The sequence below is a fragment of the Pelodiscus sinensis genome, chromosome 3 (genome assembly GCF_049634645.1).
Source record: "Pelodiscus sinensis isolate JC-2024 chromosome 3, ASM4963464v1, whole genome shotgun sequence".
NCBI lineage: Eukaryota > Metazoa > Chordata > Testudines > Trionychidae > Pelodiscus > Pelodiscus sinensis.
The window spans coordinates 135918589-136062767 of NC_134713.1; the positions used below are offsets into that span (position 1 = coordinate 135918589).

At 40.5% G+C, this 144179-nt stretch overlaps 1 long non-coding RNA gene across 1 annotated transcript; it reads left to right on the plus strand.

Moving 5' to 3' along the window:
• The first annotated feature begins 46287 nt into the window (after positions 1–46287).
• On the plus strand, positions 46288–113052 carry LOC142827656 (uncharacterized). Its single transcript, XR_012902364.1, has 3 exons — positions 46288–46410; positions 111594–111684; positions 112952–113052. It is a non-coding gene; the product is annotated as an uncharacterized LOC142827656 (long non-coding RNA).
• The last annotated feature ends 31127 nt before the right edge of the window (positions 113053–144179 follow it).

Genomic DNA, 144179 nt, shown 5'->3' on the forward strand with positions numbered 1-144179 from the left:
TTAGTTTGGTTTGTCTTTGTAGATAATTATCAGCGTGCATCAAAATAAGCCAACCATGCCAGGTTCTGGTATAAAATATGATGTTAAAAGGCAAGCCAGCATCATAGTGCTTTTGCATAATGTGCACACATTCTGGTGTGAAAGAGTTTGCAGACTTCTTCATTTATACCGGTAATAAGAACATGGATATTGACTGAAAGGCAGAACTAAAATATCTAATCCAATTGTCCAACTATCTGTGGATACAGAAAAACTGCAAGTATATATCAGATGGGACATTGAGTGGCACAAGGAATTAGCAATGTAAAAAGTACATTACTTGTACATTACTGACCATGAATCTTACTTCAGTTTGTAGTGGACAGGTTTACAAATGATACAACACCCAAAACATAACAAAACCACAAAAACATGCATCCACTCAATGACAACACATAATTAGGAATTTAGGGTTTGTTAAATTGAATCAAATAACTAGGCAATAAATCTACTATGGAGCTACTAGTAATAACCTTGATGCCTCAGAGGAAGATGAAAATATCCACTTAGATCTCTCAGTGCTGAAGGATTTAATGTTATAACAAATCAATTGCTATTCATGCAGTTTTGTAATTTGGGGTCATAATCCCTTTCTGATTGATCCCACTTACTCCAAAACTGGATGACTGAGCAACTTTGCAAAGCAGTGTTTACCCATGTTCCTGGAATGTGTAATCCTTTGATGGGTAAACATGCTATTATTTATGTTACAGTAACATCTAGAGCGCTCAGATGAGAGCTATAGTCCTACTGTGCCAAGAATTGTCCATATAGCCAATAAAAGAGAGCCGCAATACGAAGAGCATACAATCTAAACAGAAATAGTGGAAGAAAAGTATGCTCATTATCCTCTACAAATAAAGAATTTCTTTACCCTAGTTAAGAGTCTTTGCCAAGGTCACAGAGGAAGTCTGTGCCCAGATTTCGCAATTCCCAGTTAGGTACCTTGACTACAAAGCCTCCTTCCTTATTGGAAGAGCCTTGTCTCACAACCGTCATCATAGTAAAAGGCTGGCAAATGGATTTTGTGAGAGATGGTAATTTTCATGTCCATTTGCAAGGCCAGATTTGTATTATTGTCATCATCAATACAATTATCCTTTTTAAAAAATCCATCCATACCATTTAACTTGATAGTGAATTCCACAGGCTGCTATTTTGCATTAGCAATATTTATTTGAACTTACCTGGCTTTAATTTTGAGTGACCCCTTTTCCTTGTGAAATATGGGCTGTGTTAAGCAGGCCTGTTAAGGGTTTTGGTTTTTATTTTCCTACATCCTTTGTGATATTATCTAGTTCAATTCCATTTTGTCTATTTTTCTTCCTTTATAAATTAAACAATCCTTTTCCCCAATAAAGCATCATAAGTAAACCATGACATAGCTGAAAATTTATTTGTTGATCCTCTTTGACTCTTTTCAATAACAGCTACTACTATCTTTCTCTGGAGAAGTGCTAAAAACGTAACTGGGTACTTCAATGGAGGACATACCATTGGTCAGTATTATAGCACTGTGACATCTATATTTTCTCTGTAGGGCACTCAAACAATCTATGCACTCAAATAATGTATTTTATTTCATTAGCTCCTAGTATTTCAACCTGGTGGTGATATGAATGGACAAAAGTAGAGAATACTATAAAAAAGAGAGTCTCTCTGTGCTTGTGCATGGAAAGCCAGAGTGTTTATGCAGCTGTGGGCTAATCTATCTCTTTTAAGGGGGTGTAGAAAAAGTTCTTGGGACAAAATCCAGGTGAAACCTTACTGTAGCAGCTCATTTCAACAATGGGCACAGTTTCCTTGGCAGGATGGGAACGGGCACAGCAGGCTGTAGCTTTGGTCTTCTGCGTCATAAACTGCACTGGAATAGTCTGGTTGAGAAAGCAGTAATCAGTGAGACCAGGAGCTTTTGGAATGTGGCCTGTTTATCATGAATAGGAGATCAGAGCTAGTGAAGTAAATGGAGGACAGTATTGCTAATCTGTTATGTGTTGATAATTACACTTTTTTTTTACTGCAAAAACTATTTGGTTTATTTAAAATATACAGTCATATTAAATGATTTTCCATTACACCCCATGAGCCAGTAATTGTACACTCCCACTTACCCTTTGCTTTAACACTGACCTGGAATCATATGGGTTCCTATCACATTCTATTTTCTGACCAGGCTTTGATTCTATACTTTGGTTCTCAGGCCTTCTCTAAGAACTATTTTTTTTTAAATATCACTGAATATTTCCTGTTTCACAACTGACTTTGCACATTTTGACTGGAGTGTCTTTCTTATTTCCATTTGCATTTCTCAGTCAGCTGTTTTGTATCAAGTTTTCTTTTCCTGTTTATTCCCCTAAGGCTCCTTAAATGAAGCAGACTGCGCATCAGTGCCTGCAATAGAGCTAATACTAACACTGAGGCACTGGTGTTTTGCCAAGGAATGACACTAGGATCAGGCCTGAGGTCTTTCTAGTTCATTATCCTCTCCCCAACATTGAACAATATCAGATACTTCAAAGGAGGATACAGGACATTGTGCACTAGGCAGATATAGGATAGTCTGCCCCCCAAGGAAAGTTTATTCCTAACCTCCCATAAATATATAAGAACAGCCATATTGGGACAGACCAAAGGTCCATCTAGCCCAGTATCCTGTCTTCCGACAATGGTCAATGCCAAATGTCCCAGAGGGAGTGAACAGAACAGGGAATCATCGAGTGATTCCTTTCCTGTCATCCATTTCCAGCCTCTGACAAACTGAGCCTAGGGACACCGTTGGTACTCATCCTGGCTAATAGCCATTGATGGACCTAACCACCAAGAATTTATCTAGTTCTTTCTTGAATTCTGTCAATGTCATGATCTTCACACCATCCTCTGGCAAGGAGTTCCACATGCTGACTGTGTTCGGTGTGAAGAAAAATGTTTTTTTGTTTGTTTTAAACCTGCTACCTATTTATTTCATTTGGCGACCCCTAGTTCTTATGTTATGGGAACAAGTAAACAACTTTTCCTTATTCACTTTTTCCACACCAGTCATGACTTTATAGACCTCTATTATATCCCCCCCTTAGTCTCCTCTTTTCTAAGCTTAAAAGTCCCAGTCTTTTTAATCTCTATTCATAGGGGACCCGTTCCAAACCTCTAGTCATTTTTGTTGCCCTTTCTGACCTTTTCCAATGCCAATATATCTTTTTTTGAGATGAGGCGCCCACATCTGTATGCAGTATTCAAAATGTAGGCATTCCATGATTCTATATAGAGGCAATAACATGTTATCTATCTTATTCTCTATCTCTTTTTAATGATTCCTAACATTGTTTGTTTTTTTGACTGCCACTGCACATTGAGTGGATGTTTTCAGAGAACTATCCACAATGACTCTCTTGAGCAGTTATAGCTAAATCAGTCCCATCATACTGTATGTATAATTTGTATTATTTTTTCCAATGTGCATCACTTCGCATTTATCAACATTAAAATTAATTTGCCATTTTGTTGCCCAGTCACTTAGTTTTGTGAGATCTTTTTGAAGTTCTTCACAGTCCCTTTGGTCTTAACTATCTTGAGCATTTTAGTATAATCTGCAAATTTTGCCACCTCACTGTTTACCCCTTTCTCTAGATAATTTATAAATAGGTTAAATAGTATTGGTCCCAGTATACACCCTTAGAGGACACCACTAGTTACCTCTCTTCATTCTGAAAATTTACCATTTATTCCTACCCTTTGATTCCTGCTTTTTAATCAGTTATCAGTCATTGAGAGGACCTTCCCTCATCACATGACAACTTACTTTACTTAAGAGCCTTTGGTGAGGGACCTTGTCAAAGGCTTTCTGGAAATCTAAATATACTATATCCACTGGATCCCTCTCGCCCACTTGTTCGTTGACCCCCGTCAAAGAACTCTAGTAGATTAGTAAGGCATGATTTCCTTTTACAGAAACCATGTTGACTTTTGCCCAAGAAATTATACTCATCCATGTGTGTCACAATTTTATTCTTTACTATAGTTTCAACTAATTTGCCCAGTACTGATGTTAGACTTACCGGTCTGTAATTGCCAGGATCACCTCTAGAGACCTTATTAAATATTGGTGTCATGTTAGCTATCCTTCAGTCACTACGTACGGAAGATGATTTAAAGGATAGGTTACAAACCACACTTAATAGTTCTACAATTACACTTTTGAGTGCTTTAAGAATGCTTGGGTGAATGCCATCTGGTCCCGGTGAGTTGTTACTATTAAGTTTATCAATTTGTTCCAAAACCTCCTCTAATAACACCTCAATCTGGGATAATTCCTCAGATTTGTCACCTAAAAGGAATGGCTCAGGTTTGGGAATCTCCCCAACATCCTTAGCCATGAAGACTGAAGCAAAGAGTTCATTTCGGTTTTTTGCAATGACCTTATCATCTTTGAGCACTCCTTTAGATTCTTGAGCATCCAACGGCCCCACTGGTTGTTTAGCAGGATTCCTGTTCCTGAAGTACTTAAAAAAATGTTACTATTACTTTTTGAGGTTTGGCTAGCTGTTCTTCAAACTCCTTTTTCGCTTTTCTTATTATATTTTTACATTTATTTTGACAGAGTTTATGCTCCTTTCTATTTTCCTCACTAGGATTTAACTTCCACTTTTTAAATGATGCCTTTTTGTCTCTCGCTGTAGAGGCTGTCTTTAACCCCGTTGCATGAGGTCAAGCTCTTCTTTAGTTTTTCAAGGAAATGGCCAAATTAAAAGCTCAGAATTTTCCCCAAATATATTTTGGAATTTGGCATATTGAAAAGAGGCGTACTTTGCTTTAATTGTATACTTCCCCTCTCGGGAAAACACACTTGAAATGTCAAAAGACAGAATGGTTAGGGATTCATTGGGGTAGATTTTATCAGGTTTTTAGGTTAGGAGGAAGCTTGTGTATTGTATTTTTAATTCTTTACATTTTTTATTCCCAGTTTGTAAGGTACTAGTCTCACTTCCGGCAGTGATACCACAGAAGGGACCATCCACAAGATCAAATGGCAGGTGGCACCTTTCAAAGAAGGTTTGTGGGTTACTCTATACATCCCCTCATTCAATAACCCCACATGTGACCTTCCTGAGATCCCTTCCCCCAACATTTTCTTTCAGTTTGTGAAGCACCATAGTACCTTTGTGCTATTGTATCATTACTAATATTTTACTATGACACTTTTGTTCATGGACTTTTACGTTATACTTCCAAATATCTCAGTAAAACAATCATTGTTGTGGGCTTGAAAGCAGATTCTGCTCTGATGTTTGATATTAGTTTTTCATTGCCTGTAGTCTACACCCTGAAGCTTCCTTTTAACTGTTAAGGATTTGTAAACCAGGTCCTTACAGGGACAAAATTTGCCATGTCCCCATTTTGCAGTCACAAGCCTTGATTCTGCTGATACCATGAAGGAGATCAGATAGCAGAAATTTGCCCTCTGGGTCACCCTTCTCCATATGCTCTGCAGAGGCTCTCTCTGTGCCAGCAAAGATGTGGAGTTTGGAGGCAGGATAGTGAACGGCTTCTGCCCTAGGCATAGGTGGTCTTTGTTAATCCCTCAGTCCTGGCCCAGATTATCAGCACAAGGTCCTTTGATGCATGTTTTGCAGAGAGGTCGAGACTTTGACCTTCATTGTGTAAGGACTTTGAACTGCAACTTGTAGCTCTTCAGGGTGACTGCAGGGAGGTGACTCACCTGAGCAAGTGCAGTAGAACTGAGCCCTCTGTAATAAACCAAAACACTTTCTTTCTCTCAGAGGCATATGGAACTTTAAAAATAAAGTTTAACAGAAAAAGAAACTGGGTATGATTCATAGCACTGGCAGAAAATTGTCCCTGTCAATACTAATGCCTAGATACTCCAACAATTAAGCTGTCCATACAAATATGGACCAATAAGGAAGACTTCCTGTCTCTACATTCAATATCCACTTAGAAATATGCCTATGCTTAAATCTTGCCTACATATTGGTGTTGCATAAGATAATGTTAATATCCTTGACACTGAAAGCTGCTAATACATGCTTTAGTAACGCCACAACCTTGTGAAAGTGATGGAAAAGGATATGATGTGTGTCATGTTATCATTGGGAAAATTCACTCTCTCAACACCAAACAAAAAACCCCATCTTTATTATTGTAAGCTTCAGAGGGATAGCCAAGTTTGTTTGTAACAGGAAAAACTTAAAAAAACAACAAATAGTCTAGTAGTATCTTAAAGACTAACGAAGCATGTAGATGGCATCATGAGCTTTCGTGGTCACGACCCACTTCTTCAGATGGCAGGAGTGTAGAAGTCCAGATCCAAGAAATCCAGATTCTATTATTGTAAGGAAAACCATATTATTCCTTCTCACCTATTTAGAACCTGGCTGTGTTACAGTATTTAAGAAACAGTGCACATCCTTCTTGTCTGTTCATATTTAAAACTTAAAACAATTAATATGTACCATAAATAACATTTACATATACATTTTAAATGAATATAAATCTCCAGCTCTTATTATTGAGACAAATGGCACAGGTCATCTATCCATACATACCTAACAAGGTCTTTGCATATAGATATATGCATACTGGATTCATTTTCAAGAGTTTGCTTCCAGCCAAATGTTAAATCATATATGTTTTATTTATATGACAGCTCCAAACTGATATTTTCAAATTCACCTACAGGGCTTAAACATCCAACTCCTATTAATTTCATTGGAAACTGTGAATCCAAATCCAATTGGTGGCTTTAGAAATCGCAGCTCTAATCTTTAATTGTTTATTATTTTATGTACCAGCTACTCTGTCATATATACAAAACAGGGTTTATCAATTCATCATACATAACCTTTTGAGGTATCCTTCATATAATGAATTACTAAGATTAAAGGGCTTTCAGTTAGACTATTAATTTGTTTGTGAATTTGAATTATAATCCTACATTTAAACACTGTCTAAAATAGTCACAGAGCCTGAGGACTGGCTCTGGAAGAATAATACACTATCAACTAAATTAATTTCTCAGCCTTGAACTAGAAATGTATCATGCTTATTCATTCAAAGATTAAGCAGGGAAAATGTTCTTTTCCTTACATGGCCAGCATCATATCTAATGTGTTGGTACAGCATCTGCTTTGTAGGTCTTAAAATGAGCCCAGCATTCCCTGATCAGAAAAAAAAAGCGTTCATTTTAATTCTGGTACATTACTTAACAGTGAATATATTATCTGATAAAGAGTGTTGTTCTCATGTATACAAAGGCCCATTTACACCATTCAGATGTGTAAGAGCACCTGAAAGTGAACCAAAGTATAATTTACACCTGTTAAGGCCACCAGAGCTCTATAAAAGAGCCTTTGTGTAAATGAGAATTGGGCTTTTGGTGCTTTATTCCATCTTCTCAGTTCTCTTTGCTTCTTTAGCAATGGTGCTTTCTCTGCCAGGTCCCACATTCTTTCAACTATTGGTGTGTGATATTTCTCTGCAACTCCTGCCATAGGGCCTGGTTCAAAAGCTGTGGCAGTGCAAGGGAATCTCTCTATTGACTTCAGTGGGCTTTGGATCAAGCTTCAAGAAAACATGCCCCAGTGCTTCTAAGATTATGATTACAATACTATTTCCCCCACTTGTGCATCCATTGAGCTAGGGCAAGTCTCAATAGCAATGTAACTGGAATAGCACTGGTAGCAGCAGAAACGAATATCCAGCTGAGCTGTGCCACATACAAGCCTACCTGAAACTGCTAGTATGAAAAAGGTACCATAGTAGAGAATCATTCCACTGATATCAGGAGATATCACAAGTTCACAGTAATCCTCATGTACTATGAGTATATTGGGCAGCAGTCCTTTTGCCACGCCCTTCCATAGCTAGATCAGGAGCTGTCCTGTGCAACCATCTTTCTCCCTGGTACAGCTGTTTAGAGTGTGATCACCGAAGACCAATATAAATATTGCAAATTGGCTTGTTATTTTTCAGCCTCTAAAAGGAAGTGGGCTTTTGGCTCACATTCATTTTTAGCACAATGCAATTAACTGTAGCATTTTTCAGTTTGAGAAAATGATCCCACTTTAGGAACTCCATTTAATCTGGTTAAATGATAAAATGTATTACTGGTTTAACCTTTGCAGTTTAGTTTTTAAAAGGCTTTATTAAACTGGATAAAATGCAAATAAAAACAAAAACTAAGAAATGAAAGACAGCTTATCCAGAATACCCAATTTGCATAAAAATATGCAATTCCACAACACATGAATTCATATTGCCTATTAAACTCGCAGTTACAAAATAGGTAATGATTTCTTAGCAGTTTTAATTTAGGAAATTATTTACAGTATCTTATATCCTAAGGAATGAATCTAACATTATTATGTTTTGATGTAAATATTCTTTCAAATATGAACGTAATGAGGATGGAATATACCCTGTAATCAACATCTAATTGGAATGAATATTTTCAGTGCTGAAGAATAATTTTAATGGCAGCTATGTTTTTAATACATACTATTATATTTTGTAAAAGAAATGGGTATTTAATTTTCATGTTGTTATAATCTTCCGCTCTTTTCAATAATAGTCTCTGTTAAGTCCAAAAGTAGGGAGCAATTTTCCTTTACTAAACTTCAAGAGTTCGACTAGGAAATACTTCCCACCCACTAGGGCAGCAGTGCCAGAGAAAGATGTTGCCACTTGTAATTAGTGTGATGAGCTCTTCTTGTCCACTTGCTTTATATATCCCCAGCATGCCAATTTTTTATGTTTACAATGTATACAGCAAGTAGTCTTCTCTTCTCATTATAGCCCCAGCCTAGTAAAAGATGTAAACATTTAGGGCATGTCTACGCAGCAGGGCTAAAGTCGAATTAAGATATGCAACTTCAGTTACGTCAATTGCATACCTTAATTTGAAATAGCTTAATTCAGCTTTTGGCGCTGTCTACACAGCAGAAAGTCGAAGGAAGAACACTCTTCCTTTGACTTCCCTTTTTCCTCATGGACTAAGGGTTACCATGAGTCAGAATAAGAATAAGTCCAGCTCGACTTTATTTTGAAATAAAAGCTTCCAATGTACATGTGCACTATGTTCTTTCGGAATAAAGTCAGTTATTTTGAAATAACGCTACTGTGTAGACATACTCCTGCTTATACCTCTTTTATTTCAGTGGGTCTTACAACAGCATGGTTTGTGATCGGTCAGTCTCTTGCACATTTAGGGTACCTCTACACAACGGCGATATTTCAGGATGACGTCCGTTATCCTGAAATAGAGTTCTGCGTGTCTTAACAGCATGCCCGTTATTTTGGAATAAGGGGCATCTTATTCAGCTTCCTGTGAACCTCGTTGCACAAGATGTAAGGAAGACACTGGAATAGCAATTTATTTTGAAATTTACGCTGTGTTGACAGCACCAAATTTCGAAATAGGCTACGTAACTTGTGTAGCTCAAATTCTGTAGCTTGTTTCAAGGTACACGCTACTGTATAGATGTACCCTCAGTGTTGTGACCCTAGTCTATATACCTATGTCTTCACAACCAGGTTATTGCAAAATAAGTTATTTCAAAATAATAACTCCAAAATAACTATTTTGAAATCAGTTTATTCCTCTTCACAGGCAGGAGTTTTTACTTGGAAATAACAAGCTCATTATTTCAAAACAACAGGCTTGGTAGTGTGAACACTCGCCTTATTATTTCGAAATAAGGGGAGTTATTTTGAAATAAATCCCCAGTGTAGACATGCTCTATGTCTTGGATGGTTGCACATCTTCATATCTTGAGCAGGATATGTAGCATTTTAGGTGAGGTATGAATGGATGCATATAAGGCCAAATGCATGTTGGAATCCTAGGCAAAAAAACTAGACATAGGACCTACACGTGCTCTACCCCTCCTTGAGGTAGTGTTAAAATGGAAGAGGTAATTCACCCCTCTCCAGGCCATTGCTCAGGTTGTGTGCAGACTCTGTGTCTGCATAGGTTCCACCCAAGTCATTTTCTGGGGCTTCTCTTCTGAACTGCAGTTACAAAAAAAGGCCAAGGAAACCTGTCCCTAAACTAGCAACTAGGCCACAAAACTGATTACAAAAGTAACATCTTAAAGGCCCTTAATTTAATAAACAAGAAAGGATAATTTAGGATTATAGTTCTTCATTAGGTTGTTATGCCATATTATAGGGTTCCTTTTTGAGAGAATCCAAGACAATGTTGAATAGAATGTACTCAATCTCTCCCCACGATGAAGCTAAAAATATAGTCATTGTTCATTTGCTCTCGAAGCAAAGTTTCCATCTTGTTTTAATGTTTTTAGTACATTAATGTCTGTCAGAAAGTTTGTAACTGAGGCATGCTGCAAATTTTTAGGTCTTCAGTTTCAAAGTATAATTCATCACAGATCCCCGGATTCAGTTTAACAGCAGCTCATGGTTGCCCCAGCCTCATTAGACTCAGTTCTCTTAAGCACACAGTAACATTTAACAGCATTTTAGCCTCTGATCACTCCATAATCAGGAAACACTCTTCCAACGGTTCTCACCTTAGTATCCCTAGTTTCAGAAATAAGCTGGTATGTTTACTTTCTCCCACTGTTGCCAGCTCATTCACAGAAACAATACCCAATCAGTCAGCTCTTCATAATTAAGATTAACCTAACTACTGTTCTTTAAGGTGATGAGAATATGGACAAAAATCGTTATAGGTCAATAATATAGGATATTACTCCTTTAAAATTACTTTGGAAGTTAATGGATGCCACTTCTTGATTAGATTGTGATTTTGGGGGAGCTAGAGATGATCTCTTTGCAGTAAGGTGGCAATAGTGACTATTTTACAGAATTGCATATGGGTCTCCAGGTTGTGGGCTGCCTAGAGAACCTTGGAGATTGCAAAGTTTGTAGAGTGAGCATGTTGGGCTGATTACAGTTTGTTGCTATTTTAAGACCCCAAACCGCAAAAATCAACATGTATTATTTAATTCGCTTCAGTCTTGACTTGATTCAATTAAAACAAAGAGATCCTTGTCTCGTGGTAAAAAATCAAGGATGGGAGATGGTGGAAGGCCTACCCACCACATTCCAGTTTGGGCACATCTAGACTACCCTCAGCTTTCGAAAGAAGAAATGCAAATTTGACGTGAATTTGCATATCTTCTTCCGATTCCTTTATCTGAAGAGTTTTTTTTTTAAAGCAGTCTAGTTGGGGTTTTTCATGCAACCTCGCAAAAAATGAGGTTTACAGGGTTCATTGGAAAAAGGGGGGGGTTGTGCGAAAAACCCCTCCCCCCCGTCTAGATTGGTTGTTGTTTTTCAAAAAACCTCTTCCAAAAAAGAGATTTTTGCTTTTATTGAATCAAGTCAAGAACATATCTTCTTTCGGAAGCCAAGGGTAGTCTAGATATGCCCTAGAGAGAGCAAAAGAGACTAGTTCTTAATAGTTTAGGGGAAAAATGGATTATTATTAGTGCTATAGTGGGAAGAATAGAAAATTGCAACTGAGCTGAAAAAAGGATCCCGGAGTTGAGATGGTGCCAACCTTTGAGGCACACAAGAAATGTGCCCGTTTTACTGCTGAACTCTACTTTTTCTTCATATAGTCCTGTTGACTTCAGTTAATTGCAGAAGATGCTGCTCAGCAGGAATAAGCATGGTAGACTGTGGCCTCAAGTGTTTGATCAAAGAGAGATTTCCTTGATCATTATTTCAGAAAACAGCAAAGAAAGAACAATTGCTAGCAGCTGCTGTGCTTTGACTTCTGTTTCTTAAGCTAATCATGATCATCTCATGACTACATTGTGCTGCTTTCCTCCCTGCAACCTTATCCGTTTGTTATATCTACTGAATATCTCTTGTCATATATTTAGCTTGTAAGCTCTCTGTAGCAAGGATCATGCAGGTGTGTATAGTGCTTACCACAATAGCGTCATAATCCTGTGTGGACTAGTTTGGATTTAGAATAAAACCACAAAGTCGCCTCAGGACCTGCATTATCTTTCTTGGTTCCATTAATATACTCCAGTTATCTGGTCTGTGCACAATTATTCTAAGATATTTTCCTGTGTACCCTGAAAGAAGTGTTGACCTCTTTTATTATGTAGGTGGAGAATTTTCAAAGAGGACAATACTTCAGAACAGTGGCACTCAGACTGAAGCTAAAGAGCTACAAAGAGCTCTTTCATGTATCTCCTTCGTGTCTCTTTATGTGACTTTTCAGCGTATGATATTAAAACACTGTGCAATTTAATTATTAAACAAGCTAAGTTATTGACTAATAAGAATACTTGTAATAGGGTATTAACCATTTGTAGGTGATAAAATAATAAGAATTAGTCAGTCATTTTGCTGTGAGACAATGAATTCACACTACAGTGACTCTTTTGAGTAATTCTGATCTCCAATGTGGCTCCTGTAGCACTGAAGTTTGAGTATCACCACTTTAGAGGATCATGATACAGTATCACACCATAGTAAGCTTTTAAAACCAATGGGAAGTTACTAGCCTGTGATCTAATCATCAATGAACTATCACTGCATCATCTCTTCATCTTTTTCAGAGTTAAGGGTACCCAGGCTAGAATGTTAGGCATACAAACTAGATTTGACCTATGCAAAATTTCATCTGGAAAAGACAGTGAAGTTACAGAAATAAATTTGTTCAAAAAAGAATAATATTCTTATTGCTCCCAGTCCTAAAAAAGGAACAGAACAGAAAAATCATTTAAAATCAACACAGTCCTGCCTGATGACTTGATTTCCATATTGCAGTAGCAATCATGCAAGAAAGTCAGAAGAAACTAGCATATGGATAAGTCTATGAAAAAGATAGAAAGTGCACAAATCTTCACACATCAACATTATGCAAAGATGGGTAAAAATGCATCAACATTAGGCAAAGATGGGTAAAATCATCTGGGGATAGTTCATCTGATGACCCCACAGCGAGTGCAATATATCTTGTTGGTCAGTGAAAGTCAGAGGAAAACAGTGGTTCAAAAAATTGAACATGGCAACATCAAACTCCTGTCAAGCAAATTCTCTGCCAAATGAACTGAGGTTCTGTATGCAACCGATTCTCCTACCAAGACGAATGCAAACGAAGCCTTATTTATAGTATCTTCTATTCACACTAAAATTGTACTATGATACTTTGATTAAAAGTCCACAAAAGCCAGTTCACAGAGAGCTATAGGGAAGGTGAATGAGAAATGTCTAAGCATTCAAATAAGTGTAAGGCTGCAAAAGCCACTCCTCTCATCTGTGTGGAAGTGAATCTAATTACAGTAAATGTGGAAGAAGCAATCTATAAAGTATCTCATATCGAACTGGCTAAATTGCACAATGTATCCACATGTCTGACTTTTGGGGGGAAAACTACAACAACAACCAAAAACTCTGACTGACTACAGGGATTTATTTCTGGATTTAGGTCCTGCTGGGTAAGTATCACTTAAAATTGACCTTCACATGGCTGATGGTGTTCTTGTTAAAATTAAACATTAGCTTCTGTCAAGGCAAAACCCAACAATGTTATGATGGAGTAAGTCATAAAACCAAAGAGAACAGGAACTTAATGATGGCTGTTAGAAAGACAGCCCAGCAACAGATGTGTACCAGTGCTGACTTAGAACTCAGTTGAAAACTATAGTATTCATACTATTGAAGACATCTTTTTATTCTCAAAACTAGCAATTGTCTTTTTTGTTTCAAGACGGCATTTGATAAATCTGTCCCCAGAAAGCAGTTTTCTGCATTCTACATGGGGGAAGATGTTCGGGGTGAAACATGTAATTTGAAACAGTAATTGTTCTAGAAGGCTGTCCGTGATAACAGGTTCAGTTTCTTATAGAATGCTTGAGCAGAATGAAGGTTATTTTATTATTTATTTGTTAATTCCGTTCATATACATTCATACTACAGTACTGCCTGATCCGCACCATTGTGTTAGGTGCTATATACCCGAGATGAAGAGTTATTAAGGCTAGAAGAGAGAAGTATGACCATCTAGTCTAACATCCGTCATAAGACAGGCTATAAAACATCATCCAGTGATTTCTGCCTCAAACCCAGTAGGTAATGAGCTAGCACATAGCTCTGGGAAATCAACTCAAGATTTGAACTATGTCTAGACTACAGGCTTTTGTCGACAGAAGTTTTGTCGACAGATACTGTCAACAAAGCTTCTGTCAACAAAGAGTGACTAGACTACATTCAGTTCTGTCGACAAAGGAAGCCGCTTTGTCGACATGACAGTGTATACGCAAAGGACAGTGTAGATGCAATAATGCCTTCTGTCGACAGAACTCTGTCGACAAAAGGCGTTATTCCTTGTAGAATGAGGTTTACCGCCGTCGACATTATGTCGACAGAACTCAGCAGTAGTGTAGATGCAGGTATAGTTTTGTCGACAAAAGTCCACTTTTGCCGACAAAATCCTGTAGTCTAGACAGACCCTTGGCTGTAAGATGCCCAGTTAGGCTATGTCTAGATTGCAGGCTTCTTTTGGAAGAAGCTTTTCCAGAAAGAGCTCTTCCGAAAAAACTTTTTGCGAAAGAGAGCCTCCACACTGCAAAGTGCATCAAAAAAACAATCTGCTTTTTTTGAAAGAGAGCATCCACACTTAATGGACACTATCTTACATTTAAGCTGTGATTACTATGGATGGAGTGGCCACCAGGGCGCCTGTGCTTTTTCCTCTTTCCTCTTCTTTCAAAAGAATTTCCTCATCCCTGTTTACACATGCTGTTTTCCAAAAGAGCTCTTTTGGAAAAAGGCTTCTTCCTCATAGAAAAAGGTTTACCAGTGTCGGAAACGACCCTCTCTTCTTTCGATTTTTTTTGAAAGAATGCAATTGCAGTGTGGATGTAAGTTAAATTTTTTCAGAAAAAAACTCTGTTGTGTACACATAGCCTAATGGAAAATCACTCTCCTTGTCCTGGGGCAAGATTGCAGTTTAAAGAAGACAAGACAAGATACAAATGAGTTTGGCATGCAGCAGAAGGGAAGAGGGGGAAGGAAGAATGTGGCTAAGAGTGATAAGCTCATGCTGTTACATAGCTGGATGTTTCTGAATGATGAGAAATGGCACCACCCCAGTAAATCAATCTACCAATCAAATAAATAAAATAATATGACCTGACGAGAATGCTCAGGCCCCAGTCAGTATTAAAACACAGAAACAATCAATAACTCCGCAAGAGAGCAGAATGAATGAAGTAAGATACTAAAAGGTTGCATGATCAGGAGCAGTGGGGTGAAATTAAAATGGAAAATATGAGAAAAGTGAGAGCTCTCTTAAGCTACTGAGCAGTCTCCCAAGGGGAGCTGTGAAAACCCATTGCTTAGGACACCTTTTCACAGTTCCTAAAAAGTGCCATGTGAAGGGATAGCAAAATGGGCCTAGATCACCTCACAGATCTCCATGCAAATTCTGTGAATTTATGATACTGTTTTGAGCTGATTGCACTGCCTACACCAGACAGTGTTCAAGCAGTGTGTTGTTTTGTTGGTTTGGGAGGTGACATATGCGATATCTGTCCAGGTAAGAGATGAGAGCATTATAGAGGAGTGGTAGTCATTGCAAGGCAAAGCCATTGTACACAGGAAAGCACTTGTTCACTGGCATCCAGCAATATGGTATGGAACAACTGGATCTTAGTGAGGGATATCAAAACTCAATGCAATGCAGTGAGAAAGGGCAAGGCACAACTCTGTTACAGGAAGAACAGCCTGGAGCTTCTGCATCAAGTCTCTTTCACTGATGCAGTAGAAATACGCAGTTTGGAAATGAATGCCTCGTTATAGTAGATGTATGTGAGATCTTTCATCTTCAGGGACAAAATATGAGCACCTCAGATTTAGGACTGCCTAGAAAACCTAATCTTATAACTGCCTAATCTTCCTTAAATCCTTAATTTCCACTCAGTCTGTTTTCACAGTGAGTGCTGCAGCATTTACAGAAAGAGAGATGCCAATTCTCAGAAAGGAGGCTACCCTATGAAAAATTACAACTTGTAGCATGTGTGACTGTGAATGAAAAATCACGTGGCTAAAGGTTCACATACTCCTGCTTTCTGTGTCCAGTTCATTTAGTGTGTGCAAAAATATGGGCAACACATTTCATAGATGGTATTTGTGAGCACAAAAATGTAGGCCAATATCCCATAATCCAAAGGTAGAGTAAAAAAAGATTAGCAACATATGTTGTAGCCTTCCTCTTGGACAGCCAGTACAAGACACCTGATTATTATACATTTTCCACAAAAGCAGCCACTTTAAATTAAACTGAAATACCTGGGCAAAATAGCGATGTTGAATTCCTGTTGGCAGGGATGCTGGAATAATTTGTACAATGCGGGTGCTGAAAGTAAGTTAACCAAAACCTGTATATAGAAGAAACCACATCAAGTGAGTGGGCAAGTGGGCAAGCAAGCCCATCACAGTCAATGGATAGGTTACCTTTTATTTCACTGGGGTTCAAATTCGGCTCAGACCCAGTAAAATCAAAAATTTCAGGAACTGAAAGTGTAAATTCCAGCTGGATGGAAGGATAAGATTCGTGATATCACAATCCGAATATAATGAGAATATCATGAGGAAATTAGATGCACAATGCAGCTATTTGCAAATAGCCTTAAATTCTTAGACCTTAAATTCTTAGACCTGAGATGTTGACAAGAACTTATGACTGGCACCTACACAAACAAGTAGATCTTTCCAAATTATTCAGGATGAAAATGAGTTCTGAAATCAACACTTTCTGAGTGAGTGTGAACTGTATAATGAATATTTATACAACCAAGTGAAGGAAGTGTTTTGGACACAGGGACTTCCAGCATGATGTTGAAAGAAGGCAAGTATATGACGCCAGGAAAGAAACAAGACAGTTTAACAGCACTTGATAAATACTCTGAGGTTGATCCTTTGAAGAATATGAGTAAAGGTTACCAGGAAATCATGGTCAGGAACCGGTTTACAGGTGGCAATTGAATAGTGAAGTTGAGGACAAACCAGCCAGAATGTAGGGTCTTATTGTAAGATGGGTCTGGAGGAGAGACAGGTAGGCAGACTGTGTTGTTAGTCAGGCAGTTTTCCTTCGCAAGAAGCGAATAAAGTGTGAGAAGCTGTCAGGCTGGAACAATGAGGGTTTGGGGTTACTGATGCCTACACATTGCTATGAGAAGCTTAAACTGGGATCCTACAGAAAGACCCTGAAAGCACCCAGGAAGTCCTCCCAGAAAATCCTGAGTGGTGGCCCCTCACAGCCTGTTGACTGGCCGGAACTAATATTTAAGCAATGAAGGGGAACTACCTCACTAACAGCACAGTCTGCCTGCCTGTCTCTCCTCCAGACCCATCTTACAATAAGACCCTACATTCTGGCTGGTTTGTCCTCAACTTCACTATTCAATTGCCACCTGTAAACCGGTTCCTGACCATGATTTCCTGGTAACCTTTACTCATATTCTTCAAAGGATCTTGGGTCACCATCTGGCATGTCTGGGACTCTGCCCTCCCAGTAACCTGACCCTCCCTGATCATGATGCCGGATTCTTAGTCTGTCCTAGCCTGTCTTAATCTCTGACCTCCTTCTCTGAACACGATGTCCAACTGCCCATGTCTCATTTATGACATTAGGATTCCATGGCTCTGTTGGTTTCCTCAATAATGGTATGTGCAGGTTGGTAAAGGGCAGGAATAAGAGCACAGAAGCTCATCACCACGTCACAGTCCAGGAAAGCAGGTGAGTGATGGCAAAGATTCCAGGAAAGCTGTAATGCCCTGATGGAACACCCAGCCCTCAGTACAAACATCAGGCCCGCCAGAGCCCAATGTTTAGGAACACCTGACGACTGCAGTATATGGCTGCAGCCAAAAGTCATAAAAGGAGAAGCTTGTATTTAACCGAAAATAAATCAATACAATCAAAAAGCATGATTCCATGATCAGGGAAACAAAGATTACACAGGACTGCTAAGAGGGCCGTATTACAAAGAAGAAGCCATTACCAGCAGAGAGAGGTGGAGGGAAAGTAAAGAAAGATATGTGTCTAAAGAAGTAGCTTTAGATGCCAAAATTAGGGGTGCTGGGCTGTGCAGCTGCACCCTCTGTTTTGAAGTGATTTCCATCATATACAGGGTTTGCAGTTTTGTTCAATGACTCTCAGCACCTCCACTCTGCATATTGTTCCAACCCCCCTGGAAGCAGCTGTCCAATCAATATATAACAGAGATAAAGGGATAGATATGCCTGAATAACAGAAGATTCCTCCGTGCCACTGGAGGAACCAGTAACCAAAGTTAGGAACAGCTACTCTAGCAATAGTTTTTTGTGCTCCTGAACATGCAGATACCAGTAGCCACAGTAACATAATGAAATACCATCAGTTCCCCCGACTTATTCAGAGACATGGCCCATTATAAGCAGAGCCAGAATTACATGTTTATAGAGTCAGACCATGCAATAAGTAAGCTTGTCGTGCATTTCTCTTGGTATTTGCTACTGATGAAAACAGACAGTTTTGCCAGAAAAAATCCAATTAAAACTTGATTGCCAAGTGGCAACAATTGTTTTTGTTTATATGATTCCTTCGTTTTCCTAAGGAAAAGTGATTTTTTTTTTCAGAATAAGATAAGCTCCAGTATGGGCACGTACCTACTAGTCAGTGCCCTGATAGAATTAGAACTCTCCTCTTAGAAGGCTACGTAAAAGGAGTGATAAGCCTGCATGCAAGAAGCCTTTCTTTACTCAGCCTTTGCAAAGGCCTGACACAGTTTCTCCACTGAGAGGGGGGGCTCCTTCTTTGGGCTGCCTGGGATGAAAGGCTGTACACCTCAGTTGGGCTAAGATGGTCTAGGGAGAAGGTGGAGTCATTGCCATACCCAGTCAGCACAGAACATGGAGAGCATTAGCCAAATTGGAGGAAGCTGGCTGCTCCATACTCTCTGGTTACGTCTAGACTGCAAGCCTCTTTCAAAAAAGAGCATCTAGACTACAACCAGTACTTTCGAAAAAGCAAGCCGTTTTTTCAAAGAGAGCACCCAGGCAGACTGGATGCTCTCTTTTGAAAAAGCACAATTTACATTACATAGCACCTTTTCTCGAAAGAGCACTTTCGAAAAAAGGCGTTCTTCCTCGTAAAACAAGGTTTTCCACAGTCGAAAAAACTGCCACGTTCTTTCGATTTACTTTCGAAAAGACGTGGCAGCAATCTAGACACAGGGGAAGTTTTTTCGAAAAAAGGCCACTTTTTTTGAAAAAAAACCCTGTAGTCTAGACACACCCTCTCTCTCTCTTTCTCTCTCTCTGCTTATCGTATCACCCAGGAAAACTCTTTCCTCTCTGAGGCATAATCCCTCCCCAAATTTCCCATGGACGGGTGTGGTTCTACACCCAACGCTGGTATGTAGTGAAGTCCCTATAAGGCACCACTTTTCCAAAGCTTGCTAGAACTTACACAGGCTTATATCTAAAGCTTTAATTTATTCTTTAAACCTATGCAAATGTCCTCATTTATTGAACAGTCTGGTTTGCAATTTTATACTTATCTTATGTATGCATCTGCATACACTGTGTGCAAAATAATCACGTACTCATGGCCAATTATGCATGATAATGACTGTCATTAACTATTTATATGAATTATTTTTCAGTTTTCGCATACAGACACAGTAAATTTACATGCAAATTAGGCATAAGATTATCCAACTTTTTCAAAAATTGGGCTCAAAACTATTATGTTTGGTTTGTCTTGGTTTGGCTGGCTGTTACTTGATTCTTGAAAGTCTGTCCAGTTCTGGATCTGAAAGCCCATTTCCCCAATTTTGCCATAGTTTATATTCATATAATACTAGCTATTGTTTCCTCAGAATATATAATTGTATAAGCAAGGAATTAAAGTAGTATATTGGTTTACACACAGAGGAGATTGATTAACATTGCCCTTGCTAATGGAACTGGGCAAATAACTGATTTTTCACTTTTAATTTTTAAGATCTTTGTGTATAGGAGGGTCTTTGTTGTCTCCCAAGCATCCTCTTGTGGTGGAGTTTGATTCTGCCGTTGCCCTTTTCAGTGATGTAACAATAACATTATTTACACCAGTGGTTCTAAACAAGGGGCACACATGCTCCAGGAGGTATGTAGAGGTCTTCTAGGGGGTACATCAACCCATCTAGATATTTGCCTAGTTTTACCAGTGGCTACATAAAAAGCACAAGTAAAGTCAGTACAAACTAAAATTTCAGCCAATTATTTGATTATACTGCTCTATGTACAATTCACTGAAATGCATGTACAATATTTATATTCCAAATGATTTCATTTATAGTATGGTAAAAATAAGAAAATAAGCATTTATTTCAAGTAATAGTGTGCAGGAACTTTTTTTTAGGGTTGCCAGATGGTTTCAACAAAAATACCGGACACACTTGACATTACATCACAATCTACATTACATCTTATTTAGAAAATACCAGACATTTCTATTTTCTCATTTCTATTTTCTCAATTTGTTTCCCAAGCAGAAAGCTCAAATACTGGACTGTTCGGTTCAAAACCGGACACCTGGCAACCCTCATTTTTGTGTGTTTATGTCTGATTTTGTAAGCAAGTACGTTTTAAGTGAGGTGAAATGGGGGGCTACACAAGACAAAAGGCACACAGTAGTGTGGAAAGGTGGTGAGCCACTGATTTAAACAGTTTGGTCAAGGAGAATCCAAACACTACTTTACAGCAATATATGTCTTTAATAAAGCCTACTGGTGGAAGCTCTAGTACAATGGTTTAAAGGCTCTGACCTCACAGACCAGAAAAACAACTTAAAAGCCTCAGAATAAAAGTCTCTAGGTTTAAGCAGCAGCTTCTTCTGTTGTAAGGCCTCAGGCTTTCTGCTGTGGAGAGCTCTGCAGTTTTCCCCTGTTTGTTCAGGCTTCTCCCAGGCTTCTCTGACTAGACAGCTTTTACCTAGTTCAGGCTCTGGGGAAGCTCACCTCTGTAGGAGTTTCTGTTCTCCTCTGGAGCTTTTATTAGGCACAGGTTGTCTTTTCTTCCTTAACTGCCTTCTAGCCACTTAGAGCACATTACACTTCATTAAAAAACCCACAGCACTGAGTCTTAAAGTCCAGGGCAATTGACTCAGGCCCATAGGGCTCAGGTTGTGAGAATAAAAATAGCAGTGTGGACATTTTGGTTCAATCTGGCACCTGGACTTTCAGCGGGGGACTGACAGCCTCTGGAGACCTCCAGGCAAGGTGTGTGATTGGGGGGAAGGCGGGGGGGAGGCAGCTCTGCACCCTTAAAAGGGCTGGGGCCTCAGGCATAAGGAGGGCCAGGGACAGCCAGCCCTCAATACCACCCAGAGTGCAGCGCTGCCCCCCACCCCAGCACTCAGAACCACATGGAGATCCCAGCACAGTACTCCACCAGCGATTTAAAGAGTCCAGTGCTTCAGTTACTGCCCTCTCCCCCCGCCCCCCCCCCACACACAGGTCTGGCTCCGAGGCCTTCATGAGGTCTCATATCCTGGACTACAGCCTGAGATCAGATGTCTACACTGCAATTCTGCAGCACTATGAGACTGAGTCAGTTGATCCATGCCCTGTGATTGTGCCAGGGGTCTTTTAGGGCAGTGTAAACATACCCTTGGAGACATGTAGCTATCTCCAGGTGGACCTGAGTTGGCTCATTTCCTTTGTGTGTGTCCTATGAAATTTCACTAAATGTCTTAATGACGTATTTTGAAAATGTTGAAATGATACATTTCAATTTTTACTGATTTTTTCCTACCAAAACAGTTCACGAAATGTGACACTTGATTGTGCCACTTGTATTGGATTCCCCTTGTGCACTTAAACAAACATTATTCATAAAAAAGCAATAAAAAGGAGTCTAGCTAACCATGAGGAAGTAAATTGTGCCACTACTCCCCTGAAGAAACCATCTCCATTCTCAGCTGGGGACAATGCAGTGTGTTGTGTAATTCATTGCAAGTGATTTCAACCTGTAATAATCAGAAGCCATTGTTCAACAGGAAGTGAAAACATACCTGTGTTTTACTTTCACCCTTATATGAGCAGCGCAGGTGAAAGAAATCCAAGATAACATTGGGGATTTGAAAAGAGTTGCTTCATTTCTGTGCTACTGCTCCTTAAACAAGAAACAAATGTGTGTCGGTATATTTCTGTCAGGCCTTTTATTAGAGGACATTTGTATCACCTTGGTTTGTGAATAATAATACTTCAATTTCTCATTTACTTGTTAGTATTTTCTCCTGTTGTTGGAATAGGTTTTCAATACTATCTCATTAAAAATATTGGAATTAATCTACCTTTTCCTCAGTATTCTCTCATGCCCACGGTCTAAAAGATCTATAAGCAAATGACCCTATATTTTTTCAAATAGTTAAGCACCCACCAGGGTACACATTTCTCTTTCCCTACATTTAATAAGGTGGAGAAGGATGTGTCTGCAACTTAGAGGGAAAATTCTGTGGGCCTGATCCTGCAATGTGTTATCCGTAATTGCCTAAATAACGGGCTTCTTACTCCAATTTCCTGTAAACCTCATTGTATGAGAATTAAGGAAGTCAGAAGAATAGTGATTTATTTCAAAATAAGTGCTGTGTAGACAGCACCAAATTTCAGAATAAGCTATGCAATTTGCATAGCTCAAATTGAGTAGCTTATTTTGAGGTATGCGCTACTATGTAGGTGTACCCACAGATACTTCTGGGTTAACACTTTCTTTCTCGGATATGTAGGGCTATTTGTCAAGTTGATCTCTTCTAAAATGTGGTCTCAACTGCCATCCTCCAGAGAAACCCCTATTTGCACCATAACTTATACTCAGTTCTGCCAGGTGATTTTCAAAGATCCTAGCTCAATATCCTGCTCTTAGGAGGTGACCAATGAATGCACAATCTTCTTGTGCATAATGGACTCTCTTTCTTTCTCTTATTCTCTTTTCTCCATATCCTTATCCTTCCAATACAATAGTATCTCCAGCAAAAACTACACTATGATACACAGCCCAACAAAAATAAGTACAAATCTGGGATAAACTATCAACATCCAGCTACCCACAAGCAATACTTGAATCAAAGACACTTTCCCTGACTCCCCCTCTTTAGAATGCTGAGGACCTGTGAGGAAGAAGAAATGTGGACGGCTGCTGCATCTCCTGAGTTCTGGTGAGACATGACTCCTCCTATGGCCTGAGGAAAATCGCACTCTGCTTTCCAATAAGAACCTGCATGATCCCCTCAGAAGCAACAAGACACGAATATTGCAAGATTTCTCCAGTGCTGGAGTCTTCATTCTTATCCTGTTGGAAGTTGGATGATGAAGAATATTTATTCTTCCTTCTCCGGCAAGGGACTAACAGGTGGTACGAAGGGAGAAGGGGAGGAAAAGATGCAAGTCACGAAGCTCTCAATAATTAAGTTTATAGTGGAATTCTTTAAAATACACACGTGTTCACACCTCTCACTACCCAGCAGTTGTTCACATCTATAAACACAAGTTTCCTTCAGTGAGCGAATGGACCTGCATTCAGAAGATCTGCTGAACCTGTTGGCTCTCGCGCAACCTGCGGTGTGAAATTGGGCAAGTCACATCACCTTTCTATGCTTATATTTCATTTCCCATCTTTTGTCCATTTAGACTGTAAGCTTTTGGGAGCAGCGACTCCTCTGACTGCATGTTTGTACAATGCCTAACATAATGAGGCCCCAGCTTCTCAGAGATAATATAATAAAATAATAATAATAATAAGGATTTAATACAGTGACAGTCTTTCACCTGGAACTCTCTTTCTTCTAATGAATAGTAATTAGTGTTAGGTCTTTTTCCTTCCTCTCCCTTTTTCTCCAGAGCCTTTGTAGTCATCTAAGTCTTTTTCCAATTAGCCATTTTTCTTACTAGGTGGCAGTCATATGGTAGCTCTCCAAGTTCCGTGAGTTCCTCTTTATTTGAATCCAACTTGTAATGCTACCCACTTTCCAGCTTTCCCAAGAATATTGCAGCTGCCTTTGGCTCTTCACATTTCTTTATGATGTTTTCCTGCAATAGCAATGAACGTGGCAGGCTGCAGGATGCCATGACACACCCTTTTTCCTGTGCACAATGGGGGGGTCTCGTCTCAGTTGTTTTTCTTCTTTGCTATTTCTTCCGTTACACCTAGGAAGGTTCTTATATTCCGTCCTTTCTATATTATTGCTTGTTTATTCATTCACTTCTGTGCCTCTTTTCCCAAAGTTAATTTTTTATCAGTGAATCTCAAAACTTTTGCAATTAGTGTCTGGAATGATTAACTTTCTGTGGATTTTGGAGCTCAATGTTTCTGGGATTTTCTAGTTTCCTGGTTAGTAGACTCATCTAAATGTAACCATCAGCAGCAGTCAGGGCTGGAATCAATATCTAGGGATTCCTCTCCATTCGTCCAACACAGAACTAACTCGATCCCCCACCCAGTAACCTGGGAAATTCACACAACCCCCTGACTGCCTCTTAGAGGCAATGCTTCCCCACTCATAAGCACAGAGTTTGAGTGTAGAAAAAAAACTTTTAATAAAAAGGGAGAGAAGTAACGTGACATTGATTTGGGAAAACACCACAAAGATCATAACCAAACCCACATGTAAATGTCCCAGCTCAAGTAGGTTGGGCAATGTCCTTTTCCTCTGAGGTTCTCAAGTCCAGCAATGTAAATGTCCCCTTTACCTGCCCAACCCTTCTTTGCTCCCCACTCACAGTCACTGCCCTTGATCAGGGCTGGCCCAGATTTCAGAGGTGATTTGCAGAGTTCACCTCACATCGTGAGTGGGAGGGATGCAGGAGGCATCTCACCTACTCCGCTGGTTACTTGCCATCTACCTGTTTGCTGGTGCTGCTCTGCTGGCCATTTGTCACCCTGACCGCTGCTGCTCTGCTGGCTGCTCCTCATGCCTCTCCATCACCACCTTGTTGGCTGCTTGTCGCATCTTCCGCTGGCTTGTGGTGGATTTGACTTTGGGCCAAACCTAGTGATCTCAGCTTTTAGTGATTTCAGGTCTTGGCCCAAAGCACAGTCCAGCCACAAGAGATTCCAGCAGCCACAAAAGAGACTTTCTTTAACTCCAGGGGCACGTCTAGACTACATCCCTCCTTCGAAAGAGGGATGTAAATTAGACAGATCGAAATTGCAAATGAAGCCGGGATTTGAATTTCCTGTGCTTCATTAGCGTAATGGCAACTGTGTGTCCTTTCGAAAACGGGTATTTCTAAAGTGAAACTGTTGTCTAGATGCGGTTCTTTTGAAAAAAAAAACTTTTTCGGAAGATCCTGTACTCAAAAAATGAGGTTGACAGGATCTTTCAAAAAGATGTTTTTAAAAAAGAACCGGGTCTACACAGCGGTTTCACTTTCGTAATACCCGTTTTTGAAAGAATGTGCGGCCACCGTTATGCAAATGAAGCATAGGAAATTCAAATCCCAGCTTCATTTGCAATTTCGATCTTTCTAATTTACATCCCTCTTTCGAAAATGGGATGTAGTCTAGACATAAAATGAGGTTTACAGGATCTGTCGAAAAAGGCTTTATTTTTGACAGATCCACATCTAGGCTGCTGGTTTTTTTCGAAAAAACTCTGTTTCAAAAATAGCTACAGGCATGTTTATGCTAATGAGGCACAGGATATTTAAATCCCGGTTTAATTAGCAATTTCGACATGCTAGATTTGCATCACTCTGTCGACAGAGGGATGCAGTTTAGACGTAGCCTCATTGTGCTTTTAATGGAAATAAATGTCTCTAGCATCTTCTCCTAGTAAGTTCTAATTAGCCATTTGCCCTGCCTTCAGTTGTTCTGCGATGCTCTGATTCTCAGTAACGGCAGCCATTTTGTCTGTCTCACTTTTCTTTTGTTATTAAGATAGGTCGACCTTTTCCACTTTAAAGTTGTCCTAACAGTTGGAATCTAAAGAGATCATGTTGATTTCATAATTTATTTTCACCGGATTCCCATGTTATATTCCCCTTTCTTCATTTTAAACTAGTTTTTAAATGTAGTAATTTTTCGATATTTAAATAACATCACACTCCACTGACACAAGCCCCCTCAGAGATGCTCATTTCATGCGGCACAATTTATTGGGACTTTTTGTGTGCAGCTAGTGTGATAATCTCTATAAATGTCACAAAGTAAAATTTATTTTGCCACGTCACCCCACTAGGGCTACGTCTACACTGGCCCCTTTTCCGGAAGGGGCATGTAAATTTCAGCAGTCGTCGTAGGGAAATCCGCGGGGGATTTAAATATCCCCCGCGGCATTTAAATAAAAATGTCCGCCGCTTTTTTCCGGCTTTTAAAAAAGCCGGAAAAGAGCGTCTACACTGGCCCCGATCCTCCGGAAAAAGTGCCCTTTTCCGGAGGGTCTTATTCCTACTTATTCGAAGTAGGAATAAGACCCTCCGGAAAAGGGCACTTTTTCCGGAGGATCGGGGCCAGTGTAGACGCTCTTTTCCGGCTTTTTTAAAAGCCGGAAAAAAGCGGCGGACATTTTTATTTAAATGCCGCGGGGGATATTTAAATCCCCCGCGGATTTCCCTACGACGACTGCTGAAATTTACATGCCCCTTCCGGAAAAGGGGCCAGTGTAGATGTAGCCTAGGAGTGCACAGCAAAACTGCTTGTGCCCGTGTTCCTTCCAAACTGTAAACCATTTTTGTGAGAACTCCCTAAGCAAGGGCACTGGGGAAGAGCACAGGAAGGAGCAAGTGTAGGGAAAATGTAACTATACAGCTGTACCAAGTAACACATATTTGTAGGAGGGGAAAAGCTGCTCAGTTGCCCACTACAGCCCTGAGTTTATACTTGAGTCCAACAATCTACCACACACCCATAGCACAAAACAGTATTGCTGAGCATTGTAGATAGAAGTTTGTCCCAAATGGCTAGCAAATAATTGAATGCCACTCCTAGCTTTCTTTTTACTTTCTTTTTAAAATACCCAGAAAAATTAACATTTGTAAATATATTTCTATAGAATCCAAAAGTTGTATTTTTAAACATTCAGTAATCAGAAAAATAAATTTGTATACATTCAGAATATCTTAATTTGACCACATGGGTGTATGTAGCATTTACTTGTCCTGTTTTCTTGATGTGTGTAGCTTAGCATATAAATGCTTGTGCTCTTAAATGAGTAGCATCAGTAGTCCAGTGTGTGCAGTCCTGAAAAATTAATTACCTTAGAAAACTTTAATCATTTTCAGTTTCCGGGCTTTGAGCATTTAATTGCAGAGGGACTGATACTCATGTACATCAAGGCCACTTTACACTGTTCTGCCAGAATGGTATTGAAATGCCTTAGTGTAAAAATGAACATCAGGCCCTGATTCTTAGGATTCCAGGAATATAGGCCAATTCTCAGCTGCTGCGATCAGTGAAGCTACAATATCTCCAATTCAGCTGACCTACTCCAGCTGAAAAACTGCTCCGTGTTGTTTAGTATTATAACATGGACAAGCTTCAGAGAAGCCTCCATACTTTGGAGCCCTTATCTGAACCCAAATCAAGCCACCAAACCTTCTGAAGTTTGTTCATCCCTACTTTTTATTTTAATTGGCTGGAACGGCAAATCCTTTGCGAATGCAAGAAAACTAATGATAATTTCATGGACTAAGATCTGAGCTGCTGGGAAGAGCTAGGGATGTTACCGCTATCTTGTGGAACCTATCAATGTCAGAGAAATGTAGAATACTGAACAGAGATTTTTTTTTCTTCCAAAGTTGACACGTCTTTATTTTCAAAGACTAAAAAATCCCAGGGAAGCCACTCATAATAAGAAGCAATGAAAAAGACCAGTGGTGAATATATACTGTATAAGTCACAATCAAATAGCGCACCAGAGGCACAGAGTACAAGCAAAACAAAAACTATTTTGTTTATCAGGAAATTTAGATCTCTCCAAGCATAAAAAAATTATATGCAGAATTCCCCCCTCTTCCCTGCTGTAGGCCCTCAATTTACATAATCACACCACATCAGGGAATGTGACATACTATTCTTCAGATAATATCCCATCATCTAATACAAAGGAGCAGCACATTTTGAACAATATAGATGCATGTGTGCAAAGATTATGGAATGACAACATATAAGGGTCATTTCTAATGCGGCATTCTCTTCCGTAGCTGATTTAGTATCATTAGCATCTCTTTCAATAATTCCCAGCCCCACCAGGAGTAATTATGTAATTCCTCAGTGAATTACTTTACCCTGGTATTCTTTGCCAACAGTGCAAGCAGGCCCATTCAGGCTATTTTTCTCTACTTATCACCCAGTCCCTTTTTTAGTGTATGTCCTGCCAGTCACACGGCTTTGTCCCTTGCTTGCTAGTTTGTGATTATGCCATAACAGGTTGAATAAAGCCTGCTTCAGTTAATTTATGTATTCATTATATGATGCACAAATTTTGAATGCAAATTACATGTCTGTCTGTTTTTCATAGAAACCTAGCCAATGGATCATATGGTTGGCCATTGATTTTAATTGAGCAAAGTTAATCTGTTCCATGGTTATTTTTCAGTGATAATGCATCTGGCCTTTTTTTTTTTTTTTTTTTTTTTTTACAGTCTCTCTCTCTCTCTGTATTCCATTTTGGATAAACGTATAAAAGTCTAAAAGGCAGAACACAACTCACCAATCACTGGATGTGTGATTAAGGTGGCTTTAAGCCACTTTTGAGTTCTCTAATTCCTGGTCTGGTCCTGGAAGGAGAGTACCTGTCAAAAGAGACACCCCTATCTCTGTCTACCTATAGGCAGGTGCGCTTCCCACTCTCCAGACCACTAAGTGCTGCAGATGCAGCCCTACTGCCCACAAGGGACCCACTACAAGGAAATCATTGAAAGAAAGCCTGAAGCTGCCTTTGTCAGCTTTTGCAGGAGGAGAATTTTCCCCACACTGAATATGAGGTTGTTAGAGCCTTTTTTCCCCCCACTGTTTCCCAGTGAACAGAGGTCAGAGAGACGTGAGAATCTCATAGTATGCATCCATGACAAATGTTTTTAGTGATTAGGAATGGGGAAGTGCAAACAGCCCAGAACACAACAGTTGCAGCACTGGTATTTGTTTTACATGTACACAAAGAAATAGGATGAACCTAATTTTTTATTCATTTACTAGACTGAGCTGAGATCCCCAGTGTGGAGGTGACTCAGTTACACCAGATTTGCACCCATATAATCAAAGTGAATTCAGTGGAGCTGCTCCTGATTTACCGGGCAAAAGAAGAGGCAAACTCCATGTCAAATCATTAGGAACTTGGCCTGAGTAAAGGCGAAGTAAATGTTGAAAAGGGGCACTGGTTTCAAGAAATACTTGGCAGGAAAAACTAAAAATTCACCTCCTGCTGCATAATTTTTGACCTTACAATAATGCCTTATCTCCATGTCCATTTCCCTTTTACTTCTACCTGTAACTTGGTTTCTAGTTCCTGACCATGGGTGAAATTGTTTTCCAACCAACCTCTATGTCCTAGAGATAGCAAAGCGAGGTGTGATACAGGGGATCTCAATTATAACCCTGGTCCATTTGACCCCATTTTTAAGAGTTGACTGGAAGCTGTATTCTGATTCTGACCCTCACCAGGGTGCAGCTTCAGGAGCATGCTGGAGAGCGAGTGACACCAGCCAGGAGACAGAGCTGATCATTAGTATGACGTGGAATTTCAAACAGAGAATTCCACAATTAAAGTTTTAAAGCTGAAACAGTGGCAGCGAAGCTTGACCCCTGGAGATGGGCAAATCTCTGAAAAACTTTTTATAGCTGCTTAAACTTTGATAAGGAATAGTTTGTGTGCTTGACATTGCAGATTTTCACCTGGAACTCTAAAACCTGCCTGCTTGGAATTAAGCGCGATGTTGCCAAAATGCAACCTTTTCCCCTTGAATGACAACAATCATAAGGTTAACTTCCAAAATAATGTTCTCAACTGTAATTGAAAATTAAGGATCATAGAGAAAATAGTTATTGTAAAGAAAATAAGCACTGTGCTAAAAATCTAGTTGAAAAATGGTTGTATCATTAATATTTTGTTACTGGAGGAGTGATCTGTGGTTATGGCTCAACAGAGCCTGGAAAATTTTCAGCATAAACTATGCCAGAAATATCACATAGAGGAAAATCCTTTGCCCTCTGTAGAGAGCTATAATCACAGGCTTCTTAATGAGTAATATTATAGAGACACCTACTTGATCTGCTGTTCTTAAAGGTTTGTCATCAATGCCTCTATTATAAACTTTTCTTTAAAGATTTTCATAGGGTTATACCAGTTTGCTCTGTACTGAGACCAGGCATAAGATCATAGCACTAAACATGTTTTGATCATAATTAATTTATTTTTAATCTGATCATGGAAAAAAATTATAGGAACCCAAAACATAACAGAAACATAATTGCAAAACATACAGCCGCTACAGATTTTTATTTATCTTTATTAACATTACAGGAAAAAAATAAATAAGAATGAAGAGAAAACACCAATAAATATGTTAAAAATTCCATATCTGGTTCAAAGCTTAAAGAGCAAAGACATTCAGAATTAAAGCTGAAATTCTACCTTTGACTTTATGTTGTGGTGGTCTCTGAACAGGGAGTGATCTGTCATTCCATATGTGCTGGCTACAAAGGTGTGAGTTAAGGATGGAGTTACAGTGTTAACTCTGAATTTCCTTACCTTGGTGAGTTTAAGACAGATGCTTAATGCCTTTGAATGTAGTGGTTTATATACTTTTACTCTGAATGTAGTTTTTGGACGTTGGACCCAGAACTGTTTTCGAGAGTTTCTCCCCAGAAGTCGGAAAATGAAAGTATGTTGTCGTTTCTCATCTCTCCCTCTAAGGAGGGTTTTTGTTTGTGTTCTGGATTAGTGTTCATGGTTGTTTTTTTAAGTCCAGTTCTCTGAACAGCCTCATTAATGCAGATACAAATTTTATTTTTCCATCAATGAAAACACAGATTATCTATTGCACTAAGTTTCTGCACTGGGAAATTAAAAAAAAAAAAAAGTTCTGTGTTACTGGCTTTGCTGTATTTTTGTTTTCTCTTATGTATTTCATGGCAATTTTGAAAATTGGGTTAAAGACATTTTGGAAACTGTGGTATAAAGAAAATAAATTTTTCCTGTTGGCACACAGAGAATGATTTTGTAAGTGGGTTTTAAAATAAACCACATTTTGCTGAATCAACAACTTTCATGTATATGGTAAAACTATCATTAAAGTACTATGTTTAAACCACCAGTAAAGTTTTGCTGATTGGAAAAATATTTTTGTAATCTTAATTACTTCTCTTCCTAATTTTGTTGAAAGGTGTGTGTGTGTGTGTGTGTGTGTGTGTGTATGCACATCTCAAGAGGTGTTAATGTTAGTATTGAACTCCTTGCCTAGTTTTTGAATCTTTCTTTTACAATTCCTTTTGGCCTCTCTTAGTAGACTGGAAATCTATTAAAATGAGACACTTTGAGAATATTTGTGCACAAACCTACTTGATTAAACATACCTACTTCCATAAGCAGAGTCTTAGAGAGAATGGAAGTAGTTCTTATAAAGCAGCTGATCCAAATCTTTTAAAAGTCAACGAGAATCTTGTCTCAGAGCCTAAAAACATAGTAGCTAGAATAAAAAGCCCAGATCCTGCAGACTTATGCATATGCTCAGCATTAAGCAGTTGAGTAGTCCAGATAGTCAATGAAACTACTCATGTCCTTAAAATTAACCCACTTTACCCTATACTTATAAGTAGGCTATAAGTTTCAGAAGGGCCCTAGGATTATGGTCTTAGCAGCTTCTTTTATTTCTTTGTGGGTTGCACTATGTTTGTTGTTAATAAACATCTAAGGGCTTAGCTATATGGAGAGCTTGTAACAGGAGTTGTAGTACATACAAAACTTTTAGAGGATGGGAGCAAGGTCACATGGCCCCTTAGGGTACGTCTACACTACGGGATAAAGTCAAATTCAGATATGCAACTTCAGCTACATTAATTGTATAGCTTAAGTTGAAGTAGCTTAACTTGGCTTTTGGTCGTTTCTACACTAACTGTCAGGGTGGTTAAACACTGGAATGAATTGCCATGGGAGGTTGTGGAATCTCCATCACTGGAGATATTTAAGAGCATGTTGGATCTGATAATCTATCAGGGATGATCTAGATGGTGCTTAGTCCCGCTGTGAGGGCAGGGGTCTAGATTCAATGATCTCTGGAGGTCCCTTCCAGTTCTAGTATTCTATGATTTTGTAAGTTGAAGGAAGAACACTCTACCTTCGACTTCCTTGCTCCTCGTGAAAGCAGGTTTCCTGGCATCAACCGGAGCACCCCTCTCAATTCAAATTAGTTGTCTTAACTAGACTGCTAATTTGAACTCTGGAACATTGACAGTGGCAGCTTCAATCTTCCTTTGTAGCGTTGATGTACCCTTAATGTATGGCAGACCTAGCAAATGGTAAATTTAAACTCCTTCTTTCTACCAATTAATGTTCCACATAGACAACCCCTATCCCTATCTGAAATTGCTAGTCATATAGCAACACCACCTTTCCCTTGTTAGCACAGACGTTTGGTTGCAATCATTTCAGCCATAGTCATTTCAGGACTTACAGCAAAACTCCTTATTTTCAGTTGCTCATAATTTTCTAAAAAAATCCTCCTTCTAAACTGTAATTTTCCAGCTGCTCCTCCATCTACAGGACAACTTCTTTAGGAACATATGAGCAAAAATCCCTTGAGCCACCTCTACATTGTTAACAATAGTCTTCATCCAAAGCCCATAGAAGCTGATGCAGAAATTCTCCTTGACGTGAATGAGCTTTGGATCATAGCTCTCATCTGTACTGAACTTAACAGCCATATTGGATCAGACCAAAGATCCAGCTAGTTCAGTGTTATGTCTTCTGACAGTTGCCCCGGAGGGAATGAATAAAGCAGATAACCATCAAGTGACCCATCTGCTGCCTATGTATATAGTCTGAATAGATAATAAATACCCCAAGAGGGACCTTTGTTACTGCATGACTTATAACCTCCACAGAAAAGAGCTTTTCCCTCCTTATGAACTGCAATTCCTTTTTCTGGTCCAATTTCATTTAATCCCCACAACGATTGTGCTAATAACCCAATTTACTCATTTACAAATGGTATCTAACCAAGAGCTTACTTCAAACATGGACAGACACATTTAACTTTATCCTGACAGTCATTACCTAACTATTTTCCCCTTCAAGGAAAAACGTGTCCTTAGACAATGAAGGAATTAGAGCAAAACCAAATTAAAGTCAGTATGATGCAACCCCATCTGAAGGAGCAATAGGTATGAACTGGCTAGGTTCGAGGAACAGAAGCTGGATCAGATGGAATTTCCACAAGAAGAGGTGAAGGCTGTAGCATAACTTTCTCAACCACTACTAATCAGGGATTTCAAGTACAGAAATGGATCAGCTAAAAGATCAATGAGAACTGATTAGGAGGCAGCTTGAATCTGTGATGGTACTACTATTACGATCCCTCCTGATCCCCTGGAAATGACTGTGTTTGATAGAGTCCCTTTCCACGTACAACGAGACTCCTAGCTCTGGGGGGCTAGAACAGCAAGCATGTTGTCCCAATGACAAGACTGCAGCAGACTTACAGTGATCTGCTGCAGATGTTTCACTGGGTGACATCAAAGTCCTCACAAGTCAGATTGTTGCCAGAATTGCATGAAGTCCATACTAGCCTAATTAAAAAGAAATCTGTCATCAGTAGCCAAGTCTAGATTAGGATGCAGAGTAGGTGAGGGCACAACATAACTACAGTCTGCAGGTTCTTCCTGGTGCTACTCATGGAAATGGTCCCAGTCAAAACCCATGTCAGACAATGGATAATGACACTGTAGAGGAGGGTGGACAAACATTCCTCTTATTAGCTGACTCATGTTCAAGGTGTCCAGATGTAACAGCTTTAGATAATATGCCAGCAAATTCTTAAATGTGTTTACTGCACTCAGGCAGGCAGCCAAAGTCATAGCAGACACTGGCCCTCAATTCACATTTAAGGATTTTCACACATTATTAAACACAAATGATATAAAACATACTCATAAAACATATCAGCTGTTTACAACCCTGCATTAAACAGGCTGGGAGAGGTTTTGGTGCAACCACTGAAAAAAGTAAGAGAAAGGCAAACATTCAGATACAGGGATGAACCAGTATATGCAAACTGTTTTCTTTTTTCACGTGCTCTTCTTCAAACAAGGCAGAAAAGCCAAAATGAACTGTTTTGATCTCTCAGAATCAGATGCTTTCTCAAGAGCTAAGACCCCAAATAGCAAAATATTTGTAAGAAACCTACAAGATAAACAAGTAAAAGAACATGAAAGCAAATTAATAAAAATGAATTGTATTCTCTCCTGAACAGGTGCTAGCCAGAGATAAGAGGGAAGGAGAAAAGAGAAAGTGGAATAAAGCTATAATCTTAAAGTACTGTGTTCACTGACATATAGTGTAATTGCAAGTGGTCAGGAGATTGGGAGACATGTAAATCAGTTACACTTTGTCAAGGATAAAAAGTTATCATGCTGAAAATATTATATGCGAGGGAAACTTTGGAAACCGCACTTTTGCCTTACCCTGCTATGGAAGATATGTTTCCAGTTGGACAACACAGACAGCTATGACCAGATGTTAAGGCTGCATCAAGGCCTCCATAGAATAATCTCTGGGCCAGTAACTCAGCTGGGGTAGCTCTCCCGCAGCCAGGATGAAATCAATGGAGCTACACTAATTTAAACCAGCTGAGGATCTGGCCCACAGTATTGAATAATGTTGCCTAAGTCCGAATTTTGCCTACAAGAATAAAAAAAACCTAAATGGCTCCACTGATGACAAGAAAGAAAGGGAGAAAGGTAGTGGAGAGCCTTCATTTGGGAAAAAGAAAAATCAGTGACTTCTGTGCATTTAACCTGGGAAAGCTGTTGTTCACAGGGGTTAATAATCACACTAGGGGCTTTCTGTGTTACTGTCAGCTAAACACGCATGCAAATACTCAAAAGATGGAACAATATTCAAGCTTGCATCTGCATTTAATTAGCAAGTCTGGAGACAAGGTGCAAAAGAGCATAGAGGGAGAACTGGGTACAAGTTGTTTAGCGTCCTAATTCCATCTTTCGCTTTTGTAACATTTTCTCTGTGAGCCATTAACCATGCGTGGTTCATTTAGGAAATTCAAGCAGTTGTGTGATTCTTCCCTACAGAACATACACTGTATTCTTAGACCTGCTTCTGCTCCCATTGAAATTCAGGTGATCATAAGAACGGCTCATACTGGGTCAGAACAAAGGTCTTCCTAGCCCCCTTATTCTGTCTTCTGACAGAGGCCAATATCAGATGCTTTAGTGGGACTAAACAGCGCAGGCAATTAAGACATGATCCATCCCCTGTTTTCACACCCCAACATCTGGCAGTCAGAACTTTGTGTACCCAGAGCATGGGGTTGCATCCCTGACCATCATAGCCAAGGCTATGTCTATAGTACAGAGGTTTTTCGAATGGCCGTTTTTCCTGAAAAAACTTCACTCATGTCCACACTGCAATCATGTACTGTCGGGAAAAAAAAATCAAAAGAACTGAAGGGGTTTTCTGACATTGGTAAACCTTTTATTGGTAAACCCAGAGATCCCCAGCCCCAGAGGATTTTCAAGGTTGGGAGCTCAGTTGGTGGGCTGTACATAACTCCTCATATATGTGGTACCTGTATAACTACAAGGAACAGCTATATACAAACTACTGGAAAGGCCAATGGCCTGAACAGCAGTCAGAGCAGGGCTAGGCTTGGAGCTGTTGCCAGCCATCAGTCAGGAAAGCCCTTGCAGGCCAGAGGAGTGGAGCCACCAATGGCCAGAATCAGGAAGAACCTACCGGCTGGGAAGCCCCTGTGTCCAGGGGAATGGAGTAGAGATGTTGATGGCTGGGGACAAAGAGCCCTGCCACCTGGGGTAGGGTGGCATCCAGGAGTGGACCTTCCCCTCAGCAGCTAGGACAGTTATCTGGCTGGGCTGGTGGCCAGGAGAGGAGCCCCAAAGCCTGATCTCCTCTGGTCTGGAAATTCCTTCCATTGGAACCAATCAGTTCCCCATGGTGCTGGCCAGGGAGATCCAACCTGTGTCAATCCCTTTCCTAATGCTTCTAACAATGTGTCATTTGTTTGTTTGTTTGTGTATTTGTTTATTACTGCTACTGCTTGCTGCTGCACATTGAGCGGATGTTTTCAGAGAAGCTTCCACAATGACTTTAATATCTCTTTTTTGAGTGGCAACAGCTAATTTAGGCCCTCTCGTCTTGTATGGGTAGCTGTGGTTGCTTTCTAGTGTGCCTTATTTTGCAGATCTCAACATTGAATTCCATGTGCCATTTTGTGACCCAACTGCCCAGCTTTGTGAGATTCCTTTGTAGCTCTTCACAATCAGCTTTGCTGTTAGCTGTCTGCCGTAATTTTGTATCGTCTGCAAACTTTGCCATCTCACAGTTTATCCCCTTTTCCAGATAATTCATGAAAATGGTGAACATCGCAGGTCCCACTCCAGATCCTGCAGGAGCCCTCTCTCTACTTCTCTCCATTCTGAAAAAAGGACCATTTCTTTCTAACCTTCGTTTCCTGTCTTTTAACCAGTTATCAATCACTGAGAGGACCTTCCCTCATATCCTATGACTGCTTACTTTGCTTGAAATGTTGGTGAGGGAATTTTGTCAAACTCTTTCTGAAAATCCAATGACTTGATATGCACTGAATTAACTTATCCATGTGTTTTGCTGACCTCCTCCCCAAAGAATTCTAATAGATTGTTGAGTCAGCATTTCTTTTTACAAAACATGTATTGACTCTTCCCCAACAAACCATGTTCATCCATGTATCTGATCATTCTGTTCTGCAGTATGGTTCCAGACAATATGCTTGGTACTTAAGTTTACTGGACAATAATTGCCAGGATCAATTCTGGAGCCTTTTTTTAAAATATCATCACATTAGTTATCCTCCAATAATCTGGTATACAAATTGATTAAAGTAATAGGTTACATACCACAGTTAGTAGTTCTGCAATTTCATATTTTACTTACTTCCGAACTCTTGACTGAATACCATCTGATCCTGGTGATTTATCACAGCTTAATATATCACTTGGTTCCAAAATCTCCCCTAATGACACCTCAATGGAGGACAGTTTCTCACATTTGTCACCTGAATGACTCAGGTGTGGGAATATGCCTCACATTCTCTACAATGAAGACAAACATAAATAATTCATATAGCTTCCCCATAATGGCACAATGGCCTTTCTTCCTTGAGTTCTCTTTAAGCATACTGATCATCTACTGATTGTTTGGCAGGTTTCCTGCTTTTGATGTTGGTTTTTTTCTGTTAGGTTTGGTCTTTTTCTAACTATTCTTAAAAATTTCTTTTTGGCCAGCCTGACTATACTTTTAAACCTCTTATGTTCTATTCTATTTTCCTCCCTAGGATCACCTTCCAATTTTTAAAGACCTTTTTTGCCTCTAATTACCTCTTTGCTCTGTTGTTTACCATAGTGGCATTTGTGCGGGGAGGTCATCTTACTATTTTTTTATATTTTGAGGTGTGCATTTCATTTGAGTTATTGCATTTTTTAAAAGTTTCCATGAAGCTTGCAGGCATATCTCTCTTGTGTCTGTTTCTTTTAATATCTGTTTAACTAGCTTCCTCATTTTGTGTAGTTCTCCTTCCTGAAGTTAAATGCTACTGGGGTGGGCCTCTTAAGTATTCCAGTAAAGAATAAAAGATAAAAGTTGATAAAATACAAGTACTGACTGAAGAGACACCGCCAAATAAAAAAGAGTCCCACTCAGTTGCATCACATGAAAGCAGACAATTAAATATTGACAAATTGTATTTGTGCTTGTATAGAAATGCTAGAAGTCCAGCCCTAGAATGTTAAATGAATTACATTATGGTCACTATTATCAAGAAATTTGGCTATATTCACATCTTGGACCAGGTATTATGCTCCACTTGGGACTAAATCAAGAATTGCTTCTCCTCTGTGGCTTTCAGGTCTTGATGCTCCAAGAAGAGTCATTCATGGTGTCTAAATATTTTCTCTCTGGAACCTTTCCTAAGGTGACATATACCCAGCTGAATTAACCTGAGCATTTCACAGTCACTGTCACATCCTGGTCAGGTGGTCAGTAATATATTCTAATATAAGCATGGAATTGCTACTCATGAAGATCCCATAGTACATTTTGATCCATTTACTACATTTGATTCTATAGTCTCCTTCACATATAATAGCACTCTCGCATCAGTGCAAACTACTCTGTCATTCCTATATATTTTGTACTCTATTATTACTCTGTTGTATTGATTATGATCATTCCACCAAGTCTCTGTGGTGCCTATTATATCAACATCCTCATTTATTACTAGGCATTCAAGTGCACCCATCTCGGTATTTAGACTTCTAGCATTTCTATACAAGCACATATGAAATGTGTCAATATTAAGTTGTCTGCTTTCATGTGATGCAGTTGAATGGGACTCTTTTTCATTTGGCTGTTTCTCTTCAATTACACTGGTCTACAATTTTCTAGAAGTCGTCTGCTTCAGAGATAAAATGTGCTATTTATTATGTATTTTGATGTGCTGAATTCAAATATGACAATTAAAACAACCGATTGGCTACTGTTTCCAAGATATTTAAGTTTTTACATTTTACATCTATGTATATTGTGTAGATAGTAGAGTTTTAATCATAAATTGTAAACCTAGGTCTTTTCATGTGTTTATGGTTGCTTTACATGATAATATTTCACCTGTCCTGTTTATGTAACACTTTAAAAATCAGCAAAAGGGTTCTATAAATAAAATGTATTATGAAACAAAAGGCAAAAAACTATTATGTACATAGTTTAGTCCTATTCAGTGTCTACTCGGCGCTTCTTGGCTTGTCTCTTGTATTCATTAAATGGAGCATCTCTTGTCACTGTCCAGCAATAGTCTGCAAGCATTGATGGGCTCCATTTGCCCTGATAGCGTTTCTCCATTGTTGCAATGTCCTGGTGAAATCGCTCGCCGTGCTTGTCGCTCACTGCTCCGCAGTTCGGTGGAAAAAAATCTAGATGAGAGTGCAAAAAATGTATCTTTAGTGACATGTTGCAACCAAGGCTTTTGTATGCCTTGAGGAGGTTTTCCACCAACAACCTGTAGCTGTCTGCCTTGTTGTTTCTGAGAAAATTTATTGCCACTAACTGGATGGCTTTCCATGCCGTCTTTTCCTTGTCATGCAGTGCATGGTCAAATGCATCATCTCAAAGTAGTTCACGAATTTGAGGACCAGCAAAGACACCTTCCTTTATCTTAGCTTCACTTAACCTTGGAAATTTTCCATGGAGGTACTTGAAAGCTGCTTGTGTTTTGTCCATGGCCTTGACAAAGTTCTTCATCAGACCCAGCTTGATGTGTAAGGGTGGTAACAAAATCTTCCTTGATTCAACAAGTGGTGGATGCTGAACACTTTTCCTCCCAGGCTCCAATGACTGTCAGAGTGGCCAATCTATCTTGATGTAGTGGGAATCTCTTGCACAACTATCCCATTCACAGAGAAAACAGCCGTACTTTGTGTATCCAGTCTGCAGACCAAGCAAGAGAGCAACAACCTTCAAATTGCCACAAAGCTGCCACTGATGTTGGTCATAGCTTATGCACCTCAAAAGCTGTTTCATGTTGTCATAGGTTTCCTTCATATGGACTGCATGACCAACTGGAATTGATGGCAAAACATTGCCATTATGCAGCAAAACATCCATGACTTCTAGGAATAACATGATGCAATTCATATCATGTATGACGCAATACCAGCTTCAGATTGCATCATTCATTGTTTTGCCTAAAAAGCAAGTACTGTCCAAACGCAGTCATAGATTTATTCATAGATCCAGTCAAAGATGTATTTTAGTAATTTCTGGTTTAAATTGAGATCCCTTCCCTTTATAACTCACTTATCCTCTGCCATTCCCAAGTCAAGGGTCGTATATACTGACCCAATAGCATATCTTGAAAACTAGAGCCAATCAACAATTTTAAGGATCATTTTCGTTCTCAGTGACCCAGAATTAGTAAAGTTTGACTACATTTATTTCAGAAGCATTTTGGCTGTGGAGCAGTGTTATCAACTTTTATCCTCTACTCTTCACTGGAATATAGAGAATCTCTGTTACTAGATCCACCCCAAGAGATGTCTCTGTTCAAAACCTGTGCACCTCTGCATTTGTCAGCATTCCCTTAGCCCTTATTTTAAAAACTCATCTATGATCCCTTTAACATTACATGCCAACAACTTGTTCCATTTTGGTGTGGGTGGAGTCCTTTCTTCTTGTATAGGCTACTCCTTTCCCATATGATTCTCCAGTTCCTTATGAACCTAAAACACGCGTCCTTGAACCATCCTCTCATCTATACATTGAGAAGCTGCAACTGGCACTGCATATGGAATTGGAAGCATTTAAGAAAGTGCTGCTATGGAGATCCTGGACTTCAATCTCTTACCTAGTAACTTAAATTTGGCCTTCAGGAACTTTCACCTTCCTTTCCTTATGTCACTGGTATCTACATGTACTACAACCACTGGCTTCTCCCAGCACTGCAAATAAATTTGTCTAGATGTCTCAAGAGATCTATGACCTTCACACCTGGTAGGCAGTTCACCTTGTGGCTCTCCTGGCCATCAAAATCCCAACTATCTATATTTCTAATGATTTAATCCCTCATTGGTATTACCTGTCTTCTTACTAACTGGGATTACCTCTGCCTGAAAGGAGGGTCCCAACTATGAGATTTTCTCTCCACTCCAGTTTTATGTTTTCCCTTCCCAACACTTTCATCTTCCTTAATAGCAGAAAGGCAGTCAAATTGGGGGTGAGATCACTCTACTGTGTCCAGAAAGTCTCATCTATGTATTTGTATGTCTCCCTTAGCTCCTCCAGGTCAGTCATGCTGGCTTCAAGAGCTCATACTTGGTGTTTGAGGGCCATACACTGCTTGCACCAAAGTAGGATTAAGCATATTATATGGAAATAGAACCATCTACTCAAGTGGCCTACTCAAGGGCTATTCTGGAAGATAATGGGATTCAGAGTGATAAGTGTTCCTTCTTCATTTCTCTGATCCCTCATCTCCTTCCCTAGCATCACATTATCTCAAGGTTGGGCAAACATTTTTAAAAGGGAGCCACTTCATACATTTCTGAAGTGGCTCCAGGTCACCTAAGAAGGGGCGGGGCCTCAGAAGGAAAGGGTCAGGCCAGGAGACTTCTCATGCTTTCCTGTCCACACACCCTGATTGGCCTGGGAGTGAGGGAAAGTGTGAAGTCTTGCCCCTCTCACCCAGTGCCTAAAGAAAATCGCCAGCTGGGTGCCAATTGCTTCATGCCAACAAGTTGCTTCATGCCAACAAGTTACTTAGCTATGCTTTCATCTCTTAGGCTGGTGGTAGTTTCCTATAACAGAGCAGTCCTATGTTGCACATAAAAAAGAATTTGGCTCTCAGATTTTTTAAGAAAAGTGAGTTGCTAGCCTTGTTCCTTACAAAGATACACTGGAAAATGTATGAGTAGTCCTCAGAGAGAAAGAGTGGAGAAAAAAGGGGAACCTCCAAATGTATAACAGAAAAAAGGGGGGATCAATAGTAGTGCTGGTATTAATGAATCTAACTGAATGGGCTGTAAGTATTTGTACTTAGCTTATGATGTAATCTGGGTGTTGAATATAATGGCCCATCCAGTTCATGATAACCAAATGACATCAAAAGCTAAGTATGAGCCAATTACATCCCACTCAATTAGCCTCATTAGCATCAGCTTATCAGGTTTTTTTCTCCCCCTCTCCCTTCTTTTTTTGTTCTGAATTTGTAGGTTCCCCCTTTGTTCTCCACTCTTTCTCTCCATTCATCTGAAGAAGTGGGTTGTACCCATGAAATATATATGGACAAATTGTATATATATAATTTGTTAGTCTCTTAGGTGCTACAGGACTATTCATTGCTTATTTTAAAGGTCCAGAGGGGTAGCCAGATAAGTCTGTAACTGAAAAAACTTTAAAAACACAGGACCCTTAAGTTTTTTTTATGTTTTTTTAAAGTTAAAGACTAACATAGCTACCCCTCTGAGACTGGAAAAAGTAAATCAGTGCAAACTGATTACTCAGACTGAAATTAAAACACAGTTAGAACATACTCCTACAGCAGGATACTAGAGAGCTTCGCTATCCCACCCCATGGATACATAATTTTACATAAGTTGAGCCCTAAAACAATCAGGGTTTATCCTGAAGACTCGTCAAACTAACCATTCCCCAAATCCTTGGCTTATCTTTGTGTACAATGGTAGATCATCATAGATAGAATTAGATATATATGGAGGAGGAGGCAGAGAAAAAAATGCTTTCACTGACAGACACAAGTATATATTTGTGTTGTCTATTTCTTTTGGCAAAAAATGTATATTGATTTGTGATTCAAGTTATAATTCCTGTAATGCTTTGTAAGCTGGGACAAACCCTAACCAGGTCTGAACATAAGCTATGTAAGTGGTGCATGAACTTGTAGCCACTGGAAGCCACTGGTAAAGATCAAGCACTTACAGTCGACCTAACCAGGGTTGAGGATCTGCCATTCAGAATCAGAAGTTACCCCTCTGAAGTACTGGTTCATCACCAAAAATGTATTCTAAAATAACTCCATGTAAATCCCCAGCCGAAGCCTTCTCCCCTGATTTGACTGATCCTAGTTCAGATTAGATGTTCTTGTTGTTAGATTTTAGAACTCTGGTGACCTTCAAGCAAGGTACTTTTGGTGGAGAACTTTGTAGTTCTTTGCAACTTGCTTGCTGCTCACCCAGAGTCTTTAGTTTTCCGCACTGTGGGATTCAGTTCAAGTCCCACCGCCTTACCAATTGCTAACTTGAATAGAGATAATTGGATGGGCGGTGCATCAGGTGGTTTTTCTATGGATGCAATTTATTAGACAAAACCCCATTTTACATAGCTTAAAGATCAGTAATTAGCTAGAGGCCATAGAATTTTTCATTCATCTTCAGCTATAGATTGATTAACCTGTCTCTAAGGAATGGGAGACTGTCTACCTCCAAATGGGTTTTCACTAAGCCCTTGCTTATGTTTAATTATATTCAGCCCTCTTTATGATAGTAGTTTTAAATAGGTGCAAGTTTGGAGGAAGGGAGACTGAAATTATTTGTGAATTCTTCCTCCCCAGTTTATGGTAATCAGGTTCCCACCCATTTTTGCAGCGAATGATTATTAGTTGGCGTGTACATATTTCCCTTCAGAAAGGGAATCATTGACAACATTTCCAAATTCCAGATCTTTATAGGAACTCAAAGGAATGGGTGTCATGTGTTCCAGGTGAAACCTGAACACCCCCACTGTTTTGTACAGATTCATGCTGTAATAACATATTACTGGGGTGCTGTCGATATTATTCCCCTCTAGAGATGCAGGCTGAATTCAACATGTCTGCAAAAAGCAATACCAAATAGTAGGCAAACTGGAATTCCTAGGGAGCAGGTAGCCCTTCTGTATCTTCCCTTCCCACCATGACTGACTGCAATGCTGAGGAACTCAACAACATTGGTTCTGAGGGGAGTAAATCACTAGCTTTGAGGCCAAAGTCCTGCAGCTGAGTTTGCCAGCACCATTCCAGATGCAGGAAATGGACCCTGAGACAAATTTCATTTGGAATGACAATTTAGGGGATGGAGTTGTTTTGCTTGCTTATTTTCCTCATAGGTAGAAGTGGTATCCTTAGTTGTCCCCACCCCTCCCACTTTGCGCAGGTAGATTTTTAAATGATTGCCCTTAAAGTGCTTGTGTTTGAGGGCTTCCCAGCATCAGGCAAGTGTCCAACTGGGATGTATTAGAGAAAGAGATAAAAACAACGGATCACTTTCTATAAGGGCAAAACTGACAAAAACTTCCCAACATTTCCTCAGGATAGTTTCTTCATTATCTATTGACAGTGTAAAAGTGGTCATAAATCTTCCTTTTGATTTCCTGATATGTTGGCTGCTCTAACCTGCACCATTCCAGCAGATCAAGGATCAATGAAGCAACAGGATGGTCTGGTCAAGTTCCTCATTCTTCAGCAGTGCCCTGCAACAAGGCACCTTGGATGGATGGAGCATAGCACTGAACTGACTTCACTGGGCCTATGAGACTGGATGATTCCTTTAGACATGGAGAACCTACGCTGATCCATTTAAATAACTTCAACACTTCTTGGTGCTTCTGGATTTAACAGGGCTGAGGAACTCGACCATTACTCTTAAGTAATAGAGATGTAGCCGTGTTAGTCTAGTCTAGCTGAAACAAAAAACAGGACTATGCAGCACTTTAAAGACTAACAAGATGGTTTATTAGGTGATGAGCTTTTGTGGACCATCTCTTAAGCACTGCCACTATTAAGAATATAACTAGCAGAAGCAGCGCCAGATGAGTTGCTTTCAACTGAATTTCTACGACTCCGAGAAACACTGCATTGAGAAACTCCATTTGAAATATAATGTTACAAAACTGTGAGAACTTTTCAGTAAGAGAATTACAGTTTTAATAAGCTGTTCTCTGCCTGCATCTTCTTTGACTAGGATAATATTTTAGCTAGAGAGCTACTGCCCACAATTATACCTAGGTCCACTGGGTATATTACATACAAAATGTATGTTAAAAGAATGTTATTAAGTATTCTAAGTAAATACCAGAATTAATGTTGCCTTGGCAACAGCATGTATAATGATGTTATTATATGCTTATTTTTTCACTGGACCCTTTGCCTCATGCGCTGTACTCATCCAAAGCCTGATTCATACCTCTTGGTAGCCAGTGGAAAGACAGCCACTGGTTACTATGTCATGGGATCAGCCCTTAAGGCTTGTCTACACTACATGAAAGATGGACACTACCACGGTCAATCTTCGAGGTTTCGAATTAGCGGGTCTAGTGAAGACCTGTTAATTCGAACTGAGAAGACGCTCCCAATGGCGCTGGTAGTCCTGTTCCTCACCAAGAGTAAGGGAAGTCAATCTGAGCATGTGCTCTTATCTACCTCCTCCTGTATGGATAGTGCCAAAACGTGATTTAAGATATTTCAACTGCAGTTATGTAATTAATGTAGCTGAAATTGCATATCTTAAGTCGACTTTACTCTTTAGTGTAGACCTGGCCTAACTGAAGTAGTTGATCAACATTTATTTTTATCTTCACTAGTCAGTGTGGGCCCCTTGTTTTTTTTTTTTTTTTTACCACAAACCAAATGTAAAATTATTGATTTCCTCGGGGCCTTAAATATAGCCGTTAACTATCACTCACTCTGTAACACATATTTATATCATCTAGTATTAGCACCATATTTGGTTCCCAGATAATTTCATCCATATATTAAAAGCAGGTTGTCTGATGCACCGCAAACTAGGATGTTTTTATCACCTGATCACAGATGAATATTTAAAAAAAATACAGGAAATAAAGGCAAGTAACCAAAATCTTTCTTATAAATAAAACCTTGTTACAACCTTTGGCTATGGAGATAAAGACAGGCTCGTCATAATAAAAAAGGTCAGTTAAATTTTAAATTACATTGTTAGAATGTGTTCTCAATGTTCTATTAAATATACAAAATGCTTTTGCTTTATTTTTCATGCAATTGCACTGTAATTCATATTTGCTCTGTAAATTATTTTACTGGTACCTCCTGATTAATCCATTTGAATCTGGAAGCATATGTTCAATTTAGGACACAGCCTCATTTCAAGAAGGAAATGTTTATTTTAGAAAGACTTCTTTGCAATTAATGCAATCAGAAAGCCCTCACATTTTCATGGTTATTGCACAAAGTTCATCTCACGCCATGTCCTCATGTAGGAATCTCTAAATTGAAAAATATGGTAATAATGAAATTGCAATGAAGATTAATGACTAGCTCTACCAGTGGATGCAGTTCTCAGGAAATCCGCTTTTGCCTATTTGTGTAGGCTTTCATCTGTCCTCACGATGATGTCACTGTGTCTCAACATGGAGCACATTTTTTCTGCTGCAAACTTGAAACATCTAAATGCAAATGCCTTAAGCAAAACGGGGGGGGGGGGGGGGGGGTTTAATGATTTCCAAGCTACGTATCACCATTCAGTTAAATACACTTGGGATTTATTGCCTTCGGGCCTTCAACTCACCAAGCAATTAATAACAACAACAACAACAAAAAGAGAGAAAATCTGCTGAATGTGCATCTTTGCTGACGTTTCTGCTAGTGCTTTAATTCTGTGAGTAAAATACTCCTTACTCCTTCTCAATTCACAGTGGCAGGCTAGCCTCTTACTGTACCTTCTCTCTAATTCCCTTCCCCCTTTACATTATGTTTCATGCTTCATTGCCTCTTTTAGATGGCGACTGAGCTAGGCTGTAAACTAAAGTATTTTAAGATCCAATCCTCTGAACCTTTTTATAAGATTAGTTTGGACATTTCAAATAGGATAAGAGCTGATTTCCAATTGTGTTCTTGGCATTTTTATTGGTGTTTGAATTCTTTACTTTTAAAAGATTCCTGTAAAATGTCTTGTCTATTGTTGTGTAATTTTATTTGTGTTATAGTAATGTCTGGAGGCCATAACCAACATTAAGAATCAATTGCACTGTACCATGTATAAATACATAGTAAGAGACAGTCCCTTCCCCAAAATGTTGCAGTCTGTACAAACAGATCAGACACAGGATGGAAGAAAGGGATTATTATTTTTTCTCCTTTCACTGTACATCCTGTGGCCTGCAACCTGGAGAATAAGGAGCTCGTTATTGGTACTTGTTGGTGAATAGGAAGAGAAGCATCTACAGCTGCTTGAGAATGCCAAATGTGTAGAAGCTTCATGGGGGAGAATCGGTTGGTGAGCAAGGAGGAATGTGTGAATGAGCCAGGCCTCATCTGCATTACAGTTATATGACAGTCTTGGATATTAAATGACAGGAAATCAACTCCAAAAGTGCCTGAGGTGAAAAGGTCACACTAACAAAGACTGTTGACTGACGCAATTGTGTAGCAGTGCTTGGACGGTTGAGTGGCATGAATAAGTGGAAACACTGCCTCTTCTAGTACAACTGCCAAACCTCCTGGACTGACCTAGAGCCTCTCAGAATTGGTGTCAATCCCCCGGTGACTATTGAAAACAATCCTAAAGATTTTAATAGAATATTTTAAGAAAATTACACTATGTCATATTGGGGGGAAAATATGTTCCAGAATAGTGTAACTCAGAGTTGGCAACCTTATCTTATATTCTTCTGGTAAACTGTACCTGGGAGACTCTGTCAAGGGACTTAGATGCTACTAATCCCTCTCTGAAGACTCAGCACAGAGACAGTTTAAGACTGCCGGTGGTCTGGAGGCAGTGGACAGAGCTGAGCTGAGTGTGGTTCAAGACTGTAGATAGAACTGAGGTAGCAGACAGCGCAGCCAAGGTTTGGGCTGACGCTACAGGGAGTAGCAGCCTACTTGAGGTACTCCAGTGTGGGCTTCTCAACATAGCAATCAAAGCTGAAACCCCATCCAGTGGCAGAGCACCCAGGACAGCTCAGATGGCAATCCCTGAAGATTGACATGCCAGAATTCCTGAACTCCACCAAACCTGGACAACAGAGACTGGGGAAGCTGGGGAACAGGGAAAGAGTTAGAAAGCATTGGACACTCACAGCTACAAGACTTGGATTGGCGTTAGGACTGCTAAAACTCCTAGGGAGGGGGGGAGGGACATCTTGTTAATGTATTAAATGCTTGTTTTCCAAAGTGTGTTCTCTTCTCCCTCCCACCTTCCACTCCCCGCCCCCCCCAACCTCATTCATTTGAAACCCTTTACTCAGTGCTTGTGAATGGGGAAGTATTGCTTTTCACTGGTGCCCAGGATAGTGTAAATTGTTCCCCACGTTCCTTGGTGGGACTTACACTGGTGTTATTTAAATTTTGAGAAGGAATCCCTGAAAAATGGAACTCTCTTTTTTGTACCAACACAGCCTAGCAGACAGCTCGCAATACTAGGGAATTGGGGGCCTAGAGAGACCAGATGTCTTGCTCAAAACCACAGACAGGAAGTTTGTGGCAGAGTGGAGGAATAAAATGAACCCTTGATTGAACCAGAAGACCACATGAAAACCCCACCTTCGTGAACTGCTGGATCCTGCTTTTCTCTTGCTGTCTCTCACATAACTGCCAGCCTGAAATGCAGTTGCCTTTATTCCCCTGTGGGAGGATGACTAGTGGCAGGGTGACTAAACAGTGGAGCCAGCTACCTCAGTGGACTGTTGTAAACTGTCCCTACAGAGAGCCTCTGAGCAGGCAGGCACATCTACATCCCTGGAGCTTCAGGAGACATTCTGTCTTCCAGGTCTTTCCTTTAGATAACATGCTGCTGCACCACTTTGTACTATAAGCTATGTCTAAATATCACTAGTGAAGTCTTAATTATGATGTATGTTTACACTCACTGTCATGGTAAACCAGGAGAGACCTTCATATGTTATTTTTGTTCTTTTAGGAAGTTTATAATTATTAATAATAAGTTACTGGTAATATTATAGTGGGATTTTCAGACCCAGGAACTATTAGTTGGAAGGTAACTATCCTTTTAAGCATCCTTTGTATTCAAGCATCTCAAGACTTCCTGTCACTGGGATTTATGTACATTTTTCCTTTGTTACCTATCTCTCGAATAACATGATGACTTCTAATATTGCACTAGGTTTCTACTGAAAAGATTTCCTTTTAGTGCTACCAATATTTGCTGTGAGGCACCATTTATTCAGTTTGAAAAGGATGTTTCAAGATTGCACTAAGGGAAAGTTTTCTATTTTAAATGTGTTCTGCACAGTTTTTTAGTCCTTTAACTCTAAAAAGCGTATTTGTACTTTTTATTAAGTTGGGTCTCCCTGTTATCATATCCACCTAAGCGAGGGTGAAATCCAGACCTTGGGTTTGCATTTTGTAAGGGACAATACATGTAGAAGTAGATGGTGATTTTAGCATTGGTGTATGCTTTGGGCAAGTAGCTTGATCTCTTAGGGTATGTATACACTGCAAAAAAAAAAAAAAAAGATCCACACCAGTGTCCTGATCTGCAGACTTGGGATCATGTTATAGGGTTACAAATGAGCACTGTAGACATTCCCACTCAGCCTGGAGTTTGAGCTTTAAAACCCACTCCTCACCAGATCATCTTTACTGTTGCTTTTTGCCTTGTAGTGCAAACTTGAAACTGTTGACCTGGGCTCTGAGACTCTGGGGGAGCTTTTTACAGTGTAACTTTTTGACCCAGCTCCTCATCGGTACAATGGGAAAAATTATTAGTCCTCTCCCCCAACTTTGATCTGTTTTGTCTATTGACACTGGAAGGTCTTTTCTTCCTACTGCACATCTGCAAATTATCTAGGACAATGAAGTCCCAACACTTAATAAAGACTCCAGGTGCTATGACCATTAAAACGTTAATAAAACATTAATTAATTAGGTAGACTAGAGTTATATTGCTCTTACAGTGTTCAAGTACCTCAGTAATACATTACCTCTGATAAGCAGGCACACATGGGGGGAATATAAGTTGTAGTTAAACATTGTGCAGGACATACTTCTATGAAAGAGAGATTAATGGCTCACCTAATAGGGCCTCAGAAGAAAAGACAAGCACAGACCTTGTTAAAGTAAATAGCTGCCCTGAAGTTATTTTGCATAATAAAAACAGCTAGAAAGAATAGAATGGGCTAGTGTTCTGGAGCCTGCCCATGTGGCTTAGAATCCAGCAGTGTGAAGCTAACCCTGAATCCTACATGTTAACCTTCAGTGACAGAGCACTGGGACAGCATTGTTGTGTCAACACTCAGCAGGCAGTCTACTCTGCCTTTGATATAAGCCTCTGTGGATCCCTGGAGAAAAACAGAAGCAAGAGAGTGTTTGTTTGTTGTATGTAAAAGACAGAAGTGCCTGGCCTGGGGATTCTGCAAAAAATGAGTTGCGTGTCATGAAAAACGTGATAATGCTGCAAATTACAGTGCAACTACAGCATATTGAATGGCTATAAACACAAATGGCACTTTTCTATATGAAAATAGTTCAAAATTCTTCCAAAGTCTAGAATTCCATTGGTCTTGCTCATCCTTTCATTATTGTTTCAAAATAATAGTTTGGTTTAAGTGTGGGTGTATATACATCCTTTGGGCTGTTTTCTTCCTCTGGCTGTTCAGGGAAAGAAGATGTGTTTACCTGTTGCAAGTAAATCAGTTACACTAACTAAGAAAATACCTTGCCTATACCATCTAAATGGAAACCACCCTGCCTGGCACTGAATTTCAACACCTGATCCCGTAAGTTGATGTGTATACCTCTGGAATGTAATGTTCATGGGAAGATGCTGGGAAGTATATTTTGTAATGTTCTGTAGTCAAGTGATCAGAAATATCTGCTCTTTTCTATAAGAACTATGGCCCATGTTTCTGAATATGTATTTTAATAAAATTGCAGCTGATGTGTCAAAATCCATTCGGAATGTTTCTAATCCTTCCCTCTCTCTTTCCTGGGAGACTTGTTAATATGCACCAAGTCCAATTCTGCTTCCATTGTAGACACTGGCAAAATCACATTAATTTTTTTTTTTTTTTAAATGATGAAACCCAAGTCATTAATGAGCAACTCCAGCCCCCATATCTGTGACACAGAAAATGCCCTAGTTCTTGGAATGACAATCCACTGTTCATAAGGGAAAAGCTGAATGAAGTTTGGAGGTGCCTGATCATCGGAATCCTGTGTTGCTTCTACTTTCCTGTTCCTGAGCTACAGTAACCAGCAGCTCCACAGTCTGGGGTCTGGAGCAGTGAGGAGGAGATATGAGCATGTGTGCCAGCTGTGCAAAGTAAAGTGAAGGCATATTTACTGATCATGAACACAAACAAGTCTTATGAGGCTTTCATGTATGAAAATAGTTCAAAAGTCTTTCAAAGTCTGGAATTCTATTGGTCTCTCTGACCCTTCCATTTGCGTTTCAGAATAATGGTGTCGTTTGAGTTTTGGGTGGGTCCATGAAACTTAGATGGAGAAGGCCGATTCAGATTCAATTTTGCTATTTTAAAATGCACCACTCAATCTGTGGCAAAAATAGATTTCTTACTTACTCAGCGAATTGTGCAGTAAGCAGACTATTGAGACAACTCTGTGAATAATAATCATGATTTTGTCAACATGACGCATTTGCTCTTGCTAGATATTATGCAAGGCTGCTCTATAATAACTATTACACAATAGCAAATTGCAGAAAAGTTGACAGGTTGCAAGTTTGGCAAAGAACTTTCTCTTTTCATTATTTTTCTATTCTTCCTGTGGCTGAGCAGACAACCTGGAGTAGTCTGACCCAACTATACATCTTTAATTATGTGGTTTCATACCTGGTTAATCAAGACGGAAGGTTATAAATGCATTGGATCACCATAGCTCAGCTCCATAGAAGAGGGTGTTATTTCAGCTATGGTGTGTGGATATCCAGAAGCGTGGAAGATTTGGGCCTCACTTTAGGTGCCCTGCTACCCCGTACAATCTTCAGCACCAAGTTAGATGTTAAGGCTTCCTATATTATAGATGGGGAGAGGGAGGCACTTCAGAAAGGGATTCACAGGAACTAGTACGCTGAACAGGAAGCCACTTAAGCTAGTGAGGTAGAAATATTGAGGAGAGAGATATGGCTTAAGACCACCCCTCTCTCTGGCTCAGACCTAGGCACCTAAGTCCCAGTGTCCACTTAGGTGTCTTAAGACCAGTCTGTCCTTTCTCACAACAAATGTCCCAGTAGTGAAGCACTTAGACTCTTCTATATCAGGGTACGTCTACACTACATCGCTAATTCGAACTAACATAGGGTATGTCTACACTACAACGTTAATTCGAACTAACAGTTAGAATTAGTTAATTCGAACTAAGCTAATTCGAACTAACGAATCTAGACTAAAAATCTAGTTCGAATTAGCGTTTTGCTAATTCGAACTAGCATGTCCACATTAAGTGGACCCTGAACCGGGGTTAAGGATGGCCGGAAGCAGTGCCGGCAGGGCATCAGATGAGGACTTAGAGTGCGGAGCTGCTGTCTCAGGCTAGCCGAGGCCTGTGCTTAAAGGGACCCGACCCCCACCCCGGACAGACAGTTCTCAGGGGTGCCCTGCTTGCAAAGCAGTCCTGGCTTGGAGTGCCCAGAATGCCCACACTGGGCACATCACAGCACTCGGCCATCAGACTGGCTGCACTTGCCGCAGGCTGCCATCCGGGGGGGGGGGTCAATCGGGGGGCTGCAGGAGAGCTTCCACCCCGAGGAGCCCGCAGAGCCAGTCCAGTCCTCCCCATCGGGGGTCTTACCCCATTCCTCCCTCTCCTCCTTCCACTTACCCCTCCCTAGCCCCCCTTCCTGATATACAAAATAAAGGACACGTATGTTTAAAAATAGAAACTCTTTTTATTGAACAGAACTCGGGGAGACTGGGAAAAGGAGTGGGAGAGGGGAAGAGAGAGGGTGGGAGAGGGGAGGGGAAAACTGGGAGGAGGGAGCTGGAAGGGGGAAGCCAGGGAAAGGAGGGGGTGGGGAAACTCAAGGATCAGGGGTGGGGGTCTCGCTGGGGCAACCGCTTCCCAGCATCGCAAGGAAGTGCTGTCTGGCCACAGTCTACCCCTTTAAGGGCCCGGGGCTGGGGGAGAGGAGAGGCGTTTTCCTGGTTGTGCCCAGATAGGCCACCAGGGGGAACCTGGGAAGGGCTAGCCTCCCACTAGTTCGACTTAAGGGTCTACACAGCCCTTAATTTGAACTAGTAAATTCGAACTAGGCTTAGTCCTCATGGAATGAGGTTTACCTAGTTCGAACTAAGTGCTCCGCTAGTTCGAATTAAGTTTGAACTAGCAGAGCGCTAGTGTAGCGCCTATCAAAGTTAATCCGAACTAACGTCCGTTAATTCGAATTAACTTTGTAGTGTAGACATACCCTCAGTGTCTAGAGCACTTACACAATGTTAAGGTGCGAGATCCAAATCTCTACTCCCTCTACTCTGTTTCAAGTAGCATCCTTACCACTAGGTAATGGGCTGTTCCGGGGAAGGTGTTGCTCAACGTCTCTCGTTGTGACATCTCTCTTGGCAGCATCTCCCAGCTGCTGTAATTATCAGGCTGCAGTAACAAAATACATTGTATTCAGTGCTGTGACATGCCAAGGGTAATGAAGTCACAGGTTGATTAATGAATTTACCCATGTAGCAAGTATTCCTAGCAGGGGCCAAGTGTGGGTTGCCATGGGAGCACATTTGTCTACAAGGAGCCAAACTGCTGTGGCATAAATTCTGCTTTGGTTACACCCAGGTGCAACTTCCAGAGATTTTAAAGGCTATTTCTTTAGATGTTTTACTGTACTGTGGTTTGCCCCACATTAAAAGAAAAGGAGATTTTATTTTGGCTATAGGTACAGTAGGAGCAGGTCAGAAGCTTGCGAGGAACTTTTGTCTTTGAAGTTTTTCCAAGTATTCTAACCTAAGATTAAAAGTGGAGGTGGGAGTATTCCATTTGCTGAATAAATATGTCTGATGTCAGTCACCTAGAACTGACCCATTGTTGGAAGTAAAATCCCCAGCCCTGTGATGTACTGAAATTCTCAGTTAGGGAAATGTTTATGGGGAGAAATATGTGTGTGTTTAGAAAATCCATATACCACCTAAGGATAGGAATCAATATCCCCAAACCCAACCTTCCTAAACTTTGGGGAAGTCCAAATCCAGATTTTGAAGGTTTTCCACACACCACTTCTGTACTAAGGGAATGTTTGGATCTGCAGTGTGATCTAGATCTGACCTCTAGAGCTCACACTGCGGTTTAATTTGTACATATATTTAATATGTAAATTATTAAATAGATAGAGTGAGCTCAGCATTGCAGCAGGCTGCATTTATCAAGAGCATATCTGGCCCAAAGAGCTTACGATCGGGAAGACAAACATCGGAAAACAACATGAGATATATTCAAAATGTCCTGGGGAAATGAAGATGATACTGGGGCTACATCTACACTGCAGCCTTTTGTCGGCAGAAACAATGCAAATGAAGCACTCATTAGCATTTGTCATGCTGTCATTTGCATATTCTTTGCCAATGCTTTATGTGGAAGTGGTTTTTGCGCAAAAACAAGCAGTGTAGTCAGGGGTGTTTTTTGCAAGATCCTATATACCTCCTTTTTTGAGGCAAAATGGGTCTTGCACAAAAGGGGATTTTTGCACAAAAGGCTGCAGTGTAGAAGTAGCCTTAAGGTCCAATCCATGCTGTCATTAACACAATCAAAAGTCTCCCATTGACTTCAACATACTATAGTGACAGCCTGGCTACATGAAATCACATAAAGAAAATATGAATGATGTCACCAGGAGTGAGAGATGAGGGGGGATGGTAGAATTCTCAGCAGCAATGGAGAAAGAAAGGAGGAAGGATTTAAAAGTGGAAACATATATACATTATTTTTGGACCTAATGAGCTTGAGATGAGTGTGAGCCATTCAGAATATGGTGAATGGACAGATAAGTAAGATTGGAGGGAAAATTACACAGCAGGCCTAGAAAAGTATTAAGTATGAAAGTAATAGAAAAAACCCTATGAGAGTCACTCAGGGTGCATCTACACTGCATCGATATTCTGGAATAACAGACATTATTCCGGAAAAACCGTACTAGCATCCACACAGCAATTGTGTTATTTCAAAAGAAAATCAAAATAATGGAGGGCTTTTTCTGATGTTGGTAAACCTCATCCCATGAAGAATAATGCCTCTTCCAAAAAAAAAAAAATTATTTCGGAAGAGGGTGTGTATGAACACTTCACTGCTGCTATATCAAAATAGCTCCTTTGCTGGGCCATTCTAAGTTATTCCTCCCCAGTGCCTCCTGGGGCTCTAAATTGAGATAGCATCTCCACATTAGGGAGCCTGCCTTAGAGCATCCACACTACAGGGAAGCCTCAAAATTAGTCTATTTTGAAATAAGCTATTCTGGAAGATATCTGCCAGAATAGCTTTTTCCGAAATAAGCGTGCAGTGTAGATGCACCCTCAGTTACTGAAGTGTAGAGACAGAAGACAAGTGAGATCAAAGATAGAACCCTTTGAGGCATCCCATACTGAGGAGAGAAGAAAGGGAGCCATGAAGGCACATGCTAAATGTGCAGTGATGGCTTGTCTACACTATGTGGAAGATTGACACTGCCACAGTCAAACTTCTGGGGTTCAAATTAGAAGGTCTAGTGAAGACCCATTAATTCGAACTGAGAGGGCACTACCATTGGCACTGATAGTCCTACTCCTCACGAGAAGTAAGGAAAGTCAATGGGAGCATGTGCTCCTGTCAACCTCCCGCCATGAGGAATGTGCCAAAATGTGATTTAAGATTCTTTGACTCCAGCTGTGTAATTAATGTAGCTGGAGTTGTATATCTTAAGTTGACTTTACCCTTCAATGTAGACCAGACCTGAGCAAGGTAAAAGTAAGAATCAACCCAAGGACAAAATGATCAATGGTATCAAAGGTAGCAGGAGGGTCAAAGAGGATATACAGATGCCACGTGTTAGACAAGAAGTCATTTAAGATTTGGATGGAATATTTGAGTGGAAAGGACTGGAGACAGATTGCAATGAGTTAGAGAAAAGAAATTTCATGCAATACTCATAAAACAGCCTTTTCAAGTCACGTAGAGGTGTTCTAAAGAGAAAAAGAACCTGACCTGTTTCCATGGGAAATGCATAACAGTGTAATGCTTATTCTCTTTCCTCTCTTCATAATATGAATTACTTTTTGACTAGTTTGAATTCTGTTCACTGGGGAAGTTTTCCAGTCTTTACTTTGAACAATAACCCATTAAGATATCCCAGGCAACCACCCAAAGAAACAGATATGGATAGCAGCCTGCACAGATTTCAGTCTTAAATTTATTCCTCAATTTCCACTTAACTGTGGAGGTTCATTTGTGTTTTGCATGATCAGTACAAATGTGCAGTTTGGTAATGGAGTTCATTTGTGCCAAACTACAATTAAATTTGATTTTAAATCCCTGGAGATCTAGGAGCCCCAGAAAACATTGTAGACAAGCATGGCATGCAATACTCCTCCTCTAAAAAATGGTTTGTGGTGCAGAGCTTATTGTTTTGGAACTGTATACAAGTGCCTACCAACCTCAGATTGTGCTAATTTGGAAGTATTTAAAAGATGAAAAAAGTTAGAGATGAAAATGTGATTGTTGACTTTGTGTATGATTCTGATTAGGGCATAGTAAAATGGTTCTTATTTGCATGGATAAATATCTAATCAAAGGCAAAATCTGAGATTCACAGAGTAAATATTGACTCGTGATTTCTCAAACTCCCTTTTGATGTCAGTGGGGATCTGTGCCTGGTGGGAGAATAGAATACCAGAGTTGCAATCTGAGAGGATAACATTGCTCTAAGAGTTGGTGACCACAATTTTTAAATGCCATCCATGATTTGGTGGTCTGAGATTTTGAATACTCCACTTTAGACACTGTAGGTATATTGAGGGGGCTTCCAAAAATGGGGGCATGCTACAACAGAGACTTCTTTTGAAAATGTGGCCTCGGTGAAAGTAATTCTGTTGACTGTAATACAGACTACAGGTTGAATCTCTCTAGTGTGCCCTCTCTGATCCAGCAAGATTCATGGTCCAACATGATTTTAGTCAGCTGAATGTCCTCTTACCGTGGGTGTGGCCAAGTTTCCCCGGTTTGTTTACAACAACAAATCCTGGTTCTGAGTTTTTGGGCTGTTATTTAGCTCTAATTTACCTTAAAGAGCCTAGCAAGTAGTGGAAGTGTTAGTTGTGCCACTAACTGTAAGCATGGTTTTTATGCTTTATCTACCTATTTCCTTGGGACAATATAATAAAGTTGTGTAGCAATACTAATACTTTATAATTAAGAGAGCTGATAAGCCTTGGCTAGACATAGATTTATATAGGGTGTCATACATTATTTAGCAGCATTGTTATGTTTAGTCTCCTTGTGTGACGGGGCACTCGCGCCCCGCACCGAGAGTGCGCCGGGAGGCGCCGGGCGGTGGGACGGGGCATTCGCGCCCCGCACCGAGAGTGCGCCGGGAGGCGCCGGGCGGTGGGACGGGGCACTCCCGCCCCGCGCGGAGGACGCGCCGGGAGGCACCGGGCAGGTACATCGGGGGGCGGGGAACACGGCCCAGCCTGCCGTGGCGGGCCCCCGGGGCACACCGGCAGCCGGCACAGGGAGCGTCGGGGGGCAGCGTGCGCCGCCCAGCAGGGCCCAAGAAGAAGGGGCCGGGCAGGCGCCGAATGATGACGTCATAAGCGAGGGGCGGCCAGGAGGCGTCGCAGGGGAAGTGACGCAAGGGGGGGAATGGAGCCGGCGGGGGATTTAAACCAAGGGCTGGCACGGTGGAGGGAAGCACGGTGGATGGAGCAAAGCGGGGAGAAACGGAGGGAGAGGTGAGACAGGAAGGGTCAAGGGAAGCGGGCCGGGAGGCCTGGTGGAGCAGGAAGCGGCCCAGGGCGGGGTCGTGGAGCCCGTGAGCGGGTGTGTTTTGGGGCGTTCCCCCATCCGCAAGGGAGGGACCACGGGTCCCTGCCTTTAGGGCCCTGGGCCGGGGTTCGGAGAGGGGGTGGGCCCGAACCCCCCTACTCCGCCAGCAGGCCGACCGGCTCGGGTGTAACGCGAGTGTGCGTGATAAAAGGGCCACCGGCCTTAAGTGTGACTTCTCAGGCTGAACTCTCTGTACCCCAATTAACTCAGAGTGGACTCTGGGGGTGAACTGGTTTACACCTTGGCAAAATAAAAATAAAAAGAGATCCATTCGCTACAATATTGATGTCCCTTGGTTTGTCAAATTCTCTGATTCGGCACCTGTCAGGTCCCAAGCATGCCAGGCTGGAGAGGTTCCAACTAGTGAATTGTTCTTAAATTGAGCCTCATTTCTGAAAATATTTGTGATGGGAAAACACACTAAATACTCTGTGCAAATATATCTCAAATGATGAGGTGTTCCAAAATTGTTCACACAGTCTATTGTTGGTGTCTGATTAGTTACTTTAATCTCATGGTATTGTTTCTGATCCAGGATTTGATGCTGTCTGTACCTCTAAAAAATAAAAAATAAAACAGCACATGTATTCGAGAAGGAATAGCCTCGATCACACATGAACAACCTTTTTGCACGTGAATGTAAGTTTTCATGTGAACAGCAGTTCCTCCCAAACTTCATGAAAGCAAAGCTCTGTACAAATGTCAAAATGCACAAGTTTCTTGGTCCGGGTGATATAAATAAATGACAGCTGTGAACTCTATTCACAATCTTTCCAGGTGATAGACTGATTTTGTCTTGCCATAAGAGAGACCCTGCCTATCAATTCTCCCACCCTCAATCAATGAAACAAACATGCACCACACAGGCATCAATTATTTCCTCAACCTTATATGAACACATAGCTTTCTTCAAGCTCCACTCTATAGTGTATCTGGGGCAGGATTTCCCCCTCTCTCCTTTTTTTTTTTTTTTTGCTGTGCACAACCATGTTCTCTAAATTTGAAAAAAAAGGAATATTTTGCACTTATGTTGGCTCTGCAATGTGCTTACAAACCAATCACTATTCATAATTATTTTTGGTACTTGGAAACTTCCTCAGACTATCACAAGTGAAGAAATGAATATCTGATGGTGCTATTCTTTATTTGAGTTTCCTCAAAACACCTGTGCTCTAAGTAGAATACACATGTGTCTAGCTTACATATGTATTTGAAATGGAATACATTTATATCAAGGCTTTGCAAATTGACAAATACTAAACTCTAATAACAAGCCAGACTGAATCTATATCATTTTGCAATATTTTCCCCCAGCATTCATCAGCACTGGTATCTATTTAGTACTGGGTATACAACAGCCATGCATTCCTAAAACTTCTCTGTGGAATCAGCCCAAAATTATGCATTTTCACATGAACCAGAAGCACATAATACAGAAAGCCATTTGAAAAAAATGCAGACTTTATACTTTTGCCATCTTGCGTGTCTATTCACATAAATTAGGAGGTCCTGATTTTTTGCAACAAAAATTTGCACTTTAACAGACTAAAGTTTAGGATTCAGAATTCTAACTTCTTAGAGGATTCCTGTTTAAGCCAGATGAAGAAATATTGAAGGAAAAAAGAAAAATATTTAAAATTGTACTGTGAAGGGCGAAAAAGCATCAGTAGCTTCTGCAAATCCTGTTATTTATCATGTATATCATTTAGACAGAAGAGCTTCCTGACCTAGCCCCATTTTTAACCAGGGAATGAAGTTTGCCCAATACATTTTAATAAGCTTTACTCATAGTTAATAAAAAAATCAAAGCATTAAATGGGGATGACATCACTGGCATGTTTTCTGTTCGCAATTATAGTAGTGTTTGAGAATTTTGCAGCTCTGTAACACACATTCAAATCCTTTGTACAAACAAAGTACTGGGGGATTGAGATGATACAGAATGACATAGCCAGACCTTTTAAATCAGGAGAAGTGAGAAGGAGTAATGGGAAAATGTAGCTGAGTGGCTATCTGGATTTGTACTGTGCTCAATAACTTAAGCAGGTCAGATAATACAAACACATTTGAATCAAGCCCTGTGTAAGACATGGAAGATACTGTCCCAGTTCTGTTAGAATGTGTCTACTCTACAGGACAATGTCAAATTAAGATACACAACTTCGGCTACGTGAATTGTGTAGCTGAAGTCGAAATAGCTTAAATCAGGTTTTGATGCTGTCTACACTGCAGGAAGTTGAAGGAAAAATGCCCTTCCTTTGACTTTCCCTTACTCCTCATGAAAGTTGGGTTACTGGCATCAACCAGAGTGCCCCTCTCACTTCGAATTAGCTGTTTTAACTAGACCACTAATTTGAACCCTGTGGGATCAACAGCAGCAGCTTTTATCTTCCTCTGTAGTATAGACATACTCTTAGGCTACATCTAGACTGGCATGATTTTCCGCAAATGCTTTTAATGGAAAAGTTTTTCCGTTAAAAGCATTTGTGGAAAAAAGCGTCTAGATTGGCACAGACACTTTTGTGCAAAAGCACTTTTTGCAGAAAAGCGTCCGTGCCAAACTAGACGCAGTTTTGTGCAAGAAACCCCCGATCGCCATTTTCGCCATCGGGCTTTTTTGCGCAAAACGGTTCTCAGTTGTCTACACTGGCCATCTTGCACAAAAGCATTTGTGCAAGAGGGTTTTTTCCTAAACGGGAGAGTCATTGTATTTGCGGAAGAACACTGACAATCTTACATTAGATTCTTGTTCTTGTGCAAATTCAAAGCCACCAGTGTAGACAGCTGGCAAGCTTTTCTGCAAAAGCAGCTGTTTTTGTGGAAAAACTTGCCAGTCTAGTCGTGGCCTTAGTGTTTGGGCACCACACAGTTAACACATGATGGAAGTACAGTAATTCCTCATTTAACACTATAGATGCATTCTGAAAATGTTCGTGCTAAGCAAAAACGTGCTATGCGGGGTCAATTTTCCCATTAAAAATAGTGGAAAAGGTTGGGGTTGCGTTTCAGGTGGTGGTGGCAAAGTCAATTTTTTGTTGGTGCTGGGTTGTCAATGTCAAGATTAGATATCTAGCAACACAAGTCACCGTGGTTTGTTAAAACACAAAGATAAACATGTGAGTGAGCAGAGGAGTGCTGTGACCATGTGTATTCATCCGCTCATGCATATTACCATTGTTTTCACCAACTTATACTTCCGTGTGAAGTAGTCTACTATTTGATTATTTTCGTGTTATTACGGGGACAGTTGTGTTATTCAAAAAATGTTCCCTAAAAAAAATTGTGCTATTGCGAAAACGTGTTAAGTAGGCACGTGTTAAACGAGTAATTACTGTACAAATTAACTGAATGCAATTTTTGTTCTTTGCAAAAACGAAGGTTTTTTTTTTAAACTTACTATAAGGACATGTTGATTCAATCACCAGTTTGTTCCATTTATTACTTATAAATATTTACCACTTATACAGTCAAAACACTGTTTTGCCTAACAGGAACAAATATAATATGCAGAACAATTTTAAGGAAGGAAAGTAAAGTAATACCGAACTGAATACAAACTATTTCAGATCAGTTCCTATTTTCTTATTCATGGAGTTTTACAAATTACATTATGAACATTCATACAATGTTTTCATTAAATACAAAGTAATAATGTGGCAAAGAAAGAAGCAAACAGAGTCGGATGTTCGCCTGAGGGACTGGTTTAGAAATGTTCTGCTAATCTTATTCATGTGTTTCCTAAATCTCTCTCAGTTATAGACTAACCAGATCTTTCCCCCCCCCCTTTCTGTAGAAGAAAGGGCACCTTTCTTAATGCTACCTTGGGACACAGACATTTGGGTCTTCTATGAAGGAAAGAGGCACTTGTTGTTGGGGGTTGTTTACTTATGGCTTTCTCCCCCACCCTCTGGATCATCTATTGTCCTTCCAACCACTCTGTCCCACAATCTCAGGATTCTGCATACTTCTTTCTCCCGCTTTTTGCGACCTTTGCCTTATCTCCCACTAATTGCCCTCTCGGTTGTTAACAATTGATCTATATTAGGCCAAGATTAATTAATATTCCTGTTTGTTTATACTTAATAAGGCTTTTAACAAGTACCGTAACATCCCATTTCCTCTGTGAATTAGAAGAGAATTCTGAACTTGACTTCCCAGCATCTAGCTCTCAAATTTCTTTTGAAAGCAAATTTTCTAAAGGAGTGAAATTTTAGTAAATGAGGGATTATTTACCAGATAAGATCTAGCTAAATGTCTTGAGACTTCTTCTCAATTGGTTAAAAAGTAGTACAGAACAAAAAGAAAAGACTCCTCTGGATGCGCCTGTGAAAAATTTGAATTAGAAAAACAGGAAACAAAACCACAAGGGAATTCAGTAGCCTTGCTAGGTTTCTGTGTGTGGAGGATGGAGCTGGCTCTGCCTCCTACCACATTCCTCCTCTATATTCCTATTTATACCATAGAGCTTTACAGTGCTGTGGTAGAGTCAAGTTCCAAAGACGTCTCACAAGCAAGATATGGTAGAGGAATAAAAGAACCATTTCTCCTAAGAAAGGTCTAAATTCCTTTCATCCAGCATCAAATACACACGAAAACAAAGTATTCAGTAATTGACCGTTCAATTTCTGGGCTGCAGCCTGGAAGAAATCGAACATCTAGGCCAAAGCTCCCCTCCTCTATCAAGTTGTTGCTTTCCTTTTCTAGAGAAAAAATTGGTTAGGCCAGATGGAAGCCAGAACCATAAAGGATCTCCTTTTTTATTCTGAAAGCTCTACATTATCCCTTTCTAATGTTTGTAATCAATGCAGGACATCTGAACAGGGAGAAAGGGCTAAAACTAGTTTTTAATGTTTTAGCTAATAAGCAGGCCGAAACTGATATGTGTATTTTAGTAATTTTTCAAATTTGCATCTATCAAAATAATGTTTGTGCACCCTTTTTTTGTTTCCAAAGATTTCACGATATGAATGACTAGTCTGAAAACAATGGTATCTTCCTTGAAGCAATACAAAGTCTAAAATTACAACCTCCAAGTTTGGTACTGCCCTCCAGGAGAAACTTAGGAGTTTTATTATTTAATATATGAGGATGTTAAGCCTGGCTTTGAGTCTGTATTTTGAAAGAAATCCCCTTTGCTGACAATCACCAGTCTTTCAGAATGCTAAGTGAAATAGTTGAGCCCCCACAAAAACGTTTTAGAGGTTTTAGAATTAAAATGAGTCAAATCAGAGATTTTAGATAACTATCTTGACTGTGGGATGTATGTAATGCCCTGTTAGGTTTTCATTTTTCACCACTTCTAAAGCCTAACACTAGAGTTTGCTGGATCTCTTGCTATAGTGCTAGGCAAGCGATCCTGTTCTAAGATCTAATCTATACTAAGCCTCTGCTACCCCGTCTATCTAAGATACACAACTGCAACTACGCAAATAGCATGGCTGAAGTAGATGTACTTCCCATGGTGTCTTCCATGTGATAAAGTCAACAGGGGCTGCTCTGCCATCAATTCCACCTTCTTTTCCCATCCTGGTGGAGTACCGGAGTTGATGGTGAGAACACGCACAGGTTGATTTATCACGTTTAAGCAGACGTGATAAATCAACCACCCGTGGCTCAATCACTGCAGCTTGGATCCATTGTGTAGTGAAGACAAGCCCTCAGGTTTAAATAAACAATTGATCATTTAATTGAATAACTTATTGAGGATAAAGCTGTCTCCTGTAAAGTCTCTGTGCAAAACAGAGCAGCTTCTCAACATAAGCCTTCCCACATGGGAAGGGATTCAAGATCTTGGTCAAAGGAATCTGTCTCTTTTAACCTGCTGTCACTTCAAAGATGTAGGTTAGGAACTTGTTCACAGATGTATAAATGTCAGTAGGGAAGAGTATGGGTGAATATTTCTATCCTTAACAGCGGAATTTTCTGTAGATAAATTCTTTATTTTGAAAATATTTTGTGTAAATAATATGTAAAGGGATAAATATATTTGACTGTGTGGTGTTTAGGAAACCAGAGAAATGTTGATGTTCTGTTAAGGGGAATAGCATAATAAAGAAAAATAAAGAATTCTGAACGTGAATTGGTGACTTCATGATGAAAAGGAGTTTTATGGGTGAAATCAAAATCACTCTCTTCTAGTGTCATTCCTATTATCATTTAAGCCAAACTTTCAATACTGTTAGCTGGCTGAATGTTTATTTATTTAGCATTTTTTAGTATTATACTATACACAGCATCAGTTAATATGAGGAAATCAAATTTATTATAGTTTGCAAGAGCTTTAGGACATGAAACAGCAAAGAGATTTAAAAGGAGTGAACATTTTACTAGAGAAGATGATTTTGGTTTGTGTGTGTTTGTTTTTAACTGCTCTATCCAGTTGTAAAATGGAAAAAGAATAGATAAGAGGATTAGGCTAAATCAAGGATAACTGCCAGTTTCCTTCTCTTCCTGTATTAACACAATGTATCAAAGGCTTAAACTATTTCAGAATCTATAAAACTACTAGTGGAAGAGAATAATATGAAAACATTAGTTAGCACTGACATGCTTGCATATTTGTTAGCTTTTTAAAGAACAGGTAATGATTTGAGCAATTGTCTATGTCCATAATGTCACATGCAACTGATGTGATTAGTAATAGGTCATACTTTGAGGAAGTTTGGGACTGGATGTGAACTACATGGCATATGTCCAATTCTGGACATGACAGACCCTTAGGTCATGATATGACCCTTGCAAAACTGAAAACAATGTACTGAACATCATGATACACCAACAGAGAAATCTACTAAAAAAATCTGATAACATATGCCAGAGTTGAGCATCAAAGACCCTTTGATGGATCTTCTTAAATAGCAAGAAAGGCTGTAGTGTATATAATGAGCTAAACTGGGCAGTTTAGGCACTGGTCCATGCTGAAGGCAGTGCAGACCAAAGAGAAACCTGGAGAGAGACTGCTCCGAGTCCTCAGAAAGTTTTAGAACACATTGGGTGTGGCACACAGATGACTCTGTCCTTTTGGAGGTCAGCTAAAGACACCCAAGGTCAGCGGCAGATTTAGGGCAGGGCGAGTGGGTCAGCTGCCCCGGCCCTGCGCATGCGCCATGTCAAAGGAGGGGCCCCGCGAAATTTCACTGCCCGGGGCCACCCTGGGCCCCGCGGCACTCTCATCCGCCCTTGCCCAGGGTACATCTATACTTACCAGCCGATCGACACTCTGGAGGTCAATCTTCTAGCATTTGATTTAGCGGGTCTAGTATTTGGACATTTGTTAATTTAACTGTTTTATATTTATAACTGTAGAAATTATAAGTTGTTTTAAACCTGTAAGCCAGTAATTTTAATTTTGGAAATGTCAGAACAAAATGTTTGAAAATCTCTAGACATTTTCTCATGAATTTTGAGTTGAAAAATATCATCTAAACCAACTCTTTTCTGCCAATAGTTTTGCTTAGGACAGTTTGGAATTTTCTGATTGAATATTCCTGACCAGCTGTAGTAATTATCATAACAGATTAGAGAAAGAACTCAGTGCCATAGCTAGCTCTGGAGATCTGGATGGGCCCCAACTTTCAGATGGAAAGACAATGATGGAGAAGTGGAGAACAGAAGGTCAGGAGGATCTGCCTTCCCAAACCCCTTTCAGCTGGTCCTTCCTGCTCAGCAGAGAAATCTGATTACTTTTGCCAGTGTTGAGCATCAAAGACCCTTTTATGGATCACCAGAAGACAAGGATGCCTAGGGTGCATGGGATGTGGGGCATGCCCATGGGGCTGAGGAGGGCCGCACCAAGGGTCAGTCTCTGCCTGCCCCTTCTGATCCTGCTCGGTGTCTGACCACCCAGCTAGCTGCAACCTTCAATCCTGTCAGTGCCATGTGCTGCTACCCCAGTCTCCACTGCCCCACTTGAGACGAGCCTTGTCATGTGCGTAGATGCTCTGCCCAGCTTTTCTCCAGCACCAGTGCTAGCCTTACCCAGATCCACCTGCACAAGACACAACCCCACCTGGAATGGCTCATCCACTCTCACCCTGTGGATTTGAGGTACTCCAGCCCTGCCCACAGTCCAGCTCAGATTTGGGTGGGCCTAGAGGCTAAGTGACCCACCCGTGGCTATGCCCCTCAGAGAGACTCACCTTTTTCAGACTAAAAATACTATCTCTTTTAATGCATCCGCTTGCTGCCAGTTGAACTATAATTTACAATGGCTCTTCCAATTTATTCATCCTGGCACAAATTTAAACACCTGCAGTGTCAAAAGGGCACCGAGTATAGAATGCACGCACAGCCTTTTATAGTGTCAGATACCTAAACAGGCCTGATAAACTGCCAGGTCCCCTTCCACATATACAGCCAGGAGTAAGTATAAAGATTGACAGACCAGCTGACAAGCATTAAGAATGTGGCTGTACCAGGCATGCATTATAACACTCAACAACAGTTGACATGTTTTAATATCCACCACTGAGATAAGGCAGCTTAAAAAGGTTAACAAATGTACACATACACAACTTACTTATTTCCAAACCAAATCTTTCAAAACATCTCCTATGCACTTGTTCTCATCTATGATTAGCTGCACAACTAGTCTGAAGGTATTAAAACAAACCGTGTTTGAATTCTGGGAAAATATCTGCAGGCCTACGATGCTTTTAAGAAAGCATAAAAGTTTGTGGCTTCATAGCTCAAAGCTAGATTGCCTGATTATCCCAGAAATGTTCACCTTTGCTTTGTGACTCGGCATTAAAAATGTTCAGCCTCAAAAGAATTTTAATGGGAATGTTATGAGGGGTGAAAAACAGAAGTTAAAATAGAATAGCTCCTGCAGTTTAAATTATGGATTCACTACTGAAACTCCATAATTATTAGTCTCATCTGGTATTCTGCTTTATTTCAATGCTTTGCTTTACAGTATATTCATGTTTTCAGGTCACAGTAAGGACACTGTGTTTCTAAAGGCTGTTTGCCCCTTGTCTGTAATTTCAGAATGATGCTTCCATATCTTTACATTCATATTGTGGCCCTCAAGTTGTCATATGTCAAAGAGTCCAGTTCAGTTGCTGTTTAGCTATCACAAAATTAACTTCCAGAGCTCACTAAACAGGCATGTTGATTTCATAGTTATTTGGCTAAAACCCACCAGAGAATACCTCAGTAGACAAATGAAATAATATTTATCACTGCTGGCCTTCTCAGATATTTGGATGTAATCAATTTCAGCATTTTTGCGTACATGTTTGTTGGTTGGCAAGAAGTGTTCTTCTTTACTGTTTTCAAACAATAAAGAAATTCCTTTAAGTGTTGGTGATTCTGTTACTGAGTTTCCAGTTAGGTACATAGTTCGCCTTAGTTTGATATATTCTAACAAATTGGCTTTATGGGTCTTAACTACAACAACTTAGGTAAGTTTTTCTTGCCTCATGGTAATTTTTCAAGCTATAATTTTTAACAACTCATTTCATTTTACTTTTCTACCTTTTTTAAAAACCCAACAGGCTGGACCGTGATTTTGAATGCAAGCTGACTCAAAGGAATGAGAGGCTGTGGGAATCCCCCAACTGACACTTCTATGTGAGCTCCCCAGACATTGAGTCTTGCTGAACAAGAATATAAGATGGGCTACTTGCTTGCTTAGTCACTTTCTTGAGCAGGCAGACATGGATTGGGCAAAGCTCTCTAGTCATCTACTCAGAGAGCAGTGGGCATTTACTCTAGGTATAGGATGGCAGCACATTACCCGTAGGGGCAAGGAAGAAGCAGGGGAATAATTATGAATCACAGGTTTGTCTCTGATTCACAGTTGTGCCGTACTTGGCTACCAGGACAGCTTTCACACCAATTCGTACTCAGGTATCTGCCCAAAGTTAAAATCCTAGCCATAACGACAACTTTGTTTTCTCATAGCTAATCAGTTTTTCCTTAAGAAAATGTAAAGGAAAAGATGAAAGTTGTTTCCTCCTTTTGAGGAACTTCCCAAAGGAAAACACAATGTAATGTGGACTTTTCAGTCCTCAAATCTCAAAGCCTGCCTACGCCATTAATAAACCCACCTACAGGCCAATTAGAAGTCAGTCACATATATGTAGGTCAGAGGTAGGCACAGTTATTATATTTTTGCCTCCCAGTATCATTCATATCATTTGTCAAGGCAATGACTAACCACACTCCCAGCTGATCCTCTTTAGAGCTACCTACATGGAGAATTAAATTTGATTCATTTGAATAGAATGCTGCATGTTTTAAAAATATGGGGGAAATCTGAAGCTTGCAGTCAGCCCTTACATGACAAGATGTATACTGAAAGCTATAGAAGCTAAGTGGGATTCATTTGACAAGTGAGGAAACTGGATCTCCAAAACCATAATAAAATGGAAAGTGTCAAGTAAATTCACACTGGAAAGAAATCCAAAGAAAGAAGCCATTTCAATAGTAATACTTCCTTAAATCACCATGTTTTTAGGTGCTGTGCTCCCTAATTCATTTTCTTTCCTCCTTTGGGATTTTCTCTTCTTCAAAAAGTAGTGATGCGCCTCATACTCAACTTGATTAGCATCTTATTGCACAAGTGAGCCCACTGACACCATGTTCCCTACACATGGGAAAGGAGTGACATACCTCTGGCCCAAATGAAGTGCCTGATTCTGGAAAAAAAAATTGTGTCACACAGTAGCCCATGTACCTAATTTCTGCACTTCACTGAGCTGTGCCTAGACTGAATCACAGAAATATATTTTTAGAGGTACTGCCTCCAATGACCCAAAAAGGCGACTGTAGCAGAACAACCACGTCCATCCGTACTGGAAATAAATCCTGAGTGACGGAAGCCCAACATTTTACTTTATTCATCTTTGGAAGCTATTTGTTGGGTTTTTAAAGCTAATCCTGCTTTTTCACTAGAGTAAGAATGACATATTATCCCCTTAACCTTATGCATGGATATACTGAATACAGGGAATCCTGCCATTGTAATTAAAATTGATCCACATACTAGTTCTTTTGTGTGCCTACACCCTTTCCCATCTGTTGGGGGTGTGTGTGTGTGGGGGGGGGGGAATTATACCAACTTACAAGGTTGCATGCCAATTTCCACAGGGCATTAAAGCCAACCAAAGATAAGCTTAGAGACAAATCCTGCAGAACACAGCAAGTGCCATATTTTCTGCCAGTAGGACCTTCTGTTTGTGAACAGTGCCAGTGCAGAGCCAAATGTTTCATTACATAGGATTATATCTGTAGTCAGCTTGTGGGCATTATACATTGAGCACATGCATTCCTTCTGGCTCCAATTTTCTTGGAATTGTGCACTTAAAGAGAATTGGTGGCAAACTACCATCATTAATTGTAGTATTTGCTTTTGTGGCAATGCCCATTATATGCTAGACCCTTTCCAATTTGTATTAATCCAATATTTCCTTCATGGTCTCTCTCGGTGAATCTTGGCATACCAATTACAGAAGGCTCATAATTTGGCAGCCCTTTCCTCAGTGTATCATAGTTGCTCAGTGCATGTTTCATATCTCTTGGGGACAATGCAGGAAGATAACAAAATAGACACCCTCTCAAAAAAAAAAGATTCATGGTAGTGTGATCAGGATAGGCCATAGCCCTTATTCAGTAGTGGGGCAGCCGCCCCGCACAGGAAAGAGAGGGCAAAAGCTGCCTAAAACAGGCTGTGTAGAACCCAGTCAATGAGAATAGGGCTTATTAGGAAAGCCAATCAGGAGAAGGCTTGCTGGAATAGCCCAGATATAAGGGGCTGCTCAGCAGAGCAAAGATCAGTCTCTCTCTGACCTGCATGAGGAAAGGACCGGCTGCTCAGGGAAGCACCTTGGATAGAACAGTGCTGGGCAGGTTAGCAGAGCCGAGGGAGCTCTCGGCTCACCACTGCCAGACTGAAGGCATTGCAAGAAGTGCTGAGAAGATGCTAGGGCTATGAGAGAGGTGGCCCAAGGAAACAGGCAGCTGGTTGCACCCCAATGGTGGATAATGAGAGTGATCAGTAACCAGACTGCTGAGATGAGGAGCTAAATGAGAGCCTGCAGTTAACCACTGAGGCAAGTAGGGGGACAAATTGCTGGTGCTCTGGAAGAGGAATGACAGCAGGCTATGGTACAAGTGGAGGGATATGTCCAGGAGAGGATGCTGCTGTTTGGGAATGACATGGGTCCAAATCCTACAGATGGTTGAGACTGTGGAAACAGCAGAGTGATGACAAACAAGATACCACCTGAAGGCAGCATACTCAACTGCCAAGCTAATTCCCAGAGTTATCAGCAGGAGGAATTGCAGTGGTGAGTCCTAACCTGTTACACCTTCTCAGAGGATACTTCGGGATGGTGGACTGAACTCCTGCACTTCCTCAAAAACTTCCGAAAAGCATGCATTTTGTGCTCAAAGTGCCATATCTTCATCTTTGCTTTTTCTAGGATAGTGTATGCATAAAATCCCACACAGTATTGTCATAGGGAGAAAAGGGATGTGGGAGAAAGACTCATAAGAGACAAATGCTAGTCACATTGTTTATCTTCTGGAAGATGTTTGGATGCAACAGTGATTAGGAAAATATAAGAACTTAAATAGAACAGACTCACACTAAATAGTGCTGACAGCATTGCTGGGACTACTCCTTGACCTTCCTCAATGCCCAAAGGGAACAGGAAGCAGAATGGAAGAGGTAGACCCAGGGGTCTATACTGTGACCAAATTTGTCTACATAGCATTACTATTTGCTCTAACACAGCGCATCCTCGGGTTACCTCAAAGCAATGGGTTGTGGCTACATGGCTCAATCTATCCCTGTCCAAGCAACTGGAACAGTTATCAGCAACGGTTTAAAATCTAGTGCAACAACAAATAACAGACACTATATCATAATTGTTCCTTCCTCATTTCCAGAAGAGGCACAGAAACTGAAACTGATACCTAAGGAGATCTAAATAGTATCCAGACAGGTTTACCATCTAAAGTTGATGCATAGCATACCATCTCCCCTAGTGGAGTGCCATATTAAAGGTGGAAATGTTAATATGTTCCTAGGGTTTGATCCCAAATTTTAATATGGAGTTTCTGACCCAGAATCAAGAGTGCTCCCAACTAATTTACATTATGAAACCAGACACTGAATCGAATTTTCAAAAACATCGAATTAAGCTAGGCCCTAAATCCTGTTTTCAAAAGTGACTTATCTACTTTGACGTTCCATGAGATTTATGATATGATAGAATGTATGTTATTAAGTACCTAAGACCTAGTCTATACTTACCTTATGTTAACATTGCTATGTTGATTAGAGTATATGATTTTTTTTACCAAGATATTCTCCAGATATAACTCCTTGCAAACACACAATTATAGTGGCATAAAAGTGCTTTTGCCAGCATTCTTTGCCTTTTGGGAACTGATGTAAATTATGATGATGGAAGCATTTTTATGCTAGTATAAATTGCATCTACCAAAGGAAGATTTGCCAGTTTAGACATGCTAATAACTTTTCTAGCACAGACAAGGCTTAAGTTATTCTTGAAAATGAGTTTTAAGTCACTTGGGCACTTTTTAAACTTTTACTCCGTGAGATTAATTGCCTTTGACTAGTTGTGTGTTCAGCATTCTCTAGTCCCACGTTACCTGAGCAAAACTCTTGAAACAATTATGTACCTTAATAAGCAAGGATGAAGCAGGATACTCAGACTTTGCTTCCAGGTTCTCCACAATTCTCGCTCTCTCTTTTTTTAATATTATTTGTAGAATGTATAAGCACTATTTAGGTATCAGAGTCCCATCATATCAGATAATATGCTCAAACATAAGCAATGAACACAAACATGCTGTGTGCACACTCCTTTTAAAAAGTATTTAGTGTTATAAAATGCACTCTAGTAATTCCCAGCTGGCAGATCTTGCCATAGGGCTCCCACCAGAGAATTTGGTTCTACATTTGAAGCATATTAATACATAATTTATGATGGTAGGTATCACTTTCAATATTTTTACCATTTCAAGTAACTCTGTATTAAATTGCTTCAGACTGAAAAGCCAGATTCTCTGGAAAACTGGGGTGGCTTATGGTTCCTAGATTCAGATCAGTTCTGCCCCACTCTCACTCTCCAGAAAAGCCAAAGGATTGTCCTCCACTTGGATCTGAGCATAGGTGCTGGATCTAGGGATGTGGCTGGAGGGAGGGAAGAACGGGCTACCACATGTCCTGGCTTAAAGTGGTTTCCAGCATACATAGAGTTTACAATTTAATTCAATGGCTCAGAGCACCCCCTCTATACATATTGCTCCAGTACCCTTAGGGTAGGACTGAGGGATCACTTTTAGTAGTTGAAATAACTTTTTAAGTATGCGAGTATGTCAGTGCAATGAGTAATGCTCTGATACCATAGAGAGGAGAGACTTTGGGTTCCCACAAACAGGAATGCCTCCTGTAATGAAAAGCAACATTTGGCTGAGTGCCCCATTTCAGGAGATGACAGATAAATTGAAAGGATGTATTAAGAAGGCTTTAAAACAGGAAGAGTGTGTATGGGAAGACTTTGAGTATTTTCCCATTTTTACCAGACCTATGTGAGACAAACAAGCCCATTGATTTCAATTGGAGTTTTTCTTGAATAAGGACTAAGTAAAACTGTATTTACATTTCTGAACTGAATGTGACAATGATCCTTAGTCTACAACTTCCCTTGGAGACTTTCTCCATTGCCTGATTTCTTCTACAGATAACATTGGGAGAAAGCCTAAGGAAACACTGAACATCTCTTAGGATTTGGCCCATATTTTTTCTCCTAATATTTAATCTTATTTTTCCCTGCTGCAATTTAATCCCATTACTTCTTGCTCTGATTATTACTTCCTATGTGAATAACTTTGAAGTTATCCTTATTGAATCCCATTTAATTTATTTCAGACCATTTCTCTAATGTATGATGATTAGACTGCACTTATTCTCCCAAGAATTTTCAATCCTTCCCTGCTTTGTCTCATGTCCAGATATGATTAGCATACTATATATGCCATGCTCCAAGTCATTAATGAAAATATTCAATTGTATAAGGCATGTGGGATGTCCTGAAGTGAGTTAGAATGGTCAATGAGATAGAGAAACACCAAAATCGAATGTGTCAACAAAATGAGGAAGTCAGAAAATAGTTTTGATATCTAAAGCATGTTCCTGAGCCTCTAGACAAGATCCATCAAAGGAATAACAAGGAAGTGTTGTTGATTCCTTCCTGCTTATAATCTATCCACCGTGGATTAGACATAGATTCACCCTTTGTGAATGTGCAGATCAGAATCTGGAAACAAACTTTGCAGCACAGGTCTATCTAAGCTTTTTGTACTAATGTAAACTATTGTAACAAGACATTGCTCAAACAGGAGGGTTGTTGAAATCAGTCATTATTCAAATGCATAAAGAAATAATTCAGGAAAAGCTTCAGTTTGTGGGACTAAATGAAGAAAATATTTCAAGGAGTATATCCTATCGATGCACATGGGTTCTGCTTAAAAAAAAAAAAACTAGGGGAAGCAAGTAGAAATAGATAATTAAATAAATAGGTCCACTTTACGGATTAATAATTGCAGTTTCTAAAGAAATAGTTACTTTGGTCCAGATTCTCAAGGGTATTTAGATTCCTCACTTCCACTGCTTTCATTGAAAATTAAAAACCTAAATACCTCTGAGGACTTGAGCCTTTGAGATCAATTGTACCAATCATAAAATTTCATAAAATGGCTCCAATGATCACTGTATCTAAACTGCTACAGAAAAATGAAATATTGAGTATTTTAAAAATAAATATAGAAAACCAGTAATTAGAACTGAATGTATTTATTAAACTGAAAAAACTCATAAATAACATCCAAGAATTTTTTTAAAGCACAGCACAAAGTCTCCACTTTAATACAAACTTCTTTATCAAGTTATAGTCGAGGGAGGACAACACTATGGTATTTGCAAAACTTTCCATCTCAAGGCTGCCCAAACTATTGGGCCCCTGAAATCAAAGCATAATGACCCCAGAATAGAATCAGCCAATAAATTATTTCATCACAATCTTAGATGTGTGTTATTCAACATGGACACAAAAATAGTAACGGGGATAGATTTTAAAAAAAATCAAGACAAAACTGCACATGTTCTTGGTACAAGTCCGTGTTCAGCAAACGCACTTAATTCTAAGAGTAAAGCTGTGCCCTGCATGGCCTTCTGTTCTTTGTGGTGATCCCAAGAAAGCTTGGGGCAGGATTTTCTATCAGTGATAGGCTCCCATCTCATTCTTGCTGCCCAGAACTGCTCAGGGTCCACAGGCAATATAACCCTGAATAGGAAATCACTTTTTTGTTTGATGACTCCCCATCTTAGTAACTTGTGGGTTGCTCTCATGAGTACAAGTGAAAATGCCAGGCAGCTGATGCCTGGGTACTGGTACTTGTAGCTGAATCATTGAGTCTACTCAAAATCCACCAAAGATATTCAGCATTGTATTAAATATTTGTAAGGGTACGTCTACACTACAGCGCTAGTTCGAACTAACTTAGTTCGAATTAGTTAATTCGAACTAAGCTAATTCGAACTAACGCGTCTAGAACTAAAAACTAGTTCGAATTAGCGTTTTGCTAATTCGAACTAGCAAGTCCACATTGAGTGGACTCTGAACAGGGCTTAAGGATGGCCGGAAGCAGTGCCGGCAGGGCATCAGAGGAGGACTTAGAGCGTGGAGATGCTGTCTCAGGCTAGCCGAGGGCTGCGCTTAAAGGGTCCCGAGCCCCACCCCGGACAGACAGTTCTCAGGGGTGCCCCGCTTGCAAAGAAGTTCTGGCTTGGAGTGCCCGGAGTACCCACACTGGGCACATCACACCACTCGACCATCAGCCCGGCTGCACTTGCCGCAGGCTGCCATCTGGGGAGAGGGGGCAATTGGGGGGCTGCAGGAGAGCTTCCACCCCCAGAAGCCCACAGATCCAGCCCAGTCCTCCCCATCGGGGGCTCGTACCCCATTCCTCCCTCACCTCCTTCCACTTACCCTTCCCTAGCCCCCCTTCTTATTGATGTACAAAATAAAGATAACGTTTCTTCCAACATTCACTCTGTCTTTATTGAACAAAACTGGGGGAGACTGGGAAAAGGAGGTGGGAGAGGGGAAGAGAAAGGCTGGGAGAGGGGAGAGCAACTAACATGATCAGGGGTTGGGAACAGGTCCCAGATGAAGAGAGGCTACAGAGACTGGGACTGTTCAGCTTAGAAAAGAGGAGACGGAGGGGGGACAGGATAGAGGTCTCTAAAAGCAGGGTTTGGGTGGAGAGGGTGCATTCAGAAAAGTTCTTCCTGAGTTCCCATAAAGAAGGACTAGAGGACACCAAAGGAAAGGAATGGGTAGCAGGCTTGAAACTAGTAAGAGAAAGTTGTTCTTCACAAAGCAAATAGTTAACCTGTGGAACTCCTTGCTGCAGGAGGCTGTGAAGGCTACAACTAGAACAGAGTTTAAAGGGAAGTGAGATCAAGTCACGGAGGTTGGGTCCATGGAGTAGTCTTAGCCAGGGGGTAGGAGTGGTGTCCCTGCCCAAAGTTTGTGGAAGGCTGGAGAGGGATGGCACGAGACAAATGGCTTGGTCACTGTCTTTGGTCCATCCCCTCCAGGGTCCCTAGGGTTGGCCGCTGTCAGCAGACAGGCTACTGGGCTAGATGGACCTTTGGTCTGACCCAGGACGGCCATTGTAAGCTCAGGGCTCAGGGTCGGGGGTCTCAGTGGACCCCCTTGATTTTCATGCACACCTGCTCCTGGGTGGCCAGGCTGGCAGCTCTCCTGCCCTAGACGGCCACTTTCCTGCGCCTAGTGCGGAGTTCATGGACGAGGTCCACGATGTCCGCACTAGCCCGGGAAGGTGCCCACCTCTTGCGGTCCAGGGCAAGCTCCCGGGAGCCGCCAGCCTGGTCCCGGGAAGAGAGGGTGGGCTGGGGGACATCGGGTGGGTGGCTCTGTGCCGTGCCAGGTGCAGGGTCTGCTGGCTGGGTGCTGGCAGGCTTGCACCTGGCATGGGCACCGTAGCCAGCCCGTGCCCCTTTAAGGGGTCCGGGGCCGGGAGGGGGGCATAGAGTTTCCCTGGTGTTGGCCAGAGTGGCCACCAGGGAAACCTGGGGAGGGCTAGCCTCCCACTAGTTCGAATTAAGGGGCTACACACCCCTTAATTCGAACTAGTAAGTTCGAACTAAGCTTAATCCTCGTAAAATGAGGTTTTCCTAGTTCGAACTAAGCGCTCCGCTAGTTCGATTCAAATTCGAACTAGCGGAGCGCTAGTGTAGTGGCTATGAATGTTAGTTCGAACTAACGTCCGTTAGTTCGAACTAACATTGTAGTGTAGACATACCCTAAGTCTTGTGAAGGCATGTTTCTCTTCAACAGTCAGTATCTGCCTTGGTTTGACAATCCAAATCCCTTAACAGCATTGTGTTTCCATTTTAACTTTCTGAAACCAAGTTCAATAGAACAATCACTAAATACCTTGGTTTAGCAGAAGGATGAATGAGGACTCACCATGACTCTGAAGCATGGCAGATGAAAGAACTGGGGTCTGCCAAGACCATGATGATGTTGGATACTATAGCAAGACTTTACCTGTGCATTGACAGTGGCACTGACTTAAAATGAATACAACATAGAAGGACAATCAACTATTAGCAGACCAGCCACCACAGAGAGCCTTAGGAAATGGCAGCATGATGTTTATTTCTTGTGATTCAATGACAAAGAGTGCATAAACTGACCTGCTTTATACACAAGGAAGCAGCAACAATTTGAGGCCCCTCTGGTTTCAGGAGCTCTCTTTTCTATCATGGTTTTAGTTAAGGAACATTCTAAATTCCCCCTTCTTCTGTGTCAGTATTCCTCAGCTTCTCTCCACAAACACATATGCATAGATTCTGGGATTCTCTTTTCCCATCTGCACTTGGTATTGCTATGCCAACGTCTGCACCAGCCAGAGCTTAAAACAGTCAGGGGAATGGAACTGAATGGCTTTGTAAAGGTCTAAAAATATTTAGAACCACCCCAGAATAGTTAAGGGCTTCCCAACAGAGATCCTTCTACGGCAGGTAAATGCCCCATCTTACTTGGAGCTAAGGCATAGTCATCCTAATATGCACTTCTGAAAGCAGCCAAAGATGAAAATTTTCCACAATGTGATTGAAACCCACACAGATCTGTATCTGTAAATGTTCTAGACTTGGTGGCTTCTATTGTTTGATCAAACATTGTTGGTCGTGTTTGCCAAACTCTCAGGAAGACTGAATCCTAACCCATAAAGAACAATGTAGGAGATCTCACTGCCAGGTCTCATTTGAAATAAAGCCGCATGGTATAATTTTTGCTGCTGCTATGGAGAATCAGATCCTTTGGAACATTTAGTGTATCTAATGACCCATCCATGAAACTCTTGCATGGGCAGTCTACTTGCCACTGCACACAGAGTCAGCTGGAACAAATGTTCATTTTATGACTACGGCATGTGCTTGATGGGGAACACTGTTAAAGCTGTATTCTTTCAACCAGCTACACAGAGTAACCATAAAACAGAAAAAGAAATTAAATCCGCTTTTAGCATCTTAATCTGTTCTTCACTCGAGTTCATTTTAAAGCTTCAAAAGCCTGGGTAAATATATCTGACAAACATAATTCTCCAGACCTCAGGAACTTAGAATGAGCTTAATTAACCTTCCCAGACAAAAGAGTTCATTAAGGTGAAGTTAAGGCTACAAGGGCGTATTACTAACTCAAGGGGATAAATCCATACAAAAACACTGCTAGGGTTGAAATCTCTTTGAGGCAGGGAACATCTTTATGTAATGTTTGTACAGCACCTACCACAATGGGGCTTGTTGCAGTGGGTGTTACCACAATAATAAATACTTACTAGTAAAAAGATATGTTTCAATAATTGAAAAACCATTAGCTAGCCAGTAGCTTAACTCTGCCTTCAGAAAGACACTTACCTTCCATCTTCTTTTCTTTGCAGAGGGCGCATCCAAAAATTGCATCATGGCACAGCAGCCTTTTTTATTTATTTCAGCTATATCTGACAAAGCTGCCTAATGGTTTGTCTCCAACTTTGGGAAGGTTGTGCATGGAGATGTTATCATTGTATTAATGATACTTGCATAATTGGCTGACATGAGATCATAGGGCCCAATTCTGCAAATAGCATAGAACATCACAGGAATGGCCTGTAATGAGAAGTGGGAATGATCATCATCCCTGCACCAATGAGCCATTTAGGATTTTTTTACAACTAAGCAGCGAGTTATGGAATGTTTCTTGATCATGAAGAACAGGACTGCTTTGGGATTTATGGGGCTGTGGTGGGGTCCTTGGTCTTGGACACCTTCTGGTCCACGAATCAGCCAGAGATGCTTCTGGAGCAGTCACCCGTGCTTTTATTGTTAGTTTCCACCACTTTCTATGTACAAAGCTTACAGTCAATTCAGCCAGCTCCTCCATCTGCCTGGGAGCACATTAAGGCACACCCTGGCTCCTTACTCCTCCTTGCCCCCTCCTGGCTTCCTTCCTCTGCCTTAAATAGCCGTCTGCTTAGGAAGCCCACAGCTGTTTCTAATAGCCCTTCAGGTCTTGGCCTGCTTAGCTGTTTGCCATCATCCTCTTCAGCCAGGCAACAGTGGCAGAGCTCTGGTTTAACCAGCAATCTGTCACAGTGGCCCTTTGCAGTACCATTAAACTGGTGCCTCTGTGCCCAATGGCAGCCAAGAGGCATGATGATTTTTTAGCTGTGATTTTATTGTCTTTTTAAAACAAATTTTAAACCATGGTCCTGCAGACTAACACAGTAAATTCAGAAGCTTCAGTGGGGAGCCAAGTTAGTCTGTACTGGATAAACTAAAAAAACAACAAATGGTCTGGTAGCACTTTATAGACTAACAAAACATGGAGATGGTATCATGAGCTTTCGTGGGCTAAGCCCACTTCTTCAGATGAATATATACCTGGAGTTGGCAGATGCCTTCATTACCACTTGAATGGCTCTTTCATAGATTCTATGTTCTGCTAATAGCTCTGGCAGGTTTTTTCACTTTAAAGTTATCTAGATCATCTCTGGAGGAAGCAGACCCACAAAACAAGGATAAGAAGAGGCAGGTGGGTACACATTTAGAGCCAATGGCACCCAAAATGTTGTGCCCTACACAACACCATAGCGTTGGGTAAGGATGGCTCTGATAAAAAAGACTGAACTTGGAACAACTAGGCCGTGTCTAGATTGCATCCCTTTTCCATAAAGTAAGAGGAATAAGGGATCTTTCGGAAAAGGCTTTATTTTCCGAAAGATCCCCGTCTAGACTGGCGCTTTTTGCCGGCAAAGCCCCGAGCTAGAAAAAAGCGGCAGCCGTGTTTATGCAAATGAAGTGGGGAAGATTTAAATCCCTGCTTCATTTGCAATTGTGCTGTGTCTAATTTGCATCCCTTTTACGGAAAAGGGATGCAATCTAGACACAGCCCTAGTGTATAGTTAAGAATAAAGCATTCTGGAGTTTGGGTTCCCTGTTTAGATGAAAATATTTGTTATGGGTGACAAAGATGCTCTAATTGTCCCAGGTCATGTAACTGTAGCAGAGTAATTCTGCTTTGGCCCTGGACTTAACCAGCCTGTTTTGAGATTGATGGTTGGAATTGATATTTGAGGTTTTAGCAGGGAGGATACAAAAATCAAGTTTACAATAGAAAGTTTCATATATGTAGATACTGTCTCTCCAAAGTAATGGAAACATCTTTTCTTCCCGCTCCCAAATACTCAAGCCTTGAACCACAATTTGTATGTGATCCTTTGCAGTGATTCAGAGTCTCAGTGTCAAGTATTTTTATCCTGTTTTTATTGTAAGCCTGATTTACAAAATTCAGGAACTGTACATGCTTGAGAAACTGAGCTTAAAAGTTCAGCTCTCAAACAAATTGGGGCTGCAGCTCCTGTCATTCTGTATGCATGGCTAGAGGAGAAAAAAAAGCAGAATAGAAAAGGCATTACTTAGTTAAATGTTTTTGCACATTGGACTTGAAGTATAGGTGACCTCTAGTGCAATATTCAATATCAAATGAAGTCAGCCTAAATATCAGTTCAGATTTTCTATGGGTGTCTCTATGAATAGCATTTTCCTAATGAAAAGCAAAAGAATACCAAGGGAAAGCTGCCTAGTGGTGAGTAAAACAGCAGACAATGTTCCACATACCAAGGGGAATGAGTTAAATTCATGGCTCAATATTAATCTCATGGACTAGGGGTGGTGACATATGTCATCAGTGGTCCTTTGAGGTCAAAGATGATCTCTTTTTTTTTGCCGCTTTTATTTTTCATGAGTCCTTTGGTGACTGAGAAGTCCGATCCTTGAGCCGCATGTTCATTGGCAGACATTGCATATGGAAGACAGAGTTGAGCCATGATTTATAAAACCCATGACTAAGCGACCAGGGAGCTTTGCGAACAGGGGCAGCTAACAGGGAGTTTCGAGAGAGAGTTGGAAGGGGTTGAGGTACACTTGCCATTCTTTAAAACTTTTAAACTAAACAAAGTAAAACTTCCTGATTTAAATAAAAACCCTATCAATAATAATCTAAGTAGCTGTAGGAGAGAATGCAGGCAGAAGCCTAGCAGCAGAGTGGGATCTATCCTGTTTATTGCACTCAATATAGCATGTATGATTACCTGCCCTGTGGGCAGGTGGCGTATGTGTGCATTCGGTGCAAGGAGCTCCTGGCCCCAAGTGACTGCATACAAGCTTTAGAGGCCAGGGTGGCTGAATTGGAGGAGCTAAAGGAAGCTGAGAGGTATGTAGATGAGGCTTTCCGGGACACTGTAGAACTGTCCCACCTCCAGTCAGACAGCCCCTGTGCTGTTAAGGAGGATGAAAGGCTCAGGGAAGGAGAATATTCAACTGGAGCAGAGGGAAACCTTCCCATAGTTGGAACCCTCCTTCCAGAGGATGTTATGGTATCCTCTCGCACTGAAGATACATCTCTGGGGGAGGGAACTCCATTGGTGAGGAAAAGGTAGGTGTTAGTAATGGAGGATTTGATCACTAGAAACATAGATAGCTGTGTTTGTGATGACTGAGAGAACCATATGGTGACTTGCCTGCCTGGTGCGAAGAATGCGGATCTCTCGAGACATCTAGATAGTCTTATGTGCTGGGGAGGAGCTGGTGGTCATGGTACATGTTGGTACCAATGACATAGGGAAGGGTAGGAGACTGGTTCTGGAGGCCAAATTTAGGCTGCTAGGAAAGAGATTGAAATCCAGGACCTCTATGGTAGCATTCTCTGAAATGCTTCCAGTTCCATGCGCAGAGCCAGGTAGGTAGGCAGAGCTTCAGAGTCTCAATGAATGGATGAGCTGATGGTGTAGAGAGGAGGGGTTTAGATTTATTAAGAACTGGGGAAACTTTTGGGATAGGGGGAGCCTATACAGGAAGGATGGGATCCACCCAAAACAAAATGGAACCAGCCTGCTGACACTCAACATTAAAAAGGTCGTACAGCAGTTTTTAAACTAAGGATTGGGGGAAAGCCGACAGGTGTGTAGGAGCATATGGGTCTGACAGACATCTATTAGGGGAGGTTCTATTAATAGAGATGCTCTATGTTCTAGTCAGGAGGAAAGGGTGAAAGTATGAGTCAGATCAAATAAGACAAAATCAAATGGAAAAGGATCTAACACATCAGGAAATGGCAGACAGATAAATAGTAGTGACAAATTATTAAAGTGCTTATACGCAAATGCTAGAAGTCTAAATAGTAAAATTGGTGAACTAGACTGCCTAGTTTTAAAGGAGGATATTGATATAATAGGCATCATGGAAACTTGGTTGAATGAGGACTATCAATGAGACACAGTCGTACCAGGGTACAAAATATATTGAAGAACAGAGCAGGTTGTACTGGTGGGGGAGTGGCACTATACGTGAAAGAAAATGTAGAATCAAATGAAGTAAAAATCTTAAATGAGCCAAAATGTTCCATAGAATCTCTATGGATAGTAATTCCATGCTTCAATAATAAGAATATAGCTTTTGGGATATATTATTGACCACCTGATCAGGACAGTGATAGTGACTATGAAATGATAAGGGAGATTAGAGAGGCTATCAAATTTAAAAACTTAATAATAGTGGGGGATTTCAACTATCCCCATATTGACTGGGTACACATCACCTCAGGATGGAATGCTGAGATAAAAGTTCTTGATATGTTAAATGACTGCTTCTTGGATCATCTAGTTCTGGAACCCACATGGGGAAAGGCTATTCTTGATTTAGTCCTAAGTGGAGGGCAGGATCTGGTTAAAGAGGTAAATATAACTGGACCGCTTGGAAATAGTGACCATAATGTAATAACATTTAACATCCTTGTGGTGGGAAAGACACTTCAGCCGCCCAATAGTGTGGCATTTAATTTCAGAATTAAACAAAAATGAGGAAGTTAGTTAAACAGAAATTAAAAGGTACAGTGACAAAAGTAAAATCTCTGCAAGCTCCATGGAAACTTTTCAAAGACACCATAATAGTGGCCCAACTTAAATGTATACCCCAAATTAAAAAATACAATAAGAGAACCAAAAAAAAGTGCCACCATGGCTTACCAACGAGGTAAAGGAAGTAGTGACAGATAAAAAGATATCATTTAAAAAGTGAAAATCAAATTCTAGTGAGGAAAGTAGAAAGGGCTATAAACTGACAAATTAAGTGTAAAAATATAATAAGAAAAGCCAAAAAGGAATTTGAAGAGCAGCTAGTCAAAAACTCAGAAAGTAATAGTAAAATGTGTTAAGAACATCAGAACCAAGAAGCTGGCTAAACAACCAGTGGGGCCCTTGGCCAATTGAGATGCTAAAGCAGCTTTCAAAGATGATAAAGTCATTGCAGAGAAGCTAAATGAATTCTTTCCTTCATTCTTCATGGCTGAGGATATTGGGGAGATTCCCAAACCTGAGCCATTCTTTTTAGGAGACAAATCTGAGGAATTGTCCCAGATTGAGGTGTCATTAGAAGAGGTTTTGGAACAAATTGATAAACTTAACAGTAACAAGTCACCAGGGCCGGATGGCATTCACCCAAGAGTTCTGAAAGAACTCAAATGGGAAATTGTGGTTTGTAACTTATCCTTTAAATCGGCTTCTGTACCTAATGATTGGAAGATATCTAACATGACACCAATATTTAATAAGGGCTCTAGAGGTGATCCTGGCAATTACAGACCGGTAAGTCTAACATCAGTACTGGGCAAATTAGTTGAAACTATAGTAAAGAATAAAATTGTGAGACACATGGATGAATATTTGTTGGGCAAAAGTCAACATAGTTTCTATAAAGGGAAATCATGCCTTACTAATCTACTAGAATTCTTTGTGGGGGTTCAACAAATGTGGACAAGGGGGATCCAGCGGATATAGTATACTTAGATTTCCAGAAAGCCTTTGACAAGGTCCCTCACCAAAGGCTCTTAAGTAAAGTAAGTAGACATGTGATGGGGGAAGGTCCTCTCAATGACTGATAACTGATTGAAAGGCAGGAAACAAAGGGTAGGAATAAATGGTAAATGTTCAGAATAAAGAGAGGTAACTAGTGGTGTCCTCCAAGGGTGAGTACTGGGACCAATACTATTTAACCTATTTATAAGTTATCTAGAGAAAGGGGTAAACAGTGAGGTGGCAAAATTTGCAGATGATACTAAACTGCTTAAGATAGTTAAGACCAAAGCAGACTGTGAAGAGCTTCAAAAAGATCTCACCAAACTAAGTGATTGGGCAACAAAATGGCAAATGAAATATAATGTTGATAAATGTAAAGTACAGTAATGCACATTGAAAAACATAATCCCAACTATATACACAATATGATGGGGACTAATTTGTCTACAACTGCTCAAGAGAGAGATGTTGGAGTCATTGTGGACAGTTCTCTTAAAACATCCACTCAGTGCTTCCCTCCTAGTGAAATAGTTGTTCCTAATATCCAACCTACACCTCCCTCGCTGCAACTTGAGACGATTGCTCCTTGTTCTGCCATCTGTCACTATTGAGAACAGCCTCTCTCGTTCCTCTTTGGAACCTCCCTTCAGGAAGTTAAAAGATGCTATCAAATCCCCCCTCATTCTTCTCTTCTGCAGACTAAAGAAGTCCAAATCCCTCAGCCTCTCCTCGCAGATCATATGCTTCAGCCCGCAAATCATTTTTGTTGCCCTCCCCTGGATCCTTTCCATTGCGTCCACATATTTTCTGTAGTTGGGGGCCCAGAACTGGATGCAATATTCCAGATGTGGTCTTACCAGTGCCAAAGAAAGGGGAATAATCACTTTCCTAGATCTGTTGGCAATGTCCCTCCTAATGCACCCTAATATTCCATTAGCTTTCTTGGCTACAAGGGCACACTGACTCATATCCAGCTTCTCATCCACTGTCATCCCCAGGTCCTTTTCTGCAAAACTGCTGCTTAGCCAGTTGGTCCCCAGCCTGTAGCAGTGCTTGGGATTCTTCCATCCCAAGTAAAGGACTCTGCACATGTCCCTGTTGAACATCATCAGATTTCTGTTGGCCCAATCCTCCAATTTGTCTAGGTCAATCCGGACCCTATCCCTACCGTCCAAGGTATCTACCTTTCCTCCTAACTTAGGGTATGTCTAGACTACAAGCCTCTGTTGCCAGAGGCATGTAAATTAGACTACCCGACATAGTCAATGAAGCTGGGATTTAAATATCCCCAGCTTCATTGAAATAAAAATGGTTGCCACGCTGTTCTGGCTCAGCTGATCGTTGGCACAATGTGCGAGTCAAGACGCAGATCAGTCAACAAGGGAAGCCTTTGTTGACCGCTCCTGTAAACCTCATTTCATGAGGCATAAGGGAGCGGTTGACAAAGACTTCCCTTGTTGACCAATCCACATCTTGACTTGTGCACTGTGCCAATGATTAGCTGAGCCAGAACAGCACGGCAACCATTTTTATTTCAATGAAGCCGGGGATATTTAAATCCCAGCTTCATTGACTATGTCAGGTAGTCTAATTTACATGCCTCTGGCGACAGAGGCATATAATCTGGACATACTCTTAGTATCATCCGCAAACTTGCTGAGGGTGCAATACATCCTCTCATCCAGGTCATTAATGAAGATATTGAACAAAACTGGTCCTGGAACCAGTCCTTGGAGCACTCCACTTGAAACCGATCAACAGCCAGACATTGAGCCATTGATCACTATTTGTTGATCCTGAAAATCTAGCCAGCTTTTCATTCACCTTACAGTCCATTTATCCAATCCATACTTCCTTAACTCACTGGCAAGAATTATGTGGGAGACTGTAATAAAAGCTTTGCTAAAGTCAAGATATATCACATCCACTTACTTCCCCATGTCCAAAGAGATAGTTACCTCATGACAAAAGGCAATCAGCTTGGTCATCACCTGTCACTAGGTTATCTTGTTCATCCAGTAAGGGTCCCACACCTTCCTTGATCACCCTCTTATTGCTAACATGCCTATGGAAACCTTTCTTGTTACCCTTCACATCTCTTGCTAGCTACAATTCCAATTGCACTTTGGCCTTCCTGATTACACCTCTTCATGCTCGAGCAATATAGTTATACTCCTACCTGGTCATCTGTCCAAGTATTCACTTCTTCTAAGCTTTCTTTTTGTGTTTAAGCTCACCAAGGATTTCACTGCTATGCCAAGCTGGTTGCCTACCATATTTGCTTTTTCACCATGCATTGAGATGGTTTGTTCCTGTGCCTTAAATAAGGCTTCTTTAAAATACTGCTAGCTCTCCTGGACTCCTTTCCCCTTCATATTAGCATCCCAGGGGATCCTGCCCATTCGTTCTCTGAGGGAGTCAAAGTCTGCTTTACTGCAGTCCAGGGAGTGTATTTTGCTATTCTCCTTTCTTCCTTGCATCAGGATCCTGAAATTGACCATCTCATGATCACTGCTTCCCAGGTTGCCACCCAGATCTACTTTGCAAACTAATTCCTCCCTGTCTGTGAGCAGCAGGTCAAGCTGTGCATGGCCCCTAGTCTGTTCCTTCAACACTTGTGCCAGGAAGTTATCCATGACATTCTCCAAAAACTCCCTGGATTGTCTGTGTTCTGCTGTATTGGTCTCCCAACAGATGTCAGGGTGATTAAAGTCCCCCATGAGAACCAGGGCCTGTGATCTGGAAGCTTCTGTTAGTTGTCTAAAGAAAGCCTCATCTACCTGATCTGGTGATCTATAGCAGACACCAACCACAATATCACTCCAGTTGCTCTTGTTTAAGCTTAACCCAAAGACTCTCAACAAGCTTTTCTCCCTCTATATACACTGGAGCTCTAAGCAGTCATAATGCTTTCTTATGTATTGTGAAACTCTTCCTCCTTTTTTTCCTCCGCCTGTCCTTCCTGAACAGTTTATACCCTTCCATGACAGTGCTCCAGTCATGTGAGTCATCCCACCAAGTCTTCGTTATTCCAATCAAATCATAGCTCTTTGACTTGCAAGGACTTCTAATTTTTCCTGCTTGTTTCCCATGCTTTTTGTGTTAGTGTACAGACACCTTAGGTAACTAGCTGATTGCCCTGCATTCTCCGTATAAATCAGGGGTTCTCTGTTGCACCTTCCTCCTTGTGTTTCTTCCTGGTATCCCACTTCCCCACTTGCTGCAGGAATTAGGTCACTGTCCCCTGACAAACCTAGTTTAAAGCCCTGCTCACTAGATTTGCAAGCCTGCCTGTGAAAATGCTCTTCCCTCTCTTCGTTAGGTGGATCCTATCTCTTCCTAGCAATCCTTGTGCCCGGAACAGCATCCCATGGTCGAAGAAACCAAAGCCCTCTCTCCAACACCACCTGTGCAACCACATGTTTACTTCCACGATTTGATGATCCCTACTTGGACCTTTTCCTTCAACAGGGAGAATGGACGAGAATGCTGCTTGCACCTCAAAGTCCTTGATACGTCTTCCTAGCACTACATAATCTGCAATGACCTGCTCAAGGCCATTCTTGGCAGTATCACTAGTTGCTACGTGGAGAAGTAGGAAGAGGTAATTCCTACAGAATTTAAAAGTGCATGGAATCCTTTTAAATTGTATCTGTTTCTTTAAACTATCTTAGAATTCAACATCAAGGATATAATTTTCTGTCTTATTATATAAGATGGCCCAAAGTTCCTCATAATACTATTATTTTCTGTTATAGAGCACTTCCTAACTATTAGTATCAAAAGGCTTTACTAAGGAGCATTGCCATGAGGAAACTGAGGCGCAGAGGCTTCCTTAAGATCACCCAGCAGATCCTCAATACAGTCAACAATAACCAGGGCTGGCTCTTGGCACCAGCAAATCAGGCAGGTGCTTCGGGCGGCACTTTGCCAGGGGCGGCATTTCAGGTAAGCAGCTGGTGTTGCCCCTGGCAACGCCTAGCTCCGCCCTGCCAATTTAAAGGTCTGTGGCCCGGGAAACGCCGTGGCTGTGTGCAGCCAGCTGGCAGCACCAATATGCCCTGGAGCCTGCTGGCCATCCCTGTCTCCTCTCCTGCCCCGGCAATGCCTAGCCCCGCTCCGCTCCACTGATTTAAAGGGCCGTGGCCCAATGTGCCCTGGAGCCTGCTGGCCACCCTGTCTCCTCTCTGTCCTGCTCCTCCCCGCCCCTGGCAACACCTAGCCCTGCCCCGCCAATTTAAAGGGCTGCAGCGCAGTGCGCCCCAAAACCTGCTGGCCACCCCTCTTTCCTCTCCTGCTCCTCTCCTCCCCTGGCAACACCTAGTCCCACCCTGCTCTGCCCTGCTGATTTAAAGGGCCATGGGAGATGCCACGGCTGTGCAGGCAGCACTAGCACCAAGTGCGCCTGGCCCCAGAGTCTGCTGGCCACTCCTGTCTCCTAGTCCTGAGTCCTACTCCTCCCTGGCAGCCGCTACCTCCGAGAGTCTCTCCACTCCAAGCCATCAGCCACCCCTCCACCTACATCATATGGAAATCGCAGGTAAGATGCCCCCTTTCCACCTAGGATTGCCAGGTGTCCAGTATTTTTGCCTCTTGTCTGGTAAAAAAAAATCAGAAAATACCGGACACCTGGCAAACCTACAAACACTCAGCCTGCTGGCCTAGTCCCCAGCCTCTCCCCCCAAACTCCGACACCCTCAGGCCCATGGACCTTCTGAAGTCTGTTCCTAGTATATTTCTCTTGTTCATGTTTGTTGTAGAAGTAGAACCAAACAAGGATCCAGCACACACACACACACACACACACACACACATACACACACACACACACACACACACACACACAGAATATGAACTGTTCAACACTCTTCAGAGAACCACACATACTGTTTCATAGATATTTCTTTAAAGAATTAAACTTCGTTGATCTGGGAAAACTTTTGTGTTTGATGTCTAAGGCAAGCTTCATTCCTTAAATAGTTGTATTGGGCACATACAACTCTCCACTCCCTCCAACACTTCATAAACTTGAATATATAATGGCTACTAACAAGATGGACACACAAAAATAATGTGCACATGCACACCCACTGATCTCAGTTTATCTGATAACATAGATGTGTTAGAGCCACTGCATTCCAAAACAAATCTAGTTTAACTATACAAATATTTATTGATTTAGTTGAGATGTCTTATGTGCCATAGTTATCATAATTGGTTGTCAAGTATGTTAAAACAGAATGGTATTGTTAGCTGTTTGTAATTGGTTTGAAGATTGATTAAGTATAGCCATAAACTACTTGAGTTTTTAGATGTGGCAAAAGTTCTCCCTTCTATTTTTGGTACTTAGTTTATATTTCCTTAACTATTTGTGTTAATAGCTTTTCATGCATTCAAACCACAATTAAAAAGTAGCCTATTTCTAGAAGAACAATAAAGTAGAGATTTAAGGTACATTTCCCATTCTTGAAAAAGAGCTGGAAATCTTGTCTCTGTCACCAAAACAAAACAAAAAAATTGCAAAGTGCAAACATGTAAAAGCCAACAAAAAGGGGGGGGGGGGGAGAGCCAAAATATTTTTTTTTGCTTGGGGCAGCAAAAAACCTAGAGATGGCCCTGGCAATAACCTCAAGGTTTCCTTCTAACTTCTTTTCCAGACAACCATGTAGTCTTTCGTGAGAGGCCAGATCACAATGGATGTGCTGAGAATCAGAGCAGAGAACCATTAAAATCAAACAGTGCCTGGTTAACCATAATGGAAGTGATTAGGTAGCTTTTATTGAACTTATTTTCCCATTTATATAAAGTTTAGGAACAAATAGGGAAATTTCTCCTCGAGTCCATTTTCATACTTCTGAATGTTGGCTGTTGTCAGAGAAAGAGATTACGTAAAAACTGGCACTTGCTTACCAACAGATTTGCTTCTTGTGCATATTCAGAGCCATATCTGTTTAGCATAAGGACAGCAATATGTCTTCACTTCCTCTTATTCTTACTGACAGAGTAGAATCAACACAGTTATGGGAGTGTAAAGTAGATTATTTTGTAGTTTATAAATGAGCAGAATTATTAGATGGTGCAGCTGTAGTTCACAGCATACCGTCGTGCACCTCAATTGCATCTTTAGATACATAGTCCATCATAATTGGGTGATGGTACACAAGCCAGAAAAAAAAACCTCTTGACTGTCAGAAAGCCAATAGAATTTGAGTATCTACATGCTTAAATCCTTTTGAAAATTCCACTGAAAACATAAAATAAATGTTGGAGAAAAATCAAAAGGGAAGGGAAAGATCCTAAAGGTGTGTTTACTTGTGATTCAATGGAAAACCTCCATTTCTCCTTCCTGAACTCTGTTACATACCACACATCAACCATTGCAACAAAAAGTAACAATGTCACAGCAAAACAAAATAAAAAAAAAGAGGGACTTTTGTAACAATTTATAATGTCAGAGTGGTGGCACATTCAGACAACACAAAGGGTCACAACCCTTTAGTGGATCTGTTCAGTGTACTACTGTTGCAGTTTTCCTCAAGTCTTATTAAGCTAATACAAAATATAGTTGCAGTTTCTATAGGGGACACAAATCAACCCAAAATTCAATTGACTAAAATGAACTGAAGCAATTCATGAGTGAGGGTTGTAAAATGTGAGTCTATGTACTGCTGTACAAGGCATATCAACTCAAAGCTACTTTGTCAGTGAATGCTTTGTAGATGGAAAGCCCTGACTGAGTTGTTTTCTTCATATTAGATTTAAGATATCTGCAACCAATAAACTGAGCTGCCTGGATAAACATTGATGGTAAAGATAGAGAGGTGGTGGGTGATGTTACGTTGTCTTATCCTTTCTTTGAACCAAAAGTATTTGAATGCTAACATTGAAGAAACAAAGTGATAATGGACAAGGATGCATTTAAGGTTCTTTGAGGTGATTTCATATTGCTGTGTTTCCTAGCATTTGGTTTATAAAAAAGTGTTGTACTTTACCTTAAAATATCCAGATTCTCCAATTAAGGAGCTTACATTTGAAAATAGGGTTGAATAATCTACTGACAATGGAACCAGAATAATATCATCCAAAGTAACATGTGAACTGAATATGAATTTCCAGCTCTTTTCAGTAATTATATGGTTGCATTTATTTGCACATCTCAAGCAAAATGGACTTTATCACCTTTGATCTATTTATAAATTGCCTTTTTTCTCGCTTTTCTGGGCTGTCTTTCAACATAGTTTCAACCATATGAATTCAGCCTTGACCATAGAAATCCTGCTTCCTGAAGGGTTTATGTTTTTTGGTTAGTACTGACTCTTTAAGCACTGTGAAATCCAAAGGATCCTTGAAATCCACTGAGGAAGCAGTTTTAAATCACTTTGAATTGTTCAGCCCTATTGTAAAGCTTCCACCGAACCATTAACATGTGGGAAACCACTACTTGAGTGTCCTCCTTTCACTCTTTTGATTGTAAAGTATTAGTTAAATCCATGGTTCCTGTCAACTTATAATAAAAAGGACATGTTTGTTCTCTGATATCAATATGATAAAATGTCAGCTGTGTGGGTCTCCTTTCTACTGGAAGCATTCCCCAGAATACCATGTTATAAAAAAAAACCCCACAAAATTCTTTACACAATTCATAATCCACATTCACTCCTCCTTCAAACACACACGTGTACACCCCCTTTGAGGATCTCAGCCACCCAGGGACAAGGTCATGCTATATCCTTATTGTATATCTTGCCTTCCAGAGAAGATAATTTCAGAGGGCGTAAGGGCTGTGCTGTTACTGATGTACATCTGTACATTCCCCTCCCCCAAGCAATACAATTCTGTACAATTAGTGGGTTCTTTATAAATTAGTAGAGCTATTATAGAGGAGACAAAAAAAGAAGAGCTGTGCTAGAGAAGTACAACAGAAAGATTTGAAATGAGAAGGTGGGGCTTTCTAGTTGCACAAAGGAAATAAAAGGGGACATTCAATGAAATTAAAAGGAAACAAATTAAAAACTAGTAAACTTTCATATACAAGCTATATTTAACCTGTTGCCTTGAGATACTGTTGAGAGTAAGAGCTAAGGAGGATTCAAAAAAGGATGTATGAAGATGAGAACATTCACTTTTGCCTTAGACAGGATGAAAAATTATGATAGGGTCATAATTCAAAATGATCTGGAAAAACCAGAGAACTATTCTGAGGTAAACAGGATGAAGTTTAATAAGGATAAATGCAAAGTACTTCACTTAGGAAGGAACAATCGGTTTCACACATACAAAATGGAAAGTGACTGTCTAGGAAGGAGTACGGCAGAAAGGGATCTAGGGTCATAGTGGACCACAAGCTAAATATGAGCCAACAGTGTAACATGGTTGCAAAAAAACCAGATGTGATTCTGGGATGCATTAACAGGAGTATTGCGGGCAAGACACGAGAAGTAATTTTTCCGCTCTACTCTGCACAGATTAGGCCTCAGCTGGAGTACTGTGTCCAGTTCTGGGCACCACATTTCAAGAAACATGTGGAGAAATTAGAGAATGTCCAGAGAAGAGCAACAAAAATGGTAAAGGTCTAGAAAACATGATCTATGAGGGATGACTGAAATAATTGGGCTTGTTTAGTTTGGAAAATAGAAGACTGAGAAGGGACATGATAGCTGTTTTCAAGTATCTTGCGCTTGATTTGCATCTTCCCAGCCGGCGCCATTTTTTAAATTTACAAGCCCGGAATAACTGCCCGCATCTACATGTGGCAGTGAAACGGGCATTCGAAATAAAGCCCTATTTCAAACTACCTGTTATTCCTCCTGCAATGAGGTTTAACAGGTAGTTCGAAATAGGGCTTTATTTCGAACGCCCATTTCACTGCCGTGTGTAGATGCGGGCAGTTATTCCAGGCTTCTACATTTAAAAAATGGTGCTGGCCAGGAAGATGCAAATCAAGCGCAAGATATTTAAATCCCAGGCTTGATTTGCAATTCCGAATGCCTACATTTGCAGCCCTATTCTGAAATAGGCTGCGAGTGTAGACATACCCTAAAAGAGTATCACAAGAAGGAGGGAGAAAAATTGTTCTCCTTGGCCTCTGATGACAGGACAAGAAGCAATGGGCTTAAACTGCAGCAAGAGAGGTTAAGGTTGGACATTAGGAAAAACTTCCTAACTGTAAGGGTAATTAAACACTGGAATAAATTGCCTGGGGAAGTTGTGGAATCTCCATCACTAGAGATATTTAAGAGTAAGTTAGATAGACATCTATCAGAGATAATCTAGATCAAGCCTACTCAACTTTAGAAGCCCTGGGGGCTACAATTAAATTAAAGGAGATTGCCTATCTCCTAGAACTAGAAGGGACCTTGAAAGGTCATTGAGTTGAGTCCAGTCCCCTGCCTACACAGCAGGACCATATAGCACCCCTGATGAATTTTTGCTCCAAATCCCTAAATGGCCTCCACAAGGATTGAACTCACAATCCTGGGTTTAGCAGGCCAATGCTCAAACCACTGAGCTATCCCTCCCCCCAATGATACTCAAAGCACATGCCAAGGGCCACAATTTAAGTGTGGTTGCATATACATGCAAATATATGCAACTAGCTTATTTCACACTGATGGGCATGAATAAAAAGATTACAGCAAGACTACACAACATTCAGGCCCCATTTAAGTCAGTTCTGCTTATATGCAATAAATAAATAAATTGCAATATTTACCCATATTTCTACCCATTTCTACCCATATGACAGCACTTTTAATGAGCAATGACAGTCCAGGAATTTAATACATATCAACAGAAGACCATTATATTGACTCACCATTGTGGAGTGTGTTCCCAATGGAGGCCATGTTCAAAGGATCTCACCTGCAGGCCGTGTGTTGAGCCCTTCATTAGCCCAAACTACACCGTGAGCCACAAACACACAGGCTGCGGGCTGCATGCAGCCCACGGTCCACGTGTTGTGTTGCTCTGATCTAGACGGTTCTTGGTCCTACCATGAGAATAGGGGACTGGACTTAATGATCTCTTGAGGTCCCTTTCAGTTCTAGTATTCTATGAAAAAAGTTAGAAGGGATATAAATTGGTATGCATCTGGGTACTAACTGATCTGGGTTAGAAATACATTTTCTTATAGGCAGGTTATTCCTTACTTCTCCAATATGGAAACTCTGACAACTTCCTCTGAAATACTTGAAATATCTGATACTTCTCAGACAGGAGAATAACCGAGACTAGACCATTCCTGTGAGCCAATATGGAAATGCCTATGTAATCACTGTATGATTATTTCCCAATAATCACACAGTAAATACACAAATTGCTTGGCTCTGACTATTGTAATTACTTTGCCCTGATTGCCTCCTATTGTGAGAATTGTCAAACGAGCAACAAAGTTAACACTTCAGCTTCTCAACACCTTCCTCTAAGAAAAACTCCAACATTCACATAAAGAGAAGAAAGGAAAAAAGAAAACAAGCTGTCAAACTGCAGAAAGGAAAATTGCTATAAATGAATAAACTCTTTGAATTATTTCCTTCCAAAGGAAGACTCTATAACTTCATTGTATAATATCTGAGGGACTGGAAAGTTATTATTATCTGGTGCCCCAAGTATGTTATTTCCCTCCAAGCATACAAAGACTTACGCAAGTGACTAAAATAACAAACTGTGATCAGGCCTGTTGTTTTTAGAGGGACTAGTCACAGTGTGTAAATTTAAGCACAGGCATAAATTTTGATGGATCAGGGCTAATTTTGATACTAAAACTGGTTATTTTTTTCATTGGGAATTAATTAGCTGATGAATTAAGGTCTTGTTCACAGCCCACAAATCTTGAAAAAATAGGTTATGAGGTTTACAAACACGTTCATTGTTTTCTATTTTTCAAACTATGCATTCTGCAAATAAATGTTGGTTGTGATTTGCTCATAAACTAATTATGCCTAGGTGTTCCCAGAAGTAACAGTTTTATACTAACTGCCACAGCACCCTCTTCTGATCATCCTGGGAATTAGCTCTTTCTGGTGCTGGAGCATCCTCTTCTGGTGGTGTTTTGCCTGCAGACACTACTCCATTCATCTTCACCACATCAGGACTCACATCCCCTCCAAGACCATGGAATCCCTTCCCCTGGGTACTGAACTCTGGCAATGCCCACTCCAGAATTCTTCCCCTTCAAGGAACCAGATATCCCCCCATCCTACCACTTGCCTCAGTGACCCATTGCAGTCCTTAGTCTAGCCTCTTCGCTCCAGAGCAAACTGAAGTCTGAACTAGCCACTCTTATAATTGAAAAGCAAAGTGGAATTTCTGCCAACTTCATGCCTGGCCACTTCTCACAACTCTAGAACCTTCTCAGGCCCCTGCCTCAGCCCGGGAGCTTGTCAGGCCAGAGTTCCCTTGGCTCCCCCTAACCTTTCCCAGCACTTCTCTGTTCATGATACCTCTCAAGATTTAGACAGCAAGTCCTTCTTCCTGCAGTCCTGCAGAGAAACTGAGCTCCCTCTGCCCTGAAGCTCATTTTATACAGCCCAGCTGGGTCCTCATTGGCTGTCTTGAGCCCTCTCCTAATTGGCTTCTGAAACAGCCCTCTACCAAGGCTGTTTTTATCCCCTTATGTTTCAGTGCAGGGCAACCACCCTATCACACCAGATCATAGCTCATGACAAATAGTTGGATACCTAAGTAGCTCTTTATCATTTCTGGTCCATGATTTAATGATATAAGCATGGTACACACATGGAATCCCCTTTTGTTTCTGAAAATAATCCACATACATTCTTAGTTGTTCAAGGACTCTGTTGTGTTAATAAATGAAAAAGATTTTTTTCCCCAAATCCCCAAGTGTGTATTATCTGTGAGAATAGACTCATGGATGTTTATTCGTGCTAATATTCACAACACATTTGATTTCCAAAAGCATTCCTGTGACTAAAATTCCCTCACCCGAATGCTCAAATAAATGTGATAAATCCTGGGTAAGTCAATTGGCAGGTTATACTCACAAGAATTTTCATGCCTCTTATGCAAACTGCACTTTCTTCTATCAAGTAAGTAAACTGTGCAAAGGGCACAGGTTTCACTCCTGGAGAGGACAGGCAATGGTACCTGGCCATCCAATGGGGTCTTTAAACTGTGAAAGTACATCTACACTGCATCCCTTGTTCGGACTAGGGATGCAAATGGAGACGACCGAAGTAGTTAATGAAGTGCGGATTTAAATATCCTACGCTTCAGTAACATGATCTTGCCAACACGCTAGTTCGAATCACAGCTGATTCAAACCAGGAAGTGCGCACCAGGACGCGATAGTTTGGACTAAAACCCTTAGTCCAAACTAACGTTACTCCTCATAAAGTAAGGGCTTTAGTCCGAACTAACGCGTCCCGGCGCACACTTCCTGGTTCGAATCAGCTGTGAGTCAAACTAGCGCGCCGGTGAGATCATGTTAATGAAGCACGGGATATTTAAATCCCCACTTCATTAACTACTTCGGTCATCTCCGTTTGCATCCCTAGTCTGAACTAGGGATGCAGTGTAGACGTACCCTGAGATATCAGAAGAGAAACATTACATTAGAGCTGCAGTTCCACAAGACACTCACACTGTATTGCCCACTTGCTGTCCTAAACAATCTGCTCCTTGTCTCCTGGCTTTTGCAGCTTCATCCATTCCTCAAGAATTTCTGTCATGGGGATCTGTCACCTAGGTCCTGCCACTGATGGACTCTAGCCACTAATCCAATTGGTCCACACAAGTTCCCTACACAATACGCATCATGAATGCATTTTTAGATATGAAAATTGACTATGTGCAGTCAAATGTTTTTTCCTAAGGCCACAGAGAAGATATCAGTGCTCAGAATATGAATTCAAGATTTACTAACCCTCATTCCCATATTTAAACCAATAGCCCAAGTGTCAGAAAGGATAGAAAAAAGGAAGGAACAAAAATAAAAACAAGTATAAACAACTGTTTGGATCAATAACAGCATACCTATTTGGAAATGCAGACCAGACAGTAAATCAACATCACTCCACTGATGTCAATGATTTAAACCAGCTGAGGATATGGCCCACAATTTTCAAAGTTCAGGTCTGATTATCTTTGTATGCCAGTTGATTCTCACTTTTGACACTCTGGATCTTGCCTTAGGCATTACACAAGGGAGCGCACCTAGATGGAAATACAACCATAATCTAATTTACCTCCTTTCGTCCAAAATACACATTTCATATCATTTAAATTAATAACTCAAAATCAGAGTGTCCCCTAGAATTGATGTGCATAAAACATCTAAAATAGGTAAAAGATATAAACTTTCTGCAACCACCTGCATGAAGAACTACTGCAAAATACATCTGAGATGCGGTTTGATGTAAAACAACTTGTGGACAGCCTGTGGGTGGGATGGGGCAACACAAGCTGCAAAAAAAAAAAGGATTCTTGTCTGATAGCTTTTCTGAAGAAAGCCCCTCTCTTAGGATAACACGTCACAAAAGGCATGGAGTACACAGAGCATCCTAAGCTTTGCTCACAAATTAGTCAGAAGACTGGTTGTGTGCAACACTTGAAATGGCATTTCCCAGCAATGACTAATATGAATGAACTCTAGGGTTACTTATACAAGTGGCTAGCCTGGCTTGACAATTAGAAGCAGGCTTTCAAAGAGAGCCCACCCTATGGGAACCTGCAGTGTTCTCTTCCTTCCATCAATCACCAAACCATTGCGGATGTCTCTCTTCCCTGTATGATACTTGTCTGTAAACATAGGGGAAGGTTATCGCATTTAGATACAGACCTGTGTAGTGGACCCTAATGGATAGTATGTTGGGATGCCTACATAATGCACTCTTTTAGGATGCTTTCTGGAAAAGATCCAGTTCCCATTAGGTGAAGCAGAAGGGGAAGTGGCCTCATCTCATTTCCCCTTGTCTCCTACATCTGCCACTGTCATTGCTAATGTGCTGCAAGGTCTGATCTCTCCACATACTTTGTGGCTGGCCCCTGTGCAGTTACAAAAGAAATGAGGTAGTTGCCCTGGATTCTCTGTTCCCTTCCTGTTACTGGACTGGACCAGACCCAATCTGCCCCTCACAGTAAAACATTAAGGATCCTCAGAATCAAATAACAGCACCCCTGGCTCAGCCTAAAGTTGTGCCATACCGTAAGTATGGAAATGCCAATTAATTATTTCCTGAAGAATATTCTCTTCTGTAAAATGACCTGTATACTGGTACTGCTCAGAGTACCTGTTTATATTCTTCCAATGGATTCACTTCTATGCATTTCTGAATAGGAATGCATGATTTATTACTGGTATTGTTTCCCTTGTCTTTCAATGAAATGAAAAGCAAAAGCAAAGAAGGGAAGAGAGATTAAAAGATGCAATAACATTTTGGTTTTAAACCGGGGTGAATTTAGCTCACTAGGTTTGTGATGGCAGAAGAACTTGCAGATGTGTCCAAGAGACAGCTTTGAATGTAAGATTGTACAAAAGGTTCCTGTACAGTAAGTATACGGGAATGGGACATATACCATGAAAAAATGGCCCATCTCCCCATGTGGAAAGAAACTTTTTCTGCAGTCCCTCTACATGCCATCTCCATGATAATACATACTCTATCCCTTTTGCAGAGTTTTCAATTGGCTGATTGCCCATCACCTATGGCATACATGTCCCACACAGCTCCACAACGTTCTTTTGGCCATCTCACCTTGATAAATAATCTTGGCCAGCATCTCTTTAGTTTGCCAACTCAGGGCAATAGACAGGGAACCTCTGTGAAGGCTGTTTTGATCAGCATCCAAGATTTTGTTCCAGTCAGTACCAGACTTCAGATACTTCAGTGGAGTCACAATGGAAATTCTTACATAGACCTATAATGGAAGAGAGAGAGAGAGCTCAGTTAATAAGCATAGTCATCTGCCAGCCAAGTGGCCAACTTCTGATTCAGCACTTAGTTAAATTGCTTCACCTCTCGGTTTCTCATATGCTAGTAAATGTAAGTTCACATATTGAAGAAGCACAGCCTTATAAAAAGAATCATGTAATTCACAGCTACATTATTCCATGAATTTATCCTTGCTTTTGATTACACAATTTTCAAAGATCTTGATTTTCTAGATTCTATGCATTTTTGAAATCTCTTCAATATGTGTTTTTTATTTCTTTTTTACTCTAAAGACTGATTCTGAATATTTTAAATGCAAGCTGTTTTGCTTAGTAGCTACTAGATTTATTAGTCATGTGATACTGTTTCTGTTCCCTGATTGGAGGATCATGCAAGAATTTCTGATGTAAATTCATGAGGATATGAACTGAAAGTTTAATTCTCTAGAGTCATGTGGATTTTTTTGTGTGCATGTGGTCTCACAGATCACAAAAGGGATGCAAACATAGCTGGATGGAATTACTCAAAGCTTACCTGAGCAATAAAGGCATTTGGGGACTTGCCTGGTAGCGGTCAGCTCCCATATTGCTGTTTTGTCCTTTTGCGGGAATGGGACTAATAGCTGACTAGCATAGTAGTAGTTGTAGTGGTACCATACCTGATTCTGTCCCAGATATACTACTTTATAGACTTAGCAAAGGTTAGCCTAGTTTATTCTGGGCCATGGGACCCAGTTTCTCGCTCATTCACTGATACTTTTTCTCTTCATAAAATTACTGGGGGATAGAGCACAGAACTGAGACTTATAAGACTTTGGTTCTGTTTCTAGATCTGGCCTTCTGGGTGACCTTGGATAAGACATTTCTACTCTCTGGCTATCTCTACACTCGTGGCTTCTTGCGTGAGTAATATGCAAATGAGGCTAAGCGTGGAATATCGCCGAGCCTCATTTGCATACCTAATGAGCCACCATTTTTTCCAGAAGAGGCTCTTGCACAAGAAGGAGCGTTTACACTGCCCCTTCTTGCGCAAGAAAAACCGTCTTGCGCAATGCTGTTACACCTATTACTTTTCAGGAAGAACAGCATTGTGCAAGAGGGTTTTTCTTGCACAAGAAGGGGCAAAGTAGTCACTCCTTCTTGCGCAAGAGCCTCTTCTGAAAAAAATGGCTCATTAGGTATGCAAATGATGCTCAGCAATATTCCACACTTAGCCTCATTTGTGCAAGAAGCCGCGAGTGTAGCCATTGCCTCTGTGTCTCTAGGAGTGCCGTTTCAGATTTTGGTGTGTGTGGGGATGTGACCTGTGCATGCTGTGATGGGGGGAAGAGGTGGAGAGAGTGAAAACATGGGGGGCAGACTGAGGACAGAGACTTCAGCAATGCTGAGCATGTTCAGTATAAGCTAAGCACTAAATGGGGAAGGGATAATGGAGGACTGTATACAATTCCTATATAAAAGAAAGAAAACTAAATAAATATTAGACCCACTCATTTCTAACAGTAACATATTCTGATATCTTATGGCAAGTCACTTAAGAGACACTGATTTAATATATATTCTTACTTTGTTACTAACTCATCATGATCCATTCCCTGTCACCCATTCCAAGATTCTGGCAAACAGAAGATAGGGACATCTTCCCTGCCCAATCTGGCTAGTAGCCATTGATGGACCTATCCTCCTTGAAATTATTTTGTTCTTATTGGAACCCTGTTACAGTTTGTTTTTCCACCATCTCTTGGCAAAGAGATCTACACGTTGATGGTGGAAAAAAAAATATTTTGTTTGTTTTAAATCTTCTGCTTATAAATTTAATTTTATAAATTTAATTGGGTCAGCTTCTTGTGTTATGTTAGTGAAGAAATGAATAACATTTCCTTATTATATTTTCCACACCATTCATGATTTAGGTATCTGTTTCTCAAGCTGTCCAAAAGAGAGAATGATTCTGAACTCCTTTGAAATCTAATGAAGAGCTTTAGGAGTTAGATAGTCTTACTAATGCACTTCATATGTCCAAAACATGGTATCTCTCATATCTAATTACCACCCACAGCACATCTGAAAGTCAGGTGCATAACTAAGTGTTGTAAGTATCATTATCCTCATTTTATAAAGGGGAACACTAAGACAGAAAAGTAAATAATTTGCTGAAGGTTATGAGTCAGCAGAATATCCAGGATTTAAAATTCAAGGCCTCCTGACTCCCAAACTTATGCTCGTTTCTTCAGACAATGTTGCATCCCAACTTTTTTTTGCTTTAATATGAAAACTGCATCGTAGGAATGTGTAAGACATTGTTTCTTTCTTCTATTCCTGAGACAATCCGTAATTTGGAATTCATGTCTCAACATGTGTCTCAGGCATTGAGGACTACATACATGCCAAATCTGAAAGAAAGCTGCACTATCTAAGCAAAAAAGAAGAAAATATTTTTTTCTTAACAGATGAATAATGGTCTAATTTATAATATACCAGGATAATTCAAAAATAACAAAGGATTTTTATGAAAATGTACAGTTGAATTAGTTTGTGAGTTGATATGTAAGACTCCTAAATGGCTAGAAAAAGGAGTTTAGAATGATAATGTAGAATTGTTGTGATGCTATAATGCAGGGGTAGGGAACCTAAGGCCCAGGGGCTGGATGCAGCCCCCCAGCTTGCCTGCATCTGGCCTCTGCAGCTCAGGGCTCCCTCCCCCTGCATTGGGGAGCCCATGCTGATGAGGGGTGGGGTTTTTTTCACTTGTGTGCAGCCCCTGACTGATTTTTCTGTCTGTCAGAGGCCTCGACCCAAAAAAGGTTCCCTCCACCCCACTATAATGCATTGCTAATTATTGTTTAATGCAAACACTGCCACATTATTGTAACAGATCGATAAACTGTACTTATGTTGTAAGACTCTTTCCTCACTTGATGACTGCCTAGATGAATGGAGGATTATTTGATTTCTCTCTATTATACCAGAAAAAAAGAAAAGACACAGAAAATAGGAAGGGGAACAATGTGAGAGGATGATAAGGAAAGATTTTCCAAACATTTACTGTTGCAGAAAGGCAGTCGACAATTGTTTCAAATTATTCTCTCAAATTTCAGATTCTTTCCCATATTCCTTTCTTTCATTTTTATAAAACTGAGGGCCAGGGCCAAAGCTCATTGAAATCAACAGAAAGATTCCTGCTGACTTCTGTGACTTTAGAACAGCCCTAAATCATGGCTGTTTCCTCACTCCTCAACACTTTTGTCCTTTTTCTCCTTTGTTCCACATCGAAAAAGAAAACACTGTAGGGTTTATACATGTTAGAGCTTTACCCTCTGATCTGTTCTGTTGTATTCTATTCAGGTTCTTATACCACTCTCATCAATACAGTATCGGAACATCCTTCAGAATTACCCTCTGCTCCTCTTATGAGTTATTCAATAGTTATTAATGCTTAATGGCGGCTAGAAGATTGAGTGTGAGACCAAAGATGGTGTGGCACAAACGTAAGAGTTTGCTTTGGAGAGAAACCTGATGACCTCTACTATTTCTCTTTTATTTTCACTGTGCAGGTCAGGTATCCGTTCATTTTTATTTAATGTACATGATGATGACAGACTCAAACAACACAAAACAATGATGAATAATTCCCTCGTGATATTTGTTTGAGATGACACAATGTGTTAGCACACAGTTTTCCTTAAAGAAAGGTCTTTAAACTTATAATGATTTCCTTTTTCAGTTAGGGAGCAAAGTACACCAGTTCAACTTTCAGGCAAATATCTTTTATTAGGTTTCCCCTAAGACTGCCTGAATATAGCACCTTGAGTTCTTTCACACTGACTTTCAGGCTGTCCTTCACTTCTAGTAAAAACATTTAAAATTTAAAGGAGGGAAAAAATCATTTGTACATTTTGCAAGTAGAGGGAAGAAATCCTACTTGGTGTGATTTGCTATAACGGTACATTTATCAGAAGCTGTTCATTTTATCTGCTGCAGAACTGCTCTTTGATGGCATTAATCTACAGGAATGATTACAAGGAAGTAATTCAAAGGTGTTCAGAGAGAAAAGTGGCATGAGACTTTCCTTCAATTTTGCTAAAGGCTACATCAGACCCGTCAATAAATTATAGAATTTTAGCAGGAAAAATATTGTGTACGTATGCTGTGTGTTTACAGGAAGCGAGAAACTTAGGACAATGAAAAACATTTAATCAGAAAAAATACATCTTATTATTTATCATAACGTAGATTCTAGAAAGAAAAAAAATTAGTGGGTGGTTTGAAAATCAAATGTCCTTGGAATTTTTGACATTTTTTTTTCAGTCTACCAAAATCAGTTTTTTCTTGAAATGATTCTGAAGATGAATCACATCTTCCTAAGCAATTAATGGTTCCTAATATTTGGGGTGAATTGGATTAATTATTTTTGCTGAGTCTGATCAAAATTAAAAAAAAGCATGTTAGGACATCGGAAAAACTGTCAAAAACCATTTTCACAAAATATGTTATATGATATTATGGAAATTTAAAATGTGCTCTATAATGAGTGTCAAGAAAACTGTGGAGTGCCTCAAATAGAGTTGCTTATTATTCAAAAGATTCCTACACCCCTCTTCTAGATAATTTTAGTTAGCTATAGGGTAGTTTTCTCTTTTCTACATATACCATGTAAGCCAAGAGGAAGTTCTCTTCTGAGTTTACTGTACTTCAGAAATGTGTAGAACTTGGCCCCAATCCAATAAAACACTTAAATATATGCTGGATCATGGGATTACTCACATGTTTAAAATTTAGCATTAACTATTAAATTCCAGGGGGGCAGAGGTAATTCAAAGCAGAGGGCTTTTGAAAATTCCCCAGTGGGAATCAGTGGTGCTCAGTACTTTTGAGACTCAACCCAAAAGGATTTCCTCCTTGTGTAAAGGAAAATATAACCCCAAAAAGATGTGAGAGTGAGTATAGGATTGAAACTCAACAAAGTGCTCAAAGGAAGTAAAGAAGAAATGGAAAATATTCCTGGTTAAAAAGGAGAAAAATAGAAAAAGTAAAATAGCCATTTACAGAAATATTGAATGTTTCTAGTTTAATGAACAGAAGGAAGAAATTTAAGCCTATTTTCAGAGGTTAGATACTGAATGTTCTTGAAGATTGTGGCAAGAGAAGGGTTTTTTTTCTGATTAGTGGCAATAACATTGATATTTGCTGTACACAGAAAACAAAACACCACCACCTATGATTAGTTACATGAATAGATATACCAGAAAACTTGAGGAAGAAAGAGATAGAATGTGTGCTTTGCCTGGACCAATTCATAAAATAAAACATAGAACCTTTATACAATGGTTTGCGATGGCCCGATATAATTATGACATATGTCCTTGGCCCTGCATTTATGATGGCGTACTACACCTGTCATAAACGCAGACTCGAGTTGTGACACCCCCGACCTGCAACGCTATCTCTGGAACCGATCGCATCGCAAGTCAGGGGCAGCCTGTAGTTGTCTAAAAATCTACATTGTTCAGAGTTGAACAAAACATTGGCTAATAACAACAACATCTAGCTCTTATACAGAATTTTTCATGAGTGGGTCTCAAAGCACTTTAGAAAGGATGTCAGTATAATTACCCCATTTTACAGATTGGGAAACGGAGGCAAGTGATTTGGCAAAAGTCAGCCAGTAGACTAGCAATAGAATTCAGTTCTGTTGAATCCCAGTCCAGTGCTCTATATGGCTACTAAACATGTTGGCTGTGTCTAGACTGGCAAGTTTTTCTGCAAAATCATATGATTTTACGGAAAAACTTGCCAGTTGTCTACACTGGCGGCTTGAATTTCCGGAAAAGCACTGACGATCTCCTGTAAAATCATCAGTGCTTTTCCGGAAATACTATGCTGCTCCCGTTCGAGCAAAAGTCTTTTTCTGAAAGACTTTTGCACGAAAGGGCCAGTGTAGACAGCACAGTACTGTTTTCCGCAAAAAAGCCCCGATCGTGAAAATGGCTATCAGGGCTTTTTTGCGGAAAACCGTGTCTAGACTGGCCATGGACGCTTTTCCGCAAAAAGTGCTTTTGTGGAAAAGCATCCTGCCAATCTAGACGTGCTTTTCCAAAAATGCTTTTAACGGAAAACTTTTCTGTTAAAAGCATTTTCAGAAATTCATGCCAATGTAAACGTAGCCATTGGCTTTAGCATTTGCCTAGTTCAGAATAAAGTTATTACTTTATAACCAACCAGAGTTCTGAAGTTATTATATAACTAACTGGATACTGTCATGACACCAAACAGCTAGCACACTTGCCAATTACTTCTTTTATACATATAAAAAAAAAATGAGTGGGCAGCAGTCACTGAATTCAAAGTCCTAATACAGTAGACTTCCGATGATCCGGAACCTATGGGATTTAGGTGGTGCCAGATTATCAGATATGCCGGACTATCAGAAGGTACTATAAGATGGTTTTATATATACTGTATACATTATATACTGTATATAAAGTGTTCTTAACCCTTTTTATTGTACATACTGTATCCAGTATACTGTAATGTTTTAGTTTTTTTAAGCCTTTTTTACCCTTTTTGCTCAGTTCAGCTGCTGCCGCTGTTACCTTGTGACTTATTTTTTGCCGAAGCTCACTCACTAGGCTCTTGCCATTTTGATGCCGGACTATCAGGAGTGCCAGACTATTGGATGCCCGACTATTGGAATTTTACTGTATTCTGTTCCTTTAATAAAGGCTTTGAATATTTATGGGGTTTTACAGCAAAAGCAACACTAAATAAGCAACACAGTTAGTGATGGTGGGGGTCAGAGCTGGCATGCTCACTGCCTCAGGGCTCTCCAGCCCTGCCCCCACTGTCACAAATCCCGTTGCTTACTTTGTGTTGCTTTTGCTGCTAAACCCCATCAATAGCCCAGTTTTCTTGTGTTCCTAAAGCTCACCCATCAGGGTTTTAACCAGCCACCGGAAAGGGTCAGGGAGTGAATTCACCCTCTCCCTTCAGTGAATTCTGGGAGGGGTTTTATCTCCTTCTATGCATCAAGGATGGCTGCTGCTGCAGATGACACATTGGGCAGCATGGGCCAGGGCTTTGAGGTGGCACTGAACATGCCAGTGCATGGCTGACTGGTTCATGCTCAGGGGCTAACTGATCAACATATGAAGGGTTGGGAAATAATTTTCCCTGAGGTCCGATTAGCAGTGACCTGAGGGCAGGGGTGTTCATCTTTATTTGTAGCACATGAGTGTAGGTCACTTGCCAGGATTATCTGGATATAGCTCAATTATTTTCCTGCCATTGTGGGGACTTTAAGCACTGATACACTGCGGTCCCTCCTATTCTCTGCCTGTGGCACATATTAGTTCAGTCTTCACTAGGCTGTAATACCTTGGTCTAATATTAGTTGTTGGCTGGGGTGCTGGTGGCCTGTGATATAGAGGAAGTCAAAGTAAATGCTCTAGGTCCATCTGGCCTTAATTTCTATACCTCTTTAACACCTCAGTCCTCTATACTTAGCATGCTAGAAAAGTCTGAACCATGTGTTTCATAGATGAGCTTGTTCTGTCCTGCATTGAAACAGCTTAGTTAATTATTAAAAAGCCTCCTTTGTGGATTTACTATAAATAGGACCAGATTTTATTTCCTCATTCATGTGTTGAGGTTAAAATGAAGAAACTTCCTTCTCAGACACATGGGCAGGAAATAGACAAAATCCTCCCCTATATAAAACACAAATGAGACTTCCTGAATACAGGAGGGTGGGAAGCCTAGACTCTGATAGCAGATGGAAGGGCCTGACAATGACTCTGCTTCTGTCTCTTCCAGTTGTCAGTCCTATTGGTGGTGCTGGAGGGAGTAAGAAAGGGCTGTACTTACGGTTGCTAACCCTCCAGCATTGCCCTGGAGTCTCTAGGAATTAAAGACTAAAGGTTATGTCCAACCCAAACTGGTAACCCTAGCTACACTTCCACAGTGGAGTTCTAAATTCCTGATCACTTTGGTACCTTAGAAGCTTTTCACCTACTTCCATCCCTTGTAGGCTAAATTCCTCCACCTGTTGCTGCAGGCATGGGGCAATTAGTGTGGATGTGGCTATTAATAGCAACATACTGCCCGCAGGTACTAGGAAGACATTTCATAGGATCACTTTTTTTCCCCATTCAGGTCAGCAGGGCACCATTATAATAATCTAATCTGACTTTCAGTATAACACAGGCCTAATAATGATAACCCAGCAGTCTCTGCATCAAGCTCATAGCTTCAGGCTGAGCTGAAGAATGCACCTTAGAAAGATGTCCTGTCTCACTGTAAAGGTTTAAAATGATTCAGAATTCATCACATTCACAGGGAAGATATTCCAATAGCTAATTACCCTCACTGTAAAAATACTGCACCATACGTCTAATCTGAGTTAGTCTAACTAGCCAAGCTTCCAGCTCCTGCACTATGTCATGCTTATCTGTGCTAGATTAAATGAGAACTCTTTTCCCCACATAGGTAATGGGACAAGGCCCTCAGACAGGACCCTCACCCTGCCCACAAAACACCAGAGACCCTTTCTGGTGCAGCCACCTGTGCCTTGTATAGTCAGTGGCAATTTCCCACCACCTTCTAGTTACAGAGCTTTTGTTCACAGTAAACTCAGCCAGCCTCTCCTTCCAGCCTAGAAGGCACACTGCACTAAGCCTCTATTCCCTGTCTCCTTATCTAGCCCTCTGGCTAATGAGGCCCAGGGCTGCTTCCATTAGCCCATCAGAGCTTGCTCAGCTGGCTGGAATTGGCCGTTTCAGCCAGGCTGCAGAGGCAGAGCTCTGGCTTAGTCAGCAGTCTGTCACATACCTCCCCCCATTATGAACTGCCAGGTTCTGGCCTGCCCCAGCTCTCTCGGGGGACCCCACCCTGATGCCTCAGTGCCTCCTGCAGCTGAGTGCGTAGGGCAGCCTTCCAGTCCTCAAAACTTTCCGCCTCTGGAGGTGGCTCACCTCCCTTTTTCTTGGGGTCCTCTTTGGGGAGCTGTCCCTTGCTCTTGGTTGGGCGATCCTTAGGACCCCTGCTCTGGGGTTCCACCCTCCCTGGGCCACTCTGGTCCTTGCTTGGGGGTTCCCATGGGGGGAATCCCTGCCTGTGCCCAAGCACTCCCTCAGGATTTCTTCGGGAGACTCCTCTGTTCCCTCCCCACAAAAATTACAGTGGAAGGGGCCTGGCCCATAAAATTCAGGCCTGGTCCATAGGTCTGCATACCAAATGCACCCCTGTTGGCGCCCTTCCTCAGATACCACTTCAATCTGCTCTCGGGGGTCAGGGTCGGTACAGTAATTCCCCGGGCTCCTTCCTCCCTCCCAGTGTCTCCTGCGGACCGCCCCCGACGCCCCTGAACCTACCCTGGCTCAGCGGTCCGCGGCGTCCGGTGTTCAGGTGGGATCTCAGGGGCAGGTTTTCCGGTCCCGGTGCGCCCCTGGCTGTCCCATTCCCTCCTGGGCCAGCGCGGCGGGGTCTGTCCGCTGCCTGAAGAGGGGCTGACTGCTCGCCAGGGGCAGTGGCTGTCCCGGAGGCCCCGGGACCAACGCCGGGCCGATAGCCGGGCTGAGCGGCGTTCACGCTCCGTCCTGCAGACTGCTCCTCTGCCGCTGCAAGGAGCCTGCTCCCTGCCCCGTTGGCGGCAGGCCCTTTTGAAACGGCCCGCCGCGCCGGCCGTCGCCCGGGGCCCCGACCCTTCCGGGCGCGTCCCGGCGTGCGGCCCTGTCAGGCAGCCCCGTCCCTCCGCCCCGCCCCCACCATGCGGGGCCTCGGGGGACGAGCCGTATTCGCGCTGCTGGCGCAGGCGCGGGGGTAGCACCCCAGCCCACCGCCCCCTCCGGCTCGCGTTGGAGGAGTACTGGGGGGTCCGGGCCTGGCCGTCAGCCCCCTGCCAGCGGGGGCTCCGGTCGCCCCGCACCCGGGTCAGTGACAGCCCATCACACCACCACAAATCTTGTGTCTTTTTCTATGTCCATTCTTTCCAGAATTCAGAGCTCCCATCCTATAAGTGCAACCCACTTTACTGGTTCCTAAATTTAGGATCTGACATTTAGCATGAGCAAACATAGTCTTTAAAAGTACACAGCTTATAATTACTTTGTAGAATTAACCTTAATTACTTACCACTCCATCAATTTTTTTGTCATCTGCAAATGTTATCTGTAATTATGTTATGTTTTCTTCCACATTATTGATAAAGAGACTCAATGATCTGGGACAAAACAGAACTCTCCGGTATCACAAGAATTGAATCCAGTGGATGATTCTACATTCTGAATTATTTTTCTTTGAGATCAATCAGGTGATCAGTTTTAGTTAACTTACTATGTGCTGCGTTGATTTTGCATAGTATTATTTTTTAATCATTTTGTCATGAGGTATTTAGCATTATAGAAGTATAAATATATTATGTCAACATAGCTACTTTTGTCAAACAAACTTGTCATCTTACTGAAAAAAAAGTTTTCTTGACAAGACCTATTTTCTATAAACCCATGCTATCTGATTTTCATTGTGCTCCAGCTTCTTAATTTTTTACTGATTGCATTCTTTATCAGCTTTTCTGTGATTTTATGTGAGAATCATCTGGATTTACTGGAATCATCTGATTTATACTTTTTTATTAAATCTTGGAACCTGGTCCTCTAGGACTTCCCCTGTATTCCAAGATATGCTCAATATCAACATCACTGACTCAGAGATCTCTTCACCCAATTCTTTTAAAACTTGTGTGTGCAAGTGGTCTGGTCTTGGAAATCTGAATAAATGTTTTGAAATAAACTTTCACATGGAAAGTAGAGGCATGTGAATCTGATACGAGTGTGTTGGAAAAAGATGAGCAGAGTTCTGCAGGAAGGACACATTGTGGCTCAAGTATTACTTACACCTGTCTATACTAACCTCCACCATCAACCTAATCCACATGACTTCAGCTATGCAAATAGTGTTGCTGAAATCAACATACTTACCATTGCATCTTGCATGCAGTGTGGTTAGCAGGGGTTGCTCTCCCGCTGACAATGGCTGTTCTTCTCATTTTGGTGGTGCATCAACGAGATAGCACTCAGAGAACAATTTATTGTGTCTAAGCAGAGGCAATAAATTGATGGCCAGTGGATCGATCGCCGCAGCCTCCATCCCCGATGTAGTGAAAATAAGCTCTTAGTATTTTAATTAATATTTGAGAAGATGGAGTCATGGGTTATGCTGATTCCATTCTCAGATTATATGAATGTAGAAGAGATCACTAATACTTTGATGGGTAAGGTGAAAAATACGGCAAGATCTGAATAAATTGGAAAAAAAAATAAATTAAGGAAAGTAATGAGGTTAAATAAAGACAAATATACAGCAAAGTAGCTAATATAGGAAGAAATAATGCATAAATGTAAAATGAGGACTACTGAATAGGTAGTCATTGTTAGGAGACACATCTGAAAAATAAAAAATTCAGTGAACCAATTTTCATGACTATTGCTGCTCCGTTGATCTCAAAAGTTCAGAGAGGAGCAACTCAAATACCTATATACACACAAATATATACACACAACTCTTGTTGCTTTCCTCTAAACTTTTGAAAGAGAGAGAGAGGGAAAGAGAGAACTCTTTTAAAAAAAGACTAGGGTATATGAAAAAGTTGGAAAAATGGGAAATTTTCACTCTAGAGAAAAGTAAATCAAGGGCTGCTTTATAACTAACTGTAGAGATTATCCTATATGACCCAACAGGTCAAACTATCACCATCTGTAAACTGAGGCAAATCTCTCTTAAGAATATTCAGTTATTGTTTGCTGAAAATTCATGGAATCAAATGGTTATTAGCAAAAAAAGATTCACCCAGTTCTGAAAAGACTAGATGCCGAGGAAAAGAAAAATTAGAATAATTAGTCCACCAGAAGGGAGTTAGATAATAATGCCACGGCAGGGAATATGAGGAAAGGTTTTTAATAATAAGTAGTTAAGAAGTGAAACAAGCTGTCACAGCTGTTGGGTGGATTGCCATAGGTGGAGGTTCTCAAGGCTAAACAGAACACCCCATTATTACAGAGTGTTTAAGAATAAAAATTAGTCCTGTCAGTGCATAGGGTAAGACAAGCTAACTAAGGATTTAGCTGCCTATTCAGGCAATTATACTGGTTAACTAGAATAGGTTTAGGATTTTCAAAAGGGACTGCTATATAGAAATGCCCAACTTCCATTGAAAATCAAACAGAGTGTGGTATCTAACTCCTTTAGGCCCTTTTCTTAAATGTATTGCTGTAGTTCCATGATTGGGAAGTTCAAATGTGAAAACTTAAGATTTTTTTTCCAGACACAAATGAGAGGTAGAGGGTGGCAGTGTACCATGTCTTAGCTTAGGGGGTAGGCCCTGACTTCATTATTTAAGGGCCTGATTCTACACACCTTACATTGAGTAGCACCTAGTCTCATGAGTATTCCCACTGACATCAGTGGAACTGTTCACAAGAGTAGGTGCTATTTGCTAAGCCTTTCAGAATCTGGACCTAAGGTAGGAAAAAGCAGTCAAGATCATCAGACATAAAAGCTTAAGGTTCTAGTACATGTGTGGGACCCATTGAATTAGCTGCCCCACTGAGATCCCCGTGTAACCTAATTTTATTAAACCACAGAAGGTTTTTTTTATATCTATCACAACTATTTCACAGCAGATTTAGGATACGATTCTTCTCCCAGAATGCATCACAAATATCTCTATTTAAGGACTAGTGGGAGTTGGTGGTGAATCATGATTGTGAAGTCTAGAATCCTGGAACAAACTAAAAAGTTTGGTGGTGTGAATATTTTCCCAGCATGAATTTTATATTACAAATATCCACCTAGATTTAGTTATTCGTATTTGTAGTTGGTAATTCTTTACCCTGAACTATTTACACTCAATTTTTCTCCTGTACAATACTGGACCTTTCTAATTTGTATAGATGTTTAATCAGTTGTTGCTACTACAAAAAAACCTTAACAAATAATGAATAGTCTTGCAGCACCTAAGAGACTAACAAAGAATGTGGATGGTATCATGAGCTTTTGTGGACACAACCCACTTCTTCAGATGAATGAAGTTAAGGGGTCCAGTTTCCAAATAAATAGCAGAGAAAGAGAGGGGGTGAGGGGGAAGAGAAGGGAAAAAAAGGGAAAAGATATTGTCTATCAGTTTCCATGATAAATGAAGCTGATGTAGGGGGTACTAAGTGCTCTTAAGTACCCAGTGTTCGGTTTTTTATGTCATTAGGCTGTAGAATGTAGTGGGTAATCCAGTTAAGGTCTTTGTTTAAACCTCTACTGGAGGTATAAAACTTGTAAATGAAATTAAGCTCTGCAGCTTCCCTTTCAAACTGGTTTTTGAAACTGGCTTGTAATAATATTGAAACGTTGAGATCCATTAATGAGTGCTCGGGCAAGTTAAAATGTTCCCCAACAGGTTTCTGTGTGTTACCTTTTTGGATATCTGATTTGTGTCCATTAATCCTTTCTCACAGAGTCCGTCCAGTTTGGCCAATATACATGGCAGAGGGGCATTGCTGGCACTTGATGGCATACATCACATGCTACTGGGTATCTTCACAGTAGGTAAGCTTTTCTTCGGCATAAGTTTAAAAAAAGAACACCAGAGTAGATGTATCTAACTGCTGACTGCTATGAACATTTTTATCAACGAGTGAGTAATGTTAAATACTCTTTGGAAAAATGTTGACTCTGTAGAACTTCAGCTTCTTTCAATTTGTAGCAGTCACTTCATTGATCTAAAAAACAATTAGAAAGAAAAAATGCAAAGCAATCCTCTCCAATTATTTGTATCTAAGGTGTATAATAAAATGTTACATGAGGTAAATTAAACGTCAGGAAAAGAAAATATAGAGAGATAGTGAGAAATGAGATCATTTCAAAAAGCAATGAGCTGTTTTAAATTCTTACCCTATTGAAGCCACACTTGGCTTAAAAAGATAATATATATAAAGCAGTGTTATTTTAACTATCTTTGTTTTAAATTATTGGGCATTGTGGCACTTCTATGACAAAATTAAAGTCTTCAGTTCTACACAACATGTGGGACCCAGCAGATGCACTTCCAAAAAACATGGAGATGACAGGGGGGCAGACAGAACTGCTGGACCCACTAGGAAAAATCAGGGGCAGCTCAAAGTGGGGGGAAGGGTGTCTTGGCAGAAAGGAAAGGGCTGGGGGCTAGCCTTTCCAGGCAGCCCTCAGTGCCACCCAGACAGCACCATACAGGGCTCCAGCAGTGATTTAAAGAGCCCAAGGCTCCAGCCACTGCCACAATAGTAGCGGTAGAGGCCATGGCAAAAACTCCTGGGACATTTTGAATCACTGAGCCCAGGAGCTGTTTCTCCTTTTTTCTCCCTCCCACCCCTTGTTGGCAGTTCTGGCAGATGAAATACACCTCTGCAGAAGGGACAAATATTTGACTGGCTGATCTTCATAATCCCATCTATCCCCTGCCTCAAAACAATATCTCTCCAGCTTGCTGGAGAATGAACCCCAAATGCAGCAAAGTACATAGAGTTTATACACCCCAGTATGAGCTTCCCCTATGCAATTCCCACTGGAAAACAGACCTGCACCATTTCCACTGTCCATCATATTATAATAATCAGGGAGGAAGATGTAGGGCTTGCTCCTGAGGCATTAAAACTGATTTTAAAAATGCTTTTATCAAAATGCCTTGACTTCACACTAGGATTTAACTTGTGGAATGAAGACACGTTTTTGTCTCCTGAGAGTAGACACATACTAAGGCCCTTTTATACAACTCTGGACATGTGACAGGTCTGCACAGTGTGAACAAGGTTAATTTATACCCAATGTCTGCTGCCAGAATCAAAACCAGAAACTGTCCAGGAAGAGGAGAGGAGAGGAGAGGAGACAAATTCAAACTTACAAAGGAAGACATTTCCAGAAATCCTGACTCCTAATGGTGAGAAATTACTTGCACAAGTAGATGTGCTGAAGTCAGTGGGACTGATCTTGTGACTAACTGCTTACTAATTGGGTTATATCCATTAATATAAGTATATCCCCTACATGGGAATCATTATTGAGTGGGTTGGTTTCCTGAGTTCATCAGTCAATCAAGTTTTCTTGCAAATCAGTTTATAGTTGTGTAAAAAGTCATTTTTATTGGGGGGAAGAGAATTTAGATTGAAGTTGGTATTACCACCTCATTTTGCTTTTTTGTTATGTAATTACCACTTATTCATATGCTCTGATTTTGCTGTTCTTCTTAATGTATATGTTATTTAAATCCAAATCTATTCACCTACTACATATTTTAGAGAGTTTGTCTGTTTGATCAAGAATTCCTCCTAAACGGTAACATCTAGGACCCTCAAATTTGGTATACTGCTACCTCTTATCAGAATTAAAAGCAAGATCAGGGTTTGGTTGTGCCAGGAAAACTGGCTGTGCCTGGAAAGGGACTGTTTTTCATAAAACCAAACAGGAAATAGACAGAATCATCAAAGCAAGTGCAGTCCTCAAAATTGACGTAATTGAATCCATGTTGAAAGAGACTGAATTAAGATGAACCAGAAAAATGAGATGAATCTGGAATAGGATTGCTGCTCAATAAACCTTACAGAAAAGAGATAAAACAGAGAAATGTGGAGTAGTAGTCTGTTTTGACACAGGTAAATCAATGCGTAACAATAAAAACTTAAAGAAAATGTTATTTGAAACCAACATGGCATTTTTGTTAAAACATAGTGAATGATAAGAGTTTATAGGGATGAAGAAAATATACAGTTAATGGAATTCCCATTAAAAAAATGTATTAAAAAAATGAAATGGAGAAATTTTAACATTTTTTCCTAAGAAATCCAGAATAAAAATTAACTTCATAAAAGAATACTGTTTTTGAAAACATTTATTTAAAGGTAGTATATTTTGTTTTTATTTTCAAAAACAAACTTTAATTGAGTTAAGTACCTGAGCGACACTGGGAACATCTGCTAGTGTTGTTATATTTACACTACAATTATTCTTAGTTGTATCATGAACTTTCTAACGTCATGAATTAGTTATAATAGCAAATATCAAAAGGCATAACTACAGTGTAATTACATTGTAACTGAAACATAGCTAACTCTCCTTGTATAACATGACCTAGAAAGGGAAAAAAAAGAGAGTGAAAGTTGGAGCACATGCCACCAGAGGCAAAGAGGTAGGCTGTAAAGTGGGTTTGTGTTTGTCACAGTCCAGAAGGAGGCCATGGGAAAGGGTGAGAAAGAGAAATCTGAAGATGTCAGGAGTACTATGAGGGATAGAAGATTGGGAAAAGGTGTGGTGGAAATAGAAAAAGCAGGGGGAAAGAATCCAGAGGAGTGGTGTGGTGGTAGTCAAAGGGAGTTATACCAGACTATGAAATGTATACAGGTAGGGAGGCGGCAAATAAAGCAACAATGTCGTTAAGCCATTAAAGAAGTACACCATAAATTAGAAGCTGATAAAAAGGAAAATACTAGATTAAACAAATGAATAATTGAGTAAGTAAAGTGAGCAACAAGAATATCAGTTTAAGTTGGAAAATAATCACTTATGCCATGAAACGAGCCAATTACAGAGGGAAAGAAAAAACTGAGCAGTTAATTAATTGATCCAGCAGAAAGGTAAAAGATCAGCAGTGTATCATTCAGAATCAGTTAAGCTAGCTAATACATCAATCATGGAAGAGGAGACAGATGAGTGTGCAAATTAATTAATTAATCAAGCAGTGAAGCGCAAGGTAATCAGCTGAATGGGGAACGATAGTCTGCCATAGGGTTAGCAAATTGAGACCAGATGTAGTTCTGGAGGCAGATTCCCAAACATATGCTGAGAAGTTTGAGAAGGCAGCTGCAGGGGAATGCTGTCTTTTACCTGCTGAAGAGTTAGAGGTGAGGGGGAAAAACAACATTGGCTCCATGCTTTCCATATTCATTTGTTGGATGGGAGGACTTTAGCATTTTAGGGCTGAAAGGTCACCTCTGACTTTGAGTGCCTCAATATTTGGCTGATTAGTGTTGAGGCACCTTAGGATTGATTTTATAAGATGGTAAGAACTCATAGCCCTCATTTGAGTTGAATTTGTAATAATAATATATTACATGGAACACAAAATGGAAATCTTGCCACGCTAAGTTAGCTTATTTCCCTGTTTGGATAACAAGTTGAGGGGATAAAGGGATAAACCAATTGATTATGGCTCATGACATTTTACCAAGCAAACTAGAAAAAAATGGATTAGATTAAACTCTGTTTAACACACTCAGGGTACGTCTAAGCAAATTATTCCAAAATATCATATTGTGCATCTACACTACAAGTCTTTATTTAAAAATAATGTAGAGCTGGAGGACTTCTTACTTTGACTCCTGTAACCCTTATTTCATGAGGAGTAAGGGAAATCAGAAGAAGTGTGTTCTTCCTTTGGCTTCCTGCTGTATAGACAGTGCCAAAAGCCAAATTAAGCTATTTTGACTAAAGCTACGCAATTGATGTAGCTGAAGTTGTGTACCTTAATTCAACTGTAACTCTGCTGTGTAGATGTACTCTTATTTTGTCTTCCATGAGTTCCTCTAAGCAGGCCCTCTGAGAGAATGACAGAGGCACAGACCACTTTGAGTTTAGAGGCCCCAGCCCAGGCCCAGGCCCCCAATGTATCTAACTTCTCATCCATGGAGTCATACTAAAATCAAAAGAATATATGAAAATGAACACTTGAGACATTTATTTATTCACAGTTAAGTCATTATACGAATAGCATGTATATTAAAAATGTAACTTTAATTGTGAATTTCCACTGCAAGCAAAACTCTTCAGGAATGCTTTTCTGGCTTTGCTGTGTGCAAACTCATTTATAATTGAAGAAATATCTAATTTACGTACAACATCACTGTTAATGTTAAGCATTGCAAGCCCATTCAAACTTTCTTGTCTCATTGTAGAACAATGGTAGTTCTTTACTTGTTTTAACATGTTGAATGTGCATTCACTGAAGCCACTGATGCAGGGAGACTGACAAAAATACCTAAGGCAATTGTGATATCAGGAAATACAGTTAACAGGCTGAGATCAAATATTTCTTGAAACAGTTCTTTTGGCATGCAGTCTGATTTTAAAGTTGGTGGAATCTATACATTTCAGGAAGATGATCTCGTCACAAAAATCTCTTGAAATTTTGTTGTTGAACATTTGCTGAAACTGTTTAGCCGCTGAATATAGATCTTCATCACTGAGTTCTCTGAATTCCCAAAGGAATCCAAAAAGGGTACTAATTTGTTGCAGTGATTCAAATCAATATGTAAGATCAGATCTGATGAAGTCAACTATAACAAAAAAAACCATTGATTTGATAGTGCCTTTCAGCATCAGATTGAAATGTTAGGCTGTGATAGATAGATAGATAGATAGATAGATAGATAGATAGATAGATAGATAGATAGATAGATAGATAGATAGATAGATAGATAATGGACTTTCATGCATTTTCTACTCTCTTGTGATTCACGAACATGCTTAATATGGCCTAATAAAAGTGGGTCGTACTTGCTAAGAAGCTCAAGTACACCATAAAGTTATTGTTTGTAGGGTCACCAATGCGTTGACTGGAACCAAACAAAGCCACCCTCATTCAGAAAGAAAAAGAATGGCATTCAATATGCACTCAAGGAGTTTTTTTCCATTTAGCAGTTTCTTTTGTGTAGATCTCTCCATTTGGAAGAGTTTTCGTCAGCAGATGAGTGGGAAAAGCATGATTTTCAGCATCTTTCAGTTTATTACTTGGAATCGGAAAACAATTAACTTTGAGAAATGATTGCATTAGTGCAAGATTGTTCTTATCAAGAAGTCTAATATCAGGTTCTGATGCCACTGTTGTTACAATGTGTCCTGTGTAGTTATAAGTTTGTTCTCTTGCTGTGCAACATCTCCAAGCTCCTAATTTTTTGTCTCTACATTCTCTACATCGAGCATAGAGTCTGCATCTCTCACTACTGTTGGCATTTCTGTGTCTTGATTAATGACCTCCTCATTTTGAGGCAGTGGCATTGAAATATCATTTGTGGGCACAAAGTTTCATCCTCAGAAAAGGAAGTGTCACTGTCAGTATGGTCACCATCTAATAGCTAAGGCATCTTTTCTACAAGAAATTATGTTATTCGTTTTAAATTCTTAACTGCTGCTTCACTCTTTTACTTTCGCCATCTCTTACTTACACCACTTTCAAATCTTTGCTCATTTTTATAAAGAGGTTCTTTTAAAACACAGTAACAAACAATAAATTAATTCACTAAAAGCTATTGGTTATACAAAATTTTAATTTTATATACTTTGTAATAAATGTTACATAATAACGAGTGGGGTGTTATTTACTACAGCCCTCATAGCCTTATTTCAAAGTCTTGAAATTTTATCTGCTAACATGTTCCCGTTATTAACTTCCTCTAATAACTGGTGCATTATTATGCATATGAACATGGAGCGATTGCCAGATTAGATATAAAGTTTATTAAACAACTAGTATTAAAAGGTTATTTTCACAAAAAAGCCTTTAAATCTAAAACTAGACGAAGAGGTAGAGTACAGCTGAGCCTGATATGGTTATATGAAAACACATAAGAAAAAACAGGAATACAAACATCTTCTATGCAGAGATAAACATCTGATTTAAAGGTTAAACTCACCCTCAGACCAAGCATAATCACTTTACAGTAACAGAATTATGACTTTCAAAACCTCTAAGCTGTGCAAAGACTGTAAACAGCATTTCATAATATTTCATCACTAATCACAAAAGCTACTTCAGTTTCCAGTCATGCAAATGAAAACTAGGATGAGACCAAAACAATTGGTGAAGGCCTGAGGTCCCACAATGATTTAAACCAATTTTCGCAGGCATGTATAGCTTCTTTTGTTGTCTCTGTTGTAACTGCAAGGTGTATAATAAATGTCAAAATTTGAGGCCCCATTGTTTCCTGAGGCCAAGGCCAAATGGCCCGCCTGCTTCCCATCCCCTTCTGAATTCAGATCCCTTTCACATCAAAATATCCATTATCTCTACACTAACAAAATATACATGCTTTATATATTCTGTCCTGTTGTCTTCTCTTTATCTTTAGAACTCCCCACCCTGTTGTCAATCTGAGTTCTGCATTCAAGAATAGAATAGAGTCAAGATTTTAAGGAACAGGCCAGCTGGTTTGCACATGGACCATCCTTTAACAAAGACAGACGATTAATTTGAAAAAGTAAATTTTAGAAGACAGAGAACAGCTTTTTGGAGGCAATGGCAAAGTTTCCATATCAGCCTGTTCTAACTCACTATGTCTGGGTCTCCCTGGTGGTGCGGTGGCCTAGTGATTAGGTCCCAGAGTTAGTCGGTGAAAAAGGGGCGCAGACCCCTGCCATTGGTGCCCTGGCCTACAAACTCCAGCCCACTATGTGAGTATAGTCCTTGTGCTTGGTGCGTGACCCCAAGAGTCCAGATTCTCCCCTTAGCTAGAGTTTTAGCAGGTTTTCCCCCCTTGATCCAGGAGGGGGTGGGGTTGGAGGTTTACATGCTCCTATGGCTGGCCAACTGGATGGGTTTTGGCTCCTGTCCTGCAGGCAGCAGAACCATGCTCCTGTCTTCTTGCTGGTCAAACCCTAACCAAGCCAGGCTCCTTCCTTTTATCCTCCAGGCATGGGATTGGCTACAGGTAAAGTGGGGAGGGGCTAGCTGGGCCAAAAGGCTTTGTTTCACCCCTGTAATCCTGGGCTCTCCTCTTTTCACTCCCTCACACCCACATTGTGCCCAGTTAAAGTTGGGCTTTTGGGCACTAGCATGCTGGAAAAAATGGAGTAGTGGAACAGGTGTTCATTGAAACGTATAACTTGCTTTGTTGTTGTAACATGCGTGACTCATAAGTAACAGACAGGAGCAATAGAGGAAGTCGTGCTTGACAGCTAGCTGATAGGGGAAGCAAGGAAGCTAATGAAGGGCAGGCAGTAGAATTATTGATAGATAAAGTCATATCCCTCACTGAACTCAAATATCAAAAGGTTATTTTTTCTGGCAAGAATGTTAAACTTGTTAATTTTAGAGCATGGAATGTCCTTTTCTCACTTGTAATGCATCTTGTTTTTTTAAAAAAACTTGCACTTTTCTATAAATTAATGTCAGGCTTAGTGCATATAACTGATAAACAGATAAATTAGAGAAGGTTCACAGAAGAGCCATGAGGATGCATAAAGGATTAGAAAACAGGCTTTGTAGCAATAGACTCAAGGAGCTCAATCTATTTAGCTTCCCAGAGAGATGGTTAAGAGGTGAGTTGATTATAGTGTATTAGTAACTACTTGGGGAACAAATTTTTGATAATGAGCTCTTCAATCAATAAGAAAAAAGGCATAATATGATTTACAGGCAGGAAGTTGAAGCTGGATACATTCAAATTGGAAATAAGGTGTACATGTTAACAGCAAGAGTAATTAACCATAGGAACCTTTTACCAGGAATTGTGGTGGATTCTCCATCACTTACAGTTTTTAAAACAAGATTGGATTTTAAAAAAATATACTCTAGGGATTATTTTGGCAAAGTGCTATGGCTATAGCTCTATGCTATAAAGGAGGCAAAACTAGATGATTACTATGAACCTGTTTGTCCCAGGAATCTATTAAACTTAGTTAGAATGAATTTACAAAAGCTGTCCCACGCTGGGCGTGGGAATACAAAATGCGACCTGATACATGCAACTGCCAGTTATATATTCACAAATACATATTTATACACACAACTGCAGGAGTTTGCATGTACAGACTGGGGCATGCTCTCAATTTGTTAGTGTTATCTTTAGGAAGTCTGTGATAATTGGCACTTTCGTGCTCTATTTGTAAAGGTTAAATAGGAGCTTCAATGAATCATACTGTATCATTTTCAAGAAACAGATAAATGGGTAAGCCCATAAAAATCTGCCCTCAACTCAGCAATTGTGCTCACACATGAGTTTTTACATATTCAAATCAGGTAATTATTCAGGCATATGGTTAGCTGGATATGCATTCACCTCATCTCTGTGTACATAAAATAGCAACTTGGGCAAACATACAATGGCATTAATGTGCAACCAATGCATTTTGGGGGCAGTGGATACACCCATTACTTCCTTTTGTGCCTGTAAATTGTCTCTGGTTTTCAGTTGTTTGGTATTCCCATTTTTTTCTATTGGCATTCATAAAAGGAAAGAGTCTTTTGTCCTTACCCACATTAACTGGTATCTACACCATAAGTAGTTTCATTGATTTCAATGGGACTACTTTACAGAAAGGTACTGTTCATGGTATCTAAGAATGGTGGAGTCCGGCTTCATGAGAGGGGCACTTCAGATAACAAGAATACCCAGCATGGATTACGTATCATGTTTTCATCAATTCATATGTACTGATTGCACATGTAAATTAAATGTACCTATGTAGAGACTATGTAGAGTTTAGCTATGTATGTAAACAGATACACTGGGGAAAATTGTATGGGTTTCTGTCACCCTTTCAAATAAAAAACAGAAATTCACCATTAAATATGAAGAGGAGATGAATTAGATGTTTTTGATGACCTGTAGCATTTGAAAAAAAAATAAGTACAGTAAGATTTAACATACAGCAACAATAAAATAAACAGAGCAATAAAGAACTGTCATTATATTCAAATTATATCTATACAAATTTGATGTTAGCTACAATGAACAGAGCAGAGAATAATGAAATATGACAATAAAGAGTTTTAGTAGAGTTGTGGGAGGGTGGCAAAATAATTTATAAGTCTCAGGAATTCCAGTCACACAACATACAAATATTGCTTTTTTCCATGATTTCTATAAATTATCAGCTACAGTATTGTTTAAACATTGCAAACAAAATCTACTAAATTCTTATTGGTTGAAAAAAAGCTGCCATTGTTCCCGAAGTTTTCAAGAAAGATACTGGAAAGGGGGAAGTAACTGCTGCTATATTTTATTATAATAATAGGCCACAAAGAGGGTATACCTCATCAAACAACTGATGAGGCATCATTCTGCCTCTGACCTTCAGGCATGTCAGAAGTGCACCAATCACCTCTTAATGCATTTCCTGGATATGAATTATTGCTACCAAGACATGGTTCATCAATGTTACATTCTATTTTAGTTTAATTTAACTGTATATTAAACAAAATAGTGGAGGGTTGATTCTATGTATCTTCTTTCCATGAAAAATCGTTCCTACATGAAAGTAAAAAAAAAAAATAGGAAAATGGTTCTACCCACTTTTCTGTACAAATTTGAATATACAGTGTTTCATTTACTCTTAACATTCTTTTAAGATTCCTTAAATAATTTACACTGCTTCTGCCTGCTTGTTTCTCCCAGAACCTGGTTGCACTTTCGTGCCTGGAGAGGACAAATGGTCCAGCAATTAGGTTGCTAACATGGAACTTAGGAGACCTGGATCTCATAACTGCTTCACCAAGAATTACTGCATGAGAAGGAAGATTAATAGATTAAAGACAAAAGGGACTACTACTGTGACTATCTTGTCTAACCTCCTGCATAAGATAGGAACATTCCTGCATTAATTTTTTTTTTTTAAATAGAATATACATTACAAAAAAATCCATGCTTGATTTAAAAATTGGTAGTGTGGGAGCATCTAATCCAAGCCTTGGTAAATTATTCCATTGGTTAAGTACCTTCACTGTTAAAAATATGTGCCTTGTTCTTAGTACTTGTCTAGTATCATATTCCAGCCAATGCAGTCACTAGCTCTTAGTATACTTTCATCCGCATAGTGCACTTTCCTACCTCATAAGGATATTGTGAGGATAAATACATGAAAGACTTCAAGGAGTCCAGATACTATGATAAGGGGCAAAGGCAAAAAAGCACCTGAATGAGTGAATGACAATTTGTTTCTTAACAACTGCTTTCTACTCTTATTATGATATAAACGCAACAATAAACAGTTCAGAATTGAGGTCCCAATCTTGCAAGGACAGTTGTATATTCCTAACTTCACTTAACTAGTTCATTTAGTTCATTTGCATAAACTTCACGTGGAATGTTATATGAATAAAGTTAAAAACATTCTTGCAGGATGGAAGTCTTCATTTTACTATAGAAAGCAAGTGTTAAAGAGCTGGTTAAAGAGCTGCAGGTTACTTTGCAAGCAGGTTCATGATTTTGCCCTCCCTCCCCCCCACCCGTTGAAGTTGACTTTTTCATTGCTCCACCTGTTCCTATTATTTTTTCTTCAACCCCATCCCCTCTCTGTTTTCACTTCCTATTTAATATAATTGGAATACAGATAGTTATCTTGTTTTTTTGTGATGTGGTCCCAACTGTGAACCAGTGAGAGTTCAAAAAGACCAATAAACTATTATATTTTGTACTTCAAATGTGAAAAATGCAAACAATGATCACATCATATACTTATATAGATTGAAAATAGAATACAGTCTCACTCTGGGCAAGATGAAAGATATAGTCCTGACCTTAAAAGCAAAAGTAAAATAAAAAATATAAAGTAAAATTAAATAAAATTCTGCTTTCAAAAGGCATGTCAATGAAAAAAATAAATTGCAAAGCTTTGAATACCTAGATGGACAGTGGAAACTGCAAATGCAAATAATAATAAAAAAAATGAAAGTGCTGTCAAAGCAAAGAAGTTGGAGATCTACCAGCATAAATAATAGAGTGAAAAGCTTAATATTGAAACAGGTGCAGATAAACAGGTATTTGCGTAGCAGCCAGTAAAGTTTAAAGAGCATAGGGTTGGACTGTGAATATGAATATGGGACAGGGTCAGAGAACTCCTCTTACACTTTTGTATGAGTTATCCAGATTGTGATTCCAGGCAAATAGATCACTTGCTTACAGCTTTTGAGTCATACTACCTCTCGTGCTACTCCTGCGGTGATACAGCTTTGTGCAACAACCCTTCTTATCCTAAATCGATGGTTCCCAATCTTTTTTATACCACAGACTGGCAAACCCCTTCACAAACCTTTGGCAGACCGGTAACATTTTATTTTCATATTTGCATGTTCATTAGGCAAATAAAGAATATGCAAATAAAATGTTAAGGAGGGTTGTTGTATAAAACTGTCTACCAAAATATATACCCCAGCTCCAGCCCCCAGAACTGCCATGAACAGCTGGCTTCAGCTGCAGCTACCACCTGCCACGTGGCAGCTGCCAGAGCTGAAGCCTGATGTACCCCTGTCCTGGGCCCCAGAGCCACTGCAAACAGCCAGATTCAGTTCCAGCAGCCACGTGCCCTGGAGCAGACATCATGGGCGTGGCCTGGCAGTGTACCACAGCCCAACAGCCAGCAGTTCGCGGCCAAGAACCAGTATGCAGAATAGCAGTTGGGAGCCACTGACCTAAGAAATAAGAACAGCCAGGTCAGTTGAATGGTCTATGTTGCCCAATTTCCTATCTTCTGACAGTGGCTTCAGAGGGAATAAACAGAACAGAAAAATTTTGAGTGATCCATCCCTTATCATTCAGTCCCATCTTCTGGCAGTTGGAGGCTTAGGGACACCCAAAACATGATGATGTATTCCTGTCCACCTTAGCCAATAGCTGGTGATGGCTATTTCTCCACGAATTTATCTAGTTCTTTTTTGAACCCAGTTATACTTTTGGCCTTCACAGTATCCCCTGGCCTCTAGTTCTTGTGTTATGTGACAGGGTTAATAACACTTCCCTATTCACTTTCTCCATGCCATTCATGACTGTATTGATCTCTGCCATATCTCTCTTTAATTGTCTCTTTTCTAGGATGAACAGTCCCCACCTTCTTAATCTCTCCTCATATGAAAGACAGAACTACAGCAAGACCAGACTAACACAGCTACATCTCTATTACTATTCTCATCTGGGTACTGTGAATATATGCCCTTCCCTATACTTTTTCCTATTCTAATATATATTTTTCTGACATACAGCAACCAGAATGGCATTCAGTATTCCAGTTTTGAATGCACCATGGATATATAGAGTGGCATTATGATATTTTTTCATTATCTACCCCTTTCCTAATGGTGCCTAATAGTCTTAGCTTTTATGACGGCCACTTCACATTGAACAGATGCTTTCAGAGAACTATTCATGACACCAAGATCTCTTTTCTGAGTGGTTACAGCTAATTTAGACACCATCCATTTCTATGTGTAGCTGGGATTATGTTTCCAAATGTGCATTACTTTGTACTTATCAGTATTGGATTTCATCTGCCATTTTGTTGCCCAATCACCCAACCGAGTGACATCCCCTTGTGGCTCCTTGTAGTCAGCTTTGGACTTACCTATTTTGAGGCGTTTTGTATCATCTGCAAAATGTTCCTATCTCACAATTTAACTCCTTTTCCAGATCATTTATGACTATGTTGAACAGCACAGGTCCCAGTTCAAATCTTTGGAAAACCCCATTGTTCACCTCACGCCACTGTGAAAAGAGACCATCATATATATAGTAGCCCACTGTCTGTGAGTCTGTAACACTGACGTACATGGCCACGCCCCCTGGCCATGTACATCAGCGCCCCGCCCCCTTCCCCTCCCTCCGTGGCAGTTCGGCCAGCCTCCCGGACAACCCCCCCCGCCAGCGCTGCTTCCTTCCCCCCTTCCTCTGCCCCCCCATCCTCCCCTCCAGCCCCATAGCCCCCAATGAGTCTTCTCATGGCTTTACAGGGGGTTAGTATTATTTGAACTAAGTATACATTTAGGCCGGGTCTAAACTACATTTTTTTTTGAAATTCCCATGGAATTTGCATATCTTCTTCCGATCTCACTTTTGATAGATGATCTTTCAAAAGTGAAAGTAGTCTGGATGCATTTTTTTTCGGGAAAAAAACCCTTTTTCAGAAAAAAAACACGTAAAACCACATAAACCTCCTTTTTTAAGGAAGAGCGGGTTTTTTTCAAAAAAGGGGCTTTTTTCTAACAAACCCCCCACATCCAGACTACTTTCACTTTCGAAAGATTCTCTTTCTAAAGTGAGATTGGAAGAAGATATGCACATTCCCACTGAATTTGCACATCCTCTTTCGAAAATTCTACGCAGTCTAGACATAGCCTTAGTTAGCCCCTCTATTGTAGTGTTTTCAAAGAATCTTCAAACAGTTCACAAGCATTTTATCCTTGGGACTCTTCCTTTTAATTTCTGTTTAACTAGCTTTCTCATTTTTGTGTATTTCTACTTTTGGACAGTAAACCTTACTGTAATGGGATTCTTTGGCTTTTTTTTTTCTTTTAAGGATGTTAAATGTAATTATATTATGAAAGCTATTATGGAGAAGTTCAACTATATTCACCTCCTACACCAGTTCTTGTACTCCACCAGGACTAACTCAAGAGTTGGCCTTGTGGGTTGCAGGAAATGCTGCTCCAAAAAGCAGACAATTATGGGTTAGGCACTTTATCTTTTTATCCCTTCCTAAGGTGGCATTTACCCAGTCAAGATAAGGATGGTTGGAATCCCCAATTATATTGCATTTTCTGCTTTTGTAGCTACTCTAATCTCCCTGAGCAATTACAATCATGATCACCATCCTAATCAGGTGGTTAATAATATATTCCTCCAGGGTTTTGTTCAAGGAGAGAGATTCTATGGTACAGTTTGATTCACTTAAGATTTTTATTGTATTTGACTGTAAGCTTTCTTTCATATATAATGCCACTTCCATACCTGCACAATTTACTCTGTCAATCCTATATATTTTTCACCATGTTCCACTGATTATCCTCATTCTACCAGTTTCTGTGATGACTACTATATCAGTCATTTAATGCCAGTCCCTCTACTTCACCACCTTAGTATTTAAAATTCTAACATTTGTATATAAGCATTTTTACATTTAATCAATATTCCTTGCCTTCAGGTGTTATTTTATATAATACCCTGGGACCATGTCTGCTGTCACCAGGAACCAGCCCATAGTAGCCTTGTCTAGCCTAAGAAAAAATGTTTTGTTTTTAATAGTGTAAACTAGTGTATTTAAGTGCTCTTTGCTGACAGGCTTGCCAATGGGAGGATAACAGGTGCATTTGCCCCAGAGCCTGGTGATTAAAAGGGGTATGGGACTCGCAGCCATCACTGCTATTACTGAGGCATCAGTGGAGGCTGGAGCCCCTGGACCTTTAAATCACCACTGGAGCACCACACCATGCATTCTGTGTGGCTCTGAGGGTTTGGGGGTGGCACAGAGTGCTAGCTGCCCTGCCCCTGCCCCTGCCCCTTCTGGGAACATGGAGCCAATCCGCCCTACCTTGCCCAGTGGCCCTCAGAGGCTGTTGACTTCAAGTTGCTGGTGCCAGTTATATAAATTAAACAGGGTGGATGAGGTAGTACTCTTTTTTTTAACTTTTCTCAGTGAAAAAGAGAAGCTTTTGAATTCCAAAGTGCTCTTCTTCCAATCTGGGAAAGGAAATCAGAATTTCATAACCTCTTCCCTCTTGTATTTAGCTGTGATACTCCAAAGAAGAGGTCTGGGAAGCTCAAAAGCTTGTCTCTTTCACCAACAGAAGCTGGTTCAAATAAAAGATGTTACCTCACCCATCTTGTGTCTCATATTTTGGGTCCAACACAACACCCCAGACAAGTTCTATAAGCTATAGTCTGCACTGTGAGTGTGCTGTTTACAAGTCAAATGATTTGCTGAACAAATTTGAAAATAATTTCAAATGGTGAGTACATTTGAGAATTTCATTATCTGGTTTTGCTCAGTTCATGAACAGAAGAGAAATAATGGGCAAAACTTGAGTAAATTATTCATTGCAGAGTACTTGCTCAGCTTCTCTGAATGCAAGCCAACAAGTAAACATGTTTTCATAGTAACCTGAAACAAAACAAGTTGCATAAATGATTGCATTCTGCTTCCAAACAGATTTCAGCTTCATATGTCCAAGATGCAGTCTAGTTAAAATATCACCTCATTTAAAATTATCCTTGAATATTTTACTTCAATTTAGACAAGTTCGGTAGAAAATGCTGTAACTGTGTGCATGACATTTTGTTAGCTAGATAAATATGACTGTAACCCTTGTTGCACTTATTGTGCATATACAGTAATATTTGTTGAAATAGCAATAGATTAGAAAACCTGGCCTGGTTACAGACAGGCCAGCTTTAACTTCATTTGTGTGTGTGTGTGTGTGTGTGTGTGTGTGTGTGTGTGTGTGTGTGTCCCACTTCATTGTGTACTATTAATTTATGTGTTAGCCTTAACTTTTAGCTTTGACAGAATATTTAAGTCACTGAAATTATAAATGACTTTTTACTAGTATTTTTGCTTTGATTATGAGCCAAGATTTCATACAAAACTAATTTTGTTTCCTTTTCCCAGTAAGAAAATCATGCCTTCTATCATACTGCCAGCCATATCCAGGCACACTTTCTCCATTTTTCTCTTCCAGACACTTTATATCATCCTGTCAAACCATCACAAAGGCCCTCCTCTTTACACAAACCTTCTTTGCTACAGCTCCCCATTAATAATCCCCACCTCCTCTCTTTAATTCTATGCTAAGTTTGTCATGGTGTAGTTAAACAGGATAACCTCTTCATGCCAAGGAAAAACTTATTTAAAATTATTCATGATATTTATAGGGTTGTGAGCACTTATGTTAATAACTGATAATTATAATGATTAAAGGGTGGGAGATAAATTATATTATTTCCCTAACCTATCTTTTACTAGAAGTGTAGAAATAATTGGAAAAACAGGCAAACATCATTTAGGAAGATGATACTACTCAAAGTACAACTAAAAGACTAGATATCAAAAATGGTCTTTTTGGATCTTACTGTCTGTAGACCCAATGCTTTCCTGCATCTAAATGTGCAAAGAGTGCGTTCATGAACCAAAACCCCTGCATAGTGTAGAAACAAGGTCACAGCCATGGACAATAATAGTCTTTGCATTGGCTGTGAAATATTTTCCCAATGGCTGTGATGAAAATTTCACCGTTTGACATATTTAAAACGATATTAGATAAAATATTAGTTAATGTACAGTTGTGAACAACAACACTGGTTGGTAGAGGGAGTAGTTCTTCTGCCTATTATTTTCTTAATTATGTTTTTTTATCATATGAGACATGATACTGTGATGCTGGCATAACATAACTGCTTGTGTGCATAATTATTTGCATGAATGAGACTGTGTTAGGATTGAAAGTTTTATTCTTTATCTGAATTTTTTAACCAATTTGCCCAGTTTGTTTCACCAGCAATTTTAATTTTATTTGTCATGTACTCTTAAGATTCTATACGAGGGAAGAACAGAGACACTAACCTTCATTCTTTTGGGCTTGCCCCCATATGATTGTGGTTGCAATGCAGTGGACCCCATTTAATCTTTTAAATTTGCCAGGGCCACCTTTTCTGTTTCTGTCCCCACTTTTCAGGCCCACTGAAAGTGCTTGCAGTCTGTTATTTACATAAGGGGATGGTGCTTCATTCTTTTTGCATTTGAAATGTTTTCCTAAAAGCAGATATCTAGTTCTCCAATAACAAGAACTGATAGGCACTTCAGAAATAAAATTAAGTTGCAGATACCTTACATAAAACATGATAAAAACAGATAAAAATATGAAGAGCACATAAAATGTATAATATCAAATAAATGTGCCATGCTGAAGACTTTCTGAAATAAAAAGATTTTTAAACCCAATTTAAAATAGGCTAGTTCTAAGATCCCTAAAAGGTCATCAGACCAGTACAGAAATGAAAGTAATGAAACTCGTATTTAAAAGTCAGTACTAAAATACAATCTAGACTATCAATTTACACTTATTTAAACATCTAATTAATAGATTTTTTTTCTTTTTCCCCCTCATTTATGTTCTTTCTTGATAGCTAAAGCCATTCTCTGACTCCTTTTCTCATAATTCCTGCTCTATAAAATATCTGTCTGCCAGCAATGCTGCATTTGCTCTTTCACTTCAGCTGGGAACATTTTAAATACTGTATTTTACATGAAGAAAATGGAATAATACTTTTTTGACTTTTTTCTTCAGCCCTAACCATGTTTAAGATCTTGCTCTAAAGTATCAGTGCGGCTTATGGACATTACTGTACTTCTGAACCTGAATAAAACAGCAAAGAGATTTTAAATGCCAACCTAAGACCACCCATTAGTTTGTAACCCACACAATATTTCTTGGGTTCTGGACATGTTAGAGTCATTTAGTTGCAATTGTCTGGCTTTTCCAATTAAAATGTCTGTGGCGCAATTCATTGTTCAGAGTACTTAAAGGAAGAAACATCACTAGGCTGATCATTTGCATAATGTAATATACAGTAATGATAACTTGAGGGTGCTTCCTGCTTACAAGGAAATTACTATATTTTTATTCATTCTTTATTGTGAGCTTCTCAGTGTATCCTGCCTTCTCAATGTTTTTAGACTATAAGCTGTCGAGGGCAGGGAAAAGTCTTCATTGCTTTTATCTGGTGCATTGAATAAACACAAGTACTAAATAAATACTAACAATAATTATTATCATCCATTTATTAATAATAAATAAACTAACGGTGAGGGGGAAAGATGTTATTAGAACAGAAACTGTATATTAATGAGTTCACAGGAAGGTCCCCTGGGAAGTATGAGGCACACCTTGAAAGGTCAGAGTAGCTGGCATGTTTTCCTGTCCTCCAGGTAGCTCCACACTGCTCTGAACACAGGGCTGTGTCTTGAGAGTACTACTTACCTTTCAATAATTATTACCTAATAACTATTTTGAACATCTAAATCTTATAGTGATTCGATACCATCATCTCCCTACTCTGATCGGCGCCTGTACTCAGGATGTTGAATCAGTCTGCTAGCAGAATTTTCCACAATGCACATAAAAGAGAAAATGCCAAAAGCAAAGAAAATGAGGCTTTCAACCAACCATCTCATTAGGTCCAGATTACACTCAAAGAAAGTAAGATGTAGAGAGGATAAGTGACGGTGTTGAGGTCATTCAGTGATTCAGGGTTAGTTATGATTGGGCTTCTGGTCCTCTCAATTCTGTTCCCTTGCTCTAAGCACCACCACAATCTTATCACTTTCTGGGTATGTCTAGTCTACATGGCTCCATCGACGGAGCCACGTAGATGAGTTTACTAGACACAGGAAATCCTCATTTCACAAGGCATACCGGAGCAGTCGAGAAAGGCTTCCCTTGTCGATCATGGAGCATCCACACTGCCCCACTGTGCCACTAAACAGCTGATCAGCACAGCGTGGGGGCCATTTTGATGTAAATGAAGTGGCGATTATTTAAATCGCCACTTCATTTTCCTATGTCTAGTAAACTCATCTACATGGCTCTGTCAACGTAATGTAGACATACCCTCTGTGTCTAATGATTAATGAGAAGGGAACTTCAAGTTCTCTGAAGTATGATTCCTTCTCTGCACTGTTCCTTGGGTAGCACAGTTGCAAACTGCCCTTTACATGGCCCATGGAACAATTTTTATGTGGACAAGCCAGCACTAAGAAAGCAGATTACAAGTTCCATTTTGTTACTGTTAAGGAATCTGGAAGACAAAAGAGTGTGTCGTGGTGGATTAGGGAAATCCTGCATGCATAACCACAATCTAATACCACCTTTTTTTCAGACAGAGGTATGTCATTGGAATTATCAAATTTATCTTATCGACTAGTAAAGCATTCATTACTTTCTTGGTATTTTTCTTGCATTGCAGAATATTATCAGTTTTTCAATAATGACTTTATAAGCCAGCAATAACGTATTTAGTTGTGCTTCAGCAAAAACACATCATCGGTGTTTCAGAGACTCAGAATTTAATGGATTTTTTCTGATCATACTGTTCCTTTTGATTTGCTTTGTGGCTTATGAATTAGATCTTAAGAAAATAACTCTTACATAACTTAAGCATTCAATGACACCATAGTCCGTCCCTCAGAACTTCTATCCCAAAGCACATATATTTTCATTGTAGATTAAATTTAGTTTTTTCCCCAACATGAATGTACACATGACTTTTGGTGAGAATTTAATTGAAGATTGAATTTAAAAAAATGAGTCAGTACAACAGCAACACAGAATTTAAACCCAAAGCAATTTGGAAATTTGAGTTAAGGTTCCTTCAGCACTATAATCAAAAAGCTGTCTTCAGCATAACCCCTTTTCAGCTCTGAGAATTATCACTTATCTGTAGTAGGAATGTTCATTATATGCCAATGCAAACTCAAGCCAGTAAAATCATAGACTACGATACTCAATTGCTCTCCGGCCCCTTTGCCATTCCAGAGGTGCCAGAAACCAGTTGTATGTTCACATTGGGAATATCCCCAATAACCCTATACCAACCCCCATTTGCAATCCCGATGCCTGAACAAAGGAAAGAGAAGTTTTGGAGTGTGGTTGGAGTGTTTTGTGTTCTCAGGTGATTCCTTGGGTGGCGCCTAAAATACAAGTTAGAACAGACCAGTGGAAAACTTCCATCTAATAGTAAAGGCAGGTGATGAGCTAATGTTACTGCTACTGCATGGCTTTGAGTTGGGCATTCACAACTATTGGCATATAGTTAGCCAATGTAAAAATATGGTCATTTTTCCTCCTACCCCTTCCATTTGTTCCACCCACCTGTAGGGTTTTTAGATTGTAAGTAGAGCTAGCCAAAAAGAGTTCTTGTTTTATGCAGAACGTTCTAATGAAAGTGGAAAAAAAGTTTTCATCTTTTTTTTTAAATGTAGATTTTGACAGAAATTTGAATACCGAAATATTTCAGCCAAGACAAAATGAAATATTTTGATTCAGGACATTCTCTCATGGTGCATCAGGATAATTGCAGTTCAAGCATCTCATTTTCCTGTGTTCCACTATTAGCTAGGCTCCCTGTTCGGCCTATATCACCCATACTGCACTACCTTCTCTTCTCTTTGATAGAGAAGGCAGAGTATCACAGGAGTCCCTGGCTATTGTGCATCATGGAAAATGCAGTCAGGCTAGAGAGCTTGGCCAGTAGAGAACATGGATATGAGGCAACGGACATACAGCTCCTGTACTTACTAGAATGAGAATGAATCAATTTTTTCTAGGTAATGTCAGTATGGATTCACTAAGCTGTCCACCACCTGAAATATTCCTAATCAGTGTGACTTTGAGAGTGCTATAGTACAGGCAAAGAAAGCCTTTAATTTTCCTGTAGCATACAATTGGAATATTTCCTTTGCTATATTGTTGAGTCCCTGAATGGAATGACTACCACTGACACTCTAGCAGCTAGCCTGCCCATTAGGTTTCATCTTCAATTGAAAGTGTCCAGTATTCCTACACTGCTTAGACACTTTTGAAACCATCACTGACTTGGGAGGAGGTGCAGAACTGAACTGTCCTAGGATATCCTCATAGAGAGATAGGGCCTAACAATTAAATTCTCCTTCCGCACTCCAATGTTTTATCTGTTCCAATCTATCCCAAGGCTGCTTGGAAGGACAATGTACAGAAGGGTGTATTTATGTATTATTGTACCAGTAGTCATGGACAATCTATGATCACAATCAATGTTAGTTATTCTCAATCCTAAAAATAATTGTGGTTCTTATTTTTTCTAGCTGTTTTTCCCCCCGCAAGAGATTTATAGATTTTCTTAAAGTAACTACAGTACTAGTTATATCACAGACTTGTTTTTCACAAGATAGTATCAATTTCCTTTAATTTTTTTCTTAGGAATTACCATGGATAATATAGAAAATGGGTAATTTAATTTAGTTGCTATTACCATTTTGACAGCCTGAAGTCTTCCTCACAGTGACAGATTGAATTTCGCACACATAGCTATACCGTGTTTAAATTGAATAATAAGTGGTGTAATATTGTTTCTTCCCACAGCATCAAAACCATTATTTAGCAATGTATTCCAAATATTTCATCAGAGTTGATAGCCATTAAAATCTCAAAGGCAGATAGATTCTCGGCTGGTGTAAATTGACATATCTCCATTTAAGTCAAAGCTGACTCACACCAGCTGAATGCCTGGCCTGCAATATCGTTAATGTTCTTTCTCACTTCTCACCAAATTTAGTGTAATTTTCTTATGGGTAATATGGTATGAGTGCACAGAATAGAACTTTGAATTCATTATGTGCCCAGTCCTGCAATCCTTTGAGCTGAGTAATTTCTGCAACGAGCAAAGTGTCATCATCAATTTGCACAGGAGATGATAGAAGCTGAGGGTGTCCTGCCCCTCTCAAAGGGTGCTCAGTGATTTAAAAGATTTGGGCCTCATAAGTGACCTTAATTCATGCAATTTCCAAGAACACGTTTACAGCTAATTCCAGAGGATCTAGTGCTAGAATAAATCAGAGAAGAAAGAGAGGACATCTCTGATGAATGCCTCATCTCCACATAGATTTGTGGAGTAATTCAGCAACACACTATACTACTACTTTCATTCAACATAAAATAACTTAATTCCCTTGAGAAATAATGGACCTGAATTAAAATACTCTAATACCTGAAGCAAAACTTACTGTTTGCATGCCTGAATAGTTTCTCTGCACCCAATGACATGTTAGAGATGTCAGTGCTAGCTAACTATAGTAAGAGATCTCTGGTTTAAGGTGCTGAGGACTCCAATGAGGACCCCCTTAATAACAGAAATATTATTTGGTTTCCCTAATGCTCATCTTTAGTGTTTCAAAAAAGAAAGCTTCTAACTGCATCCTTGCAAATATACCCCATACATACCAGTGCAACTGATAGCTAAGTTTATAAGGAGCAAGTAGCTTGGGCTCTGTTTCTACACAGGAGGCAGGATGGGGCTGTATCTCCAGAACCATCTTACCAATCCACCAAACTTTCCTTAGCCCTGACCTTCATGCAACACTGTGACAATGGATGGTGACAGGATTCAGTTACATTTACGGTGAAGCATAGCAGCACTGGCTCCACTGCTGCCTTTTCAGACTGCAAGAACTGGCTCAGACACCACTGGCTGTGTATCTACCACACTACTGATGTAAGGTCCCTACCTCAATGCCCCTACAGCAACATGCACCAGTGCTATTTACAGTATCCCCGCTATGAAACCAGTTTTGAATAGCCCTATTTATAGTCCTCCTGTACCTATTTATCAATTTTAAGAGGATGGGATAAATGTCTTGTAAGCTCACCCAGCCTCCCTCCCCCCCCCCCAACCCTCTCCCCTAGCCTGATCATCCAATTACCTTGAATTACCTCCCAATTGATTTTCTCTGCTCCCCGCACACTCATTGGTGTCAGAGGAATCAGAGTGCAGAGTGCAGGCTCACCTGTTAACTTCCTGCATGGAGCCATGGGCACAGGTGTGATTCGGGTGCGGCTCACCCCACTCACCAGCACCTGTCCCTTCTGTGGCGTGAGGGGAACACTGGAGTGTGCCAGGTTGCAGCCCCTTTCCTGAATCATCCGGAATCTTCCCTTAAGTTTCTGGCTGCACTTTCCCCCCACATCTCCTGATTTTTGTGCACCCAGGGTCTGTGACCCCGTGACGTCATAAGACTCTTTCTCAAACTTCGCCTGGCAAAGACCATGGTGGCTACTTATAAAACAAGATGGAGGATGCTGGCCAGGAGTTGCTCTGCAACTGGGAGGCCTATTTCCGTTCCTATGTTCAATCATACAGCCAGGCAGAGCTCCTCTGGGCAGCATCCGCTGGCTCCCTAAACACCTTTGTGGAGAAATGGGCACCGTCAGGGGTTCTCTGCTCATATAGCACTTTTCATCAGCCCCCCTCAGGATCCCTAATTATGACCCTGTAATCCCCAGGCCCATCCTGTTTAGTCATGTATTGTCCCTCAAATTCAGATGAACTCTCAGGTTCAGTGGCTCCTTTCCCTATCGTGGAGGAGAGCCTTAATCTGTGTGTGAGCTTGTACCTGTCATCTTCTCAAGAGTCAGTAGGTGTTAACTCTGTGAATTCTGCCACAGGCAGACATAGCTAAAATTTGTTTTGCATGGTAACCCAAAACTGCTGGAGGCCATCTCTGCTTAGGAAAACCTTCAAGCCTAGCTGTTCACTCAGGCAGATTCTGTGCCATGGGTCAGCGTGGTATTAGCGCAACCACAGCAGCTGCAGCTACTCATCTCTTCCATCAGTGCCTCCTACAGCATACAAGGGATTCATCCTCCTCCTCTCCCTCTGCACCACACACACATACACTACCAACTTCTCCCCTAGTGCACAAGGAGAGAGGCTCTGGAGCCAAGCTGCTGCTGAGTTATGTGGGTATTTTTCAGCTACTCTAATCAACTTCTTCCCTTAGGGTATGTCTACACTACCCCGCTAGTTCAAACTAGCGGGAGTAATGTATTCATCTGCAGTTGCAAATGAAGCCCGGGATTTGAATTTCCCGGGCTTCATTTGCATGAAGCCGGCCGGCGCCATTTTTAAATGCCAGCTAGTTCAGACTCCGTGCCGAGCGGCTACACGTGGCACAGACTAGCTAGTTCGGATTAGGCTTCTAATCCGAACTAGCTGTGCGCCTCGTGGAATGAGGTGTACAGCTAGTTCGGATTAGAAGCCTAATCCGAACTAGCTAGTCCGTGCCACGTGTAGCCGTGCGGCACGGAGTCCGAACTAGCCGGCATTTAAAAATGGCGCTGGCCGGCTTCATGCAAATGAAGCCCGGGAAATTCAAATCCTGGGCTTCATTTGCAACTGCGGATGACTACATTACCCCCGCTAGTTCGAACTAGCGGGTTAGTGTAGACATACCCTTAGAGAGGTGGTTTAAAAGGCTAGAAATGGAAGGGATGATAATATGTATGTAGACATGGAAATATTGATGGATTGAAATGGAGATGATTGGAGTATAGAATTGCTGGATTTTTATTTTATTTTATTGGAGGGAGAATACATTACCCAGATAGTATCACATCTCTCAGTGACTGAGGTGAAAAAATTGTTGAAAGTACCGTATGTTTGAATGTTGGCAGCACAAAACTGGAGCACCCCTTCAGAGAGACTTGATATCCCTGAATTTTACTGATGCTGGGGAGATTAGGGAACTCATCATACTCTTAGGCCAGGTCTACATTAGGGGGCAAAATCAAACTTACGTACTCAACTCCAGCTATGTAAATAGCATAACTAGAGCCAATGTACCTTAATTTGACTTACCGCAGTGTCCCCATTGGGGGGGTCTATGGGAGAAACACTTCCGTTGACTTCCCTTACTCCTTGTGACTCAGGGGAGTACTGGAATCAACAGGAGCATGATCAGCAGTCGATTTACCATGTCCTTACTAGACCCTTACTAGGAAACCATGGATATACTGGGTTCATGCAGTTTGATTGTGTCTGATATTTTGGACAATGGGAAAATATTGCAAGAGCATTTAAGAATGTGAGATTTTTCTTGACAATTAGGTATGTGGCATAGCTATGGCCCAGACATAATTCTCTAGATTAACCAAGTAAACAATTTAAAAAATAGTTTCCAGTTATATTCAGTCAAATTTTTAATTGTTTTGGTTGAGTTCACATCTCTTTTGTGTTGTGTTTCCACAAATATTTTCACAAATGATCCTAAGGGAAGAAATAATCACTTAAACATTGAAGGTTAAGGCCCTGATCCCAACAAAGACTTTTGCATACGCTTAAATTTATGAACTGGAGTAGTCTCATTAGCAAGGAACTAACCATAATTCATAAAGTTAAGGCCATGCATAAGTCTTTCCAGAGGCTAAACCTAAGTGGTTATTATACAATATTCTGTCACTCCTAGAGCATTAGTAACATGTAAATTTAACATGAACTAGAAACCAGATTATGGGGCTTATCCCCATCCACTGAGGAAAAAAATGTTTACCAGGTGCCCTTTGTAACCAATCCAAGTAGCTGAAGTTTCAAATTCTGCATATTCACAATTAATTTCAGAGAACAATGATTTGTAGTAATTATTTTATGAGTTATTTTGAACATGTCAAGCTGACAAACCCTAAGTGATCTGCCTATGGACAATTAATGAATAGAAAAAGAAGTAAATTTTGTTGAATAAATTATATAATTATCAAATATTCTTTTTTATTTCTTTCTTTTTTGTACTCAGCATAATGACATAGTTAAGAAAATAATAAACAACTGGACTGTTGAAATTGATGGTAGAAATCTGGCTCTTTTGTGGGGTGTTCAGACATGTAAAGCTCGAGAGTTTAACTACTTTATCAACACAATTTCATGAAAACTGTTGGGGTACTGAAAATAAATGTTGTCATCCATAATCATTTTTGGAAACCAAACTAGTCTTCAATATTGATGCTATCATTAACCAACGCCTTGCTTGTCAAACCAATTGCTACATGCTAGCAATAGCTCTCTTCTACAGCTGCATGTGGCCTGCTTTCCCTTTGGCAAATAGCATATAGTTTGTTGTGGAAAAAAAGTTAATCAAGTTTTAGAGCTCACAGACGCTTATTTGCATTGGCCTGAGGTGGTGCAGATGTCAAGCAACACAACTATTTCCAAAATAATACAAGTGTAAAACCCCCTTTCTCCTGTGTTTGGACTATCACAGCAGCTAGTTAGGAATAACAGGCTTCAGTTTACCTCTGCTAAGTGCAGAGGTTTTTCAGGTAAATTTGGTGAAGCACAGCAAATCTGCTCCCCTATTATCAGCATCTAATGATGCTGCAGAAACAAATAGTGTTACATTTTAAAAGGGTGTGGCTGAAGAAGAGGGGTGAGGGAAGAACACTACATCTCTGTGATTCCATTTGTGTTTGGTTATTGGAATGCATGCTATTGTACCACCAGAAATAATTGTGCAGAGACATTTTTATAATTATCTGCATTATACACAGCTGTTAGTTTCTAAGCAAAATTTTACAGACCAAATGCAGCATAAACAGATGCAATTAAAAGAGTTTGAGGGAGAAACAGCAGCAGTTATCTGCAGGACTTTCTCAGCACTCTGAAGAATGAATGGGAGAACACAGAGAAATTTGGCTAGAAGGAAACAAAGAAAATCCTAAATTCACTGTGAATCAATAGGAAATAAATGGCATATTGATTGGCAGCAACTAGGATGTATGCTGATTTGTGTGGTTTCAGTATTGGCTTGCCTTTTGCTAGAAGTCTAATGAATCTGAATTGACAATGAGCACCTTGCAGAAGATGTTGAACTTCTTTGCCTCCAGTTTGCAGGACCCCACTGGACTAAGCCCCATGTGCTCTGCTATTAAAGCATTCACTTGTTGTTGGGGTAGGGCCCATGCCATTTTAACTATTTATCCCTGATCCTCACTGAGGCCTTTGGACATTGCCATCAGATAAATAATAATGCTGGTTATAAAAAAGTAATGTTATGCCAGTTAGGGACAGATTTACCCTGGGGATAATATAGATACTAGCCATCACAAATAGACATTCCCTGGCACACCATTGGGGTTCTCTGTAGCACTCAAGAGGGTGTAACATACAATGTCCACTGCCTGACTAGTTGAATAGGAGTGAAGCAAATGGCTCTTCTCTCTCCTTTGGCTTTAGGGGTGTAGAGAGAAAGCAATGGAGTTTGGGACTATAGTTGTGACCTCTTACTAATCAGGGGATCTTCTAACCCTACCCCACCGTGCATACCTATCCAGCAGCAAATAGTCCGGTCCTCTCCTTTGAAGGAGAGATGCAGAGAACAGAATTTACAAAAATTGACAAGCCTATCATCTTCAGAATTTCTTCTTCCACTCCTTAAAGAGTCCCCAGGAAATTATATGCCTATGTTAATGTAACATTAAGGTTGATAAATCAAGCATTCAAATGTCAGGAAATTCAGATGCAAGGTTGAAAGCTCAACCTTTACTCTGCCTGTGTTCTTCCTCCTTAAAATATGGGCTCTCCTTATAGTCTTATACATTTGTGAAATAATAGAGGCACTAATACAGTACATAAGAATTTCTTATAAAACATGACAAACAGGAAGAATGTTACGGGACACTGTTCAGATGGAACACATGAAGAGTGAGACACAATTCACAAACACAGTGGTGAATTCTGTGTCACTTTCCAATTTGTCTGTGTTCATACCCCTCTCTTATTCATTGTATTGCAAACGTTCATGCAAGCAGCTTTCAGATACCACTGATGCTGACAAAGTGCTGTGCTTCCAGGGAACACCTATACTCACGTGCAAATGACTATATGTATATCATGTGAATATGGGTATTAATTATTCACACTGGAATGGCTCTCAAAAATAGAAAAGCTTCTCCAACCACAAGGAAAAGTAGGAGAAACTTCCTGTAGTTAAGACAAACACTCAGAACAGTCCTGATTCAGCAGTTGCTATAGCTACATGGATCTAGAACTCATTGTAGACAAAGATATGCAAAAGTCTGCACCATTTGAGTTAATCTATCTAAAGCAGAGCAAATAGCTAAATTCCAACTATTTCTAAGGCCTGAGATAGAAAATATCAAGTCATTGTGAGCAAGACACGAGAAGTCATTCTTCCGCTCTAGCCTGCGCTGATTAGGCCTCAGTTGGAATATTGTATCCAGTTCTAGGCATCATATTTCAAGAAAGATGTGGGGAAATTGGAGAAGGTCCAGAGAAGAGCAACAAGAATGATGAAAGGTCTAGAGAACATGACCTATGAAGGAAGACTGAAAGAAATGAGCTTGTTTAGTTTGGAAAAGAGAAGATTGAGAGGGGACATGATAGTGGTTTTCAGGTATCTAAAAGGGTGTCACAAGGAGGAGGGAGAAAAATTGTTCTCCTTGGCCTCTGAGGATAGAACAAGAAGCAATGGGCTCAAAATGCAGCAAGGGAGGTTTAGGTTGGACATTAGGAAAAACTTCCTAACTGTCAGGGTAGTTAAATACTGGGTAGTTAAATAGTTGCCTAGGGAGGTTGTGGAATCTCTGTCTCTGGAGATATTGAAGAGTAGGTTAGATAAATGTCTATCAGGGATGGTCTAGTCAGTACTGGGTCCTGCCATGAGGACAGGGGACTGGACTCGATGACCTCTCGAGGTCCCTTCCAGTCCTAGGCTACGTCTACACTGGCCCCTTTTCCGGAAGGGGCATGTAAATTTCACTAGTCGTCGTAGGGAAATCCGCGGGGGATTTAAATATCCCCCCCGCGGCATTTAAATAAAAATGTCCGCCGCTTTTTTCCGGCTTTTAAAAAAGCCGGAAAAGAGCGTCTAGACTGGCCCCGATCCTCCGGAAAAAGTGCCCTTTTCCGGAGGCTCTTATTCCTACTTTGAAGTAGGAATAAGAGCCTCCGGAAAAGGGCACTTTTTCCGGAGGATCGGGGCCAGTCTAGACGCTCTTTTCCGGCTTTTTTAAAAGCCGGAAAAAAGCGGCGGACATTTTTATTTAAATGCCGCGGGGGGGATATTTAAATCCCCCGCGGATTTCCCTACGACGACTAGTGAAATTTACATGCCCCTTCCGGAAAAGGGGCCAGTGTAGACGTAGCCCCTAGTGTTCTATGATTCTATGATTAGGAAGCAATGGGTTATTTATGTCATTGTTCCTTCTTCAACCTTCAGTATTTCGTTCTGATAGTAACCTTGCCACTCTGCCAGGCAGTAGCAGACATCTGAGACCTCGCAGTTTGGCTTGTCTCACAGAGTCAAGATATGCACAAAGTGAAAAGGTTTTTATTTGTGCACAATCACGTATGCATGCCACGCCCAGAACACAGATAGTATAGTCAAACAGCAGCCCTTCATTTAGGAATCTCAGCCCAACACTAATGCCTGTTTTCCCACACACAGCACCTCTGTCTCAAGAATTCACTGTCACCAGAAGTTATGGCAAAGAGCAAACTCTGCTGCTGTTCATGCAGCTCACTTGCCCAGGATCATTGTCCTTATCCACAAGCTTGCATGTGTAAGCAGGGGCTGAACTGCTGCTTGCTGTCAGCCAGCTGAAAGGAGGGGTGGGTGTGCCCACTACAGTTGTTTAGCTCTACAAGGTAATTAACTGTTAACTGTTGACATGTAAATACTGCTCAGGAGAGAATCCAAGGTGTGGCTATGTAAATCCCATTCAGCCAGGGCTGATGGAGGGTCAGTGTTGGAATGGAATGTGGAGAATTGTATATAATTTGGGACTGTTGTGGGGGTCACTAATCATGCTACCCCTAAATGTGGGAACTGTAAAACATGCCACCAGTGCTTGCAGGAGAGACACCACCATCATGGTAAGAGGTCTCGGAAGAACAAGCCTCCCCCCTTCCAGAGTTGAGTGAACAGAGCTGGGGGAAAGGGTTAAAGGACTTGAGTCAGCCTGCTTCACACCTACCAGGTGTGAGCTATAAGACTGGCCCAGCCTGCACCTTTCCCCCTTTGTTTTAAGGACAGACCTAAAGCAGACTCCCTGAGGAGTCTTTTTGTTTGCTAGTCCAGTGAAAGCTGGATTCATTTGAGAGCTGAAATCACTGGTTTGGCTGAGAGTTGAAATCACTAAGCTGAAATCACTGGTTTGGCTGAGAGCCAGACCTACTGCAGCCAGTAGAGTGGCAGCAGGCGAGGAGCGGCGACTAGCGGCGTGGCGTGGCGCGGCGGCAGGTGAGGAGCGGCCATTAGCGGTGTGGCATGGAGCGGCGGCAGGCGAGGAGCGGCGACCAGTGGCGTGGCATGGAGCGGCAGCAGGCGAGAAGTGGTGACAGGTGCCCAGCGGAGCGTCCAGAGGTGTGGGACGAGACAGCTGGTGAAGCGTAGCGGAGTTTTCGTATAAGGTGCCCCCTATCTATCTCCCCACCCCCATTTCTACCCAGGTTGGGAGGTGAAACCCTGCGGGTGAACTTTGGGACTCTGGGTGGCACAGAGACTTGTGGGGACAGAGACTTTTGGGGAGTCGGTGGACTTCGGGCGAATCTTTGCCGGGGTGGGGGCTCATGTTTGGGTTATGAACTCTGTTTGTGGTGTTTTCCCCAAGCTAATGCCGTATGAATTCTTCCTCTGTTTCATTAAATGTTCTTTTCCTACACTCAGACTCAGTGCTTGCGAGTGGGGAAGCATTGCCTCTCAGAGGCGCCCAGGGGTGCGTGAATTTCCCAGATCACTGGGTGGGGGCTCGAGCCGGATCTTTGTGAGATTGACCCCAAGATATTGAACCCAGCCCTGGTTCCTGCCAGGCCTACCCGGCAGAAGGGCTACACATGGTAAAAACTAGCAATTATACAGCATGTCTTTCCAGTACCAAGCATTTGCTCACATACTGAAAAAAAACCTTGGTCGATTAGATGTAACAATGCTAGCCATAACAAAATAATAGGGTGAGAGTGTCAGCAGGGCTGCATCTAGACTGGCATGACTTTGTGCACATACTTTTAACGGAACAGTTTTTCCATTAAAAGTATTTGCGCAAGAGAGCGTCTATACTGGCATGTGCCTTTGCGCAAAAGATTTGCTTTTGCGCAAAAGTATCTGTGCCAGTGTAGACGCTCTATTGCACAAGAAAGCTCCGATGGCCATTTTAGACATTGGGCTTTCTTGCGCAAGAAATTAACATGGCTGTCTACACTGGCCCTCTTGCACAAGAATACTTGTGCAAGAGGGCTTATCTCTGAGCGGGAGTGTCAGAGTATTTGCGCTAGAACCACTGATTTTGTACATTACAAAGTCAGTGTACTTGCGTAAATACTCATGGCCAGTGTAGACAGGTGGCAAGATTTTGCGCGAAAGCAGGCGCTTTTGCGCAAACTCATGCCAGTCTAGACGCAGCCCGGGAGTGAAGGGAACTCTGCGAAAAAGTTTGCTTGGAGATAATTTCATATTGCAGTTCAAAAATAATAGTTCAAACCCCCAAGGAAGGTTTAGGATCCCTATAAAGTGAGGCCCAGGGTCTGTGTTGTAAAAACCTCCAATTTTCCCCAAATGCATTTCCCCAAATAACCTGTAGAGCACAAACTTTTCAAAGCTTGCTGTCAATCACAGATTGTCGCTGTTATATATTTCAAAATATTCATGTTAATTCAAACAGCCCAGAGTTACCTGTTCTGGAGGGTGTGCAATCTTTGGGGAGAGGAGTGGGGGAGAACTACCAGATGTGCTATTTTCTGACAGACATGTTTTGTAGGAATGAAAATGCCTTTACTTTTAAATACTGACGCTCAAATCCTCTGGTCCCTTTGTATATGTCTAGACTACTTGCCTTTGTTGAGAGAGGCATATAAAATAGGCTAACTGACACAGTCAATGATGCGGGGATTTAAATATCCCCGGCTTCATTAAAATAAAAATGACCGCCACTCTGTGCCAGCTCAGCTGATCATCAGCACAGCACGCGAGTCAAGACGCGGATCAGTCGACAGGGGCAGCCTTTGTCGACTACTCCTGTAAACCTCATTTCACAAGGCATAAGGGAGAGGTCAACAAAGGCTTCCCTGTCGACTGATCTGCGTCTTGACTTGCGCGCTAAGCCAACGATCAGCTGAGCCAGCACAGCATGGTGGCCATTTTTGTTTTAATGAAGCCGGGGATATTTAAATCCCCACTTCATTAACTATGTTGGGTAGTCTATTTTACATGTCTCTGTCAGCAGAGGCGTATAGTCTAGACAAACCCTTCTAGTATGCCCTTTGCAAGCCAAGCCCTCCAGTGCAAAGGGCATACTAGAACTTCAATAAGATGATTCTGAAGCCTCAAGGTTGCCATGAAGCTGCATGAAAGAGGGGCTTGTAGGTCAAGGGAAGTAGTAGAGGCATAGTCTATACACAGTAGTGATCCCCACAAACAAAACCTATGTAGAAAAAGTGATAAGTGTGTACCCCCACAACAGCTATTTCAGGATTAATGAGGACCCAGGATTAATGAGATGCCTATTAGGGTATCTGGCAACACCTGTAACAGGAGCACCAGGGCTAATTGAGGAGTCCAGCTAGAGAAGAGCTGAGACAGCAGTATAAAGCCAGGAGGGGCTATAGGGTGGGAAATATTTGTGGTCATTTCTGGAGAAGCTGTTAGGGATAAGGAGGCTGTCTAGGTGGAAAGTAAGTCCTGAGATTTTGCTCTGGAGTAAGGAGTCTGACAAGAGGCTAGGAGGGGTTGAAGTAGTCACAGGGAGTAGAGTAAACTCCAATAGCAAACCCAGAAGCAGG